General features: G+C 29.0%; 10 protein-coding genes across 14 annotated transcripts; 4 read left to right on the forward strand and 6 right to left on the reverse strand.

Annotated features, from left to right (window-relative positions):
- Positions 1-17935: 17935 nt before the first annotated feature.
- Positions 17936-21124, forward strand: LOC111037811. Its single transcript, XM_022320589.1, has 2 exons — positions 17936-18433; positions 20149-21124. The coding sequence occupies exons 1-2, from the start codon at positions 18259-18261 to the stop codon at positions 21000-21002; spliced, it is 1029 nt and encodes a 342-aa protein (XP_022176281.1). The 5' UTR covers positions 17936-18258; the 3' UTR covers positions 21003-21124.
- On the reverse strand, positions 18602-21726 carry LOC111037810 (protein ALP1-like). The gene is made up of 2 exons (XM_022320588.1): positions 21271-21726; positions 18602-19615 (listed from the first exon to the last, which is right to left on the reverse strand). Exons 1-2 carry the CDS (start codon positions 21567-21569, stop codon positions 18727-18729), a joined length of 1188 nt encoding a protein of 395 aa, XP_022176280.1. The 5' UTR covers positions 21570-21726; the 3' UTR covers positions 18602-18726.
- Positions 21727-26449: 4723 nt separating this feature from the next.
- On the reverse strand, positions 26450-28512 carry LOC111037809 (uncharacterized protein YJR142W). The gene is made up of 7 exons (XM_022320587.1): positions 28086-28512; positions 27675-27913; positions 27438-27501; positions 27121-27370; positions 26927-27056; positions 26751-26850; positions 26450-26644 (listed from the first exon to the last, which is right to left on the reverse strand). Exons 1-7 carry the CDS (start codon positions 28195-28197, stop codon positions 26538-26540), a joined length of 1002 nt encoding a protein of 333 aa, XP_022176279.1. The 5' UTR covers positions 28198-28512; the 3' UTR covers positions 26450-26537.
- A 4586-nt stretch (positions 28513-33098) lies between these two features.
- On the reverse strand, positions 33099-37888 carry LOC111037808 (survival of motor neuron-related-splicing factor 30). 2 transcript variants are annotated; one of them, XM_022320586.1, is made up of 8 exons: positions 37355-37888; positions 35378-35443; positions 35171-35309; positions 35045-35097; positions 34759-34885; positions 34363-34615; positions 34177-34303; positions 33099-33542 (listed from the first exon to the last, which is right to left on the reverse strand). In XM_022320586.1, exons 5-8 carry the CDS (start codon positions 34841-34843, stop codon positions 33405-33407), a joined length of 603 nt encoding a protein of 200 aa, XP_022176278.1. In that variant the 5' UTR covers positions 34844-34885; positions 35045-35097; positions 35171-35309; positions 35378-35443; positions 37355-37888; the 3' UTR covers positions 33099-33404. The 2 variants fall into 2 exon arrangements, with proteins under 2 accessions (XP_022176278.1, XP_022176277.1); XM_022320585.1 differs by lacking the exons at positions 35045-35097; positions 35171-35309; positions 35378-35443.
- Positions 37889-42989: 5101 nt separating this feature from the next.
- On the reverse strand, positions 42990-45084 carry LOC111037806 (RNA-binding protein pno1). Its single transcript, XM_022320583.1, has 2 exons — positions 44541-45084; positions 42990-43334 (listed from the first exon to the last, which is right to left on the reverse strand). Exons 1-2 carry the CDS (start codon positions 44880-44882, stop codon positions 43074-43076), a joined length of 603 nt encoding a protein of 200 aa, XP_022176275.1. The 5' UTR covers positions 44883-45084; the 3' UTR covers positions 42990-43073.
- Positions 45085-45274: 190 nt separating this feature from the next.
- LOC111037805 (zinc finger with UFM1-specific peptidase domain protein-like) lies at positions 45275-55265 on the forward strand. Of its 2 annotated transcripts, XM_022320581.1 has the most exons (7): positions 45275-46369; positions 46466-46586; positions 48841-49131; positions 52890-53274; positions 53527-53657; positions 53742-53953; positions 54843-55265. In XM_022320581.1, the coding sequence occupies exons 1-7, from the start codon at positions 45998-46000 to the stop codon at positions 54876-54878; spliced, it is 1548 nt and encodes a 515-aa protein (XP_022176273.1). In that variant the 5' UTR covers positions 45275-45997; the 3' UTR covers positions 54879-55265. The 2 variants fall into 2 exon arrangements, with proteins under 2 accessions (XP_022176273.1, XP_022176274.1); XM_022320582.1 differs by lacking the exons at positions 45275-46369; positions 46466-46586; positions 48841-49131 and adding an exon at positions 51991-52763 and having other exon boundaries at positions 54843-54985.
- On the reverse strand, positions 55115-57554 carry LOC111037807 (cytochrome c oxidase copper chaperone). The gene is made up of 2 exons (XM_022320584.1): positions 57272-57554; positions 55115-55388 (listed from the first exon to the last, which is right to left on the reverse strand). The coding sequence occupies exons 1-2, from the start codon at positions 57391-57393 to the stop codon at positions 55304-55306; spliced, it is 207 nt and encodes a 68-aa protein (XP_022176276.1). The 5' UTR covers positions 57394-57554; the 3' UTR covers positions 55115-55303.
- Positions 57555-62476: 4922 nt separating this feature from the next.
- LOC111037812 (splicing factor 1) lies at positions 62477-67123 on the reverse strand. Of its 2 annotated transcripts, none has more exons than XM_022320591.1 (9): positions 66946-67123; positions 66700-66845; positions 66497-66631; positions 65022-65097; positions 64203-64355; positions 64030-64136; positions 63795-63961; positions 63580-63738; positions 62477-63422 (listed from the first exon to the last, which is right to left on the reverse strand). In XM_022320591.1, the coding sequence occupies exons 2-9, from the start codon at positions 66788-66790 to the stop codon at positions 62679-62681; spliced, it is 1632 nt and encodes a 543-aa protein (XP_022176283.1). In that variant the 5' UTR covers positions 66791-66845; positions 66946-67123; the 3' UTR covers positions 62477-62678. The 2 variants fall into 2 exon arrangements, with proteins under 2 accessions (XP_022176283.1, XP_022176282.1); XM_022320590.1 differs by having other exon boundaries at positions 66700-66848.
- Positions 67124-67252: 129 nt separating this feature from the next.
- On the forward strand, positions 67253-68845 carry LOC111037813 (U3 small nucleolar RNA-interacting protein 2). The gene has a single exon (XM_022320592.1). It carries the CDS (start codon positions 67412-67414, stop codon positions 68783-68785), a length of 1374 nt encoding a protein of 457 aa, XP_022176284.1. The 5' UTR covers positions 67253-67411; the 3' UTR covers positions 68786-68845.
- Positions 68846-70910: 2065 nt separating this feature from the next.
- LOC111037814 (2-oxoisovalerate dehydrogenase subunit beta, mitochondrial) lies at positions 70911-75195 on the forward strand. Of its 2 annotated transcripts, none has more exons than XM_022320594.1 (8): positions 70911-70973; positions 71078-71293; positions 71370-71447; positions 72969-73171; positions 73264-73419; positions 73870-74187; positions 74256-74342; positions 75046-75195. In XM_022320594.1, the coding sequence occupies exons 2-8, from the start codon at positions 71170-71172 to the stop codon at positions 75049-75051; spliced, it is 972 nt and encodes a 323-aa protein (XP_022176286.1). In that variant the 5' UTR covers positions 70911-70973; positions 71078-71169; the 3' UTR covers positions 75052-75195. The 2 variants fall into 2 exon arrangements, with proteins under 2 accessions (XP_022176286.1, XP_022176285.1); XM_022320593.1 differs by lacking the exon at positions 75046-75195 and adding an exon at positions 74398-74766.
- Positions 75196-144179: the final 68984 nt, after the last annotated feature.

Below are 144179 nucleotides of genomic sequence, written 5' to 3' on the forward strand. Positions count from 1 at the left end.
GATCGAGTTCTAAGGGCTCATTTATGTTATAGCTATTTTGGACTCAAATAGTTTAATGTTGGAATTAATATAATATTGTGTTTCAAACTGTAACTAGCATACATTTTGAAAATGTATACAAAAAATTCAAATAAAATAATATTTATATTTTTGTTTTGGTATTAGATAATAAGTTAGAAAAAATTGGATTGAGTATAATGTGGAAAGAAGTAAAAAGAAAACATATTGGGAATTCTAAGACAATATTATTTTAATACACTAAACCATATATTAAATTAAAACTAATGAATAAATAAAAACTGAAAACCTCACAATAACTACTCATACCGTCAACGCTCATTATTTCTTAATTAAGATTTTGTTGTATTTTTTGCTACATTAGAATTTTTAAATCAGTTTGTATAATTTTGTGTGATAGACAAATCACTAATTAGTGTTGGCTGTATTTAAGTTATTTTTAATTATAAGTATTGGTACAACGCTAGCCGACTGGCTTTAAAACTGGATACAAATTATGATACTTAAATAGGTTCTAATTTATCTTAGTAATATTTAAATATTTTCTTTTATTGTTATGCTTATACAATATCGAATACCTTGGTAGGTATTAGGAAAAGATCATTGCAATGCACTCGACCAGTGATGATAGTAGACTACCACTAGCCTACTATCATCACCACAGCTTCAACTCTCCATAGCTCTTAGGCGTACTAACCTTTGTATCACTTATTTTAACCCTCTGTCTTAACAGCATAGTCGCGCGAGTTGGGCAGTATGGGGGGTGCTAATTTAATCACCCCCGTTTGGCGCGCGACAAACAGAGGGTTAAGTGGGACCCTTAGAATAAAAAGATCCTTATTTGGTTTTCTATTTTTGTGTCCGCTTATCAAGTTGAACTTTTTTTTTATTTTATGATTCTTAAAATGCATTTGCCTGCGAGCGCCCATGCTCCCTTTAACATTTTTTAAATTTATATCTTATTTAAGTTGATTTTTTGTTATTTATATTTTGGAATATAGTAAGTGGTTTCAAAAAAATCATTGTTTATTGAACCAATTGTTTTGAGTATGATTTCGGTCAATGAATTTTAATATAAAGTTGAACTTTTTTGTTTAATTATTAAAACTTGAAACAACTTGAAGCATACAATATAATATGCGAAAAGCGATAAAGACTTATATTTGCATCAACTTGAAAGTATGATTGGATGTCATTAAAGAAGTAACTATAGTTAGTATTAATATTTTATAAGCAAGTGTTAATAAATGTGTGTCATAAATTTCAGCAGATCTAATTTAGCAATGAAAGTTTTAAAATTAGAGTGATTATATTATTATTTGGAATCAACGAAGATGAATGATAACTGCTTAACTAAAATTTGATATGTTTCATACTTGTAAGACGATTTTGAACAATTTATTGGAGACCACACATTCAGGTGAAACGTCTTTCTTAAAGCAACGTCTTTTTATTAATTATTTAAGCTTCATTTGTTTTGTAAAAATTCTAGGAAGATGTCTAGATTTGAAGCAACTGAATATCGTATTGAAATAATTTTATTTTAAAATTCTTTGAGCATTATCTGGATGATAAACTTGCTCCCCTTCCACTGCCAATAACCGACTAATATAATCGAAATTTTCAGTGATTCTATTAAATCTATTTATTCTATTAATATAAACAATTTGGATTTTTTTTTTTTGTCTTAAGCATCGGAAACTATAACATTAAGCATTTTTTTGTAGGGGTCACGGTTGTGTTTGAGTAACACGTGTATATGTGGAGCTAGGATTCGTCACTAAACACCCAGGTGGTCACCCATCCGGATACTAGCTACGCCGGCCGATGATTGACACCCATTAGGGACTTCAGCCAATCACCGCACCACACCAAGCCCCAACTGCATTTTTTTTATTTTTTATTAATTGTATATTACATATTATTTTGTGTGCCAATTTGATTGTAAATAAACCGTGCACTATATGGCTAACAGCATCTTTTGTATTGGTCACGGTTGGATTCGAGTAACACGTGTGTATGTGGAGCTAGGATTCGTCACTAAACACCCAGGTGGTCACCCATCCGGATGCTAGCTACGCCGGCCGATGATTGACACCCATTAGGGACTTCAGCCAATCACCGCGCCACACCAAGCCCCAACTGTATTCTTATTATTTTGTATTAGTTATTAATACATATTATTATTTATACTATTCGTATTATATTTCCTATTGCTAAGCGAGGAATTGGCTTACGAATACTGTTTCAACCACGCCACAGGAAATGACATACAGATACTTTAACATAAACTATTACACAGGTAAAAGAGTATCCGTACCTACATCTATTATAGGCCAATTTCAGGTTTATTTGTTTTTGTTTTATTTAGATAATAATTACAATACGTATTTTACAAGAAATATTCATTTTATATAAGTTCACGTGATAATTTCATATAATTATTAAAAGAAAGTATTGTAATCATTTAATACTATTATTGTCTTTCATTAATTTTGTGTATCAACTTCAGTAGGTCAAAAATCTATAATACTCCCCATCCAACAACAAAAAGTAAATTTGCCAATACTTGACATACATTTAAATTACTAAGAGTCATACTTTACTAGAAAATTCGTCACCTCCCCACATAGTACTTTACTACAATATTAAAGATTTGGATTAGTTAAATACGTAAATATTACAATTAGTTGCTTCCAATCTTGTAACACCATTTTTATAGGGCCTAACCACAGGTTTTCTCTGATCTTAACAAATTACTATAGGACTAGTTATTTCATTTCATTTCTTAGAGTAATATATAAATAAAATGTTATCATTCATCTAAGTTAAACCATGTGCTGTGATTAATTTATTATTAGGGATCTAAAATCTTTTAACTTTTATTAAACATGTTACATGTTTATCGGACATATTTTGATATTATTTGTTATATACCATTATTTTTTATCTTTGACAATCGTTTTTTTAATAAAATATCATTTTTGTTTAATTACTATTGAAAAGACAAATTTACAATAATTATTACAAGGGTAAAAATTGCCTAATTATTATGAATGAAGTGTAACTAGGGTCACAAAATGAAAAAAAGTTGTTGTTAAAGTTATTTTATATGGCGTGAAAAATTTAATGTAAGACAATATCATTATATCATTATTTTTTTTTTATGTTCTAAAGAAAAATATTTTTTGGAGTACTTATGGAGATTATGGTAATCAAATGTCGGACAAGTATGCAGGTTTTTTGGCAATAAGTTGCGTCAATCGCATCGGCGATAAGACCACTAACACGAAGGTTTAAAAGAAATAATTAAAAATGATTTCTGTGTCGACGATTGCCTCACCGGGGCAGATTCATTGATGGAAGCAATTGAATTGCGTGACGAGTTAATTTCAATTATGCGAGGTGGGGGATTCAAATTATCAAAATGGACTACGAACCACACTGATTTATCTTCGAATCAAAACAAAGATGAATTAACGACCGTACCAATGGATAGAGAAAGCGTGAAAACTCTAGGTTTATACTGGGAACCGAAAAGCGATTACTACACGTACGTCGTACAAGTACCGTAAGTAAAAACTGAAACAATAAAACGGAATCAATAAATAAAAAATTTCGGCGGCATCAATAAATAAAAAGCTCGGCAGAATCAAGAAATAAAAAACAAACATCGGGTGGAATCGATAGCCGGCGGAATTGATAAAACTCCGTTATTTGACCCATTCGGCTTAGTATAGGTACCATTAATATTGGTGGGTAAAATATTGTTACAAAGTTTATGGCATGAGAAAATCGGTTGGAACAGCCCAATTCTAAAACACAAACAAGTACGCATAAACGAGCTCAATTCATTTAGTATACATCATCGTTAGCTGGGCTCCGACAAGAAGAAATTAATACACGGATTTGCTAATGCATCCACGAAAGCATATGGTGCGTGTATATATGTTACGGGCAATGTGGAATACCGGGCAATGTAAACCATGAATTTTTTTTTAACCAAAGAATATTATTTTTTATTATTATTACATATTTACAGTATTGATTTTTTTTTAAAAATAAAATATTGATATATTAATATATCAATATATTAAAATAAAAAATTTTGTTTTTCATTTTAAAATCATTATTCATTTTATTCATTTTTCATAATACAATAAACTATGAAGTTTTTGAAAAATTGTGTATAAACTTATTTTTGTTACTTGTGGTAGGCACTGCCTATTTTAACATCAAGTGTAGAAAAGCAGACAGACTAGACTATGTACTTGTAAGTGCCATGCTTCTAAATCTTGTTCAAATAAATAGGTAAAATTATAAAAATAAAATGATGATAGGTACTTGTAATTTTTTTTTTTGTTATTCCATCAAAATCTTCGTATTATAGTACACGAATAAAATTAATAATGATTGTTTTAAAAAAAAATTATACTATAAATATGTAATGATAATAATTTATAATAATAATAAATAATAATATTAGTCGGTTAAAAAGAAATTCGTGGTTTACATTTCCTGAGCAGGACCACATTGACTGGGCGATGACGGCAATGTATACCTACACACTGCCCGAACATGATATAAATGCGCACAACAGATACGAATGGCATCGTTAAATCGCAACTAGTATGTGCTAAGTCTCGTATTGCGCCATTAAAGGTTGTTTCGATCCCCAGATTAGAGCTATGTGCAACGCTCCTCTTGCCGCGTTTGATAGACGTAATTATGCTCTTAAGCTGAATATATCACGACGATATTTATGGACGGATTCGACTCTAACATTAGATTGGATATCTGAGGGTTCGAGCAGGTGGAAACTTTTGTTGCGAATCGTGTGGACGAAATACATGCGTTGACCGATCGCATGGAGTGATGGCATGTGACGTCAAACGACAATCCAGCTGACGTGTTGTCACGAGGGTGTACGCCTAGCGAGCTAAAAGATAACAGTGCGCTGTGGTATGGTCCGTCATGACTGGTGAGTAAAACGTTTAAGTGTATAAAAATTAAAAATAAAAAAAAATAAAAACAACTAAAAACTAGGTATATAAAAACCCTTACAAAAAAAACGGAACATGTTGGAAAAATTCAGAGTGAGAAAAATACTGCACTAATCGTTGTATGCACCTCATAAAAAGACGTGTCGTTAGATATTAATATAGATATTCGTCGCTGACCAAATTACTACACGTTGTTTCGTATTTATTACGGTACAAAAATAATGCATTATCGAAACGGAACGATACCTCTCGAATAATCGGGCCACTGAATGCAAACGAGATCTCAGCGGAGACCAAAATTGTTATAAAACTTATACATCGAACACATCTCTCAATAGAAATTGAAGATTTAAAAAATAATCATAATGTGTCAGTAAAAAGCAAAATAAATAAGTTAAACCCATTTATAGACGGCAACGGATTTGTGCGCGTAGGTGGTAGGTTGGCAAACGGTGGATCAGTGCGTAAGGTTTCAAAGTGCAGCCAAAAAATGTGTCTCTTTTTATGGGTAATCTGCCCACGCCCCGAGCCGACCGTTTAAGTAGGTGCATTGAAAACTGTGGAGTGGATTACGCAGGTCTCTTCATGTTAAAATGCAGTAACAGACGAAACGCAGCGGTTCAAAAAACATCCATATACGTATTTGTATATTTTGCAACAAAGGCGGAGCATTGGTATGTGATTTGACTACGGATATGCATTTTTTCCTTTTTTTAAAAAAATTTATTTTACTATTTTAAACTTCACAATAAAATATTCTCTATTGTCTATTTCTTTTAAACTTAATTTCAATTTTTATTTTTTGCGAATTTTTAATGATTAAAAAACCTTGGTTTGACGTAGAAATACGTCTTTTCATAATTTTTTGTTCAACTTGATGACACTATTGAGAGGATGTCTACGCACTATTTGTTTGCTCTTTATGTCCCACACCAACAAAGCAAATGTATGTATAGCAGAACCAACCATTATTAAAGTAACAATAAATGGTTGGTTCTGATACATTATTTGCTTTGTTGTGCGTGGGATACTGAGAGCAAACAAACAGTGCTCTGACATCCTCTCCCGATCTTTTTATTCTATCCCACAAATAAAGGTTTTCAACCTATCTGCACTAGGTAGTTTTTCAGCTGATTGGTCTAGTGACCTTTGCGATTCAAGAACCTTTCCTACGTATTCGACATTGTTAACCTAACTATTCTACCTCAACACTTCCTATTCTCCCTCCCTACAAGTCTCACTCACTCTCCCTTCCCCCATCCCCCTTTTCACCCTCAGTCTTTCTCCCTCCCATTTCTCTCTTTCTCTCTCTCTCTATTCCCCCCTTTTTTCCATCTCACTACCCCTCACTCTCTCCCCACCCACTTTTTCTCACTCAGTCTTTCTCTCTTTCTCTCTCTCTATTCCCCCCTTTTTTCCATCTCACTACCTCTCTTTCTCTCTCTCACACACACAGTCTCTATAGTGCCTACAGGTCATCGTACCTGATAATCGGTGAAAATATTTAAATATTACAAAAAAAAAATTTAAAACAAAAAATAAAATAAATTTCATACCTGATCAATTTCATAATTTTTATCATAGTTTTATTGATAGCCGGAATAGCGTTATACCAGTAGTTACAATACAATTAAATTGAAAAGTTGGGGGCAATACAAACTCTGATCATTTAACAATATTAAATAAATCTACTGATAAATAAAAAGTACATACCACATGTTTTCTGCTATACAACTAAGTCTTTGAAACACTCACGTCAACACATTTCACACTGCATAATATGACATTGTATTCAAAATTAGCAAATTTTCACTGACGAATACCATCTCTGAAAAAAACGCAGCCTAAATAGTAAAATGTTCAACAATACATATGTATGAGCTATTTGTTATTAGAAATTACAGATATTATATAGCTAAAATAATCTCTTTAAGTTGTAGCTTTTATCTTACCTATACGTAGTTATTATATGTTAATTTGTGTCTTAACTATTTTATTCAATAACGTATAACTTTTATACCTTACGAAAGTCATATTTCTTCACTATAGGCACGGCAAGTTAATTATCTACTAGAACTCTGCTATTGGTTCATTTTTATTTTAATAATAGTATAATACACAGGGACTAGTTAACATTACTGATTAGCAAGTGTGTTTATTTTATTTCAATATTTTATAAATATCGTTTAAAGCAATTATTTTTATTATTAATTAATTTATAATATATTAATTCCTGAAATATTGTGTTAAGAAAATAAATAATTATTGCAATAAATTAGAGTTAGATAATATTTTATGTGAGTACCTATATGTAAAAACTAATTTAGTATGATAATAACTGCAAGCCTGGGCAGGTTAATGAACATTTTTAACTGAGTTAAGTTAAGTCGATATGAAACATTTCAAAAAGTTTTAAGTTAATAGTTCTCCTTATTTTATTTGTAATTCAATTAAGTTAAAATTGATTTGGAAACTTACAACTAACTTATTTTTTATACGTACATAAATAGCCAGTTTCCTCGTTTTAAAATAGTTATAAAAAGTAAATTTTGATGTAATACGTAGCATCTTTAAAAATAATAATTTTTACTATATTTACTATTTAATTTTTTTATAAACAAACTACGCAACTATAGGACTTGATTAAAAGTAACTCATTATTTAATAAATGTTTAGCAATAAAAATCAGTTAAGTTAAAAATGTTAAGATATTGAAAATTATATTAAAAAAACTAAAAATCTGGTATGTGGAGGTCGCTCTGCTGTACATTAGATTACAAGTGGGTGACGGTAATGGATGGCGTTAAGTTTGAATTCAACAATAAAAAATCATTGTATACGAAAAAAGATTCTGAGCGACGACGGTCTGTCAGTCTATAATATAACTTATTACTTATTAGTATATTCGATGATATTATTGTGATTAAAGTACCCACGAAAACAAAATAACATAAATCTTTAATTTAGTTCACATTTGAACATAAAAAATCTGTGATAATATTTTTTTGATTTTTTAACAACAGAATGACCTACTTGCTTGAAACTTTGTTTTTAATTTTCAACCCTAACCTACAAAAGTTAAATATTTCAAAAATTTTAAATTATAAAATTATTTGTACATTTTAAATGGTGTGAATTTTATTAAAATTAAAACTTTAAATGCTCATTGCAAACATCAAGCCTATTTATTTTAAATATTTTTTAACTAATATTGTAAATATCTATGAGGAGCATTTTATTGAATTTTCAAGCTTTTTTCCCCAACAAATACAATTCTATTAACAATTATAGAAAAAAAAACTAAATAAACTAAAAAAACTCAAAATTCAAATTGTTTGTAAACAGCTCCAAGCCTCCAAACGAATCGAACTAATTTGAAAATTGTATTAACTGAATTGAAAATATAAACAAATTTTGTGAATTTTAAATATGAGAAACGGAGTGAATGTTGTCAAAATGTCAACTTCAAATGCTTATAAAAATTTTAAATTTGACTTTCCGTCAGGTTAGGATTTTTTTTGATAAAGGTAGACAAACTTATAAGGAATCTTGTACTAAGTTTTAAAAACTTAGATATAAAACGAAACATTTTTATGAATTTCTAACTCAAAATATTTTGCACATTTTCGTGACTTTTACTTATATTATCAAAATTCAAAATTCAAAGGCTTATAAAAATGTGTTGTCAAAATTGTATGGTTTATAGAAAACGCCGTTATAAATATTCAGTAAAAATGTCATGTATATCTACGGTACCTATACTACGGTATATTTTTTTGGAGTTACATCAAGGACCAAAATCGATTTTGTCGAAAACCGGGTTTCCGTGAAAATTCACTTTTTTCCTTAATTTTTTGTTTGTTTTTCTTGCCGCTTTTGAAAACTATTGAGAATTTTTTACTTTTGAACCATCAAAGTACCGATACTATTCACATTTCTACCAGAAAAGATACTTGTTGAAAAAAATCTAAGCACTTTTACTCTCCCAAAATAACGTGATGAGAAACACAAAAAAAATAAAAAATAAATTGTAAAATCAATGCATTCATCGCTCCGCTCGGAATTTAAAAGAAGTTAAAAAGTTAAAATTGACATAACTTAAATTTTTCAACTCGTATACACCCAGGTTTAAATAACTACAACATTTTAGAATATTTGAACGCCTGTGTCTATTTATATATTATATGAAGATACCCATACTAATATAAAAGTAAATTTTTCATAATCACTCGTACGGGGTGATTACTGGTCAGGATAGTAAGTTTACCCCTCAGTGAACATTTTAGTTTTTTGGATACAACTATAATATAATGTAATATTAATATATTATAATAGAACAATGAAGTATATATAACACTAAATTAATATAGTGTCCTGTTACTGCTAATTTTGGATTAAAAAAAAAATTACAAGTTATAAATTAAAATTGTGTCTTATGAGTAATCACTAATAACGGGAATTTCTTAATTAAACCATATAATGAATGTTTATTTAAAGTACTTAAAAATAGGTTATAATTATAAAATTACCCTACTATCAGGGAGCAGAAGAACGACAACGACGAGCGGCGTTTGTATATTATTTGATCTCTCGTATTTTGCGCATTTGCTCTCAGAAATAAAATATGCATCTACACAGGGGCAGCATATTTTTCATGAAATTAAATTTTTATTTGAAGTATAAAAAACAAATTTAAGCCCAAAAAAAATATGAAACTAAAATTAATTACTTTAAACATCGACGCTTTCGGGCTTCGGTGAAATTCCTGATATTGCATGTGCATTGCGGAATAAATCAGATATACGACTGCACTAAGTCAGAAAATATTGAGATTTGAAAAAAAACCGTACGGGTCGCTTCATGTTCCTTGTTCATGTCTGCAGCTTTGCTAACTGAAATTTTAGATCGATTGCATCTTTGCGACTACTTTGACAATCGCCACAGATTGCATTATAATTTATACTACGTCAATATGATAAAACCATAGATAGATTATATATTACAAATTTTTAAATCAATGAGGTCCGTGTTTGAGATTTGATCATTAAGATAATGAAATAAAATATAACAATAACCAAATTAGTTTATAGTTTTAAAATTTATAAATTACAACAATATATAAAGTACCTATTATTTTAATTTTTAATTTAATAATTGATAAAGGTGGTGTTTAAATATTCGAAGCACAAGCATTTTTTTTTTTTATGAGTTAGTAAATAAAAATCTTTTTGTAAATAAATGTGATTACTACTTTTTAGATTTAACATAAAGGTATTCAGTGCCTAATACATCACATTCACCATATACCGACTAACCAACTACAATTTGTAAACTTCCAAGTTAAATCTTTTCTCTGAATACTGTCGAGTACGAAATTAATAATTAATATCATATGTATATTCATGTTGAGTGCATTGGTTAGGTATATTTTAAGCTATTCGAGAATATTTAAATTTTAAAATTTCCTTATTTAATTTCCAACGGATATTCAATAATCAGTAGAGCGACTTTCCCAGCTTTATAAAATAATTTGATGTTTGATGTAGGACGGTGTCACTTTAATTTGCTTTTCGACTACAAGCAGACGGCATAGTAATATTCATATAGTACTTAACATTTATATAATCTAAAAATAAAAATTGTTGAATTTTGCGGGACATAAAGACTCCCGTGTACTATACTACTGTAATATGACTAGTATGTACAACACTATTTATATCTATTTAATTTTATAAATATGTTATTATATTCTACGACCTGGATGTGCCGTCATCGTTTGTGATACCTACCGTATTTTTTTGTGTTGCGCGCTCTGGAATAAAAAATATGCCCCTACTTCACCCGGTTAGCAAATCAAATTTTAATTTTGAGACTAAAAAGTAAAATATTTAAGCCCCAAAAGAATAAGTAATCAAACTTACGTATACATCGACTCTTCGGGTAATATATAGCTGCAAGGCGCCATATCTTGAATGCATCAGACGCCATATCGAGGAACTTCTTCCTACATCTAAATCAGAATTGAAAAAAATCGAGATTTTTTATAAAAATTACTTGAGTAGAATGAAATATGTGAGTAAATGTTTATTGTTGCCATACACATTTCTCAATGAAACTATTAGAATTGCGAATCGTCTCCGGTGAGACAGTGACGACGATCGGCTTTTGCCATAGATGATAGGTATTACAATATAATATGTTGTCATCAGGTTTCGAGTTTTTGACTTCTTTGGATCACACGATACATTTTTTATTTCAAATTCTAAACAGAATATTATATGGAGTGTTTAAATCTATACAATGCAGAACACTCTTTACATTTTTAGATACACTTCTGTTGCGAATCAATTTTTACGTCCGGCGATAACAATATTGTTTTTAGTCTTAACGGTTTAACTATAACTTAACATAAAACTCTAGAAGTGTCGAGACTTGAAAACAATTCAAAATTAGGCTTTGAAATTTACTGAAGTAATAAAAAAAATGGATAGATATTTAATCGTGCCTATTTTATTCTCTTTGGGCTCGGCATTAATATGTTATTAAACAATATTATTCTATAATATTGTGCAGTCACCGATGTATTAGCTACAAAATTGTGTGGTCATATTATACTACTACACTACCTATAGTGTAATATTATAATATGTATAGGTACCTAACTAAGGCTCTCACATAAAGGTAAGTGACGGGGGGAAAAAATGTATCGCTTCCCTCGCACCTACCTATATTTATTGTTTTATATTTTAAAAACTTACCCTACAACTGAAGTACTACAAGTATAGTTTATACTTTGCAGAGGTCGCTGTGGGTATTTCTTAAAATAGGTAGTATTTAAAAAAAAAAATCATGAATATTTTAGGTTTGTTAGTTAGGTACACATGAATTTACTAGACCAATTTGAATTAGTTAATGCCAAAAAAGTTGTTAAATTAAGTACCTAGATAGTAAGTCACGTGTGACATTCCACATCGTACTATGCTGATATAGTAACACATGATCCAAGTGATATGCATTTCCAATAACATTAAGATGTAACTATTAATGCTGAATACGGTTTAATGCTTTTCCTTATATGTTCAACAACAATTATTCATAATATTTTTTGTTTTAAAGGCAGTTTCCAAAACGTACATAAATTAATATCAGTTGTAAATTTTTAAAACTTATAAGTTGGATTCGGGACTTCTTGCATTTGCATGTTTTTTTGTAGTGGTCGTAGTCTATTCTAAGTGAGTTATAAATGTGTAATATGAAATGACGAAATTAAATACTAAGTTTGAATTTGCATATTTTTGTATATTTCGTCATATTTTAAGAAAAGAGCATATTTGAGTAATTTTTAACATATTTGGGCATATTTCACATTTTTATATTTTTATAAACGTAAAATTGTCGGGAAAAATCATAATTGGATGGTCTTAGTCTGTCGTATCTAACACGTACGTCCGTTTACGATGATAGTCTTCGCTAAATAATCAACCTTTTTATCGATAATTGTAAAGTTGTGGTAAAACCTAATGAATCCTAGGTTGATACAGATGGAGATGAGTAACCCGTGTAAAAATTATTTTTATTATATTAATCACGTACTTGATTTTTAAATTATTATTTTTATAATTATAATTTATAATATATCTTACGTTTTTTAAAAACAAAATAAAAAATTAGGTGCATATTTTAAAGCATATTTTTACGATTTTGACAGCATATTTCAATAATTTTAAGTGCAAGAAGTCCCGAACCCTACTTATAAGCCATATAACAGTTAAAAATTGCATTTACTTGTTAAAATCAGTATACATTTTATGTTTAAGGTAGTAGGCATTAGTTACACGATATAAACACATAAATAATGGATAAATTATTAAAAAATTTGTATGTTCAGCATACATTTATTAACACATTTACTATATTTTGTCTAGGATTTTGTGTGCTCGATGTTTACAAGACAAAAATGTATGACTATCACTATAACGTGACGCAGAGACATTATATGGAGACAAGATTAGTCTTATGTATACTGATCAGTGTTGTAAAAAATACTTTTAAAAAGTATTTGAGTAATTACTCAAATACTTATAAAATAAAGTATTTAAAATACCACAGAAATACTATCAATAGTAAAGTATTTAAAAGAATTTTCAAATACAAAACAAAATAATCAATTTAATTCTGAATCATTCATAATATATTATATTAATCGAACGTTTGAGTGTTGCATTTTAAGAACATTATTTGTTCAAAATGTTAATCCGTCATATTTGTTCTTTTTTTGTAGTGTTGCATCAACCCTAAACACTCTCTCTACTGACTCTCTTTTCTAATTCTAATTTGTTTTTGTATATATTTTGAGAATGAATAATATATAATTATTTTATACATAACAACAATTATTTATAAGTGTTTTTTTTTTTATGCATAACCTAACCTTACTTATATTACAACAAATAACAGATGTTATCATAATTATAAGTTTGCACAACTCTCCTTTAAAATGAAATGCATAGGCTCAAACAAATTATAGCTTTTAATTAAGAAGGGCCGGGCCACACATAGCGGTCGAGCCGCAACAAGGTTTATAGATTATCTATGATCTATAAACATTGGATGCCATCCACTATTTCTAAAATAATTTGTAAATACTATGTATATATTATAACGAAATATGTTTAACTTAAACCATTAACACACAAACGTTCAGAATGCCTATAGACAATTTTCAAATCTTGGCGGTCAAGGATATGACCGGTGTAACTGTAAACAGCAATGCAAGACAAATTAATGTAAGAGTAGGGCTGCAGGTAAACTATGTACTTCTAAATATCATGATAGCTTAAGTTGCAAAAAGAAAATTAAAAAAAATAGTTAATATTCATAAAATAAATTATTGTAAATTATTAAGATAACAAAAATTGTTTTATACCATTGTAATTGCCCACTGTGCTCTGGTCATTCTGGGCAAAGTGTATAATTGTCCATATTGTCCATTGACATTTGGCATTTTATACATTGTCCGGGCATTATTGTACTACAACGTCCATTTAGTCACTTTGACCGTAACATATACATAATATAATATATATTATATTTATAGGAATATATTTTAATATAATAACATTGTGTAATAACAAAAAATAATAAGTGCTTGTAAATTTACAACACATACACTTTTACATTTTATTTAAATACTAATTATAGATATAGTACCCACCCAAGTAAGACTTTTACTGCCCGAAACCTTTATGACAGAAATACCCAAAAAAAACGTCATATGTAGAAATTTGAACCGTCTAAGTATCACGGTTCATGAGATACAGCCTGGTGACGGACGGACAGCGAAGTCTTAGTAATAGTGTCCCGTTTCACAATTTGGGTACGGAACCCTAAAAATGTTTGCTTAAACTGTGTTAAATGAAAATGAAAACAGTTTTATAATATATATTAAATTGAAATAAGATTATGAAAATGTGTAGAGATTCTCAAAAATTATTTTTGCCCCTACGTGAATAGAGTCCAAGTTACGCCTATGCCAGTGAGGGACTTGGATCCGCTTTTACCTAAGGCACGTTGTAATACACAGAATAAGAGCAAGCGTAAATAATCCACGATTGCACCTTCTACTGCATGTGCGATATTATATTATAATCTAACGTCGGACGGATCACTATATTAATATAATAAATACATAATAACACAGTCATCCAATCGCGGTCAGCAAAGAGCGTGTAGTGTGTCCCTCAAAAATATGGTAACAAAAACGCGCGGTTCGTCGCAGAAGCAAGGAATGCCTCGTAGTAATATAATAATTTGTTTATCGTTTATGTAACCACTAACCAATATTTAAAGAATTGAATGTAATATGTTGTATGTAACAATATGTATCGTGATCCGCGGGCAGATATTTGGCTGACACCCTCGAATGAAACAAAACGCCCGGGATACATAAGAAGAATATATTGTATGACATTCAACAATTCAGGCAATGGTCGGATTGGCAAGCTGCCGAGGAAATCTCGGTGGGCCACTCAATACCGCCCAGTTATGAGTGTTAATTGGTAACTTTTTCTTTTTATGATAATGAGAAATGAGTACAAACATGAGTATAGAAATATGTAATTTAATGAAACTCAGTGGGCCGATACCATGACTATCCTGTATTCCTGTTACACCGTGACCGATTCGACAAAGGACGAAAACGCAACACGACAGTAGTATACCACTAAACCATGGTATACAGGATGCGTGGACGGAAAATGGCGGATTATTATTTACTTGTCATTGTATAACAACGGCGTGCAAGAATACAGCCATACGGAACTCAAACAAACGTGACATACCACAGACAAGCTGATAAAATGTATAAATTCGACGGGAGCACTACAGTGACGCTCAAGGCGGAATGTGCCACAACAAAATACGAGAATGCATATTGAAATTAAGATGACACTTACGGCTAAGGCGGACATGCAACAAAAACGGACATAAACCGTCAGTGTAACTAATAAAATAATACTTGATGCTGTAAAAAAACGCCTGTCGCGACATAGCGACATGGCTGGCACTTGGACGCACACTTGGTCAAGGCAGAAGACGGAACATGACATGTCAATATATTAATATTATATAGATGTCGTTGATAATGACATCTTGGTCAGGTGCAGTAACGGCGGGTTCGTTTTTGTTCAAATCCGCGATGACGGATGTATCACCAGCTGAAGTCATATGCACCGCAATGCTTGCGGTGAAATCACGACTTTCCGACTTGATTTTTGTCGGGCCTGCATATTTCAGCTTATTGAAAACTATTGATGCATCCAGTTGGCGGAGGACAGTGACCGGATCTAGAATTCGGACGAAATATTATTGTGAATCCATTGCGATATTCTTTATGGGCATGTATGTTAATGTATTATTAGAGCATTATGGTTTAAAATGTAGAATGGAATATTACATTATTCCGCAGTGTTCGTTATAACAATAATACTAAAATAATATAATTGAAAGTAGAAGGATTGTATTTTGATCACCCAAATTGGGTTTATCTTCTTATGTGAACGATGATCTATGCATTGATGCAAAAAAAAATTGAAATTTTTAATATTTTTTTCACTTTTGAATTGCGGGACATTAATATTTATATTAGCACTGTACTATCCATTGAGGGTTGGGACACACTTTAAGCCTGAATCATTCGACCCAACACACCACCAAGTTAGTGGCACAAACACGTTCTTTTGTTGTGCGGTATTTACGCTTGATGGCTTGTGCTTAAGGTCAGTGGGCGATGGTTTAGGGGTACTCGACGATGTACTAAGTTGTTTTCAAACTTGAGTGATATTATTTTTGATTTTACAATAGTATTATTATTATTACGAACCATAATATTAGGTTCATTCATTAATTGTCAAATGAATTATTGTATTTGTAATTGTATTAAAAAAAAAAAAAAAATGTAAGCCACTTACGTCACGACTTGGGCTACGGTATAACACCTGCAGCAAATGACTAATCTTTATACTTCTTTGTGGGTCTTAGTTTTCGATTCTCCAGGTATTTTGTGTGAGATGGAGGAAGAGATGTTCGAACACGGAACTGTTATTCCTTAAATAGCCCGGTGGGCGTTGATGTTTCAACGAGAGATCCTGTTCCTCCTCGCAAAATCCTGATTCCTGGTGCGAATCATTAAGTTCACCGGTGGTGTGCCGCCAACCCGGTTGTCCAATTGTCTTTTACCTTAACCGAACACTGAGTCCTGTTCGTTAACCACCAGTGAAAACCTCGTGTAATCACAAGACTCGTGTTTATGTAGTTGCTGTGATCAGTGGGCATTAACTAATATGGATAATATAATAAAAATTAACCAATATACATTTACTCCCAAGCGAGTAGTCGAGTTTTTGTTTATCTTCTTAGTGGTTGAGCGAAACTTGAGCGTGAAATGGAATAAGCAGCGCACTCTAACGATGAACTATAGAAACATTTTATTTCGCCCTGATGGCTTAGTAAAATCACTACATCGCAGCGCTACACGATTTAATTTTCACAAATCGTATTTTATAGGTACTCCTTACTGTCGATCTAGGATTACATGATGAGTGATGACTGTCATGCGGTGGCTAACGTCCTCAAGAATATTTATTATTTGTACGCCCAGTTCATTTTTCAGTGCCATTATGAATTTGTATATATATTATTGAATTTGAAAAAAATATTAAAATTATGTTTTATACATCAAAAAGTTGCAATTATTTCCTCGAAGGCTATGATAATTTGAAAATGAAAGAACCCATTTATCTATTTAAATAAATAATCATTACTTTCAACTTTTAACACTTATATAAGAGGGAATCGTCGTACCCACATATTAAGTTGTCTGGCCGTCTGGGTCATAGCAAACTGAGTTCACTAGTTTCAATAATGTGCTGTTAGTTTTGATATCAAAGTGATTTGATCTATTATCGAAGTTTTAGGTAAGAACATATTATCTGTGTTCTCTCTTTGGTTTTTACGATACTTTAATTTTTAAGTGAATTATGAGCATTTTCAAATATGAATAATTTACATACCAACCCATAACGCACTTAAAAATTAAAGTATCGTAAAAACCAAAAAGGGAACACAGGTAATGTTCTTACCTAAAATTTTGATTATAGGTCAATTAACTTTTATATCAAGACTAACAGAACACTATTGAAACTAGCGAACGAAAATCTTATATGCCGTACGAGTGTAGGTTAGGTTACGTAACAAATATTATAGGTACTACCACCTGTTTTGTATTGACTTACAATATTATTATTTTTATAGTTGTGTAATTTTTGTATAAGAGCTGTTTCACACGAGACACTTTGTGGCCAGCGACTAGTGTCTGAAAAGAATCGGGCGATTTAAAATATATTGATATTTAGAGCTGTTTCACACGAGACACTTTGTGGCCAGCGACTAGTGTCTGAAAAGAATCGGGCGATTTAAAATATATTGATATTTATAGAAGCGTTCACACGAGACACAGATAAGGAATCAGTGTCCCGCAGGCGTTTCGAAGTGTCTCTTCCCCTCTAGTAGCCGGACACTGTGTTTGTGTCTGAGCCACCGATAATCTACACATTGTTATGAATATGTTCAGACGAGACACACGAGACCGCCAATTTATACCGATTTTAAACAATAATTAATAAATAATTTATTGAGGCAGTAATTATTTTATTACATATTTTGAAATTGATCAATAATTATGATCCTTGATACGGACAAATTCATAGTTGAGAATGAAAAACGGAAAGAGTTGTGGGATATTGCAAGCACTAATTATGCTAATAAGATCATAAAACGAAATTCATGGATAGACGTGTGCCGAATATTTTGCGAGAAATATGACGAAATGCCAACAATTGAACAAAATGAAATGAGTAAGTTACTTATTACATAATATAAAACAACAAATTTATGTATTAAGAAGTATTAGTATATTATTAAACATTATAATATTACAAAAATATTATATACCTATAATAATATACATTTATATGAAAAAAAAGGTATTTAGGTATATTTTTATATATAAATATTTTTTTTTTTTCATCATAGTATATTATTAGGTATTATTTATTATTATTAGTATTTAAGTATTACAGAAACTACATACATAAAATTAAAGTACGTCATAGTTAATTTCAATTGAAACTATATATATGAATTATTTTTAAATACTATCTAATTGCCATGGTACTTGTCCTACATCCATAAAATAATCAGCAAAATGGTCACGAATACTAGTTGGTGTTTTTCCAGCTGTGTTATCTAATATTTCATTCATACTTGTGAATCCTTGGTATGATAATGTATCTTCGAATGTTAATGTATTTTCATCTCGTATACGAACAAAATTATGAAGTATCACGCAAGCTTTAATTATGTCTTCAGCAAAGTCTTCTGATACGTTTAAAGGCCTGTGAAATATTCTCCATTTGTTGGAGAGAATTCCAAACGAACATTCAATTAAGCGACGTGCCCGAGACAAGCGGTAATTAAATACCCTTTTCTTTATTGTTAAATTTTTCCCTGCATATGGGCGCATAATATGTTGAGATAATCCAAAAGCCTCATCCCCAACAATGACATATGGCAGCTTTGGTCCACTAGTACCTGGTAGTATAGAATTATCTGGTATATTCAATTCATTTTTTATCAGCTTTTTAAAAAAATTGGAATTTTTAAATATGGAAGAATCACTGTTTTTTCCATAATCACCGATATCAACTGCTGTAAAGCAATAATTGGAATCACAGACAGCTAATAATACCATTGAAAAAAAATGCTTATAGTTGTAGTATTGGGATCCACTATGAGCTGGTTTAACAATTCGGATGTGTTTCCCGTCAATTGCGCCAAGACAATTCGGAAAATTAGTCACATTCATAAAGTGTTCAGAAATGTCTAACCATTTGTCATTGGTTGGTTCAGCCATATATATGTCTTTGAGATTATTCCAAATTGCTTCACACGCTTCCTGAATTATTCCACTTAAAGTTGAAATTCCAATTCTATAATTGTAGTGTAATTCAGTAAGTGTACATCCGGTGGCAAGATATCTAATAAGAAAAAATATAGTATGAAATTATACAATAATCATTAAAAAAATAATAATTATATTTAATAGCTACTTGAGAACTTATATATAGTATTTAAATCATAGTGTAAATTTAAACAAATGGTAAAAATGTAAAGCTTCTTCAACTGTTACTTTTTTAATAATAACAAAAATCAAAATTCGTTTGATAGTAAATCGTTATTTAACGGAATATCATGCAAATTTAAAATTCAAATGTTCATACATTTTTTTTCTAAATTGAAGCTCAAGTTTTTTTTATAGTTAATTGAAAAACAACTTATGAATAACTTTGTGTTGAAGTTTTTTACCTTATGTACAAAAACCAAAAATTTAATGAATTATCAATTATAAAATTGTTTGTGAATTAACGATTTTGAAATATTTCGTTAAAATTTTAACTTAAGCTCTTAGAAAAAAAAATTTAACCAACATAAAAAACACTCGTCATTGTAAAATCTAAAATTTTACTATTAACCATAAATATTAGATTTATTATTATTTTGTTAATTACAGTAAAGGAAGTACAAAGAAAATGGAAAAGTCTTAGGAATTGTTTTGCACGCGAGCAATCTCGAAGAAAAAATATTAAGTCTGGCTCAGGTCAATCATCTTGGAAAACGTACGTATTTTATAATCAGTTATCATTTCTTGGATCAAGTGCAACAAATAGACCAACTACATCTAATGTCACTCCTACACATGATGATGATGATGATGATGATGATAATGATGAATTGGGCACAGAACAAAATACTCAAGATAGTGAACATTTTTTTGAGTCGACAGAAGAATCTCAAACTCGCAGAAATCAGAGACAAAAAAAAAAATCAAAATCAAACCATAATGAATCTGAAGAAAATTTGTTTGGAACTATAGCCAGAAGTTTAGAATTTAGAAACCAAATGGAAAAAGAAGCAATGGAGGATCAAGATCGACTATTTTTGTTATCTTTAGTGGGTGATTTAAAAAAAGTCCCCCCTCATTTGAAAATGCAAGTGAAATCAAATATAATAAATGTTATCAGTCATAGCCTCGCACTCCAACCACAAAGAATTGATTTTGATCCACGTTGTCAGTTAAATCCTCCAAATAGTTATCAAACATTACCTTTTACTCAACACCCATTTGGACTCCAACAAGCTGCTACATCTCAACAACCACTTTCAACATTTACACAAGCCTTTCCGAATCACTATACTAAACGTATGTCTGATGTTCAATACAATAATCAAAATATTAACTACGCAATGGATACTTCATCTACATCTACCAACAGTAATAATTCCTCGTTAGACGTAGAAAGTAGTCCACCAATTAATTCAAACTTGGTTAGTTACATAAATGATTATACATCCTCAGACAACTAACAAGTGCGTAATAAGTATTTTTGATCAGTTTAAACGAGTTGTTTTAAATCTACGTTTTATTTTAAATATTATTACTTAGTAAGTGATGTAAAAGTATACACACATTTTTTTATAAGAACGGTTAAAATACTATTTTTTATTTTATAATCTCATGTTGTTTAAAATTATAATTAGTTTTATTTATTTTCATGAGCTCATGTATTAATTAGATAAAAACTAAAATTAATAAAGTATTTGATAAAAATAAAATTGTTGAAAATGTCCTTACCTCAATGTGACAGCTAATCTTTCTTTCGTAGAAATTGGCCTTCTCATATTTGTTGTTTCCTTTTTAACACTCCTTTTAATTAAATCATGCAATTCAAAAAAGGACTTGGAGGACATGCGAAAATAATTGAAAAATTTTTGTTCACTTTTAAGTAAATCAGTAAACAAGCATGTAAAATGTCCTTTTTCATTTCTGGATTGAACAATAGGATGTACCCAATAAATCCTTTCAGTCCTTTTAGCTGGTTTATTTTTTTTTTTAATAAGAGAATACAACAGTATTGCCTCCTCCACCTTCATGATTACGACTAGTCGGGAGTACGATTAATATGCACGTACAATACATAATTAACAGACACTAGTGTACGGCAAGTGTCTCGTGTGAATCAATGAGACACTTTTGTAAACAGTAGCACGATTCTTGTGGTCGGCCACAAAGTGTCTCGTGTGAAAAAGCTCTAAATGTAGTCTAACTTAACTACCTTAGAGTCTAAGACTGATATTTTTTAGCTGTAGGTTCTATATTATATCATTAACTACCTATAATGACTTGATATAAAACAATTTATAACTATAAATTATAACTTATAACACAATGTATTATTATGTATAGGTATATACATAGGTATACAATACATATACAATAGGTTTTTTATTATGTATATGCGTTCATATTTATAATTACATTTTTTTCGGTGGATTTTCTTTCCTTGCGGTGTGTTTATTTTTTTGGTCTTTTTTCCGGGGGTTTTTTTTTTTGGGATTCCTATAGAACTGCTTACTGATCGGTAGTCAACTTCTATAAAATGACTTAATGGCGTAGTGGCAACATATTTTCTGGATTAGTCCCGAATGCACTTTCCTTGATATTTTAAATTGTACATGTCACCAAATACCTACATTTAATTGCTCTCGAGTAGTAGTATTAGTCATTAGAATTCATGACATTTTTCGAGTAGGTATAGTTTACTGTTCTACATTATGTTTGTACTTTGTGTCCTACATATATTATTTAAACACGAATATGATTCTCCGTTCAATATCGGACATAAATACATAATAGTAACAGGTACGAACAATAACAATAGTTACGATAACGCATAGTAAGAATAACAATGACTATAAAAACGTAGGTCACAACATATCACACTTTACCTGTACAAGTAGGTACTAAATAGATAAGTCAAAAAGTCGCATATACTACACCAGAGATGGCGAACCTATGACACGCGTGTCACTCCGTGACACGCGTAGTATACACTATTTTAGTAACACACACGAATGTGTAAAAGTTTGATAATATTAAAGTTTTTGAAAAAAAAATTCAAGGGTTATCGAATTAGTTGACACGCATTGAAAACAAAATCCAACCAAAATTTTTATTTGACACGCTGGTACAACAAGATACGCCATCCCTGTACTACACGAAAGCCAACTCATGTGTGATCTATAATATTTGGAAATCCATAGACCTAGGGATAATAATATATAAATTAATGTTCCTAGTTAGACTCGAAAACTACTGGACCATTTTCAAAAGTTTATCAATAGATTCCTTGAGACTAGATGAGTATATTTATGGATTATTCGTTCAACCCCCCCCCCCCCCCATGGATTGCTTTAGGGAGACTCAAGCATAAATTTAATCTTGGATCCCAAAAATCAAATATTTTTTTGTTTATTTAAATGTTTGCTATTATTTACAGATTATAATACTATTATAATAAAATGAATAGGTAGAAATAATATGGCATAAGTATAAACTTTTTTTTTTAATATATTTAAAAAAAAAAATAAATAACAAAATCAAATGTTTACTTACACACTAATTACAATGATGACTTTTATGATTTGATTTCTTAATTCTAAAAAATATTTTTGATATAAACACATGAAGACGAATACCAATCTTAACGATATTGGATTTACTATTTACGCCGCCTCTAATGGATTCATTATAATGAATCTGTCTCCAGTTTTTTGTGTTAACGTCAAAAATATGTCTAGAATAAGTAATTGAAAATTCGTACAATTAGTCATTGTAATTGTGTTTGAATTATTATCTTTCAACTTAATAAAAACGGAAAACGGTAAAAAAATAGATACATTTTAATCAGGCCAAAGTCGGGTTATACCTACAGCTATAGCTAGTTTAAGTTACCTATATAGGTGTTATAAGTTATAACCTGGTTAACTTAAGTTAAATTATAACTATAAAAATATTATAATGTAGGTATATATAAATAAATGTTTAATACATATAATACCTATATGTATAAGGTCGTACGATTTACAGTTAAATAATATCCGACATACACGCAAACATGTCACACAGTGATGTATTTAAGGTGAGGGAAAGCCCTCTCTGATTTTTTTTTTAAATTGAAATCCAAAGTAATATATCTTGAAACATGGGTAATATTTTAATACAGAAAAAACACGATATATAGTACTTACTACTTGGGGAGAGAACCTAAAAATGTTTTGACAACGAGTGACGTCAATAATACGGCCAGTAAGCGGAGAAGAACGTTTGCACACGTTGCACGTTGTTCCAAAATCCAAATCGTTTGGGTACAAATAGACATAACGTTTCACTTTTGGGCATAAAATATAATCAAAGCCGTAGTAATAGGTTTATCAGCGCTCCTAGAACTTCTAGGATCATCTATAGGATCCAGCTGGTCGCTGGTCATACTTACACCTTTGACATTTTTTTCACACCCCTCCTTCACAGACACACACACATATATACAAGATGTATACATAAATTGTGCACAAATTATTTTATTTTCATTAATAATAATATATAAATATAATACCTAAAGCTCTAAACATAGTTCGTCTTCAAGTTTACAACGATTCACTTACTTAAAACAATATTATAACTTATAAGTTATAAGTACCTATATAATTATATAAATATATACTACAAGCTGTAAATTGTTTATTAGAATCAATAATAATAATAACTCAACCTTTAGATATTTGACTTATTTGTCTATAATACAATATAATATAATGACGTAGGGACTTCGTGTATTAGCATAGTGTTAGACCGCAATGACGTCATTCAGAATACGTTTCAATAGAATCAGTTGTATTTGAGTATCTACTATCTAATGCAGTGACGCACGCCACATCGCCCATCGGTAATCAGTGGCAACTGGCAACGGCAATATTAGGCAAATCGTATTTCGTATTTATTCTTCAATAATTTTGAATATTGAATAGTGAATAATTTCCAATATATACTGAATAGGTTGACGACTCACGTTACTTATATGTTGTTTATTTTTTGTGTTGACCTACTTATGAATGGAAAGAAAACAAACATGCAATAAATACAATTGTACATTTATTGATAGATTGATTTCTCACTTTCCAAGTCAAATCTGTCTAAATACCTACATATATGTATTACGCGATAGGTACCTATACCATTATAAATATAAAATTACAATGCCCAAACCTATGTATCCCAGTTTACCGCTACGTAAAAGTTGTATCAATCAAATATTAAATATTTAAATAAAAGCTCTGATTCACATAATTCTGGGACCGGGGCCAAACAATTTTAGGGCCTCATAAACATAGACAAAATATCGATGCCCCACAAATAAATATATTTCAGAGATAAAAAAGATTTTGATATTATAACATTATTTAATAATATACCAACTTCAATACTTAAATTTGTAAAACACAACAGACATAAAAACGTAAACGTTCCCCACCATTATAACGTTTTCGTGACGCCCAGACAGAGTCAACTGTCGTGTTTACGAGTATATAACTTCAATATAACTTCAACTGACGACTGTACAACATTTCGTAGAAAAACAACGTAAACACAATTTGTTTGGCTAATGAGTAATAACTACCTATATGTTTTTATTATCTAACAGTTTAAATCCTATGTCCTTACCATGATCATCCTGCTCAAAATAGACGATAGCATATTAATAACATATCATCCACTATCCATATATTATTATAGGAAACGTACTACCCGTCAGTGGCCCACTATTGTTTGATATCTATTGTGGACCAGCCCTCCCCTTAATCCAGGCTTGTTTGAATTATAAATGGGTTGACTGGTTGAGAGATATCTTATACTACATTTGATCATTTGATCGACTTGATGTATCAACAAATTAAACAGGTATCTGCTGCGCCATGATAAAGTAAACAAATACTAAACATGTACTTATAATGAATTATAACTTATGCTTCTCTCTAGTGTTTTTGATAACTTCTCCTTCCAGCCTACCTATTATCAATAAACTTGCACTACAAACTCATAATCATATCCATATGACTAGTGTGATAGTAATTTGAATAACTTGTATTGTAAATGCTAAGTTTACTTTAGTATTAGGGTAATTTTTAACTGACATCATACTAGTATTTATAAACAATGATGTTATAAGTTACAGCTTACAGTTTTCAAAATACAATCTACAATGTTCTCAATGTTAATATTAAATTTAATAGGTATTTAGTTACTTACAACCACGGACTAGGATATAATAAAGATATATCTTAGTCCGTGCTTACAACACACAATATAGAATGGGCAATTTATGACTTGTGTAATCACCACAGACTAAAATATCTTAGAGGTAACTGCATAATGAGTATCACAAGGTATAAACATTGTTTTTATTTATACAAATTTAAAGATAGATGATTATTAGAGTACCGTATAAATTATAATAATTTAATACACAACTATTAAAGACAAAAAACATTTAATTTTATTATCACTTCAATATAACACTACACTTTTTTACATGATGTTAATAATGGTTTTAAGTGTTTGAAATATTTAATTAAAAAATATAGATTGACTAGCCAAACCACAAGCATAGAATGATTGTGAATAATGTCTATTTAAAAATTGTCTAATTTGATTTAACAAAACACTATTAAATAGTACAAAAACATTCAAATCTTAAAATTTAGTATGCTTTCTCAATTCCAAATACATGATTAATAATTAAAAATAATTTAATTTAGTAGAACGTTTTAATATGTATAGAATTAAAATTAAATAATAATAAAATAATAACAAAACATTAGGGCGTGAGGTACGCATTTAATTTATGTATCACAATAAAAATGGAAGGAACATAATGGGATTTAGCGAATATTTGGCAAAATAAATAGACTCAAAGTAAAACAAAAAAAAAAATGAGAAGTAATATTGAAAAATGGAAAGATAAGTTGAAAGAAGACATTACATAAATAAATACAACGAACAATTTATTCGGCTTTTGAAAGGCCATTTTCAGTCAACAAGTTGTCACACTCTTTATAAAGAGACTGGAGTGGTACATGTAATAATTCAACCAATTCTGGAAAACGTGGCTCTGCAAAGTTCAAATTAAATATAACTGACACAATAGTTAAAATGTTTTTAGATAATTAAAATATTAAATATAAATGTAATCAATATTTTTTCTGTATTAAACTCACCATTTTCTGGATTAATAATTCCATGTCTGATCAAAAAATCAATAATTACAGGGCAACTAGTAGTCTTGAAGTCTGGAGATAAAATTCTGTTCACAGTTTCCTAAATGATTACTTTTCATAAGAGCGGAATAATAACACAATAGATAAAAAAAAATATGTACAAAATAAATACTAACACTAGCAGTCACCAATTCAAATTTTTCTACTTCATTATCTTGATTACGAGGCACAAAATCTGGAGGTAATTCTAAGTCAAATACAAACTCTGTGTCAGGGAACAATCCTCGTTCACTTTCATAAAAAAAACTGAAACATAAAAAGTATATTTATATTTAACAGAAAATTAATTTACATTAAAAAAATAGCTTACGACACAGTCCCAGCTGATTGCAAATTTTTCATAAGGTCTGCAGTCAATGATGCTTCTTCTTCTCCTTCTTTATGAGCAGTGTGTATAACACTGTTTCCAACCGATAAACCTCCAGCAACCATGTTATCCCATTTCCCAGGCCATGTCTGTTTAGTCAATGATCTCTGTTGTAGCCAAATGCATAATCCTTTTTGTGGATGGTTCACATAACCATTTATGTCGACACCATAATTACAAATCCCAAATAGACCTACAAATAAAATAGCAAATACAATTAGGTATTCAGATAAAAATTGTTTATTGTCTGGAACATTTACAAGTAGCAGACCGATCCATTTTTAGCAACGGTTGATCAGCAAACTTTGTCCGAACTTCATAACACTAAATTGAAACATATTTCATTAGTTACTTTTATAGTTTTACAATATATCTTTTATAAGAAATAATGAAAATACAAGGAAATACAAATTTGAAGGTTGTTAAAATCATGCAAGTAAACACTAAATAAAACAAAAACTGTTATATTGATAAAAGAAGCATGTATGTGTTAATACCTCATCCCTCCACCCTTTCAGCGTTAAAAACAACTTTTTTTCTTTCATTTCTTTAAGTACAGACTCGATGTTTGCAGAACGTTCATCGTAATCCCTGAAAGCTGGGTTCAGCGTGACACTATTGGGGTTGACGATAAACACATTCGGATAGCGGCTTAATTCTATTGTGACGGTAGCCTGGACCAACCCGACTTGAATGCCGTCTACGATGAATGCGCGGCATTCTTTTTTCTGTAATCCTGTGTGTTGACAGAGGACGATTGTTAGTGGGTACGGTTTATAAAAAAGTAAATCACTTAGTGGGTATGGTTATAGGTAAACAAACTACGATAGGACACAATACAATACTACACATATATCATTATAATAGAACAATCACTAGCACAGGGTTTAAGGAGACACACGACGTACCGTTCAAGTAAAAGCTGTTGAACTTGTGCGCTAGTTTTAAAAACTTGGACATTGTACGGTGGTGATGTGCATGTGCGGCAGAATCGTTCATCACCGAATGAGATACACGCATACACGGTTGTGGTATCACCGCCGCCTCCGCCGGTTCAATACGTCATCATTTGACGACGGTAATGACGCAACGGATCGTCCGTGAACCCGATTGAAGCGATGGCAATATTATTATGGTGAAATATCGAAATAACGTCCGACGGGAGCGACACAGGTCGTACGCTGGTCGACGTGGGCACTGACGACGATAATAGACAAAATATTAAATTGTTATTAATAATTATTATTTTATATTGGTGGCGTTCACTGCGGGCGGGAGCCGTGCAAAGAGAGAATAATATTAAATCAAATAATATTAATTATTAATATCGCATAGGTATTCGCATTTCGCATTTGGAAATCCGATAAATTTATTGTTAGGTGATAAGAAATAATGGATGAACTTTAACCAGGTAATCGATGTACCAAGGGGTTGAAAAATGGCGCAATATACAGAACTTTCAAAACTTTCGCCGTACTCTGTACGCCCACGCGATTTTGAAGTATACAGCGATCCAGGAATAAAATGTATTGTTGAGTGATTACATTGATTAAGAATTTCCAACAGTTTAAAATAAAATAGTTTTATAATTAAAAATAAAACGCAAGTTCAAAACGTTATAGTACAAGTCGTTTGGCGTGCGAATGTGCTAGGAACTCAATGGATATTAATATTTTACGGTATAAAGACTAGAGACTTACGAATATTATGGTCTTATCCGGAGTTCGTCCTTCGTCCTCATCCGGAGTTCGTTAGTGTGAGGGCTCCCGGCTTCTGTAGGACCAGAAGCCTATAGAACTATTGAACTTGACATGGTGTACTGTGTATAGGTATTTCTTAATTATTATATATTTATATGTATGTTAACAGTACCTATTGTATATATATAACTATTAACTGTATAATATTTAAATGAGTTTACACGAATGACTATAATAATATTACGTTTGGTAAGTCTTATTACCTAATTACGTTTATACTTTATAGATTGTAACGGTGTCACACATCCGTGATCAGTTTTACAATTTTTTTAGTAGAATCTTCAATAATAATTAATTACTATTCTAATGATTTGGTTATAATAGGGTTGTCAATTTTCCACATATTCAGGGGTGGATCCTAAGTTAGGGAACTGTTGGTCTGATCTTTCCAAGAGGCCACTTATTTGGGTTAAAAATGGATTAAACATATTTTATACCTTGCAATAAAAAAACATTTATTTTGTTTATGGATGAAATTTATAGTTTAACATTTTAAATCTATATATATAAGAATCTAACTTGATTTTGGAGACGAAGGAAACCGGTTTTGAAGCCTCATTATTATAATAATAATAATTAACTAATTACCAATTATTTTCATATATTCTCCGATAACGATGTCTGTTTCTTTTTTTTTATTTCTTTTTTTTTATTTTATAATCGTTATATTATTTGTATAGCCAAAAAATAGTCTTATGTTTTAAATTAAATTATAAAAAAATAATTTCTTCCGGAGGAAGATCGGGCAGATAGTATATTATAAAAGCTATTATGTTAATAAACACTTTGTAGGTACCTATTATTATTTTATTTTATCAGTTTTCTTATTTGTTTCGTTTGTGCAAAGGTTTTTATGGCTCAAAGTTCATTTTTTCCGCTGTACATTTCTTGTTATACTTACTAAGTATCGAAAGGTTTGATCATTTATCTTCAGTTATTGTACAGCGAAGAAACGTCTTAACTAATTTACGCTGACTAGAACTTTTTCAGCCCTACAGGCTACAGCAGTAACACTGCTACTATGCCGTGTACACAAAATTGCATACAGAGTGGATATATAAAAAAAAAATGTCTTTTGATGAAGCAGCAAACGTTCCTTTTGGTACGTATTGCACATAATATAATAATATGATTCACTAAACTTTCTATTAAAACGATATACAAATAAGAATAATTATTATAAATTGAAACAGTGTGAACTTGGTGCATACATGGCATTAATTTTTAATTTAATCCAAGGGTCCAAGTGTCCAACTGCCTGTGGTTTGAAAAGAGTCAAAGTCGCCAACTGCCCAATTTCGTCAACAAATATTAACTGTGGGTCAGCTAACCTCCTGAACCCCTTTCTAGATCCACTTTTGCATATGTCCCGGTTTCGTGACTTGTATAATTTGGGTGGATGTAAACTCCGCCACAAGTACCTTTTTTAGTGTAAAAAAACACGAGGGTGTCATACTAGTCATAGTATCATATCTTCTTAATTCACTTATTATTGAGGGGTGTCATAATTTGTTATTTCTCTTTTTTAAAAATTTAAATTTTTTGTAAGCATTGTTATTGACAAATAAACGTTTTTTACATTGTTAATAATAATCTATACAGGCATGTACCATACAAAAAACAATATTAATGTGGGGAAGGATATTCAAAAGTAAAAAATTGAAGATGTTACTATCGTAAATTAACAAAATATTGTTAATTTATCGTTATGACGTAGATATTGACAATTGTCATTCAACATTTTAAATGTGCTTGATACCTATCGATATTTATACAAATTATATAAATTATTATGAAGGTATATGTGGATTATATCTATTTGAAACATTTTTTTTAAAAAAATGTTGGGAGAAGGGTTGAACCCAAAATCACTCGCTGTATGTGCCTAAATCAATATTACCTATATTACCAATATTACGAGAATATTATTATTTTTTCGATAATAATAAACATAATAATTATAGCCGAACGTTTAAACTCGCTTCATTGTATTAAACTGCAACATCTATAGCAGTCATTAATAAACGCCTATCTAATGAACAATGGTAATGTCCACCGAATATGATTGATCTAAAATTGATGTAATTCTTCTAAACATTTTATTTGAAACAATGATGACACGCAGTACTCAATAGTATTGTACCTATTTACAATATGTGGACTGTGGGTAGTCTGTGAATAGGCATAGGCAAGACCGGCTACGATTAGGGAATGTTTTTTTAGGTATTTTCACACCTTAATCACGATTAAAGCATGACCGACTTCATTGTTGTAAAATAAATGTGTGACAATAAAAAAATATATTATTATATATTCTGTATCCCTGCTTACTATAGGCCTGTAGCATAGAATACAGATTTAAAGAGGTTGCAACTTGCAAGTTTCATAACTTATTACATATAAAGATATTTCTTACGGCGTAACAAGTAGGCAATTGAGCTACGTCGGGTCCATATTGTATGATATATCTTCGACAGCAGCAATACAAAAATAGTAAAAATCGTAATATTATAATAATTATTAATTAATAATCATTTCAATCGAAACCATCCATATTTCATTAATCATTTTCATTATAATTTAAAAATATATTTTAACTTTTATATGTACCTACTAAGATATAGTTATTGGTCTGTAGATCACCTTCATTTAAAGAGTAGGTACTGTCTGTTGAGTATTTAAAAAAAAATAAGTTGCGTAATCCAACGTTTCCCAATCTCTTTGTTATAACGATCCATAAATTAACCTATTAAATGGTAGTTGCCCCCCTCCCAAAAAAAATCAATGAAGCCATCATATAGACATTAGACATATTAATCATCATTTTTACTATAAGTAATTAGATCATTTAATTTAAATATAGGTACCTAGGTAATGCAATAGGTACTGAATTATTAATACTTAAATATGTTAAATATAAAGATTAAATTTAAATTCAAATATTTAGGATTATTTCAAAATAAAATAATAATAATAATAATAATAAAAATGCAAAAATACAAGTTGACATAATATAATAATAAAAATAATTTAGTTTGTATATAGTCTCGTAGTTTCAGTTTACTGCACAGTGCTCAATTGTATGGATAACCAACATACGAGCACCAATGACAGTGTGAAACAACGGTCAACGATACCATCGACATCCACCAGTCGCATTTACTGAAAACTGATAAATAATGAAACAACAAATATTCCACTATGGTAATAAAATAGTACCAAAATCACTATAAATATAATGGATACCACCAAAGTACATACTTTTATCCTACATTTGTATTACCAATGCTTAATACTTCACAATACTATATGTATTGTACGACACGTACGACGTACCTATAGACTGCACGTCAACAGTCGCAGAGGTTTTTTTGATGAGTCCGAACGCATTACTTACATATTATATTATTTTCAAGAAACAAAATTCCCGAAATATGCCATGCGGCACTTCTTAATGTGTCTTTATCGTATTAGTATACATTTATTTTATTTTTAAGGATAGATAAATATACATATTTACCAATTTGATGTTAATAAATTAAAGTTGTGTTTGCAATTGATCTTTTTTTTTTTTTGGTCACCAAAAGTTAAATTCAAAATGTTAGGATCAGGTTATCAGGTTGGGAAGTTCTCAATGAGAACCGCTGGTCCTAGGTTCTAAAGGTATCAAATAAAACATAACATTCACATTTTTAATTAATTTACTGGTAAAATTATTTTAATATATATTATATTAAGATTTTATTTTTAATTTTGAGAGGAGTATTGATTGTACAAGGATATTGCACATAAAAAAATGGTAAAATTTTCTACTTCAGTATATTTTCTGGTAGCTAAGTGAATCTAATTGGTATTTTTTTTTTGGGGGGGGGGCATAGTCTAGTATTCATATATTAATTTACGTTTTTTTTGGAAAAAAATTTTTTATTGTTAAAACCACAATGGCTGAAAAATTGGCTTATAATACCTAGCAATAGAATTTAAAAAATTATGTTCCATAAGTTATATTATAATATACATATATGTGTAAATAAATTATAAAATACCAACAAATAGATTAATACTTACCTGAACAATATTCAACAATATTTACTCAATTTATATATTTAGTATTAGATCATTTTTGTGTTTTAAATATTTACTTCATTTTCTGAACAACTATTTTATGTGTCGAATCACTATTTTAATTTAAAATAATGGTTTATTAGTTATTAAATATGGCACTATACCACACATATTATACATATATTTTTATTTATACATTCATGTTTTTAGAAAATTAAATAAATAGTAACTTTTATTTAATTACACATAAATATAACTTATATTCATGAAACAAATATACATTACAACATAAAATGTGAGATAAAAAAAAGATTACAATTAATAAGGGGTATTACAAGCATGTTGATATGATAGCTTTAATTTTTTTTTACAAAATTTAAATACAATGCATTGATTGCAGTCTTATTTTTTTCTTTTTTCAGCTGTTGGAAATTCAGTCATACCTTTTCCACCTAAACCGCAGGTGCCAATTCCAACTCGTCCATTAACATTATCGGGACTGGCGAATATGCTTTTTTTTGGTATGCCTTTTTTCACACCCTAAACATATAAAAAAATATTCATGTATTAGTATATTAATGCAAAAGTAAATGAAATAATATTTCACTATATTTTAAATACTTTAATGTTTTAAAAATTCTTACAGATCTTGTATATATATCCTATAATAAAAATATAATATACTTTTTTATTACCGTCTGCTAATGAAATATATTAAGTTATATTATCAGTGCTAATTTCTAAAACTTCAATAGTTAATTCCTCTTTTATAAAAATTGATGATAATTTGAATAAGAAAATACTTGTTATAAATTATACTATATTTCATGAGAATACTCCTTCTTCTAATATACATTATTAAAGTTAAAATGTTGTAATTTAAACATATTGTTAAAATATGTACTATTATTAACATTAGCTAACCTTGAAGTGTTATTCATTTATCATAAACAATTTTTTCTGTGTGCAAAATTATATTAAATAAAATATATTTGAATATCAAAATGGGACTGTATACTATAACTATATCAATAATATAATGTTAAAACATTTTTATTTTTTATAGAAAACTACATTTTTCTTGGGTATTTTAAACTTAGTTTTTAAACAATTTGGTTTAGGTTTTCAGTACATTTATTTTATCTATTAACCAAGATTATAGAGTATATCTTACTTTAGTGGCAAATGCTAGCCATTTATTTTTTTCTACTTCACGTTCCTCTTCTAATTGTTTAAACCTCTGCTGTTTAGCAAGTTTTCTCTTCTTCTGATATTCTCTATACTTGGCTACAGGTTGTTTTCTATTAACATACAAAATTAGTTTTAAAATTTAAAAAATTTAAATGTTAAAATGTTTTACTTGTGTTTCATTTCATTAGGATGAGTTCTAGGTAAATCTTTTATAAAATCTAGTGTTGTCACTGCAGCAGCTTTTTGTCCATCAATTAAGACTGCCACTGCTTCTCCATCAATAGTCTCAATAGTACCTTCGTAGAATTTACCATCATCTGCAAGCTGTGCCAAACATCTGTCTCCTGATTTCCATTCTCCTTTCGTCTTAGCAACAGATGGTAGTATATCAGGCTGATACGATGATTCTTTTTTTGTTTGAACTAAAAGATAAATAAATATATTAAATATAAAATATTATTTAATATATTTAAGATAAATACAAAGTATGTTAACAATGTAATCATTTCATTATTTAATATTGACAATATTATCATCCCACTATTTAATGTTTTAATACACATACCGACTTCTTTTTTTGGTTGAGTTTGGGTTCTTACAAGTTCAGCTGTTAATTCAATTACTTCTTCTAAATCAGTTTTTAATTTCATAAGTTCTGGGTCATCAGGACTATTAGTCAATGCAGCTTCTACCTATAAGTAGAACAAAATATAAGTAACGCAAATATTACATTCACATAAGTATTTTCCCCAAAGTAAACTAATTAGGGCCTATAACAAAAGTGTATTGAATTGATACAATATATTATGAACTATGGTCAATAGACCATAGCTTTGCCAGACAAGCCTTACCGGTGCGTATAAACGATTACATCCGGATGTAGAATGTTCAACATGGCTGAATCCTAAAAATTCCGACAATCTTTTAAAAATCTTTTCTAAAATCTCAACCAGGAGTACTTTTATTTAAATACAGACCATGGTTGTTTGTTTTTACAGTAACCAATCAGTTGGTGAATAAATATCAGCTACAACTGTTCCAACTGCTGTTGCCAGGTGAATTGGGTATAATGCAGGTAAAGCAAATCTGAAGACTTTTATGAACAGCAAATTTTCTCTACAATTTTATAAACCGGGAGAAATTATAAATTATATTTTAATTAGTTGTTTGCCTAATTGTAATACCTTGATACTTTGGATGATGCCGATGTAAGATACAGATGATGCTAATAATGTTTCCCATTGCTGCATCTATTTATTATTAAAAAAAATATATTTATGGTGAAGGATTTTTACTATAAAATGTTCCTATCTATTTTAATGATCTGTAAAAATGGTGTTCTTTTTAAAAGTTGAACTCCAATAGTCCAATGAGTGAGGATTTTATTTAATCTCAAAAATAAGTAAATAACTACATACATTTTTTTATTAAGCACTAATATGAGATAGAATATGATTATGGATAAACAAATTAATTTAAAATAAAAATTTAGAAAAAAGAATATTCAATTTAAATTTGTTTATTAAAACAATAATTTGAAGTACCTGTAATGGGCCTTTTAAAAATGATAGCATTATCTTCATATGCTATAATCTAAGCAAATACTTAATCCTATTAGTCAGTAAAAAAATATACCTAGGTAGGTTATGCATTATATTATTTCAATTGACGGTTGTGTAATATCAGTTTTGCCCGATGGCAATTAACTAAAACATTTTATTTTTAAATAATTCTTAAATTCTACTTATTTAAAAATCAAAAATTATTTTTTGCTTCCATTTATTAATTTAAATATGAGTATAAATTGTTATACTAACTCAAGAATATCTTATAATACTAAATGAAGAACATTTAAAAATATGTACATAGGTAACCTACTGATAATACTATGTTTGAATTGAACAATTATTTATTCTTTTAAACCAGTGTTTCCCAACCTTTTTACCACCACGGACCACTTTGACAATATTTTATAGGTCGCGGACCACCTCAATTTTACGAAAACTAGGAAGACCTTTTTTTTGTTTATTAACAAGTATAATACGGTTCCTTAATAAGTCGTAATGTTTATAACAGACCACTGGTGGTCCGCTGACCACCGGTTGGGAAACACTGTTATTAATTATGGTCAATATTATATAAAATTCACTAAAAATAAATTGTATAGATAACCTACCCAAGAAATCTTAAACAACATATTTAAATGTATTGAAACTATGCTAGGATTTAATTTAATAATTTATTTTAAATATCAACAACCATCTTTAATACTAGAATTAGATGTAATATTTTAAGCTTTTAAAAGCATATCTTAAACTAACATTTACTGATTCAAGGATATTTCAAATTTTTATATATATTTGTAAAATAATTTGGTTCATTATAATATAATATAATACTCATATTTCATATTTTTTTTTAATAATGTATTTGCTAGCGTTTTAGTAAATTAAAAGATAGTAATACACAATTTTTACATATCAAAAATGTGCAACTCCATCAGGAGAGTTAGTAATTTAATTTTGTACATAATTTTTTATTGTTTTAATGTAATCTTAACTTATACTGTAGTTTGTAGGTTTTAATTTTTAGAAAAGTCTATTCTTATAAATCTTATTTCTTTTAAGCTTTAGTTAGGTTTAATACAATATATATTATGTTATGAACTAAAATACAATTAAATGATTGAGTAGATACTGGGTACCTACCAGAAAATAGCATTTTAAATTCTAAAAGGTACTTCAAGCTGTTTGTTAATTTTGTAAATATTTATGTGAATACTGCGAATAAATTAAGCCGGGTTTATAAGTATGTTTTCTGTAATGTTGTGTCCAAAAGTTGAGCTCGGCCCAACTGGAAATTTCAACGTTGATTAAGGTTAGTGAATGATTACAAAATCCAATCAAAATACTATTAAAGACACTTGACACGTAGATGTGTACCCAGCTCAAAATCAAATAGATTTGGATTATAATTTTTGAATGTTATGTAAATCAATGTGATGTGTGAAACATCCAGATGGTTTTTTATTTTATGAACACAAGATAAAACATACATACCTATTAATGTACATTGAATACAATATGATAGATTTATTTATTATTATTTTATACAATATGTGACGACATTGTAGCAATAAGCAAAAAGTGAAAAATAATTACCTGCTGCAGTTGCAATTTGTAGTTGATTAACTCGTCCGCCATTGATAGCTGTTGTGTAGTTTAGAACGTGCAAATTTGTTTGCGAAGGATTTATTATACAAACAATGACGTTGAAGCTGCCAAAACGTATAGTTTTGGTAGATATCTTTTGAGTTATATAAATATATTATATATAAATCTGTGCGTGTGTTTAGCAATACAAACCGTGACCTAGGCGTTTGATCTATAACCACTAACGAGTGTTAAATTAAAAAGATCGTTACTGTCCTAAGACGTTGGTCTTGAATCGTGATTAAACGTTTTCTGATTACAATTTACGAATACCGAGTAGGCACAGTACAATGCAGCTGTGGCGATGTAGAAAATAAAATTTAATTATAAATAATAGTAATAGTCGGAACTCGGAGAGGCAGAACAGACCGTCAACAAGACAACAACGAAGTATTAGTAGTAAGTACAAGTTACAACTTCCAACCAGACGAACTACGAGGTACAGAAGGCCGTGTCAACTCAATTATACTCATACAGTCGATGATTATTATACATATATATACATCAGCTATATTGGACCGGAAATAAAAAAGAATGCTCAGTAGAAGACCAATATTCACTATCACTGCGCATCAGGCTGACATGACGTCACGTTCCCGCCAAATATATTATCAATATAAAATTCAAATATTATGTTTATATCACAGATTATATTAATTATATTTTTATTATATTAGATTTTATTATTATTTTAATATAATCTGTGTTTATAATATTTTATATCAAGAATTAAGATTTGCATGTGCATATTTAAATTCGTAGTTTTTGTGTTTGGAGTTTACCAATTGCGTTTAAAGTTACCTTTTCATATACCAATTGCGCTCTAAACGTTTTAGGGTTGATATACCAATTGCGCTCTATACATTTTACATTACCTTAGGAAAACTTATTATTTGATTAAATATATATATATGTAAATATTTTTGGTTTTTATTACATATTAACCGATTTTTTGCGAGTATTAATTTTAGCGGTCGTGTTGTAACTTGGTCTGTTGCTTTTCTTTTCAACGAATTTGTAACAATTTGTCTATTTATATTGGCACTTGCTTCGTGGTTATGATCAAAGTTAGATTTTAAAAGTACCGTTTCACTTAGATCACTTAAAAAATTCGAAGTACACGATTTAATTGTACATCTCCATTTTATTCCGTTTTTTGAGATGGTACATTGTCGAAACTTAAACTCATCTAGAACTTATAATGGTTTACTTTTTTCACTCAGAGCTTTTGTAAAACGATCCATATTGTAACGTAAAACAACTCGAACTAATACCAAGAGACTAACAAGAAATAAGTATTGGGTAACATCAACGTGTTATTCTATATATTGTATATTGTGTGCAACGAAACAATTAGGCCGATAAAATATATCCGATGATAATGAAAACTTGTTTTCGTACATCACTCAAATGCATACTTCCGTGATCAAAATATGTGCGTGATAATAATAATGTTTCATAAAATTCCCGATACTGTTATAAAATATATTAAGTCACTTAAGCTAGTAATCAATTGATCAATAAATATCAGGCAAATTTGAATACAAGCGCAATTGGTATATTGACCGTAAAATATAAAGAGCGCAATTGGTACACTGACCCAAAATTATATGCAGTTCAATTGATATATTGACCCTAAAATACAAATTTGGTTTTAGGCGCAATTGGTCCATAGCCTTTGTGTTTAATATAGATCTTATAATAATAATTAAAATTATATTTACCATAGTGCATATTATACCAATAAAAGACCTTTTATATTTAAACCGGCAACCATTAAGTTCATATTACCCTAGTCCACCCCTTGCACCGCCACTGTCCCAGTCTCAAACAAAACCTATACATCCGAACCCAAATTTCTATCATGAATCTATAATTCGGTTATAAAACAAACAGCAAAATTATTTTCTACAGTATTTTACTCTCTGAAAGTCAGAAATATGACCACACACCTACGCGAACTACTACTATTGTACCTATCTACAAACGCTAAGGTGTTCAATGAGTTATAAACGTACTAACATTAACATCACCCAGAAAGACCGTCCTTTACTCCTTTGGACTCATCATTCTTAGCCCAACTATATAGTCATAAATAATTATTCAACCACAACAAAACAAAACGATTCGTCGTAGGCTGTATGCGCCCATTCGCCGTTAATTGTTACACAATCTACATGACACATTGCAATGGGATTCTGTTTATGTTTGGATTTAATTTGCTTTAAATATTATCACATATTATTATTCACACACTCAACTATATACTCTTATATTTACTTGTACAAGCAACTTCTATGTTAAATCGAAAATACTTCATATGTTTGTAAAATAGCCGTCAGACATTAGAATTATAAAATATTCAAATAAAATAAATATAGGTATTCACACAAGCAATGGCACAGATTATATGAATATTTTCGGAAACGGATGTCTTTCTATCCCCTTCCTAGTAATTTTGTTTTCCGAATATGCTCCACGCCTCCACTCATAATACTCACGAGCGTTCCTGTGTCCCTCAAAATTCGAAAATTGTTATTGTTACTTGTTAGTATATTAGTGTTTAATCACATTAAAATATCTAAACGGTACTCCTCCACCACAAAAGCTCAAAGTCCGGCTCAAAAGTTCTAACTTCTAAGGGGTGGGGTGACTTGAACGAATTGAATAACGAGTGAATAATAAAATATATGAATAATACCATGAAGTCGGCTTATGAACCAACCGCTAATTAACCCAACTCCGTAATTTATCAAACATTAAATTGATACTGGTCTAGTAGACCCCAGCCAAGAAAATAATCCCCCTGCCACTTAAATATTTCGTGTTTTCGATATTCTATTCAATAATCAATAATTTAATATTTAATTATAAAAAATATTCATATTAATATAAATTCATAAAAAAAGTAAGAAAATATTAAATAATTTAAATTACATTCATTCGGTATTTATAAATAAAATTATAATATTATTATATAATTATAATAAAAATTGTACACAACATCAGCTAATACATACAATAATGCAGAAAATAATAAAAAATTAAGCACTCAACAGTAAACCACAAGTATAACTTTGTAGATCCTATAAGTAGAGCTCACACGCAGAATGTTGAGAGGATGTGGGGAAGTGCTAAATGGGGCAACAAGAAACGAAGAGGGACTAAGAGAAACTTTCTAGATTCTTATTTGTCAGTTTATGTGGAGAAGTAAATTAAATGGCCGCGATCCATTTAATGAAATTTTGAAGGACATAGCAGAATTTTGGCCACCTGCATAATTTTTTATTATTTTCTGCATTATTATATGTATTAGCTGATGATGTGTATAATTTGTTTGCGATTTATTAATTAATACCGAATGAATGTATGATAAATTATTTAAATTATTTTCTTACTTTTTTTATGAATTTATATTAATATGAATATTTTTGATAATTAAATATTAAAATATTGATTATTGAATAGAATATTGAAAACACGAAATATTTAAGTGGCGGGCGTCAACTAAACCTGAGTGTCGGGGGTCTACTAGACCAGTACCATTAAATTTGTTTTATAAAGTCGAGTAAGTTGCTCTGCTGTAAATCAGGTTTTTCAGTATTACTTGTCAATTCAATTTCGATTTTGAAAGGAGATGGTTTAACCTCTATTTTTTAATATGCGTTCATTGGAACGTTTAACTTAAATTATATTAAAAAATATAATCAATAGACAGTAAGTCATTTAATTTTCTATTGGTAGGTATAGGTACCTCTAGAGTGTAGTACCTAAACAATATTAGGTATGTTGAATTAATTTTTGGTAAAAACATAATGATATATTATGTCTATAATAATTTATTTGTATCATAATGAACTATTGTTATTTTTTTTTATTATTATTTATTTTAATGTTTAACTATAGTTAATTTTTACATACATAATATTTTAAACTTAAAAAACCAGCTGGTGCCTTTTTAAATAATCACTGTTTAGTGAACTCATTAATTTGAATTTCATTTTCGGTTTAAGGATTTAAAGATTGTGTTTAAAATGTAATTTTTTTTTGATTCTTAAAATGCATTTGCCTGTGGGCGCCTGAGCACCCCTTCCCATTTTTTTTTTTATTTGGACTTAAGTTAATTTTTTACATACATAATAAGGTAACTCATTAAATACGCCGCTTTTATTGACATGGTGAAAACGTGAAGTTTGTAGGTGTACCATTATGTTTTCGGATGATGGATATCATATTTGCAAATATCAATATTGTTCCCTAATTATTTCTATCATGATTTATGGTTGATCCTGTCAATTGATCCTTAATATAAATTGTTGATATTTTATTATACTAGTCAACAGAGATTCTTTTATCAAGATATTCTTCTCCTCAGTTCTTTTACCCTTTTAAAAATTCTGTCGTTAGCTTTTCCCTATAGTAATAATATGTTCCATGTTTTCTAGTTTTTGAGCTTTTTATTGTTGTTAAAAGTTTTTTCTCTTTCCTATCTTTTCCAATACTTTTTGATTATTAATACGAATATACAATCTGTCCATTAAGTTTTTAAAATAAACCTATATGTATTGGCAGCAGTAGCAAGGTTCATCCATTCAACATATTTCCCTATCATAATATAAAACTATAAAAGTATGACTCTTTTGCGGATATTCTACATACAATTTATATTGTTAATATTAACACGGTATATATTTTGTACTGAATTTTATACCCCTGGTTTGGGCTAGTCTCGGCAATAACTTGCAGGGTATGGGACTATATACCATGTATCTAAAATGCTAACATAAACATTTTGGAGAAAATTTCAACTATCCACAGGAAACAAAATGACTAGTAATATTATTATTATTTTTTTTTTATTATGGTTTTTTTCAAATATTATGTTCACTAATATAGCATAAAATAATATAATATAATAAAACCTTACAATGTATTTATATAGATACGGTACACCCTAAATTTTAATTTTTTGGCTTTTGTAAGTTCTGGACTTTTTATTGTAATTGTTATTATTACACTAGAGATTTCAAATATCTCTATAATAAGCATTCTGATAAGACAACTATTTTACAAAAATGTAATTTTTCTGGTGGTTACTCAACAATAAAAAAAATGTTTTTAATGTATTTTTTTATTTTTCAGCTATGGGTAATGAGAATATTAATTTAAAACTAGACATAATTTTATGAGGAATTTATTCATCATTGTAACAGAACAACACCCATTACACGCTACTTTTAAATACAAAAATCACCAAAAATCCAAGAAAACACAGGAACCCTGAAAATAAAAAACATTATGTAACGGCGAGATGCACACAGAAATAACCAACCGAACTGGGTTTCTGCAGTGGGAGCTTTACCAAATTCAGAGCGGATAGTGTCAGGAAGCAACAACGGAACTATTTAAATTGTGTAGGTGCACACACAACTTTAAGTCATTATTACCATTGTTCCGTGTTTCTATTAAAGATTTTATAAATGGATTGGTATTCACAAACGATGGTAAATGATGGGTTGTAGTCATCAGAGATGAACATGGATTTGGCAGGTAGCATAATTAATTAACTAGTGTCAAAAACAGCTTGCATGTAATTAAACTGAGGTTTATTAAAAAATAAATTATACAGGACATAACTTTTGGTGTTTTAATAATAAAAAATAAAATTTTATAGAACTTTACTCTTTGAGAGTTGTTGTAATTGCCCATAAACTTTAGAAGGTGGAGATCCAAGAATAAGATTACAAATAGCTCTCATAGCTACTTGTATATTTTGAAATGATCCTAATATATGAATTTTTGTGTCTGCCAACACTATTCTGGTTTTTGTAACATTTTCGATGGTGAACTTTGTTCGTCCTCCTTTACCAGCCAATCGTCCAATTGCACGGGACAAATGGTCTCCTTTTAATGTTTTTACGTCTTTCACCTAAATCAAGAATTAACCAATATTATAATTTTAAAAACCATATACACATTATATATTACAATTTTTTTTTTTTTTTAAACATCATTTGTCATAACAAACAGAGGTAATTTGATGAGTATCAATTTTATATTTTTATTAACATGCAAATGCTACAACTACTACTCTAAAAAATATTGTTTGGTAACACCAAATTTTTTTTATGAGTAGCTCTGCTTTTAATGCTATTGTTTTATTAAATGTAGCGAGTTAATTTGTCACTATTTTTTTGTATTTTTTTTTTTTCTATTGTTATGTTTATTTTGTATGAATCTAAAATATGTATTATGGGAAATTGCCAGTAGTTCAAAATTTTCAAAAAAGTTGAAGGCTGTCATAGGATAAGGTAATAAATAAAACAATTTTCTTCTTGAGTATACCATAGATGATACCAGTGGCGGCTCGTGTTTATGTTGTACTAGTGCACTTGCATTACCTATCCAAAATCAAGAAAAATTGAAAACATAGATCATAAAAGAACAATTAAGTACCTGTAATGCAATTAAGATTATGTTTCAAAATATAAAAATATTAATATAGAAATTCAGAATATGAAAATAATATAATATTGGGATTGGGTTATTTCGAAAGCCAAACAGCCGGGTGGTTGTCCACACCGGAACGGTATCGGTGTGTAAAAATCCAAGAAAGTCAAAACACACAACCCGTATTATAATGGAATTAATGTGTACATTTATTTCTGTGCATATAACCAATGAAATTGTTTTAAGCTAATTATTTTTGATATTGACGTCGAGCGTCTGCATTAAAATTTATTTTTACTCTCACTCGTTTATTATATTCTGATTACCAGCTGATAACGTTTGTAAACAATTATTTAATATAATCTATTGTATGAAATATATTTATTATATTGGTTATATTTTTTTGGGGGTGCACAACTTCATTAAAAACCCACGAACCGCCTGGATGATACATCAAGTGTCGTTTAAAGATCTAAAAACATTGTATTTTTCTGTTTTGAATACTCGGGCTGAAATAGGTAAGACTGTCATGATACAAAATTATACCTCTAAACTATAACTCTAAAATACTTGTAGGTAGCTGGTTGTAAAAACAAATGTTAACAAAAGCATAAACACCGTAAAATAATGATGCTTATAGTATTATATACAGATATATTGTATAATAGGTAAGACTGGTAAGTACCTCAAAAGATTCGACAAACAAATTGTCAAGTCTTATTAATGCTAAAGCGTCTTCCACTTCGAACCCGTAGACAAACGCCTTGACAAAGTCTGCGGCCTTTTGCAAGTGTTGCGATCCGATCTCGTCGTCGGGAACGGGATTTCTAATTTCCACATTTCTTGATTTGACGTTGAATCTGATGTCCAGACGGAGGTGATCGACAACAGGCGTGTAGATCTTTAGCCAGTGTTCCTTGAGCGGCGTGAGCCTATGCGACGGTACGGGCACCTTGCGCACCTCCCTATTGTCTGACGCCGATTTGGTGGACTGAATTTTTTTCAGAGGCCTGTTGCGAGTGGACATGATGTAATAACCTACCGAGATTTTAGAGTTCTTGAGCAGTAAACGTTTAAACGATGTGTAATTAATTTAGAACGGATGTCCAGAAAGGCAGGTATATAAAAAAAATGATAGTGATAGAAACACGTGCACGCTACGCAAGGTTTATTATCTATAAACCTTGGCACGCTACGGGCATGCATGTAAGATAAAAATATAAAATATGATAATTAAATATTTAAACAATAATATTATTGAGTGTCTGAGTGATAACTGATAACACTATTGGGTGGTCGAAATTGGTGATTGAGGGGGGGAGGCACTATTGTCTGGATGAAAAAAAAATCATATGTTTCGATATCAAGAACAGATGATGCAAGTAAGTGTTGCCACCGTGTTGTACTATTCGTATCGTCGTTTTGAGATTTTCGTCGAACACTCCGACGGGATTACTCGTGAACTGGTGTGGAACGTAAATCCTTCACTCTGTTCACGAAAATCACCGTTCGTATTAAAAGGGCGAACGAACAACCACAGACGAAGAGAGATCCGTGGACCGTGATCCGTCTTTAGTCTATCTGTCGTCTGTGCAAATATAGTCCGTCGTCTTATCCGCAACTTACCTATGCCTGTCGACGGATCGAACCCATAGCGAAGGCGACGACGACCTCGTTTAGCAGCTGATCAGTCCGTAGCGTTGGCCAACCTTTGTCGCCCCGTACCTTTGTTATCTGCTTCTGGGATATTGATAATCGAAACGTCGTAAGCGTAACTCGTAATTCATATAATAATAATATAATATTATTGTGCTCGGTGTGATATTATTATATACACACATCATATTGCATTATACATTATTATTATTATTATGCACGCATAAACGCATTACGCACACGAAGAATAAAAAGGAGGAATCTAAAATTAATTTTTCTGGCTTGTTTTTTGAACACATTTTCTCTCCATTCGTATTTCGTTGATTGTTTTACTGTTTGACGACCGCGACGACGACAACGGCGACAACGACGATTAACGTTAACGACTTCGGTGACGGATACTCCTTTTCCGTCCAGACCGTTCGCTGCCCTCGTCATCTCTTTGGTTGTCTTTTCGTTTTCTAAACGTATTGCGACCGCAGAGCAATGTCGCTGAGATCGAAGACGGTGTGCGAGATATGTGGCGAATCGTTTTTGACCGAAAACAAACTCTCCAATCATATAACAGAACGACACGTCCACTCCTCCACAAGCCCATCGCCAAGCGTCGGTTCGTCGTCCAAGCGACGAAAACTGGACTCCGACTCTGACGTTAGGTGTCCACTCTGCGATTACGTAGACCTAGACACCGACCGTCTGCAGCAACACGTCAATCGCATGCATTTTGACCCTGGCAGTCCCCGGCGACCGGGGACCGTAGACTTCCCTTGCCCGATATGCCCACTGGCGTTTGACCACTGTGATAATCTTGAAACTCACATAAATGAAGAACACCACGATATTGTTAGCCCTCAAACGGTAATGTAAAAATTCACCCTACAGTGTCCGTCGCTGCTGTACCCCATTAATCTTTTTACTGTCATTATAATATTATGATTTTTTCTGTGTCTCCAGGACTGTGATAGTCAGAGGATACCATTGTTGGAAAATATCAACGAAGGTTGTGTGATATGCGGAATGAAAAATTTTGATAGCTTAAGAGATTTGGATGCACACATTGAGCAACATTACCGAGGTAATACGGTATTACTATTACCTATTATATTTTATGTACTTTATTCTTTTACTGATATGAAATGTTTTAATTTGTATGCTAGTGTGAGCAAATTCATCAATTTAAAATTCCAATATATTTGTAGACGATGCATTTATAATAATTTGTTCCCTATAAATTAAACACTTACTATAATTCCCTTAAATTACATTGTTATTAACAAACAGTATGACCATGAGAATTGATTAGGTTTGTCAGCAAGAGTAATCAAAATATAAATCCCCCGATGAACAACTTTGGGAAAATATTGATACATTTACCTATTATAACATATTACGACATTTTTTACTACAATTTATGACTGAATATATTTCCCACAGATTTTAGTTATCGCCAATATTATGTCTGTGAATAGGTTTAAGTATATATAAATACTAAATATTTATTGAAATAATATGTTTTTATTGTTAAATATTTAAGAAAGTGCATTAATTTTAAAATATGTAATATTAAATAAGTTTTTTTGTATTTAAAGTGCAGTGCACAATTTCAATCAGAATTAGGAAACCAATATTCATTATATTAGTGCCATATTTTTAATTTCTTTCTGAGAAAGGGTCAAAACATTGTTAATAATTCTAACATTTTACAGGTATTTGATATTAGAAAATTGTTATTTATAACAGTACCCCTGAATCCCCTCCCAAAAATATGGCACTGATTAAAATGTTGTATTAACATTAAAATAAGATGTCTATTAATTACTAATAATTTAAGTAGTTTAACTTATTCCATGGATCACATACTATTTTTATGGTTTATTGTAATTATTAAAATAACTTTAAATAGGTATATATTTAATTATAAAATTTTTCCCACCTTTCCATGTTCACAGTACAATTAAAGAAATAATAAGTCATCATTGTTCACATTCACTTGAATATACTGAATTTTTTCGGTTAAACATTCAATTATATACTATAGTAAATTTTAGGTTGAAAGGTAAATAAAAAGTATGCTAAAATATGTATTTGAATGCGCATTCTTCACTGTAACTATCACATTAAAGTTTTTTTCCGCCCCAGATTTTATATTAGATAGTATTTATCTTCAATTAGAAAAATATTTGCAATCAAATCTAAAACAAGGTGGATTCTAAGACAATATTTTTGGTTTTTTAAACCTTTCATACTCCATAATCACTGAAAAAATGCTCAATATTAATCAAACAAATTATTAATAACAGTAGAAAGTAAAAAAACTGGTGCTAAGTATGGCATGTGTTATCAGTTACCACCTTACCTATAAGTCATTATAATTAACTTCTATTCAAAAATATAAAAGTTCTGACTGTTAGGTTAGCTGAACTATTTTTAAAAAGATAATGTTCTTACTTCAAAGTTTGATAATAGGTCAGTTCACTTTAATATCAAAACTAACAGCACACTATTGAAACTAGTGAATAAAAATTTGGTATGCTATGCATGTGGAAGACGGAGACAGCAAATGCATGCGTATTTTCTGATTTATTTCTTAACACAACTGAAGTTAACTTATAGAGAACCTTATATATAAAATGTTGAGCCTTATAGTTATAACAATTTAAAAAAAAATTATTAACTGTTAACTTTAAATACTTAAATGTTATATTAATATTAAATAATGTTGATACATCTATACATAACTCAAATAGACTCAAAATACTTTGATATTTATAGCATGTCTAAAAAATGTTAATATAAATAGTTTCAAGAAGACATCTATTTTTTTCAGAATTACTACTAAAACAAAATATTTTTATTTTCCTACTGTTTTTATTGGTTTTCTATACTATTTCCTGTTCCAAAACACGAATAATGATATAAATAAACAAAAACATTCTACAAGAGCAATACATTCTTTGCTCTAATTAGAACCTAATTAACCTAACCCTAATTTGTGTTTGGATCTGAATTAACTTAATCCATGGAAGTAAAATAATATCTGACACTCAATAACCCCTTAAATAATAGTGTTGTCAAAAAACCAATAACCAAAGGTAGAATTTTTCTCTTTTTCCAATGTTTATATTATGTATTGATAATTGTCAAAATATGTTTACTATATTTTTAAATAGTAAAGCTGATAAATTGGTTGATAATACAATTTTATTTTAAAAACCTAGATATCAATAACCATATTTCTTTATTACAAGTGCAAAGTCTTGGTTATTAATTATTATATTATATATTGTATAATATATAAAAATGTTTCAAAATCATGTTTTTATTTTTAGGTTCAACACCGCCTACCCAAGATCATTTAACCAATCATGATCAGCTTTTGGCCAAACAATTAGAAAAACAAGAGCGTGAACGTATGAAACATAAAGAACAGGAAGATTTTCTAAAGTTACAAGCTGCTTATGGAATGGACAACAAAGGCAATTATAATCAACAAACTATGACTAATCTACAAGAAGCTGTATCCAGTGGAGAATTAACTGTATATGATTACTATGAAAAAATATATGAAATAAAAATTGCTGAAAGTAAAGGACTTGATACTGGTGAATCAGCTACTAGAGGTTAGTTTTATTGTTAAAATTATTATATGAAAATTGAAATCTGTCAATTTATACAGTTATTGATAATTCAATTGAATATCAATAACTCTTCAGTACCTCGTACTTAGGTGGCTTCAGTAGTGTACCAATAACGTGGTATGACAGGCAATGATCCATAGGCCCATGACTTTAGAGAGCCTTTCAATAAATGTCATAAATCCAAAACTGATCACCATTATTATAAAATTTAAAATACAACAATCTTAAAAATAATTCTTGTAAAATTTAATTGATATAAAAATTTTAATTTACTATTTGAAAAAATGACTGGCACAAGGTTATATTTAAAAATGATTTTATCTTTAGCAGTGTTAGTTTGTTTACGTTGGTGTTATTGAAATAAATGTGGAATGATTTGGTTAGGTTATCCTTTTGATAAAAAGGTATATCCTTTTCACATAAATATTATTTTTAGTGATTAATCTATATCTAAGTCCATGATTATTTTAGTGTCAAAATCTGGTTCAAAAATCGGCCACATCTCTTGCGGTGTGGCATTTGATTATAATTTAAAGAGCGTATTGTAGGTCACAGGATACACCAGTATTTCTAAATATACCCAACTCAACACAAAAAATAACTTCCAAATAAATCTTGATATAAAGAACTCATCTCATAATGTAAATACAAATCAAACAAAAAATTAACTTATTTTAGATTCTAAGAGAAGCAATGAATGTATTATAATTAAATTGATGTGTATTTTAATTTTGTTTTTTTGTCTGACATAGAAATTTGGGTTACTAAAAATGCTCCGATTTTCGACACAAGAATTTTTTACCGATAAAGAAGTAAATCTCGTTGGCACTTTTATTTAGAGGATGTGATACCTGCATGTGTTGTCTCTGTCTTACAAGTGCGTAACATAGCAAATTTTACACTCAGCAGAACACGTGTAGCTCCGTTAGTTTAAAATTTAGTGCGAATTGACCTCTTATAAAATCTAAAAGTAAGATTATTATCTAGGCAACCTCTTAGGTTTTTTATTATATTTTAATTTTAACGCCAGTTATAAGTATTTTAAAATTGTAAATTTTTTATACATCTTAAGATACTTACAACTTGCGTTAAAACAAAAATATAATAAAAAGCCTATGAGGTTTCCTAGATATATTCTTACCTTTAGATTTTATAAGAGATCAATTCACTTTAATTTTTAAATTATTGGAGCTACGCGTGTTCTGCTGAGTGTACAATTTGCTATGTTATGCACTTGTAAGATGGAGACAACACATGCAGGTATCACGTCCTCTTAAGTATTGAAAAATTCTAATTATTTTTCAGTTTAAAATTCATAAAGGTTTTCTTTCCATAGCTAACATTATACATTTTAATAGCAAAAATTCTTCACAAAAAAATGTTACCGGAAACTAACACTAATTTATTTATGAGAGTTTGAATTAAACATTTTTATGAAAGTGGATTTAAACCGGTAATTGACCAAATTTCCATCTATTAATTTTTGATATTTTACTATAATTCAAAAACAAATGATACTAGACACTTAAAAATAACAACAAATGTTAAAATGGCTGATTTTTCATACATGGTAATATTATCAAATTATTTTGACTATTTTTGTTCACTTTATTTGAGAATTTCATAAAAAAGTTTTCATTTGTATTTTGATTTTCAGTGATATAAAGAAAATATTCTATGGTTATTTGAATTTTTCATTTTCAAAGGATATTTAATATAATATTTTTTAGATAATAATAAATAATTTCATGTTTATGTGGTAATGAGTATTTTGTATACGCCTATTGGTATAGGATATGTTATATTATGATCATACTTTTACTAATAATAATGTGTGCAAATTCCACATTTATTATCATCTTATAATTCAAATTTATTTTGTAAAATGCATGTACAATTTTAATTTTTTTTCTAATATAATTTTCATAATATTTTTGATTCTTTTGAACTATTTTTAGCACTTACAAATGTTTGAATATTTTGTTTTGTTTTGATTTTTGTAGGTATAATAACATTTTTGTTGGTATTTTACTTATACGAGACTTCTTTGTTTTGTGAAACACTACAATTCTGTTATCTAAGACTACCTAATTTTTTCTATATTAATACATTGCATTTAATTCTATGTGGATTTTTTAATAAGTATTGTTAATTACAGACAATCTTCCATTGTTATTTTTTGAAGATTTTTAATTTTTTTTAAAAAACAAGTTTTTCTCACTATGCCAGATAGTTATCATATTTATTCAATTAATTCTATGAAGACTTAGCTGACCTTCCAGCTTTCACTGAGTATGCTTACACAAAAAAACAACATAACTGATATAATGAAAATTATAAGGCATTTGTATTGCTTATATTATAGCTTGCTTTTTTTCTTTTAACAATATTTATGGTTTATAAAAATATGTATACAACATACTATTAATAGGTATGTGATTTTTAAATATAAACATTTGTATTCAGTATTTAACATTTAATTACTTATTGTTGAATGTTGATAATTTCCTAAATTGTCAATGAAGTTTTTTTGCGATTTGTGTTATATTTCTATCAGTACTATAAAATAAAAATAAAATAAGTATAACTAATTATATCTAAGTTATGTTACATTATAATTTTAATAACAGCTATAATACAATATTACAATGATATTTTTATCTTATCAGTTGTCAACCATATTTTTTTTTATTATTGAGCGTTAATTAAGTAAATACAAATAACATTATTGCAATAGTTGAAATTAAACTATTCATGCATTAAATCTTATATTCCCTTTGGTAATAAATTGTAAGTAGTTACTGATAAGTACCTACTGATAATAACACCATTTATAAAACATTCTATTTAATATCCATTGTTATTTTAAATAATGTTATAAACATATTCAGTTCTTAGTTTTGTAGTTTTTCTTGTATTTGTTTTATTAAATGTGAAAATTAAAGGATTTTTAATGTGAAGTTTATACAAAATGGCTTCTGAGACGGTGTTTTTGCCTTGTCAGTTTTGTAACAAAATGATTGAATTGAAAAATGTAGACACTCATCAAGATGAATGTCAAACAAAACATAATCATTTAAGTAACGATGGAAACAATGATATTACAATTCCCTGCGAATTTTGTGAGATTGCCATAGATTTAAATGGACTGATGTGTCATCAAATTGTATGTAGAAAAAAATTGAAGAATACAAAAAACCGAGTTCCAAATATTACTGAAAAAACTGAATCAAGTGTATATTCCAAAAATATGTTACTATCAAGTGAAACAGTATATTATCAAGATGAATTTAATCAAAACTCAAGTGAACGAAATACAAAAAAATCTGTTCAAGACAGTAGCTGTAACTTAAATTTGAACTCTCCCAGTACTAGTAAAAACTATGCAGTTCCTACTTTGATATTAAGAAAACCAAAACTAACTAATGATTGCTCGTGTAGTAGTCCACTATCATCAAAACAAAGTATGGCTTTACCAGTGAAATATAATTCTGACATCAATTCAGCGGGTGTAATTAATACAAAAAATAAAATGCACAATGATAGGTCACCATTTTTAAATTCATACCGAAGAGATTTTCAGAGTGATTCTACTAACAAAAATGTATCTTACAGTGAGCATAACTTGCTTATTGTAATACACAGATTTTAATATTATTATATTGACAGATTTTTAATATGAATTTTATACTTTTGTTTAATATTTATGGTATTATACAATTTTATTTTAATTGTTTTAGACTTGATTGAGTACATTCGTCACTTCAGTGCATCATCACCAAATGTAATAGAATTGCATTTGGCTTCTCCAACCGACCATTATAGATCAACTTATGGTGACAAAGGCTGGGGATGTGGATACAGAAATATGCAAATGTTGATGTCCAGTATGCTTTTACAAATGGATTACAATGAGCATATATCGAGAGTATGGGAAGTTGAGAAAGGACCTTTACCACGTGCTTGGATGCCATCCATTTCAAGATTACAGCAACATTTAGAGAAATCGTGGAGTATGGGTATTGACGAACCTGGTAGAGAACAACTAGGTGGTACCGTGTATAACACTAAGAAATGGATCGGAGCCACTGAAGTTGTTACTATGCTAACAGCTTTAAAAATTAAGTAAGTTTCATTTTGAATTAAGTGGAAAATAATATCATTGTGAAATTGTATACAATCAATACAGAAATTATGCAGATTTAACTTTGTACTTGACTTTAAATAACATATAAACTGACATAATGACATTTTTAACACATTTCTGATGGGTGTTTATCTACAATGAATGGAAAAAAGCATGACCTGATTAACATTTTTTATTTTATTATGTTAGTCTATATCTTAACTAATAACTCAATATACTTGGTTGTTTAGAACATTATTAATAGACTTTCGAAAACCGACTGGTTCGAAAAATACTCATCCAGAAATGTTTCACTGGTTGTATGAACATTTTAGCAATAGAAAAAAACAATTTATTCCTCCAGTTTATATACAACATGAAGGTAATTATACAGGGTTTTTCTGCACACTTGGTAAATGCTAATAAATTACACCAGTAAATAATGATATTATTTGTTGTTATTTAGGTCATAGTCGAACTGTAGTTGGTGTTGAAAAACTATCTGATGGGACAATTTTGCTTTTAGTATTAGACCCAAGTAGTCATTACGATAAATTAAGAACAGAAGCTGGTATGTCCACTATGTCACATATAAGAAAATCTATGTACACATTCAAAGCGAAGGAGTATCAACTAGTCACAGTCAGTGGCATAATCACAAGTGATTCAGAATTTGAAGTAAGTAGAATTTTTTCTGTAATTTAACTAAGATTTGTAGGTCTTAACAACTTTTATGCTTAACCTAGCTAATGGAAATAATAATTATTCGATTTTTAGTAATATTGGTACCTATGCAATTGAATCATTAAATATATTTATTGTTTAGTTGTTGTAACTCAAATATTTTACTTTTAAAAAACAATTAATGTTGAACAATCTGCTTCCGTCTGTAGACCAGTGCTGGATAGGCAAGATATCGCCCCACCGAGTTTTACGATTTTAACCTTTCCTAAAAAAGTTAACGGCCCATTTTTCAATAAGATACAGTTATTAATAGCTATCCATATTTTAACAATAGAATCATTTATCATACAATTATACATATTATATTAAGCAATTGACATAGATAAATAATAAATATACTACTAAGCCGACCTAAATGTTAAGCGATCCACCAAGTTCAACTCGGTAACTCGTCGGCTCTATCCGGGCCTGCTGTAGACGATCCATAATTAGGTAGATCAGCGATTCTTAAACTGGGAGTCGCTAGATGATTATTTAGGGTCACCATTAAAAAATATATGTTTAGATACCATGAAATAAATTCACTGAGGTGAGTGACGTATCAGTTAGTTAATACCAGGATACCTAAATCGCTTTCTGTCAATAAATAATAGACAGTAATATTTTAAATTTATATGAGAATTTTTTTCCCTGGGATTTGTATGTGTGGGCTGAGAGCAGACAATTCTATCCTATTGTACATTAGAGTTGGCTATAACTACCATTGTTCATACATCTTCTCACATAATATTTACTCCCCCCCCCCCATTCCAATAGATTTAAAATTTATCAACTTACCAGTTCATTACAATGATTATCCTTAATAATGTTTTAATTGTTGCAGAGTGGCAAGACAATTAAATCTACTCGTGGTTCATAACAACTATCAAGAAACTACAATTAGTTTTGCAGCGCTTAAAGATTTTGTTTATATTTTAATTTTCCATTTCTAAATTCTGTCAAATTAAATTATAGCCTAAACACGAACTATATTTTATTATTTAACACTTTCAGAATGTTTTAGTGCCTACATTACGAGTTACTAAATTAAATTTAATGTTTATGATATAATTACACTTAAAATCCATCATTACAGGTAGTGATTTTAATACAATATTGTAGTTTATAGAATATGATTTGTTTTCATAATTGTATTTATTTATTATCTGAACAAGCACTTGTAAAATAAATAGTGTTTGGTTTTTAAATTAATACATTTAATAGACTAGACAAAATTAATGTATCTACAATGTAAATTTGTACAAAAAAAAAACATTTACATCAGACTTTAGGAATGCTTACTATTTAAATATTAAAACCCATTTTTCTCATGCATTCCTTATGTGCTTCAATTAGATGCCCACATTTTTCTTCTCCATTTTCCATAATACTGTAAAAATCAAACAATTAATTGCTAAATAATAATTTATAAATCTAGTATTTTTTTGTAGTTAATTTTTAGAAATAATATCAATAATTTGGGTTTTCATAAAGTATAGTTAAATATATATACATATATGTGTATAAGTTTGTGTGTAAATGTAGTTTTAGGAATAACAGATTTAAGGTATATTTTGTACTTGTATAATAAATAATAATGATACTTGAATACTGTCAAAATAAAAATATTATTAGATTTTTGTTGATTTAGTTCTGTCTTTTTTTTATATACATTATATATTATATTATAAATAGTATGAGCTATAATAAATGTTATTATATGGTTAAATATGATTAAGTGTATAAAATATTATATTAGAGTAGAACTTTGACAAGAGATTGTACAAAATTTAACACTACAATTTACATCCAAATTACTAATATACATTAATATAATATGATATTAAACTGTATTTATTATACCTAACACAATTTTAAATTTTAAAATGAAAATCAACAGTGGAGAAAAATTCAAATTTAAATAAAATACAGGCATTCCAAAATATTTGACTTTATAATAATTCTTTGCTAAAATATATAAAATTATAAATGCTCCACCCTTTGTCTCTAACTAGACCCTTTACAAAAATCTAGGCATCAAACCAATAGGAGAAGAAGCTGCTATCTTCTTCAAACATTTTTTATATTTGATTCGATAACCATGAAAATCCTCTGACAAAAGGCTTACATATCATGTCACTTCCAAGAAATCCTCGTCATAGACTCAGAAGAAAATGGTGTGGTTTACCTTAATCCTATAATAACGTAAATTTCAAGTTAAGTGCTACTAATGGGTGGCTTCTTAATCAAGCAACCCAAATAATGTTATTTTTAATCCATTCTCACGTATACTTATTGTGCTTAATTGTATATTTCTTATAAAAATTTGAGAAACTCCATTAAAGTGAAATTGTGAAACAAAATATTAAAACAATATTTTATTTAATGAAACTAAACAGAAAATGTTTTTAATTTACAAATACGGTAAAACCTCTTTAAATCAGAATCACTTGTGACCAACTGATTATTCAGATATAAAAGATAGTTATACATCGTAAATTTGATCATAATCTCAAGCTGTTATATCGCTATTTTCGAGATTATTCACAAATTAAGGGGAACTACTTGTTTGTTAATACACATTACATTATAAAAGTGGAAAACCAATGACACACCTGTCAAAAAAGGCGCATTAAACAAATTGTAAAGGCTTTCAAAATGTTTTTTATTTCATTATTCAATCTTACATTTAATGGAATAAAAACTAGCAAATGAAAATCTTAATTTTATTAAAATGCACAGATTGCAAAAAATAAAAATGTAAAAGTATGGAAATCTCTTGCATATAAAATTTTGCATTTTGAAAAAATAGTTCATTCCAGATACACTAAATATTAGCATATCGTGACATCATACATTTCTGAAAATATATTTTCCACAATTAATTTGGACAAATCAAAACAGATAGTAAATACATTGATAAATGAAACCAAATAATGTGATTCATTAAAACACATTTTAAATTAACAAAAAACCCTTCTTAACTCATAAATCTTTTATAACGCTGATCCACCCAGAAAAAAACAATGTTTATGGGCCTATGGATATAGAACATATTTCTGGCCCATGAATTTGTATTAATACTGAATGTAAAATAGAATTTCAGGGAAAATTGATAAACATTTAATTACCTACTATTAATCCTAAACGACCTAAACATCTAAAATAAATAAATTGTACAAATTGTTAGACATAGGTTTGCCTACACACAACATTAAATCAAAAATACCAAGTACCTCGTTGCATACCAAATAAATAAATAAATAATATTACCAAGCATCTCTGACTCTTTTGGTGTCCGGACAAGCACAACAAGCTTTTAATTTTTTTGGTTCTTCGGTGGGCTTATTCTCCAAGGACGATGCTATGGATTTATCGCTGATCAAGGGCATCATTATTTATCGTCGAAAAATACTGGGACGGATTCGAAATTCAATAAAATATTGCGTTAACTGATGCAAACTATATCGTTGTCGTTATGCTAACTGCACAGAGAACATAAGATAGTTCAATAGTTTATCAGTTTATTATGAGTCAAGTTTGAAGTTACTGACAACTACTACCTAAATATAGGGTTACACAAATATTTTCGATATTATCGAAATATCGATAGTTTAGAGAAAAATATCGATATTTATACCGCGGTATTTAAATTTATTTTTACTTCTGAATAATCATAATTCTCATTACACATATTTAGTGCATATTAAAATTCAGTTACCTATAGCCCTGCTGTAGACCAATTATTTTTTTATGATTATTTTGAAATAGAATATCGATATTTTTATTTCGATTTATATCAGCCATGGCTATTGATATCAGTTTGCTCAAACCTAGCAGACAGTGTCAAGAACGATCTCTCATCTCTGAAGTCTAAAACTAAATACCTACTAAATTTAAATGTTGAAGTTGAACAATCAGTTTTAAGATTTTACCTAATGTCCACGTCAAAATGCATAGCATAATATAGATTTATGACAGTATGACACTTGAATCATGTCACACAGTATGACACAAAATTCACACAATTATTTTTTAAGGTTATATTTGTTAAGACATTGGAGATGATTGATAATGTAATAGATATTAAAGACATCTCAGTTAATTTTTTAATTTGGACGAAATTAGGTGCTCATTAAACACGTTTAAAGATATACCTAATATATGTTTAATCGTGTCATTAAATAACCATGAATAATGATTTTAATTATGCTGTTGTAATTTGAAATATTATTCGTGGGTACTTGAAACTTTTAAAGTGTATTATTTTATGTACAAATATGATAATATTATGTCAACAATATTAAAAGGATGTCAGCCGTCAGCGTAATATTTGTTTTCTCTCTCAGACCCGCAGAACAAAGATAAAGCACTTTCACCTAAAATTGCTTTTTATGATTTTTGAGTAATCTTAGAGTATAATCATCTATTATAAAAATTATAAAAGATAATATTTTTAAAAGTATGACGTATCGTTTTATATTTTTTTTTATAATCTGACTTTTTATTTGACTTTCAAAAAAAAAAAAAAAAATTGTCAATTAAAATTATTCCCACAGAACGGCCCTGCAAAATATCTAGGGATGCACCTCGACTCACGATTAAATTGGAAACATCACGTTTGCTAAAAAAACTGCAAATTAAAGAGGAACTATAAGGTCACTTTATTGGCTGATCGGAAGATATTCTGAACTTGAAATTGCAAGCAAACGTCTTTTATACATAGCGATAATTAAACCAATTTGGATCTATGGAATACAATTATGGGGTTGGGCCAGTCATTCCAATATTGAGATTATTCAACGCTGCCAAAACATTGCTCTCCGTACTGTACTATTGTCGCAGCATACCGGTACGACAGAAATGATATTATCCATCGAGATTTGATGATGACTTCCGTCCAGGACGAGATTACTATGTTTGCACGAAAACACGAGTAAGGCTAGATCAACACACCAATCCAGCAGCAATTCAACTACTTGATAACTCTCAAGATATAAGGCGTCTCAAACGCCGAAGACTATATGACTTAGTATAAATATTTGACTAAGACTGGGGCCCCTCCACTGGGAGTGATTACCCAAACATGTTTTTGTATATATTTACCAAAATATGTATTCATTAATATTTATGTACACCTTTGTAATGTATTTTTAAAGATCATTGATCGTTATAATAAAAAATGTCTTCGGATGGTTTAATAAAAAAAAAATTAAAATTATATTTAAACTAATTTGTTAATTACCCTCCAAAATATTATGTTCTATCGTTTTCATAATGGGTAATTTATCCTCGGATTACTCAAAAATATAAAAAATAATCCGTTTTGTCGAGGGCCAGAGGGAGAAAACAGTGTGCTGCACTGCCAGCATCCTGTTAATTCAACCTACCGGCTATTTTAGTAATAATAACAATAAAAATATTGAAATATAATATAAAATATTCTAGGCCAGTGAAAATAATAATATTATAGTAAAATTTTTTTTTTTTTGATCCTGAGCCCGGCAACTGTGGCCATTAGTTATTAGTAGGTATCGTAGGTTTTTGTATTGATGGTTTGTAGGTTTTTGGTACGGTAGGAGGGAACACGTGTGTGTTTGTTTTGGCAGAATTTCGAATGGGGCACCCGTAGGTTTCTGCCATGCCCCGGGGGTGGGGGATGGCAGTATTATAGTAAAATATATAATTGTAAAATATTGAAATATTGAATACCCATATCCAGCGTATAAAGTACTCTAAAATCTAAATATTAATAAATATGAGGTGTATAATGTATATAAAATATAAAGTTTAATAATATATTGTTTAAATACTTATGGCAAACCTATGGGCTATAAGGTGTTACCCGGCGTATAGTATAGGCAAAATGGGTACGTATTAATTCCTGCGTGGTGAAACGAAGACAGCATTTGGATTGTTGCCGTGGTAATAAATATTTAATGTAAGTCTAAAATGTACATTTAAGCCCCAAAATAATAAGAAAACAAGATTAAACATAAGCATAGACTCTTCCGGTGAACACTAGCTGTATCCCGCCGAATAAATAGTTGTCTTCATCCATCTTCATGTATCAACGAACTGAACTTAGAATGTATCGAGAGATTTTATGAAAACCACCTGAACTTAACGACATAATATGTGAGTACAAGCTTAACAACTTATCCAACTATTGATGGACAATTTGTTCATTGAAATTATTACAATAATTGTCGATTTCCATTATAAATGTCATAGTGATAATATGTCAGATATTATAATTATTATGATAAATCTATACACCTTTTACGCAGTATGTAGTAATATGTTTCTGTTTATAGTTTCAATGTATTTAGTAAATAATAATATGCTGTGGTAACTGGTAATGATGGAAGGTATAATACTTTTCAAAAGCGCTGGGAAAAACAAACAACAAATTAAGAAGAAACGGGAATTTTTAAGCAGAATAGATTTTGATTTTTGGTGTAACTCTAAAACAAATGATCGTAGATTCATACAACTTTTACTGAATGTACATATAAACATTTTTTATACTCCACCAAACGTTCAAAATATTTCAACTCATGTTGAGTTATTAATAATTGACACGGACGTCCGTTTACCTAGCTTTGTGGAATAATCCGACATACACTGCAGGTAATCAAAAGTCGCGGATTGGATTTAGCACTTGCTATATTTCTTATGTAAATAAAACTACTCTCTCAACTTGTATAATATTTCAGTAGAGATGTTTTTGAGTGTATAAGCTACAAACATACATTTGGTTTTTAACCTTTTTAAATATAGTTTCTTAAATCAATGACACGTAAATGTGAGTAATGTGACGATGATACATGCTTTTACCTTATCTGTATGCGTTACCAATGACAACCAGTATTATGATATACAAAAAATACTCATTTCTAAAAATGTCTACTATTGCCATGTCTGTAACCAATAGTCATCATTTATAATCAAAAAATATTTTTTTTACATATTTTTTAAATGAGAATATTGGGAAAATTTAGTTGAGGCTCTTACGTTGATCAGTCTTTCAGCTAGGACATATCCTATTATATTAGTAGAATATAGATACTAAATAGTAAATTGGAAAGAATGAAAATAATTTTCCATATTGTGTACATGTGGAACTCATCCGACTAACATGGAACAAGTGACAACCATATGCCGACAATGAGTGTCTTCTTATTCAACATTGTATGTCTATGTTATTACCCTTACCACATAAACTAATTGAGCATGAAATGTATAGACTATAGATTGTTTATTTCTTAAACAAATTAAAATAAATATTGTATCAATGTATACAATTGAAATGTTTGTGAATAATGAGCAGTGACTATTATTACAATTGATACTGATAATAAAATAAGACATAGGTAGGTTCGTTATTTGATAAAATACGCGTTATTCGCTAGCGAAGCGAGCTGTTTTGTGTGGTTAGGTGTTTCAAATATTTTCTTCAGTTTGAATAATAAATTGGGTGGGTGAGCTTTGGTTAGAGTTGAACCACCTTTTTTTTACTGTACTCGGCGCCATTGATGTTAAATCTATACATGTGTACACAGTAGGCGCACAGAAGACTATAATATTATGTATTTATGTCTTAAAGGTTTATTCTGTATTAGTTATTACCATGAGTCCATGAACTAAGATATAGTTAATGCTTTTTAGTTATTAAGAATAATTATGTTAATACTTTAGTGTGTAACGGTGTAACACATCCATATTCCATTGCAATATTATACGTACCTAAATATTGACATTTGTAGCTTAAAAAATAGCGTTTAGAGCAATTCCGTGCCAATACTTTTGCATAATTCCCAGACTGTACTCAGTACTGCTATAGTCCTCTGACCAACTTGTAATTTGAAAAGTATCATCTATATAGTACACTGCTAAGCCCATGATATTTCAAGCTAATTGGTTAATTAGTTTAGGATACGGAGGGGTCGACACCTGTTTTTTGTAAAATAACACAGGTTAAATACGAGTTGGACGTCTCACACTCTCGTATAAATATATACCGTCGTGTGCTCATTTACTTTTTTACTTAGTGCTGGATACCGTTAAAATTATGAAATTAAATAAACAAAAGTCGAGCTCAGTGCATAATTTTTTGTATTTTTAGAAGATTCAAGATAAATGACAAGAACTGTTGTATGTGATACAAGAATACAAGTAGGTATCTCCGTACTTCAATACTGCCTATCCCAGAGACAAGCTATAAAAAATTTGAAAGAATTTAACCTAGATTGCCTAACTTTCACAATCAATTTCAACAAGCACTTTAGAATTTAGAATTTAGCTGCTGTTATTCAATAGTATATGATTATTAATCAATAAACTATATTATTTATTGTAGTACTTATTGAAAACAAAAATTATATAATGGTCAAATAAAGATAAACCATTTACACTCTTAATATTTTTTATTTAGTTTTAAATATATATTATACATAAGAGAAAAAAACCGTTAACTTAAAATTCCCAAAGTCCTAAAATTGGTCATGCAAATATTTATTCATAAATAAATGTAAAAATAAAATATAAAAATTATTTTACAAAAGTGTTTTTGAGAAATACTTGTATTAAAATGTTGTTAAAACAATATTGTTTTGACTACAAGCGAAAAAAGAAATCTATTTAATTCATTCAATTTTATCATAATTCTTGTCGTTATTTAATTTGATGGAGGAGGTGGTGGCGGCGGAGGTGGCACTGCTAATAGTGTTTGCAAATCAGGGGGAGGCATCATCATAGTTGAAGGATTCATTGATGGTGGAGCTTTTGCTTGTTGTTGTTGCTGGCTTGGCCATGGTTGAGTAGGTGGAGGCCACATACCTGATACAGTTGTAGGGGCAGGAGGTGCAGGTGGTGGACCTTGTTGCCACGGAGGTGGCATAGATGTTGGTTGGTTGGGAGGTGGTGGTGGTGGTGGCATGGCCCATGGCATCTGTTGTTGAAAATTTTGATTTGATACCGGTGGTGGTGGTGGAATGTTAGAATACTGTTGACTTGATGGTGGTGGCATTTGCCAGGGAGGTGGAACATTTATTCCAGGAGGAGGCATGGGTGCTCCATTCATCGGTTGATTTGACCAGGGTGGTGGAGGTAATGAATTTGGTATTGAATGAGGTGGTGGTATTGACATAAGTGGTTTTAATGGTTGAGGCTTATTAAATAAACCTCCATTACTATTCCCAACAGAAGGACGCATGGTATTATCATCATGCTTTGGTGGTGGTGGACCTTCACCAAGTTCAGCCATTAGAGACATATATTCTTCATCAATTTTATTCTTATCCTGATTAATTGGAAAACTGGCACCGCCAGTGTTTTTCATTCTACAATCTTTTGCAATATGCCCAGCCCCACCACACTGAGTACATAATATACTGTTTGTAACATTAGGTTTATCTTGGCACTAAAAAAATAAATAAAATAGAAAATTTAATAATTATATAAGTTTTTGAAAAAGTTCTTATGGTATTAAGTTGTGTTCTGCCTAAAAGTTATCCATAACCTTAAGTAATTATAGTGCACTAAAATTCTGTAGAATTATAGTAATATATTATACTCACCATCCAAGATTTATGATCTGCAGCACCACAATTAGAACACCTAGGTCCATCATTTTCTCTCAGAGTACCATTCAATAGAGCAAGTTCCCTAAGTTGCATGCGCCGTAAATCATTTTGGCCTTCTGGAACTTCTACACCTTGTTTTATAATTTCTTTAATCTATAAATCATAAGAAATATAAATATTTAGTTAAACAACAAGTTTACGAATAATACCTTGTTCACAGCTTTTTGAACATATTCAGGATTGTTTCCAGTAACATAAGCATGTAATGGTTCATCTTCTCCTGGTAGTGGTTGTCCATCTTTACGGGCAACTTTTCCTTCTTTGACTGAACCTTTACCACGGATAATAATTTTTGCACCAGTCTCCTTTTCCATTGCTATAAAATAATGCATAAGTAATAAAATGACATTCTGATAGAAAAATAATTAATTAATTTTAACCAACACTTTAATGTATTTCCACGTGGTCCTATTAAAAGACCTACAAAATTAATGTCTGGATGTTCATCTTGAGGTATCATTACTTTATCACTAACACGAATGACTGGAGGCCTGCAATTTGGAATTTTTATTTATTAGTTTTTACAGCATTTGTTTGTATTAATCATTACTAATTACTTATAATCAGCAGGAGGCTTAAATGTAGGATTTATAATTGCCATGCGTTGAATAAGCCTATGGCGTTCTTCTTCTAACTTTTTGCGAGTTCGATATTCTCTAGTATTCATTCGTTTACCATCACTGCTATAAATGGGCTCTGGTGAAGGCGATCTGAAACAATATTGGTGATTCTTTCTTGGTATCTAATAATTTAGCCATAAATTTAGTCTTATTGAAAAATAAAAATGTTTATGGTCACGTGGACATTACATAATATATCAAATTATAAATTGAACGTTCATCATATTATTAAGATATGCAAATTTTTAGATTAGCATCCACTGGAAGAACATGGTTTAACTTCAAAAATTAAAATAGACGCTAAATAAAAAATATTAATGAAAATTGTGATTAAACTTAAAATTAAACATATGCCTGTTTAGGAAAAATTAATTAATCACCTAATAAAATTAATGAAATCTTAGTATTCATATAATTAATTCAAGATCGAAGGAAGGTTCCACAAAACATTTTTTAATTTTTTCATTATTTGAAATAATCCTGTAAATTACCATATTTAATTTAATGCCAAATATTAAAAATGTACAATATTAATGATTTTGTGTTTTAAATGTAAAAACAAAGTAGTGGAACTTTCCGCGGTTAATTATTAACCCTAATCTTAAAACACTGCCTTTGGGAATTCTTTGTGTATTCTCTACTGAAAACAAAACAAATAGTATTATAAATGTCAATATTATGATTAGACCAAACCGTATAACGTATTGAAAGTAGTAGTGCTAAATAATAGTTGATGGATTTCCAAATCAGTCAAACCTTTCTTCAGGATTAGATGGAATGCCCAGCTCTCCTGTCCTCAGCTTGCGTCCAATTTCTTCTATTTGAAGTTGTACTAAAATGTAAACGGGTTAGAATAGGGCAAAAACGCCCGGAAATTAGTACATAAAGATTAACATAGCTCACACAAAATATTTAAAAATAAATATTTAAATTACTTTTAAATAAAATACTTTAAGTCATCCGTATTTATTTAGCTCTATATTTTAATGGATATATATTTTTTTGTTAAATTATATTAATAAGTATAAAAATGATTTTAATTAATTTTTAAAATTCATATATTAATTAAATTTTATATGTACATCCAGTTTTTACAAGTTCTCATGCATGGTTGCAAATAGTTAGAATTTATATTGTGACAAACACATTTATAAATTAAACCTTAATGAACAAGTTATCAAACATAAAAATAGGACTTTAAGTAGAATAGATGTAAGCATATTATAATTTAAATGAATAAATCAAATATTATGAAAAATCCAGAAGCTACACAGTAAGTGAACTATGGTAAATGTAAAAAGTTTATAAGAGCATAAAAAAAGATAAAATATTATTAGACATATCTTATGACTACACATAATGATAATTATTCTTACACAATAGATTTGAGCATAGAGTTTAAATTATGATTAAAATATTCGGTTTTGGAGCATGCAAGTTTTTATAAGCTACCATGCCCAATTAAAAAAAACTATGTAATAACAAATTAAAAACTTTGAATATGTTCTAGCTATAATATTACCTAAACCCAAAAATATACAAATCCTTTCATATTCTTGTACATCGGGTTAGGCAGATAGTAGTCAGTGCGCTGTAAAGAAAAAAATGAATTCTATTCCATAGTTTTAAGTACATAATTATTGTATGTACATAGATTGAGCATGCTACTCATGATATTTTATTTTTCAAAATCATAAAAAAGAATAAATAACTGAACATATTAGCCTTATTTAAATATATATGTTAAGTTAATATGGTTGTAAATGAATATCAAACTTTAAATTGAAGTTTAATACAAGTGAACTAGTTGGTTTACATCCAATAAGTATAAAGCTCTACTAAAGCTTAAGTATTAATGTATTATATAAGACAAGGCAAATAACAACAATAATGCCTTATGTTTAAATCATTGTAACAGTTTGGTAGATATTTCTCAGCTAAATATTTCACTAAAAACAAAAAATAATCCTCATATTATAAAAATACAATATAAACATGAACTTTCCAATGAGTTACATAATATTGCTTGTTTGCCCATACATACTTGGACAATACTGGTTTATTTAAATTCATTCACCGCGACTTAATGTTTTAGAATAAAAAACATAATCAACTAAAAACATTATCATCTTTCCATTTTTCTTTTTTTTTTTTTTTAGATATTATTAATTTATTTCATGCACATGTTAAGACATTTTAATTTAATATTATCAATAAAGATATCAACTTACAAATATAAGCTTCCTCTTGTTCTTTAGTGAGGTTATGAGGTAGTACTGTGGGCATGCCTGGTATAAATGTCTTCTCCAAGTCACTTCCACCCCATCTTGACTTCTTCTTCCGCTTGCGGTCATTAGCATCAGAACCTGAAAATCACAAAAATAATTTATAATGTAAACTAACTTTACACAAGATATTGTATTCATGAACTTACCAGAAGATTCACGTTTATTCAATGAGCTATCACCGTTCTGAGGTTTTACAAACATATTCATGTAGTTATTGACACCCATGTTGGAGCTCATATTTTCAACAGAAACTAATTCTTGAACAGTCTGTCTCGAGTTACGTATACGACAACTGCTGCAAGTAGCTTATTATTAATTGAAGTTTACAAGTACAGCAATCAATGATCGTCCGTGGACATGATTCAACAATAATTAATTTATACGTCACTTACCTATACGAAAACGGTATCGAGCATAGATTCGACAATTAAGTACCTGACGACTGAACAACGATTTACAACTTGTCTAAATGTCTTACATAAACTAAAAAATATATAATATCATATTAAAATACCGAGCGTACGACCTTTGAACATGGATTGACTCGGGTTGAGATTCGGGATCGGGGATCTGAGCTTGAGGTTCAACCTGATAAATTTATTCGTGTTTGTTGACGCCTACCAGCATTCAGTAGAGCCATTTTTCGTTAGATTTCTATTCCATGACATAACCTTAATTTTTTATCATACTTTAAACTTATCACTCGTAGAATGGTTTGAATTTGAGTCGCATGCGGTGTGTATACACATGAGTACATAATGAAATGATGTGTAGACAGTATACCGGATACTCAATAGTCAATGCTTAGTTCAAACTTAGTTTTTAGTTGAAAAACATTCGATTTTTCGATTCACCACAATGTCGTTTTTCATTCGTAAAAATGTTTCGAAACGAAAAAAACCACCGGTGCGCATCACCAACAATAACATCAAGAAGAAAAAGACACAAAGTCAAGCCGACGACGAGATCTCTTCCGATTCCAGTGAGTCCGACCACGATGACCCACAACCATATTCGTCCGAATCGGAGAGCGAAAAGTTTATTACGGCGGGTGAGAAAAAAGTTCAACTTGCCAAGAAGTATTTGAGTGAGATTGAGGAAGAGGAGCGTCGGCGTTTAGAGGATGAGGATGACGACGAACAAGTTAATAAAAATGTTCTGAAACGTTTAAAAGACGATGTCCTCGATCAGAAAGGGCAATTGAAAACAAAATTGGCCGACAGTTTATCGTTTCCAACCGATATTGTTGAGTTGCGAAACAGGAACCACGCCAAAGCTATTACTTGCACCGTTATATCAACTGATGACAAGTATGTGTATTCCTGTTCAAAAGATTCTTCCATAATACAATGGGACTTAGAAACCTGTAAAGTACGCAAGTCTTTGAGCTATAATCGCAAAAGACCACAACACAATCCAACGCACCACAACTATCCAGTCTTATCTCTCGCCGTTTCCGATAACTATTTAGTGTCTGGTGACAATTCTGGTCTTATCGTGGTCCGAAATCCAATTACGTTGGACTACATCGGGTCATTGACAGGGCACAAAGATGGTGTTACTGGCTTGACAATTTGCAATGAATCAAATCAACTATTCAGCTGCTCAAAAGATAAAAGCGTCAAGGTTTGGAATCTTGTTGACATGTGCTATGTGGAAACACTTTTTGGCCATCAGACAGAAGTCACCTGCATGGACATGTTACAAAAGGATCGTATAGCAACAGCTGGAGGCTTGGAAAATATAGTTAGAGTGTGGAAGATACAGGATGAAACACAGTTGATATTCAACGGAACAGGTGGTTCAATAGATACTATTCAAAAAATTGACAGTGCACATTTCGTCACTGGCAGCGATAATGGAGTTGTCAGTATTTGGGGAACACTGAAGAAAAAACCATTGTGTAATGTTGAAAATGCACATGGAATCAACAATACTAACGATCAACCTAATTGGGTATCAGCAGTTGGAGCTTTAGCAAATTCAGACCTAATAGTGTCAGGAAGCAACAACGGGACTATTAAGTTTTGGAGGTGCACAAACAATTTTAAGTCATTATTACCATTATTCAATGTTCCTGTTAAAGGTTTCATAAATGGACTTGTATTCACAAACGATGGTAGTCGATTGATTGTAGCCATTGGCAATGAACATAGATTTGGCAGATGGCACGACGTAACTGGTGTCAAAAACAGCTTGCATGTAATTAAACTGAACTTTATTAAAAAATAAATTATACAGGACATACTTTTGTTATTTTAATTTTAAAATATACAATTTTATAAAACTTCACTTAACCTATTGTAATTGTCTATTAACTTTGGAAGGTGGAGATCCAACAATAATATAACAAATAGCTCTCATAGCTTCTAGTATACTTTGAAAAGATCCTAATGTATGAACTTATGTGTCCACCAATACTATTCTAAATTTTATAACATTTAAGATGATAAACTTTTTTGTTCCTCTTTTTCTAGCGAATTTTCCAACTGCAAGTTACAAATTGTCTCTTTTTAATGGTTTTACGTCTTTCACCTAAAATTAAAAAATATAACCAATATTATTTTTTTAAAAACAACTTACACTTAGAAATTTATATTTTTTGATATAACAATATGCCTATAGAAATAATATAAGAGTGACAAATTTATTTTCATTAATATCATTAAAAATTATTTTGTAGATAAAAGAAAAACATAATCCTAATAAGATCTATCATCAACAGGTGTATCATTTAAATTAGAATCTAATTTTACTTAAGTCATTTTTTCGAATTCAAGATATTTATGTGCAACCAATGTAACGTAGGTACAGATAATTGTGCTTATTTTAACTTCAACAATCTAGAGTATACCACAGGTCACAGATGTGAATTGAAAAATGTGATGTGCTTAGGCGAGTGTTGTGTTTTTAAGATTTAAATGCACTGGACTGTATCCAGACCATAAGTGATGTAAGTTACTCATTTTTAAGATCAAAAAATAAAATATTAGGTTTTTGATAACCTTTTCTACAATAACAATAGATAATTGAGGTGGAAAATATGAAAATCGGTGCAGAAATATAACATTCAAAGAGACATTATTTGCTCAAGCTAAATAAAACAGCTGTGCCACAAAATCATAAGTACCTTTTAGATGAGTTTCTGAAAAATGTTAACAGAAGCATAAGTACTCCCCCCCCAAAAAAAGTTAACGATTCATGCCAATATGCCATATTAGTGTAAAATATATTATACGCACATATTACTTCAAAAGATTTGACAGACGGGCAGTTTAGGTCGAATCAATGTCATAGCGTCTTCCACTTCGAATCTATAGAAAAACTACTTGACAAACTCTGCTACCTTCTGCAAGTATTACGAGCCGATCTTGTTGTTGGAGACAAGGCTTCTGGATCTGACGTTGAACCCAATGCGCAGACGTAGGTTATCGACGATGGCCGTATAGATTTTTGATGGACCGCTTCTCACGAAGCACCAAGCCACTAAGTAACTTAGTATAAGGAATAATTATTTCTTATGCTATGCCCAGTATAAGTTATTAACACAGTTTATATAACATTAATATTTAAATTTAAATTTTCATATAAAAATTATCAACAGTAGTAGGTATAATTAACAATTGAAATTTGAAGTCTATACTCTATGTCTACACGACGTTATAACAATTTCCTAAGGCCCTGTATGGCCTATGAATTATGAACTATGCAACACACGTGCAGGTGCAGCTAAGATAAACTATAACCAAATAATAACTGATAACACCGATAAGCGATTGGAGTTTGAAATTCTTGTTCAAATTTTTATTTCACTTTTTATTCCATGAACGATAGAACATTAGATCCATTTATATTACGCCGTTATTAATAATACCTACTAATAAATAGTAATTATTACTATAAACTATTTACATAAAAATGTACCTACTACCTACATAAAAATACTAAAAATACAATTTTAAATACCTATCATCTATATACGTGCTGGATTTTGCCGCGTTGCAGACTGCGGTATGGGCTATGAAGGATTCGAGACTTGAGTGTACTCAATACTGTATTACATATAAATAATATGTACACCAACAACATATAGCCATTAGAAAATATTTCAAATTTAAATGATGCCTATTGGTCATTGCTCTAGGCTTGACGGTTGACAATGGACACTTAATCCGTTATTATTTGGTAGTTGCAATAAGAAAAAATATATTTGGCACTTACTACTTATTTATTACTAATAATATTACGTTTTGTACATGTACATACACCTGATGCCATCGGCTCGTAGATACGTCACGCCTCACGGCCACACGCGTGTGATCATGTGACTCCGGACTCACTGATTCGAGTATTAGACGTTCATTCTATAATGTTGATTATAATTTATAACATCATAGCACAGCAGTCATATCTGCAACAGGTAAGCAGCTGTAGGTGCATCAGTACCCGGCGGTCGGCTCGTTAATACCTCTATATTACCTACATAAGTTAAATTTAACGATTTTTTTCTGCTTATATTTACAGATACTTGTAGACATTATTCCTAGCCGACAACGGTTTTCAAAGAAAGTATATATTATATTATTCAGTTCCTTTTACAAATTGAATCATAAATTATGCACGCCGCTATAAATAAATATTCTTCGGTTTGCAATGCTACCAAAAACATATTATGTGGCTGTATCAAACGGCATTCGTCTCATTTTGTGTATCACCCTGAACGGATTTCCAATGAACTTGGTGAGATTTTATTAAATTCATGAAATTATTATTTCGATTAGTTTTGTTTCAACATTTATTGTTTTAAATATTTTAGGTAAAACTAGTAAGAAGAATATGTATCAGGCAATCAATAGTGCCATGGATTTGGTACTGAGTAAAGATCCAAACAGTGGTAATTTATTATATTGTAAATTGTTAATCTTTTATATTATTTAAGCTTACATTTACTTGGTTTAACTTTTGAATTAGGTTAGTTTTTTTCAGTTACATTGATATTTTATATAAATTGTTACAACTTAATTTTTGAACTTTAATAGATATTATATTGTCTATCATAACTGGATGATTCTTTATATTTGCATGTATTTAACAATTTATTCATCAGTTGTTTTGTAAAGAATTATACATCTTAATATTCTAATTTTCAGTAGGTTTAATGAAAACAAAAATTTCTGATAAATGAATAATAGTTCATTAATTCTGCCTGATGAATAAACCTCCACATGAATAAAACATACTAATACATTCTACTACAAAAAATTATACATTATTAATATTCCTATATGTAAAATTAACATACATTTTCATTTGATATTTTATTGAGATTATCTTTTTACTTGTGTATTATTTTAACATTCTATTGTAGGCAATTAATATTACAAATGATTGATTCCGACGAACTAGTATAAGGAATATTGTGTAAGGTATATTTATATATTATATATAAATTAATGTATGTCTCTTATGCCTGCCTAAAAGGCTGGACTGATTTTAACTAATTTGTTGTGTGTGTTTGAGTGGTTCTCTGGAAGATTTAGATTCACAATTGGATCCAGTAGCCGGTAGGTTCAACTCAGGGTAACTCAAACAGAGATTAGGACATTTTTGTTTATAAATGGTTGACTTTGGTTAAAGGAAATAATGATTAGTAGAAATTAGTATTTTTTTTGTTTATTTGTTGCCATTTGTTATTTGAAGCATTCGTCAAATCAAATATTCTCTCATTGCTTACCAAGGTGGCTGAAGTGCACTTATAGCCGCTTATCAACGTGTCTGCAATCATAATAAAAAATTAATAAAACATATAATTCATATAGAGTTGGCATGTTTAATGGGAAACAAAGTGCAAGGGATTATGTACACATCTAGTAGGGTCCACAACCTACCGCAGATGGATTGCCTACCTCATAATATATACTGCTCGCATTATTACAAGCAAGTCTCATACTATCATATAGAGTTGGCATTGTTAACAGGTAGCAAAGAGCACGGGATCAGCTAGTAAAGTCAATGGGTTAAAAGATAAAGAGTCATATCTGTTCATAATCTACTCTCATTAATTATTTGTTAACATTTATCTACCCATTTTTTGACTCGCCTGCATCAAAAGTTTAATTTTTGATGCCATTTAAAGTAGGTATTTTAAAATGACCATTCTCTGTCCAACGACAGTAAAGTTATGGTCCAAAGTATAGAATATTAATGTACACAAATTATGAACACATTATATTGATATGTTTTGGTAATTGATAAAAATAATATGGTTTAGTATATCATTACATTGATATTATAATACAAATTTGCCATATGTAAAATAAATAATAAAACAAATCAATTTATGAAGTGTTTTTAAATTGTTATATGTTTATTCTTACATAGGTTATATACAAATTTACATGTATTAATATTGTAGTTGTGTTTGGTGAAGACGTTGGATTTGGTGGGGTATTCAGATGTACTAGTGGTCTGCGTGAGCGATATGGCAAAGACCGTGTTTTTAATACACCACTTTGTGAACAAGGTATTGTCGGTTTTGGAATTGGTCTTGCTGTAGCCGGTACCACAGCAATTGCAGAAATTCAATTTGCAGATTACATGTTTCCTGCATTAGACCAAGTATTTTAATAATGTTGTTTCCTATTTCCGAATTAAATCTTAATAATAATACTGATTAATTGTCAATATTGTCATACATCATTTATTTTTAGTTGGTAAATGAAGCAGCAAAATATCGGTACCGTTCTGGTAATTTATTCGACTGTGGTAAATTAACTGTACGAACCCCTTGTTCTGCTGTTGGTCATGGTGCGCTTTATCATTCACAGAGTCCTGAAAGTTTTTATGCTCATGCACCAGGACTCAAAGTAATTATTATTTTTAATTTGTGTCTAATAATTGTTTGGTAAACATCTCAAAATGTAATTATAAATTATAATAAGTTCTTAAATATATTTTTAATATAATATCAAACATTATTGTCTCTAATTTGTTTTTACTCTTTACATATCTAATAAACATGAATTAAATTATTATTTAAAAGGCATTAATTAAGTATTATGAATAGGTACATAAACAATATTAATTAAAAATAATATTTATGAAACTGTTATTTATGTATTTGGTTTTTTATAAAGGTTATAATAATAGTTCAAATGTAATTAGTTTTTGTATGGGGTGTTAGGAAGGTTTAGGGGCATCTATGTTTGGTATACTTTCTTGACTGAATTTAACTACAATTTAAACTTAATGTTTATAATTTAGTTTTACAAGCCTTTAAAATATTTTAAAAGTTCTTTATATAAAAATGTTTACAGATTGTTATGCCTCGCAGTGCTCAAACAGCAAAAGGGTTACTTCTATCTTGTGTGCGAGATCCAAATCCATGCATATTTTTTGAGCCCAAAATTATGTATAGGTTAGCAGTAGACGATGTGCCTGATGATGACTATGAACTACCATTAGGAAAAGCTGACGTGTTGATCGAGGGTAGAGATATCACATTAATTGGTTGGGGTACTCAAGTACATGTGTTACTTGAAGTCGCGGAAATAGCTGACAAGGATTTTGGAATTTCATGTGAAGTAATTGATCTGGTAACCATACTACCTTGGGATAAACAAACAGTCTCAAACGTTAGTAATTGAACATTTTATATAAACATTCGTTTTTATATTTATTCAATCTATTGTACTTTATTTAGTCGGTGAAAAAAACTGGCCGTGCTATAGTGTCCCACGAAGCTCCTTTAACTGGTGGTTTTGGGGCTGAAATATCTGCTTCAATACAAGTAATTAAATATTTGTTACATTAATTTTATTATTTTTAAACAATTGTCTTTTCAGGAGGATTGTTTTCTCCATTTAGAGTCTCCTATACGACGTGTAACAGGTTATGATACTCCATTTCCTCATGTTTTTGAAAAGTTTTACTTACCAAACAAATGGAAATGCTTACAAGCTATCAAAGAATTAGTTAATTATTAATAACATCATAATTCTTGATTTAATTTTTATTGAAATTGTACTTTTATTACTTATGAAATTGTTTTAATATGTTTTTAAGAAAAAAACCTGGATTTCTTAAATAAAATTATTTTTCTATGTTTTTAATTGTAATGTTCTAATGATTGTTAAAGTATTGAATTCAACAAAATGTATACATTAGAAATTAAAAATGCCTTTTAACAATAAACTATGGCATTATGAATGGAACACAGTTTCTTATTTATATTTTAAAGTGTCGAGGCTCATAAGCCAGTAGATAATGTTTGTAGTTAGAAGACAAAAAATATATTCATATTATATAGTGTTATATAAACATATATGCATGTATTGATATAGTAGCCTATATCACTATAAAATAATTTATACATTAAATCTCGATAAATATTATTTTTCCTTGATATCCCTAATTTAAATAAAATTGAATTGTTATTTATAAAAGTAGGTAAATGTTAAGTGTTCTACATTCATTTTATTTTATTTTTAAAGGAATAACATCAAGAACTTCTTTGGAATCAATAATCACTTTTCATGAATGGCCATACATATTATTGGTTAATATAATTACTATAGCAAAAATGAGTAAATTAGTAAATGTACTCCTAATATTATATATTAAATATCACAATATTAAAATTATTTTATTGTTCTATGATTTTACTCTTGCTGCAGTCAGTGTTTACAAATTTAAAATAAATTCACTCCAATATCACCAGTTATTTAGGAATATTTGGATTATAAAAAATTAATTTGGTGTCCTGTAATACTGTGGTAATGAAAACACTTTTATTTTGAGATAAATGTAAATTATTAGGCAGATTTTTATGAAAATGTTTTGATATTTCTAATAAAATATACTTTGATAACTTTTACAAATTATAAAATGTTGAGTTATTAATATTTATTACTACAATGTTCAATTCATCATAGATATAGCCCCCCATCTTACAAACCCATTATCATGATTCATGGACCTATCAAATATAATCCTTTTTCGGTCTTTAATTTCGATTAAGATATCTTACATCAAAGCTTTCAAAAAGTCATATAGGTAGCTATTATTTTACTAGAAAAAAGTTGATTCTCACTTGGAAAAAATTATTTGATATTGGAGTGAGCACGCTTGGTGTATCTTCACTTGTTTATTGTGGTTGGGGTAATACATGCAAATAAAAAATGTCGAATAGTCAGATTTTGCTAATTTTTTTATTTAAAAGGAATACGTTTTGCTGGTCGGCTCTAAGTTCAATTTTCAAAAGTATAATTTTAAATTATATATTATATACATTATTCATAATTCATAGATACCTATTGGACCAATGTACGAGTGGTCATTGTGGTGGGCGCGTGCTCAGCTGTGTCGGTAGTGGCCACTGGCCAACTGGTTGTCGAAGATGCCCTAGTGCTGATGGCCGGCTAACTACCGTGGTCCGTGAGTAGTCGGTGACGAGATATCCAATAATGTATCGTTCGTCGGCCACTTGCTGATGTCTGGCATAGTGGCATGGCCAAAATATAATATTGTTTTATAATATTGATAATAGGCTTTTAATAAAAGAATAATTGTTTAGTAATTTCTACGCATATATTGATATATCTACAATAAATTAGAGCTTAAAATAGGGTGAGGCCGGCGTTCTGTCTCTCAGAGGTAAATCAGAATTAGCTTTGCCGCATTATAAAATGTCGGTTAGGCCTATGATTATATTGGTTAGTGATTACTGATTACGTCTATGCTGTGACATTACAATATATTTTGCACTGGCATTTAAGTATTTAACTTAATTTAAACGATTGATTTCAGTATACCTGCTACCTTTGGAGTTCAGAGTAAGATTTTCCTAAAATTACAGTTTTGTGGGTTGAGACGTTCAGTATTGTTATAGGTATTTGTACGAGCAATGAGTATCATAGACTAAAATAATTATTGCTCTGTAAGAAATGCAACTAAAAAATAAAAATACATTTTAAATTTAATTGAAAAAAATATTTTGTAAGACTGAACAATTTCAAGTCTTCAACTTGGACTTATAATTTGAAAAAAAACAACAATTCTCTTTCAATTTTCCGTTTCCACTTGTGTTCTTGATTTTTACGTAGTGCGGATCCGTTCGAAAAAGTTATGATTAATAATAATCTAGTAGGCAAACATTTTGTTTGCATGTTACAAAGTTACTTTTTTAAGTAAAAATCTTAAAATAAAATTAAAAAACTTGGATTTTAGTATGAAATATTTTAAAAAACCCTAAAATACTACCTATAAATTATTAATAAAATTACCTTAAAATTGAAAATTATCAAAAAACGCTAAATAAAAACTTCTTATTCTGTTCAAAAAACACATGAAACGTATATATATTATATTGTACATCGAGCATCATTTAATCACAATAAAGTGCATCGAAATCCAAGCCCTAAATATAATTTTATGTAAGAATAGTTGAATTTTTTAAAAAATAGCTTATAATTTTGTACTACAAAGTATAAATAGCGGTTCCACATATAAATACAATATATCCAGTATACCATTGAATTTAATATTTATATAATATACGCGTTTAAAGTTTAAACCACTGCAGATTATGAAGGCGCCTTAAACGCAAACAGGAAGTCTGTAATCTTTGAATCCATTGTTTTTTTCCAGGCGAGTATTTGCTAATTGCAATGCTATTTTCAATTTGTTTCATAATATTTTTTTTTTGTATTGCCGAGGATACATATTATGATTATATTATTAAATTTTAATTCAAATGCAAACTTTAATTGTGTTCCATTGAAATTTGTATGTGTTATTTATTATATATATTGACATATTGTACAATATTAATATATAGGTATAGTTATATATCGTCGTAGGTTATACTATGTATAATACGACCGCGGTTGAGTGTCTGACGTGACGTTCATAGGTAGGTATGTACCATAATATATATAGGTATGTATTACATAGAAATTTAATTAAAAATTTACCGCTTTTCATTCGTCACGTTTAAATGCATTATTATATTCATAATACATTCATTATAATATGTTATACATCCATCATGTATCTATATTTTAAACTGCAGTTTATATATACATATGCATGGGATAGGCACGCGTAATATCGTTTGTACCTACGTGTATATGTCATATATACTTCTATACACATATAGGTATAATATATATTAATTATTTATATATAGTAAATTTATACATATATACAGCACAAAAACGTCAACCTTGCCTCAGGACATAAGCGGTGAGTGTGGCAAGGCCGTCGACGAGCGCAGACCGCCCTGCCCCCCTAATCACCGCGGCCGACAAGCCACAGTGCATAATATTATGTATACTTATTACCTATATTATGTATATATAATACACGAGTGTTATATTATATTATGCTCTTCGACGCATACGTGTACAAACACAGTGCACTTATATACAGAGTGGTTCACCAAAATTGCTCCCCCCCCAATTTTTTTTCTCTAATAATGAAATATATATTCAAATTCTTTTTTTTAAACTTAAAAATACCTACCTATATGTAAACTTATAGGCAATGGCCAGTTTATTTTCTTTCTTTAAATGAGAACATCCTTAACATCCTTATTACTGTAAATTATTCTATACCTACTTAAGTATTTTTTGAACATTTTGATGTATTAAATCGAAATTCTAACGAAGTTCTAACTTTTGAGCTATTTAATTTTGTACACAGTGCCAGTTATTAATCTTATTTATCTTATCACCATAAGAACATGATATAATTAGCTCGGATGATATGGGGGCATAGCGTAGTTTTAAAACTTATGTTCCTAATTAATATCAATCTATAAGCATTTTATTATTTGTAAACACTTACGACTACCAGACTACCTACAATAAATACTAGGTACATCACTACATCTCTAAGGATAATAATCCTTAGAATGTAGCATGTAACTTAAAAATAACTCATTAAAATGTTAATTCAGTTGTATTAAAATTTTCAAAATTTTCAAAATATTTGTCTGTTATTAATTTACATTAAGAAAACGTTCGTTCTTATTAAAAAAAAATAATTTTGTATTTGTCCATAGGACAATCCTTAAATAGTTTAAAAATCCAAACAATTATAAATATGATGCTTATAAGTTGTGTCAGGTGTAACTTATAAGTAGGTTTATAAAAAAAATCCAAAAATCAGGATTTGAATATATTCATTATTAATAAAATAAAATAGGGATAAGCATATTTGGTGAATCACCCTGTATGTACCTATGATAAATCTATAATATATATGTATATATACGCCATATCTACACCCATTATCATGATCAGAATTGGGTCAAATGCACGGGACAGCACTTTCAGTTTTCAACCGGTTTTTCGTATGTAATTCGATAAGCTCGCTTATTATATTTTATATACTGCAGTAGGTACCTATATACGTACCTCTATACAATGTATCGTGTTGAAAACACACGAAAAAAACCAATTCCTCCCGACCATAATCATATTACATATTACTATGGTAGGTACCTATACCTGGGTATTATATTATTAAATTGTATATATTTTTATTGTTATTCTCGACACACGAGAACTGTGTAAGGCCGTACCTATCTGCTTACACGCGATTGCCACTGCTGCTGCAGCTCTAGCTTGTGATCACAAGTCACAGCAGTACACATTATAAAGACGCATTTTTTCTGTTTGAACATAAGTAACATAAGAAGGTATATAATAGTTTATGAGTCGTAAGTACGCATAATGTATTATTATATGAATAATATGATATACTATTATATTACACGTACAAGGGACTAGAGGGAGTAGCGTTACACGCACGCTGACATCTATGTTTAGTGTATACTGCATCACGCCACCTGCATCTATCGAAAGATGCAAAAAACAAAATAATTTATTAAAAACAAAAAAATTTTGAAGATATTATATAATATCCATCATATATTAATATTAAACCAAAAAAAAAAAACAATATTATAATTACCATTTAAATAACTCAAAGCTCTTGTCTGCGAAATGCACAGTTATAGATTAATCTAATATTCATATTTTTAATACTCTATGAAGAAAATAAATAAGAAGTATTGCAGAAGAATATGACACCCTCATTATTCCCGCTCACTGAACACGTCCCTGATAGATAGGTCATAGGTAATCCATAAGCGGATATTGGATCAAATCTGTGTGTATGTGAATGTTTGCGGGGGGGGGGGCTTGAAATTTGAAAACCCTTGAAATCTTTATAATACGGAAAACAAGTTGTCAACAATTAGCATTTTGAAAAGGAAATTAAGTACAACTCCAAATAATGCCTATTCACTATTCCTCCACTTTTTATTATTCTATTTTTCGTAAATTTTACATTTTTATGAGTACATGCTTCATCGAAGGTCATGAAATAAATATTTCACCTAAATCTACTTCTCCTTGAAAAATCCTTGTGAGTTGTGGGTAGTAAATCCCCGCACTGGTGGGATCATTTTCCTAAAAAAAAGAGATATTTCTTTTTCTATACACTGTTCATTTTCGTTTCGAAAAAGAAAATGAAACGTACTTTCCATTTTCTTCGACTAGAATAATATTATGACTATTTCCTCTCAAGTATAAAAATTATATGTATTAAATCTTATTATATCATATATTATGCTTAACATTATATTTAATATTTTACCTGCAGTATACAAGTTAATGATTGACACTCGATAATTGTCAAATAAAAATATAAAATACTAATTAGTTAATTAAATATAGGTACCTAGTTCTAAATTATGATAAAAATTAATTTTTTACTTCCTATATTTGATCACAATATTTTAGTTTTAATTATTTTATGTTTGAAGAACATGTAGAACAATATTCTCGCAACCAGAATAACAAATCTATATGTATTCATATTAATAAGAGAGTGATAATTCCTTATTTTGATTCTCATGGAAACAGAGAGTGAGAGGAATTGGTTAATTTTTAATCTATTTTTGGAGGAAAATTAACTGTGGAAGCGTACTTTATATTCTCATATTTGGAAAAAATATCTCTCACATTCACCACTTACGGCATACGTACGTGTAATCCCATAGGTACTGATTAGTAGAATAGGTTAGAAACCAAATTGGCGATTGGTACATAATATATTGTACTATAATACGTAAGTACTGACTAATGTATATTTTTGCAACAGAGATAAAAATAATTTGTTAATAACCTGGTAAAAATCGGTGTCATTGTACCTATGTATGGTGGGTACTAGGTGCATCAGATATTCAGATACATTATAATAGGTGCCAGAATAAAAAAAAAAATCATAGATATTTAAATTAATAAAATAAATGATAATTTTTTATTTTGATAATGATGAAAAACGGACGGTGGGGAGAAAAAGCGTCTAAAGATTTGTTATTTATTTTTGTAGGAAAATTAACTGCTGAAGAACAAGTTATTCTCTCATTTTTGTGGGAATTTGGCTACCACCCTCCCCTCATATCTATCACTTACAACAGTAACAGATACTTACGCCACCGATGAGTAGAATAGGTTGTAGCTATAATTTTAAAAACCTACTCCAAGTTTTCGAATACTGCATAACTCATTGCGTTAAACGCAGGTCTTAGATATACCAACTAAATTAGTTAAGCAATAATGAATATTTTTGTAACAAAGTTATAAAAACAATTTGATAATAACCGGGTCAAATTCAGTGTCATTGTACCTATGCATGTACAAACATATATATGTTGTGCGTACACCAGGTACCTATATTATAATAGCTGACTGCTGCAGTTGTCTGTTGTATTTGAGTGTGTACTGTGCGTCCGTGTGTGCCTATACCAGCCACTATTATATTCATGATGTGTGTAATTGCTATAACGAGAATCTCGTTAATTAAATTAAATGTTTATGCGCTACGGATGTTTTTCATTAAAATGTCTATCGTTTTATGATTATGGTACACTGTTAACGTCATCGATTGGTGATTATAATAGTACAATATATATTATAATACATTAATATACCCACAATTTATTATATTAACTACAATGTACATTTGTTTACACAAGTATCCCTGTATTATCACTTGCAAATATAACAAATAAAGGTTGATACCTATATGTATAAATGTATAATATTATATTCTCAAATCCTCACAGGATTAATAAAATAACACACCGGTAGCAACGATTTTGTTATTTGGGGGGGGTGATTTTGTAACATTCGATCATTAAAAATATGATTTATGGTTAAAAGATCATAAATATCGGAAAAAGGTCATGGGATCCATCCCTCATCCCCTTTGTTTGACCACCACTGACAAGCAGATACATTGAGATTCATCATGCATACTCATCCTCATTTTCCATCAGGAAATTATCCTAATTCTGATTACTTAAAATAATGCAATAAAAAAATGTTCCAGCTTCGATCAAGCTACTGTTCTTAAAATGTAAATTTGGAAATTTACAAATTTTTTTGGATTAAAAATTCATTTCATGTTCATTTTATATAGGTAAATACTTACCTGACAGCCCGTTGCCATTTATAAAGCACTCACTTCTCAAAATAAATAATTTTGTTCAGTTCAAATATAAACTAATATTTTATATTAGGTACTAAGAAACTGCATAGTATATTGTATATTATTATACATGATATTTTTCTATGGATATTTTTGACTTTATCTGTAAAGGACAACAATGTCACAATTTGAAAAGAATTTTCGTTCGATAAATATTATATTATTATCCAACAGTTCCTAACAGTCTAACGAGTGCCTATGTTGTATTCTTTTATCCAGTTTATAGGTCTATGGTTATATCTTGTATACTTGTATCTCTTTATTATCATGGCTACTAGCGCCTTCTCATCCTAGGAAATTTAAGTGATGATGCTCCTTGAGTGGTGCGAAAACTTTGTGTAAGTTTAAACGACTAGTTTTATTCGTGTTTAATAATCCGATCAGTAATTTAGTAAATTAGCTTTACCTCGTAAAAATTGTTTTTCGTTGGTTTTTTAGGGGGGCTTGAAAGTTTTTTCATCTTAGCCCCTTCACCCTCCCCCTCCGATTTCTGCCCTTGTCATAGGGCGATAATTGTTTGAGATTTTTTGGATTTCTTACAAAATATAATAATAAGAACTTCGTGAGGCCATTAACGCACTACCTACTACACTCTTGAGGTGGCAGTGAATCATACATCATGAACAAAGAAAAATACACTGCATTCTACTTATTATGTAGGCACCTAAATATTTAAGCCAATACTTTTTTGTACATATAGTTTTGCCCAAATTTTGCGGGTTGAAACGATTCTTCTGTTATGAATTCGAATAAAAATTGATTTTCATTAGACTTTTATAATAATACGTATAGTATGATGCTCACGATATTTAAGGGCGTCGAGGCCGACGGGATTTGGTACAAAAAATTGTTTTACTTTAAAAATTCTCAATCCTCGTACAATGGACAGACTTCGATCATTATTTGTTTGTTTTATTTGAAAGATTTGACTTCACACAGGTTGGATGGATCCGAATTTTGAGAATTCGTTAAAAATGTGGCTTTACTTATGTGGCTATGTTTATGGTATAAAACACATTTTTTAGCATTTGAAAATCTGTTTTTTCGCCGTCATTAAAAGTTAATTAAAAAATCAGAGTCCAATTCCACCTAAATACATTTTGATCTTTCAATTATTAAAAGAAAGGATCGAAATACAACTGCTATATGGGACATGATTGTTTCCCTATAAGGTAATTTTTATCATAGAAATAGTTTTATTTTATTTTACTGTATGGCTTATAATATATATGGCGCCGTGCCACATAACTAGAAATTGCCTGAATGTTGTCCCTTAATAAACAGCCTACAGCCAACTTACAGCCAGTAATAATAAGTACGTCTGAGATATATATTATATTGTAGGTAACTTTAATTTTTGTTTACTGAATTTGCAATTTTTCCGAAACAATTTATTCATCATAATGTTTAAAAAAAATTTGTTTACAATAAAATCCAGGACACCAATAGTACCAATAAGGTAGTTGAGGCACTGTATTTGCGTATTTATGAATCAGGCCGCTTAAATTAAGAGTTCATAAGCATATAGGTAATAGCCAATATAGATTATAGGTTATAAGTAAACGATGTATCCAACAAATTATTATTATGTCATACAACCATGAAGTAAGTGATTAATTTATGATTCATAATATATATTAGGTATATTATATAGAAATTATATATTTTTTTTTAGAATATAATTATATTATGTATTATGATTATGAAAGTTGTATAATGTTAACCTCGCCAAGTGTGAAACATTTAACTGACGATCGTTTCAAATATGTAGACAACTTATATTGTTTTTATTTACATATATAAACTATAATAATAATAACAATCACCCTCAATCCATTGCCAACATCATCCAATTCATCACAGCAGCCATCTTCCAAACAAGATATAAAAATGTATAGTTAGAATAAGTAAATAACCATATCTTCTGTAAACCCCATGTAGCAAAAGGTCTTTTTTTTCTTAACCAGGGTGACTCCCACAGTCACACAAGGTTTTAGGCTCACAAAAATTAAATATTTCTTGTTTATATTATAACTACCTGATGCCGTACACTTAAACGTAATTTTTACACTACACCCCTAAAAAATCCAACTCTATATGAACATCGCTTGTGATGATGGTAGCAGTATATTATCAGGTAGGTGATTCACCTGTGTTTGTTGGCGGTTCCTGCTTGGTGTGTACTTTATGTGAATATATATTACTAATAGCAACCATTTATAAACAAACATTTTCCTTCATAAATATCAAAATTTCTGTTTGAGTTCTCTCAGGGTTGGACCTAACGGGGCCAATTGTGAATCTAAATAATCCAGGGAACCACTCAAACACACCAATTTCACCAAAATCGGTAGGAATAAATGACAGACAGACACAGGGGTGGATCCAGAAATGTACAAGGGGGAGGCGGGTAATTAAAATGTATCCAACAGATACTATTCATACTTAATAACATACTTTTTATTATCACCATTATTTTGGGTAGTGGGTACGTTATTATCGTTATAACGATACTACGTAACACTGGATGTAATTAGAATTTCTCACAAGTCACAATGCAATAAATGTGAGTATAATAAATTCAAGCTGGGGGGGGGGAGTATTTACTATTTACCCCATTCACTGGGGTATTAACTGGTACCGGACAGACATTTTTTTTTTATATAGATGCCGATTTCAAACCCTTAAAATGAAAATTTTGAAAAATCCTTTCTTAGTGCTCCGGAAAATTATAATATTAATCTACCCTCAAAATTTCAAATCGATAGCTCTAATAAGTTCGGCTTTGCGTTGATTATGAATCAGTTACTCAGGACAGTCTCGTTTATATAAACAAAATAACAGGTATAATATGGTTGTCATTAGTAACAACTAACAGATATAACATTGGTATAAATAATGTCACGTTGCTACGAGAGACTTTTTTTGAAACTATAAAGGAAAATACGTAAAATGTAATTTATTGTTTGTTGGGTACCTATCTATTCAAATGAACAACAAAAAGCAACGTTCTTATTATATGTTTGTAAATTGTAGCTATTATAGAATCAAAAACTACTCGACCGATTTCAACGAAAGTTTCAGAGTTTAAAGAGATATCAAGAAAGTTTAGAGAGAAGTTTGAATCACGTGTTTGAAAATATACCATGTGCTATATCCAATCTGCTACAGGTGGTTCGTCCATCTTTTTAAAATTAGTTCATAAATCGAGATACACCAATATGCAAAAGCTCATAACTAACTGAATTATATGTACATTAAAATTGAAATACACCGATATAGAGCCATATTTTATGTTTCTTTAATTTTTTCCGGGCGGTGTCATGTAGCTAGTACCTATGCATATACTATATTAATAAAAAGCCATGTATGTGTGAGTGTGTGTGTGTGTGATCCACAGCCAAGTCTATATCGCAATTGTGGTTTTGAAATTTGGTATATAGGTAATCCTATACCCGAGGATGTGTCCTCGAATTTCATGAATCTTGTGTTTTAAAGAGGGGCTCAAATAGGGATTTTTGACTAACAAAAACTAATATTTTCTTGTTTTTTTAGGGTTTTGTGTAGCAATTGGTTACACAAAATGAAAAAGTTATTTTAATATTTGTAGACCTGTATTTTATATTTGTTCAAACCACCCCCAAATGACTGTATATATACATATAGTTTACATTTAACGGAGTTTAAGGCGGGCCACAAGGGTAAATCCACTGATATTATTCAATTTATTATTATTATTATTATTTATTTATATAGACAACGCCGAACAGGATCAGCTAGTATATACCTATGCGGCCATGTTCCTATATTACTAATTTTATATCGTTGTTGATCATAAAATTTAATTTTTTTTTTCATTATAATTATAGTATTATGATATAAAATTACTCAAAAGTCGATAAGTTTAATCATAACAGATGCTTGCCATTTTTATTTGCATTTTAATTATAATAACCTAAGTAGTAAGTACCTACTTTATTATAATAACTGATCGTTTATTCGTATTCAATTTAGGTCTAATACATCCATCATTTTATAGAGAATAGAGTGTAAAATATATAATAATAATATGTAATCATCTCACTGCAGTCGTGTTGCTATTGACCTTGCGTCGCAGAATTAAAATAAGTGCTTCATATTTCGAATATAAATACGCACACACACACATTTATATACAATATACTCCGGTGATCAGCATAACGACGTAATAATTGCCAGTTGGTATATACCTACACAGACGTATTAAAATACAGACATACTCGTAATAATAATATAATATATTATAATGGAGTGTTGTACCTATATATATACATTATATAATATACTTATATACTACATACATATTATAACATACTATTTATGATTTATGTCTGTATTTCAATACGACATATATATTGAATTATATATACAATAATTAAACCTACGTCTAGGTACCTGTTACCCATATGCAATAAAAACCTATCCATCACGTGTGCGTGCTATATGACATACGATGCACGCCAAGTGAAACGTTAAAACGTAATATTTTATACTTTATAGTTTCGTTTTTGCGTATATCAATACATATATATATATAAATAGGTATACTTATTAATTGGACGCTTTTATGATTTATGGGTACATTATTTATGCATTATAGGTAATACCTATCCCGTTTTGTTGTGGTTTTCGCTGGTTACACATCGATTTTAAATCGAAATATATTCGACGATGTTGCATCATGTAAATGTATCTTTTGAAGTCGTTTACATTTGCTGCATGTCTGCATCCATGCAAATTGGTATAAGAAGTGTTAGGAAGTTACTTTTCAAAATTGTAATTACATAAATTATAATATATAATTATATTTATTAGTAAAGTTGTTATTCTTAAGTGCCTTATATTTTATTTGGTCAACTTCATTTTTGAGGTAAAAAGTAATTTCATTACAATCGAAGTTACTTTTTATTTTTATTTTCAAAAATGTCACTGGAGCTTATAATAAAATCTGATGGAATTTGTTACATTAACATTTAAGTAATGACAATCAAAAATATGAAATTGTATAAAATGTTTATTTAAGCACAAATGCACAATAGTTGTTTAGCAACTTAAATTCTATATTTTAAATGATAATGCATTTTCTAAATCAGGTACTATTTCTATTTAATACAAATAAAACTTTATTAGCTATAACAAAAATGTTTTTGTCAGAAAATCGTACTTTTATGATATATTTATTATTTACATATATCATTAATTGGTTCTTAAAATATATTACAATTAAAATTAAAATTAAATAATGAGTAATTTAGTAATATTTTACTTCGGAAAAGTCACTTAAATTAAGTACGTTTATATTAATTAATTAGAATAATAATATGTGATTAATTAACCATCAAATTACTCAAAAAGTCATTTCGTTACAGTGACTTGTAACTTAAGTTATTACTTATTCCCCAACACTGCCTATATACACGTGGAATAAATCATTTTTGACTAGTGACGGCGATTTTTAACTTTTAAAATTGCGTAGGTACCTACTTAAAGAGAAGAGTGGTTTTAATATATATATATATATATATATGGAATATACTCAATGTACGGTAGGTAAACCATATATTATAATTATATGCATGTATATACAAGTACGGGTTTTTTCTGTTTTATGTCAAAATGAATATTATGTAATAGACATGATGACGACAGTCCGCAAAAGACCTGTACACGTGTCACATTCACTCATATTCATCCATATTATCAAAGCACTATATTATACCAAAACGTTTCTAGAATACTTCATAAACACTTGAAATAATTTGTTATAACTTTTAATATTTGAATGTGAAAGTCGAAATGGTCATTTGCAGGTCATCGCATAGGTCTAATTTCAATCGCTTTAAATTATAATAATCATTACTCATATAATATATGTGTATGTATACAATATACATATTCATAAAAAAAATGTTATTCATGTGTCATATCACTGAGTTCTACAAATTTGTTTAGTCCATAATACACATCATTTAAATACATTGTACATTTGTAAATTTGTAATTTAAACATTCGTTAAAAACACGAGTCTTTGACCTATGAAAATAATAAAATGTTCAAAAAAAGAAAAGGTTATTTTTCTAAACTTTTTGGCTTCTACGTATATGTGTACAATATTTAAATATAAAACTAATAATTAATTAACTATTATCTAGGTTAGATAAATTTTAATTTTTTAATAAATAAACACTTAGAATAAAATAAATAATGTATGGTCTATTAATGGAGGGATGAAATGTAACAAAGATTAATCAGAAAAAAAAATATGTTGATTGAATAATATTAATTTTATAAGAATCGTAAAATATGTTATTATAATATGATATGTAGAGTAAAGTTAAGAGTTAAATTATTGATTGGAACGTTGGATGCAATGTACCTACACATTAGTGATATATACTGATATGGTTTGAGATCAGTTATTTTTAAAATGATTGAACAAAACAAAATCTTATTTATAGAAATTAATATGTGTTTGTGCAAATAATTTGTTTTAATGTGGCTTAACAGTATGAGGACTGGGAAGCGGAAAGGTTTGCGGAAAATGCACTAAGACCTCTAAAAAGTAAAATATAACAAAATCAAGCAACAAAGATTTTTTTGAACAAAAGTTTTTGTTAAAATTTATTCCAAAATAATTCTTGTATTACAATGGTTTTTAAAATTATTAAAACATTTTGAAATTTGTCATTAATTTTATAAGTTGTATTCAATTTTTTGCAACCTTGAACCTACATAGTTTTATACCATATACTTATGGATTTATATCCATGGTGTTATAGTTATAGTAGTTATACGACATCTTGAAATAAAATTAAAAACTTTATTATAAGATTTCAAATGTTAGTTTCTATTTACACTGACAACTCAAAATTCACAAGAAAATAATTTAAATTGTAAATAAATTATTATAATATTACCTATGTAGATACTATGTATAAATTATAATCTATGAATGTATTACAATATGAAAATTACGCTTATAACAATTAAATTCGTGAATAACATAATTTCATAGAAGTCGGTCACAATATCGATTTTTTGTTCAGAATTTAATTTCCATTCAACCCAACCAAATTCTAACAATAGAACCGACTGGCTTATCCGAACTACATCCTAAAATAATGGATGATAATTATTATATAAGAGCATTGTTTCCGAGTTAAGTAGGTATATTACATATTTATTATTTATATACACAGAGTAAATCACCAAGTATACTCTTCAAATTTATTTTATCATTAATGTATTTCCAAAAAGTCTGATTATTGGAGTTTTTAGGCCTAAAGTTCATTTTCAAATTCATGAGTTTTTGTACTACTTTTAAGAGTGTCATGTGCAGATAAAATCTTCTGTTTTTCAAATCAGAACCTGTAAATTATTTAGCAGATAGTTTTTTTGTTGTAAAAGTTGAAGTAACAAAATCAAAATTTGAATGAGTAGTTTTTGATTTGTTTAACTTTATGCACAAATAGGTGGATTATAATGAGTTTGGAAGATAAAAAGGGCTATGGCGATTTGAAAACTTTAGTAATTAATATTAATCCATTAAAGCTTATTGATTGTAAAAATGGTTAAGTATAATAAACACATACGATGTCTAGATCCAATATTACATCTATTTTATATTTTTGTAAAACCATTTTTAAAGACTTTCGGTATAACCTTATGGTATGAACATTTTAATTTCTGTAAACTACTCGTTAAAATTTTAAATTAGATACTTAAACATTTCCAAAAAAAATTAACATTAAATAATTTACAGTAAAAGGGGGGGGGGGTTCTAATTTGAAAAACAATAATTTATGCTGTCACAGCTAGGACACCCCATAAGTAGTATAAAAAATCTCAAGAATTTGAAAATGAATTATAATTTTGGGGAGTGACATTTAGGACAATATTATGCACTTGTTTTTTTTTTGTAAGAAAAACCCACGAAATATCTTGTTTTGAATTTTTAAGATTTTTTACAAAAAGACATAACAATTATCAACGTTCATTGAAAAAATAACTAAATAAATTCGAAAATTTCAAATGTTTTGTACAACTTGATTGCACTTTTATGTTTACATTATTTTGCTAATGAAAATATCGATAAAAAAAAGAAAACCTGCTGGTTTTACTTTTTATATTATAAACAAAAACAAAAAACTCATCAAACAATCGAATGATAACATTTTCCGCTGCAGTTTATCAAGTCACGTAAATTAACTAACTTTTTTTGATGTACCTTAGTCATTGAATGTAAAACAAAAAGCGTATAAACTTTCAGCGGGAATCTTCTGGTTGTATACATTTTTGTTTGCACTATTATAACAGATCGTTTGGAAACCTAGAAAAAGTATTTTCACATTATACATATTATAAAGTTACAAAAATGTCACGATAATTTGTATTAATCTGGCGTTGTTGTTGTGTATAGATTGCTACAGTCGATACACTGCTGTACTACGACACACGTCTGCAGAAAGAATAACATTCCAGCATGCAAATATATATACACACACAACCTTGAACCTTACTAATGCATAACACCGGATCGTACGAGTGTTTTAAGCTTATAAAATAGTAATATTATAGTGTATATTATATTTTGCAAGCGTAAGGAGAAATGAAAGTCATCTTGTAGGTAAGGATAATCGGGGGCTGGTCCGAACCATTTTATGTCATTCAATAAAATATTATACCATAATTTATTATATTGGACATCTTGAGGTAATAATATTCGATGGTGCCTAAATATTTATATCCATACCGTACACAATTATACGTATACACTCAATAATAAACGAGATTATGTTTTTGATTGAATATGGTAATAATATTTTTTTCACGATAGTATGTCGCGCACATATACACACGTCGTATTATCCATTTATCCATAATATTATATAATATACTAGAGTCATTTCTCAATTCAGATGAAAATATTTATTATTTATTTATATTTTATTTTGTGAGTATCAATATTAAATAAACATAGCGTATAAATTATATTATGTTATATACACAGTTGCAAAAGCAGATCGTCCTTGTAAATAACAACCGCAAAGATGTAGATAGTGAAACAAATTAAACAAGAAGGTAAAGAAAAACCGCCTGTTCCGCATACAGAATCTAATACGAATTATGATTTTAATTTATAAATCATTACTATATTTTATATTATATTATCCATACATAGCTCAGATAGTGACTTATCTACCGATAACTATAGGTACACGTAAGTACCTACACCGATTACCTACGACGAATGCAGCACGCGGATATTATTTTACAGACTAGTGTAGTTATATGCCATATGGCCCATTAGTATAGATATGACACACGCAGTCGATATTTTGATTTATGGTGAATTCAGATGAATTCTTAAAGATTAATTAAGCATTATGTAAGGGCTGGTACCAGGTACTTATGCATAAATATGTTATTGTAAAATATATTGATTATAACAATATTATATTGAATAATAATTTGATCGAAGTCCCAAGAAAGATGCCTGGACCAACAAAGGATATCAACCTAACCTATCAATTAGCAATAATGAGTGGAAAATAAGAACGAATAATGAACTATAGAATTCATTTTCCAACATGGACTGTTGTAGTCATGACTGTGCCCTGAAGGGAAGAGGCCACTTTGAAGACGTTGTTTAGGATACTTATATTATACTATCGTATGCGATGGGAAGGTAATAAGGTGGTAAGGAAGTTTTGAGTGGAGTCGTGGCGCTCCAGAGTGGAAGCATCCGGCAGAGATGGCTGGAGGAATCGATATTCGACGTGACAGTCCTATGACAGCTGACGACGACGACGAAGAAGATGTTGATTGGCAAGTGGCAACAGTTAGGGATTTTGAAGGGGGCGATGAAAGTATACTCTGACTGTATTTTCACAGCAGAAATAGTGCTGCGATGCATTGTGTCTTGTGTGCGCATATTATTTTAAATGTTACATGTTATGTATTAATGTACGAAACACTACGGATATTGTATACTGTATATTATTCCGGGTGAGGTGAACGTTACCCATACGGTCATACGTATTAAATAAAGAAAAAAATATTAAGAATTTAAAACGTTTATTTTATAAATTACCCGGAAAATTTGTAAATTATCTACGGCTGAGTAAGCGAATTAAGCATACTTTGATACATTTTACGATAAAATAACGATTAATAACAATAATCATAATAATCTAATAATAAATTTTATATTAATATTTCAACTTTAATCTGATAAATAGCTTTTCTTTTATTAGTATGATTTAGTTTTTGCTAATATAATGAGTAATGACTAATGAGTGTATCATTTAATAATTTTATAAATATACCTATTATATACACGTACAGCCATAGAGGGCGATTCGCCAAGCATGTTCATAGCTCATTGCTCATCCCTATTTTTAGTTCAATAATGATGAGTTCATTCAAATTTTGATTTTTGGAATTTTTAAGTATACATCAGGACCAAACGTGTGGCGATACAAACTTCTGTTTTTCAAATGAGATCGCCCATTTTTTACTTTACACTAATAGTAGATACTAGATCATTTTTTAAAACTATTGATGTAGATACATTCAAGGTTCGAACGAGTTACTTTTCACTTATTTAAATGCTTATACTAAGGATAATAGTCCTTAAAAATGGTTTTCACAAAAAATATAAAATAAAAATCATATTATATCTCATATTTATTATATACATTGACCATTTTTACAAATTATAAACGTTGAAATAATAATACTAATTACTATCATTTTTAAATTGCCATTTTAAAAAAAATATACATACATATTTGTAAAAAAATTGTTTGGCATATTTCTACAAATTATAAATATTGTAACAGTAATACAATATGTTACTAATAGCAACCATTTAAAGGAACCAAAGGTATTCGATTTTCGTGAACCTATAGAGGTTCAAAAAATAAGTTACAAAGTACAACACCCTCCAATTCTTAAATAATCTAATGATAAGACTTTTATTGAAAACGGACCAATAGTTGTTGAGTGTATTATCTTCGAATAAACCAATATTCATTTATATATATATTTAGGTGCCTATTTTTTGACGGCTTCTAGTTTTGGCTGTAGCCCATTTGCGCTCTAGAGTAGCCCATTTGCGCCCCGAGGGTTATGAACATTTGCGCCCGAAATAAAAAGTTTAACACACTGCTTTATAGCCCAGATGCGCCCATTTTGCACGCAACGTTGCCGTCAGTTATCTTAAAGATCGTTTAAAAAAGTAAAATTGTACGTATAATCAAAATTAATAATCATTAAAAGTTATTGTTTTAAAAATAATGATAAATACTACACAGTATACATATTAGTATATTACATACCTAAATATTATTTTTATTGCATTAAATTTTAAATTTCAAATAGTTAAATTTTTACGTAAAACCAAAATAATTAATAAATACAATTACAATACTACACATACATATCTAAATTTTTAATACACATTAGTCAATAATACAAAATATAAGTAAGTTTAAACTTTAAACTTTCTTCAGTGTCTGGATCATAGGTATGACTGTCTTTAATTTCGGTTAACTTCGTTTTTGAATTCTAGGTTTTGACATATGCACTACAGGTTTTTTTTACACAACGCCAACTTATATCTCCAGAAACAAGGTTTCTACTCACGTAATATTCAAAATAACGAACAACTCAACAAAGTTTTAGACTAGCATGGAAACGATAAAATATTATTTTAGATTTTATAGTTACACACCAATATATAGTCAATAAATGGCAACGTTGCACGATTTTCACTTGATCTGAATCAGGCGCATATGGGCTACGATAAATGGGTTCGGGTGCAAATGGGTTGCGCCGCCAGTTTTCTAGAAGTTTTCCGTATGAGATTAATTTATAAATCGTTTTCACTAAAAATTACAAATTAAAATAATAGTACCCGCAACAATATGTGTACTTTTCTGACGTATAAGATAACATCAAAATAATAACAGTTCGCAATAAAACTAATATTGATTAACGTTACAATATGCATATTCATTAAATATGTTAAGCTGCTGCTAGGTTATCGTATGTTATAATGTATATTATATTATATACATCATATACTTACATCGGACCTCCTTACAAATATTCGTAGGTATAATAATATATTATATTGTGATCATCTTAAATGGTTTTATTTAATTTAGGTTTTGTCCGGTCGTTTTTTATAGTATAATATATTAAATATTATATCAAATTCAAATCACGGATCCGTGGACTCGAATAGTTATTTTATAACTTCGAAACATAATCAAACTTTTGTCGTCGAATGCCCTCGTTTGGATAAGGTGAATTAATGAATAAAGTCAACTAATAAATATTTATTATTGTCATCAGTAATTAGGTTTAGATATAGTTAAATGTAATTGTGATTGCGTTACATAAAATTAGACAATTATAATTTATAAAGTGTAACCGCTGGGTTACTATATTCAGCAGTGATATTCTTATTGAAAATAAAGTTTCACAGATTGTATATTTATGAATGAAAAATAAAAAAATAAAAAAATTGTTTGTGTCACATTATTACAACTAATGTGTAAAATATATTGTATGAAATAAAGATTGCCTATCGTATATTATATTACTGGTATAGTCGTTGACCACAAAAAACTATTATTCCCTCACATTTTTTTTTTACGAATTTTGATTGTTTATTTTGTTTTATTCATACAAAATTAAAAAATTTCTAAAAAAAATGTATTTAATACATAATACTCAATGGCAATATATATTGTGTATTGTACGATATAATACTACAGTGCTTGAATGATTGGAAAAAAATAGAAAAGGGATGCTAAAAATGATATGTGTCTCCAAGTATTTAAATATCTTATTGTTTAGTGGGGGTCGGGGGACTTTGACCCTTCACACCGCAGAACCATCACCATATTATTCTTCATTATACAACAGTCAATAATAAATACATTTTTATTTAATAATTAAAAGCAAATAAGTATTATGTCTATGTATCTAATAATAATAAAAGTTTATTTAGAACATTTAAATGATCATGTTTCTTCTCGTTTTGTAAAATACATTGTTTCTTTTGCACTTATTTGACCAAACTCTTTACATACTGATCTAGAGGTCTGATTTAAATAGTCGAACAGCTGGTGCAACACTTCTAAACTACAGTAGTGTTTTTAAGAGTTAGGTATGAATGTATGATGTTGTTCATGGAATTAAATGATATTTCAGTCATTTCACATTCAGATAGTCGGATGAAAATATAGGAATATTTGAAACTGCAGCTAAAAGTGGGTTACTTAATGTATGTATTTCTGAGGAATCTTTTAAGTCTTTAAACTCTCAAAATACTCTAAACAGACAGTTAATGAAGCACTACAGAATTTAACATTTCGAGTATATTTGGTAAATAAAGGTAAGTAAAATAAAAAAGACCATGATTTTTACAAGTTACGTTGTTATTTTTACTCATCATTTAAGATAATAGATAACCTACCTGTTTATTTTTTATTTATTTATTTATTTATTTATTTTTTTCATTAAGAATAATTAGTAGGAATACTTCGCCTCCCACACCCAACTCAAGTATGTTATATTTTTATACGTAAGTAATATAAGACGTATAGTTATTATGAGAGGTAATGATAAAATACTAATATGGCGATATGGTTAAAGCCTTTTCTTGAAAATAGACGATTGGTAATTAATTTAACAATGGGTAAATTGGTATTAATAGATGCATTGGCTTAAAACATAAGTACGTCTTAAGGACAAAGTTTCACAGTCGAGACACCAACAATTTAAAGATTTGATAACAAGAAGTGGCGGAGTTGGGCTTTTTGTACTGGGTATTGATTAGATTGGTTTGTTAGAGGTAATTATGAATTCATCTGAAGATTCTGAAGTTAAATTGAAGATTTGAAAATGTAGAAATCCTTTTTTGATGACTATAAAAGATAATAATTGTTAATTGTTATTCGGTGGTTGTGCCTAGCCGTTAGCTCGTTTCAGCTGTTTGCCATTTCGTCTAGTCTTCGCTATTAGAGAAGTCGAAAGGTGAACAATCGCCGGGCCGGTCTGGTTTGAGAATTTGGAGATAATTAGTGCTAGTACTGTTTTGATAGTTTTATTTTTGGCAGCGTTTTTAATGACCAACGATTTGCGGCACTCACTGTGAAGAAGATAAGAGACGTGCAGTCTGACCTTGGACAACGCACGGGAAGCAGCGAGGCGATGACCGGTCTTACGTTCGTTACATAATATTGTATATTATATTATTTTATGCGATTAAAATACAAATTTAATTCATTTAATTTAATAATAAAAGTGTTGACGCTTTAGGGAGAGCGGAGATGTTCTTGATGCACAACTTTGGCACCTCTATTAAAAAGCTTAAATGGCGCCACTGAATACAAAATGTATGTATAAAGTGGTATAGTTAAATTAATATTAAAACAATATGAATGTAAGGCAGCTATAGAATAATGTTTATGATGGCAATTTTGCTATTAATTTTTACAAACCAATTGGTTATTATGATTTATGAATAGATAAATTATAAACACGGATGTCGGATATGTCATAAATTCAATGACAATATACGGTCATGAAATCGGTAATGGTATATTGAATGACGATTGACAAATGTACACCATAATATATTGATGACGGCATGTACTTCACAGTACACTGAACTACTACTTATACGATTGAAAAAATTGGTGTCAATTCTCAAGTTGGATAATTGGACCAAGAGTTCTGTACATGTAAGACTTTCTAGTTTCTACTATACCGTCTATATTGTTCGTTTGATTTACTGTTGGTCCAATATTAACTAACTTACTAACTCCAGATTGACATTTTTAAACGAGATTAGGAATGAGTTAAATACTAAAACGACAGAATAAGTAGACGGGTAACAGTTATAACGGTTAGTGTGTGGAAATTATTGGAACAAACCTATTCAAAATTGGAGATTCTACGGGGTGTACTATCGAAATTGATGTAAGTAAAAAAAGTGTCATGCAAGTAGAAAGTAACTTCCGCCCCTCAAAAAAAAATAAAAAATAAAATTAATATGCTGTGCAATACTGTTGACTCTGAGGGTGACTCCGCAACACAAGTACTTAATGTATTATATTTGATGTATTTATGGATATTATCGTACTTTTAACATTTTTGGCCTTAGAAATGAATACATTGAGTTACATACATTTTTTTTTGTATAATACCTTCTTTCCTAAGTCTTGGAAGACTGGGCCACAACTACAAGTTACAACTAATATTGGAGGTTCAAACAAAAATTGATAGGTAGGTAAATATAAATACGATATAAATACGATGCACTAATTATATATATATATTCTACATTGTTTTTAATAAAACTATTAAAGTGAAGATGATTTTAAAAAAGAAAATATTCTTTTAGGTTGAGTCACAACTCACAACTGACAAGTGAGGATAACACGTTCATAACAGTCTAGAATTATTTTTAATTATTTCTACTTGACCATTATTCAATAATATTAATAATTTATTTTCTTACAATGTTAAAAAATTAAGTACATCAACCTGAGTCTTGAGGCTGTGGACTCGGTGCATTGCACCCTCTGATGCCCACTAAACCCGACACTGCCTATGTTATAAAAATCTAATCAGCATAATATTATTGTAGGTGGTAATGTGATCCAGAGCCTAAAGGATTTTGTTTACAATTTTAAATTCAGGGCCCCTTGGTAATTATGATAATTGATAATATACAAATATTATGTACACGGAATAAATAATTATGTAATTTATTAAGGTTTTATAGTTTTATACCGAGTAAAATATCACTAGCGTGCGAAGCTAATACATTTTAAGGGGTTTTAAATAGGCAATATTAATCGTTGTTCTATACAATTATATTATACGTTATGTACATTGTGCTTGTGTAGAGTAGGTATTATTCAACAATTAGGTGTGTTGATACTTAATGCCGTCATTTATATTTTATGTAATTGTAAATAAAAACCACTTAACACAATATTATTAATTACAGTATAGTAATAATGTTTTATTTTTAAATAACCAAATTTCTATGTGAATATGTGATGGATATTATAGTAACTTTACCTATTTAATAATATAAACTAAACATTAAATTATATTATAACATAGTGTAACTCATTTCTCCAAGTTATATCTCAAGCCGATGTTAATATCTTTATTATGTTCTTATTAGTTCTTATTATAGTCCTTTTGCTGAATCTAACAGTGAGTTTTGATAACAACCAACTGAACTTGTATCGATGTAAACATTATTTTTATCTGTGATGATAAAATTACTATATCTGTATAACTGCATTAGTGAATTTTTTAATATTAATAAATTATACTATCTAAATTATAGTCGAAACCATTGCTTCCGCATAACATTAAATTGACGAATAACTAAGAGTGAATGCAAACTGCTGCATTATGCGTGTGACATGCGTGCACAAGCCAACACATACTAATTTATTATCAGCCATTAATGATATTTGAAAAATAGCATCATGGTATCTAATACTACTATCTGTCGAGAACAACTTCTGACAGTCTAATAGAGCGTAATCGGTAGTAATAAGTTAGTAAACAAGTTTTTTATTATAATTCATTTATTTTAAATCGCCCAAGTGGGCAAATTATATGTTTGAAAATATTCCAAAAAGAAGCTTATTCGCCCAAATTAATTGTCCCTCTATAGTAATTATAGTACATAAATACAAAATAGGTACTCAAATACCCTACCCATCATACAATTTTAGCTGTGAGATAATATTGTCTATCATTAACCCTCTCGGGTCGCCACTGCGCGTTGTTAATAATATTATGCCCAATGCCTATTACCAAACATTAAATAGCTCCATCAGCAACAACATTATAATATGGCGAAGACATCAATATAATACATATTTACACAAAATTAAACATGCATAGAGCTCTAGTATAGTATAGTATACAAGGGAATTGTATCTTTATTTAATTTAACAAATAATTTATTCAAACTTTTCTTTTCGCAAATTTTGAATTATACTATTTTAAATCTTATTTTCAAATTCTTGAGATTTATATACTACATATGGATTGTCTTGTGACGATACAATTATACAAACTTTTTTCAAATAATAATCTTTTTTACTGTAAATTATTCAATGAATAAGTTTTTAAAAGTTTTGAGGGGCCTATAAGAAATTTGAACAAGTAGTTTTTCAGTTATTTAAATGTCTATACTAAGATTAAAAGTCATTAGCAATGGTTTAACAAAAATATAAAATAAATGTAATGTTGGATCTATTGACACCTTATAGTGCTTATTATACTTGGACCAATTTTACAAATTATAGACGTTGATGTATTGGCACGAATTAGGTACTAAAGATCTCAAATCACCATAGCCCCCATATCTTCCAAATCCATTATTGATATGGACTAATTGGGAATTATCCTTAGTTCAACTTGGAAGTTACTCGTTAAAATTTTGATTTTGTTACGTTAACGCTTTCAGAAAAATTATGTGGTTCTCTTTTGAAAAACAGATCTTTTTATCTACACATGACACTTCTTGTAGTGGGAAAAATCCCAAGAATTTAAAAATGGTCTTTAGATCTTTAGGTGCCTCTATTTAAAAATTCCAATAAACCAGATAAATTTTTAATAATTGCATCATTGAACAAAAAAAGGAGCTAGTATGCTCGGTGAATCATTCTGTATATTACTAAATGCGTCTAAATATGCAGATAAGATATTTGCCGGATCGTGACCGATAAATTATTGAACGGTGCTAAAACAAAAACTATCATTTAAGTACACAGTTATATAAATATAAAATTAATCTAATCATTGTATAAACTATAAATTATTGGTATACCTAGTTAATAGGTATAGTATAGATATATATGCACCCCATATTCGTTTATGCATCGTAAAAGTTAAATAGGCACTATTCATTTCGATAAGCTGAACATAATTTTTCCACAAATTAGAATAATAATTATAGAGTACTATAATATGGTACCTACCATAGTATTATAATATTTATAGACTCTCAACATTCTATTTATAAATACATAAAATAACTGAAAATTATAAGTTAAGTATACACGCATGTTGCATGTAATATGTACAAACAAGTCGATTAAATTTCATCCGATTATTATTAATATGAAAAGATCATAATTCATACCGTAGCAACTGTAGCATTATACAACAATACAAGTAATAGTAGTTGGGACTGGGGAGTTAAGACTTATAAATGATTTCATCATTTTTTTCTACATAATATTATATGCATTTAAAACAAATTTTCTTTAAACATCTATACATTTTATCACAACAACAAAAAACTCATATATACCTAATAAACTTATATTGAATAATTGGCTTTAATAGTTGCCGATTTTCCGATTTAACGAATATCCATGCAGTACACTATATAGGGTAGTGATGACAAATTGATTTTATACTAAATTCATATAGCTATGTAGATTCTGTGTTTCATGTCCAAATGCGGGAGCAGGAGGTGAGGGCAGGCTAAATGAGTGGGAACGATGGCGAGTATGGCGCAATCAGATAAATCGAATTGACTTATCTTTCCGCACTCCGGATTCATGTGTGTGTGTGCGTGTGTGTGTGTGTGTGTGTGAGTAAGTGAGCAATTTCCACATGCTGATTGTATAAATTTCTATTAGTATAGTACATCAGTAAATACATATATTTATTTTAATGTATTTATGTATATATTGTCACATAAAATTAGTTGAAAAATAGTTGATCAAATGTTTGATGTTTGATTCACCTGTATGGCTATGTACCCACATATTAGATATCTACATAATAGTATACAGTTGTCATCTAAAGTTGGTCATTTTTTTGTTTTTGATTAATTCATAACAGTTAGTGATGCGTTTAATTTTATTTAATGACTCAGGATCGTCGACATTTACATTTTAGTGTTACCCGAATTCTGCAATCAATAAATATTGTATTATCACATTGAAGGTATAATATCGTATGTTGTGAACATGACATTTGTTTAATATTGTTCCACAAAGTAAGTCCTCATAAATTTAAGAACACAGATATAACGGATAGTTATAAAATGCATCTAACAAATTAATTGGACATTGTTGGATTACTCTCAGACTTTGTTGGACTTTATTTTCAGTACCTATGTATAATACTAGTTACTTTTTTGTGGCCCACTATATACTTCAACAGCACAACTTTATACCAGAACAATTTTTCCAGAGTAAAAAATATTGAGCTCGTTTTGTTGGATACTATTATATCACTCTGATGTTTTGTTGGACCTTAATTTCATCAGTTTAGTTTTTTTAAGTTTTTGCCACCAACTTAATGTTAATGAACTTTTACCCGGATAAAAAAATGTCGATTTTAATTTGACACTGATACATGTGTTGAATGTATTTCATAAGTGTCTGTTATGGTTGTGCTACTTATTATGTGAGTGTATAAAAAAATAATAGTAATACACATGTAGAACTATTCATCAGGATAGGTTAGGCCAGGGATCACCAAATGGCGGCCCGTAGATGAATTTTAACCGGCCCGCAGACAAGAAGAAAAGAAGCCGATAATTTATTATCTTTGTACATTAGTTTTGGCCAATCGGCATATTATAATAAATATTATGTACTCTGCATTTTTATGGCCCACGAGAATTTTCCGAATCCTTAATGTGGCCCACGGAAAGTATTGAGTATTAGGTAAATGAGTAAACATTAAGTAAGTACCTATGTTCTCACACTCTGAAATGCATATTATGATATTTGAATGTTTTATGAATTTAAATAGAGTCTATAACATTTTTTGAGAAGATACTTAACTGTAAAAATCCGAACATGTGGGATGTAACTTATCTGTCGTAATGTTAGAAATTCTCATCGATAATCTTACAAGACTTAATTAGTAGCATGCAGCCACCAATATTTTACCTACCGTTCAAGGGGTTATTTCCAGGAACTATTGTGTTTATGTATTAACGACAATGTTTTGTAATTTTATTTCAAATTTTCTCGCGGTTACATTTCTATTGTGTAACATTATAAATACATGTGTCATAATTATTAATCGCATGTTTCCCACATTATAATATAAGTGTATACATCTCACAGTGCTTGTTATGCAGCTAAATATTTATATATATACCTAATATAGGTAGGTATGGTCTGTACATATTGTACTAGCCGTCTGGTCGATTGCTGTACCTAGAAAAAAAATATCCGCACTTCAGAGTTTAACGAACTCAACTTGTATCGTTATAATGATAATAATAATATTGCAATCATGAATTGAACTGCTACACACTAACTGGGGCATCTGTAAAGTTGATTAAAAATATACATATTATAATATAAAGAGTAATTTTATATTTCGATAATTCCAAGCAACGATATATTCATATAGGTGGAATGTACATAATTTCTAGTGGAAAGTAAGTATCTATGTATAATTTAATTTTGAAAAATTAAGCTAATAAAGTAGTTATATTATTCAATTTTGTAAGAAAACAGTGAACTAAATATTATATATTTATTATTACATCATAATATATACATGCATATGTAGATAGGTACACTATATGTTGTATAATATTGTAGTTATATAATATAAATATCATGGATGCATCCAAAGTTTCGGCATTTCCATTATGTTTTGCAACTGAAGAAACATCGATTATTCAAAAATATCATTACGAAGGAAGAATTTCAACTATTGGCATCAGAGAACATTTGAATAAGGCTGAGTGTAACGAATGGTCCATGGACAATGTAATGCAATAAAAAAAACTCCAAAACACTCACTAGAAATGTAAAATAATGCACCTGTAATGATGCCTAACATGATTTTTTTTTATTTGAAACAAGTTTTGAATTTTAGAATATTTTTTGTTAAATTTAAAAAGTAGTTATTAGCTGGACTGCATAATTGCAAGTTTCCTACGAAAATATTTAATTTGAAAAAAACTGAATTATTCTCATTTAATTTACCATTGCCACTCATGATATCGATTTTTACGTCATACGATCATACAAATCTGTTTGAAAAATTACGATCAAAAAATAATAATATTCGATTAAGCAAAATTCTTGGTACCTAGTATGTTAAAAAGTGCACACGGACACACGATATTGTTTTCTCTCTTCCCAGCATTAGCTGATTTACTATAGCATGAGTTTGTGAAACCTCATTAATTTTTGATGATTGACGAATGTAGAAACAACGCATGCACCTTGCACACAGCGATGAATACTTGAAGTCTAAGTAATACACAAACGCGACACAGCGGACCTTTGGATATACCTGAGTATTGGCGTATGTAATGGCTATTTCAAGCCATTCTGGACGAAATATTCGCTTCGGTTTTTTTTAAATATTATATTTTTGGATGAATCCACAATTTTTTCATCAATTTTAGACGTAATATCATCACCAATATAAGAATTTAAATACAACCAATAGCCCCCCCCCTCCTTGATAAATATTTGAATCCGCCCCAGATCATAGTATTATATTATATATTATATATAAATATGAGGTATACTATAGTATACTAAGTATACGTATACTTATTTTTAGTCAAAAGTGTTTTTAATGTGTATCTATAGCTAAGTGATTTTTTTTTATAGTTCTATACTACTAGGTTAGATGACTATCCAACAATAATGCAATATATTATATATCTATAGGTATAATTTCAGGCACGGATCCAGGGAGTAGCTAAGAGGCTTATGTCCCTCTCTTTTTGGAAATATTGTAGTTATGTCTTATGTACTTATTGATGGTAGTTGTATAAATAAATACAACTGTTACTACTAATATTGTAACCAATATTAAAAAAATAATTAAAATATGCCTAACAATAGCAAAAGGAAAAATGCTTATCATTTTTAATATTTTGAAACTAGTAGGGGTTTCTAATTTCCAAGTTGTGAATGTTCAGAAGCCACGAGCACCTCCGTAGGTACATCAATGTTGCAACAGTTTAATATGTTCGAATTGATAGACTTTTTTTTAACGCATGTTAAATTAATATAACATTATTATTGTTTTTATATTTATGTGACCACTAAATATGCAATTATTACAAAATACATGATATGAAAGCCGAATAATGATGATATTCTCGGGAAAAAAACGTTTTGGTGAGTATAGTATAAAGAGATAGTTGGGCGAGTGACGATATGGGCCACTGGAACAGTATCGTGCTGGCGTGCAACAGTTTAAACGGGAAATCATCGCATTCGAAACACAATTTATATTCTTAGCGGACCTATTTACCATAATTTATTATAATAATATGGTGTGTGAGTAGGGCGTTTTTTTAAATGTTAAGTGCTAATAAAAAGGATTTACCAGTGACGATACTATCTACAAATTACAATCTACTAATATATTACGAATGTGATACGACCATAAAATACGCGAGTACCTACACCATTGTATTTAAATTTCAAGTTTTAATGCCAAATTCTAATACTAAAACTTCGGTACGCCTATAGTATAAAAGAAATCTAAAAAATAAACTAACCAGAAATAGGTATATTTTCGAGACTTTTTTGTTAACATTTTGTTTTGATAAAATGTCTTTCCAATCACAAACGATTATTCTATTAAGTACCTGATATACTCTTTACTCCTTTATTAATAATAAATAAACTGTTAAGATAAACTATATAAACTATAAATTAAGCACATCGTAGAGAAATATAGAGATATTTTATTATTTTACATTATACTTCGAATTACAAAAGTTTTAAACTCCAAAAAAACCGAGTATGTATAATGTTTATAAATATTTGTAATAATTTATAGGTATTTACAATTTTCCCGTACATTATATCCGTTTTCTTTTCATTGATCTTAAGTCCTGCAACTATGGCCATGAGCTGTTTGTAGGGAGACACTGTTGATTCGAAACACCCATTTGTACGTGTGGCCAGGATGTGTTGCTAAAAACCCCGGGTGGTCACCCATCCGAGTGCTGGTAACGACGGCAAGTACGTACGTTCAGAGATTGAGCGTACGACCGCGCCTCACCAAGCCACCATAGGTATCTGTTGATGATAAATATTTATAGCGTATTCCGCGTGCGTACATACTATACAGCCACAGGTAATTACTAATTATGTAATTATACCTACCTGTTTATAGGTAATTCAATTTCCGTACACTGTATATACTGTGTAGTATATATGGTATATGCGTGTCATAGGTATATAAACTTACCATTAAATAAAATTGACATAATTCCATATATTCTGATGAAATTGTAGAACGAATTCATATAGTATACTATATATCTACAGCTATACGTATAATAGATGCACACACAATGTATAATTGCAATTGCCACACGATGGCGGTTAGGTTAGGAAATTAAAAAAAATTTGTTTGCTGCTCTCTTTCCCATCCTTCACTCTATTTAGTGAATCTATTCCTCGTATCTTCCATACGCGTAGGTAGGTAGACGTTGCAATAATCAAATAAAGGATACACCTACACCAAGCTCCGGCTGCGATTGTCCAACATCAATTTCTCCAGACACGTATAATGATAGCGGTACTGAGAGGAATATTGCAACATTATAAAATATGCTTTGCTATAATTTCAAAATATGTGTATTGTGTGTCTATTCTTACGTTTTTCGTTTTTCATTAGGTGTCTTAGCAAAATAATTAAACACTCTTAAAGTAAAAAATATATATTGTAACATTTATAACACAACTCATAAAACAATTTATACCATATAGAATGAATGTCGAATAACATTCAACATTACAATTAATTTACAACAATTTATAGCATATAACCATGTAGGCAACTTAAATGAATGTCGAATAAGATTCATTTACTTTTGCATTACTTACATAATATTGTGTACATTGCATAGTAATGTATAAACGATATTTATGGCTAAGTTATAAACTCTGAACACATTTTCGGGTGGAGGGGTCAACCCCTTGAGTACGGCCTTGTTTGTGGGCATTGTATAGTTATATACTTGTATGTATATTCTAGCAGTTACCTACTTATCATTGACGCAAATATATGGGGGCTTGAAGGGACTCGAGACCTTTAAAACTATGCTATGTCCCCCAAAATCAAGTTCTATTATCAACTAAGGACTAAGAAGATATCATTTTTTTCTACAACTTTGTAATTTAACCAAATAATATAATTTAAAAATGTTGTTTTTGCAGTACACTTTTTCTGTAATAAGCGACGTAACTGTGCAAATATGGCCAATAAGATTTTTTGTGTTTTCAGTAGAAAATTTTTTGAGAGAATAATAATGACCAGACTACAGTGCAATATTTTACCATAGATACCTGTGTATGTTTGTCAGCTCTCAGTTGTGTATTTTATTCAGTTTGCTCAGTTGGAGAATATAGATATTTAATTTAAATTAAGTAAACAATAATTTGTATTTGTTCGTCGATCGCTATTATAGTTGCGGTAATTATTGTAGGTGGCGAGGGCCCCCAGGGCTTCGAAACGCTTTATTTAAATCCCAAAAATATAGATAAGTACAACAAACCGGCCAATTTGCGACTGTATAACTTATCATTACCAATAAATTCATAAATATATATTTCAAAAGAACAAGCCTCTTTTTATGGATACCACGTTTCTGACAAAGCTATTGAATATTTTTGAGATTTTTTCACCTTATTTTCTCATTTTTGGCCAGTTTGGGAGGAGAAGAGAGGACACACACATAAGTATTTCAATAAACCTATCATTTCTCACACAGATTTTTGAATATTTAACGATTTTTATTTGTATTTATTTTCAATAGCCTAGCCGAGTTATTTAGCAAGTAAAATGTGCAATGTATAATTGATTATTAATAACTGACAACTGTCAGTGATAATAATACTCATAGTAACACATGAATGCTAAATAATAAACATTATAATTGTATGGTAGTAATAATAGTTAGGTATAAAGTTAAGTATTATGAGATATTAAGTAAAAACGGCCTTATCAATGTTCCACGATTGATTTACACAGCTGTTGGAAGTATAGGTAATAACTAATAATATAAGAAAAATATCACGGACTGTAATTAAATAACGGGATTTGATTAAATTTGCATATTAAACTATATTAAATGGCGTGTCTATATTATAATATATTATGAACCTAATTATTTGGTTCATGGCTCACACAATTATATTATTTTACTGAAAAGTAAAAATAATATAATATAATTAACCACGCAGCAGCAGAATTGGTATTTCGTTTCGTTTTTTTTTTTTTAAGAAATCAATTTTCAAAATCTCATCGATAACACGAAAGGAAAGTGCAATGATACTTCAAGTGGATAATATTAGGTATACACAGGCGATGCATAATAATTATTAGTAACCAAATGTTATTGAAATTTAAATCGCAGGACTTTTTTTATATACGCTTTATATTTGTACAAAATATATGGTAGGTATGTACTTGTACCCACCGTGCACCTAAATATATGTATATATTAACGAATAAAAATATAATATGTATATATATGCATGTGTATTTAAGTATATAGGTACTATATAGGCCGAGGCCGAGGGCGAGGATGCGAACTTGATACCTACGTCAAATCGCACCGAACGCATAACTTATTATTGTTATAAACGGTCGTTTTAACGCTATGTAATTGCGAGTGTCTATATACCGATAGCTCGCTTATATATATATATAACATAATACCTATATAACCTAATTACGAATACATATATACTTATATATATATACATATAGTGAGTTCACCTTCGGAAACACTCGATCGCTTTATTATATACTATCATCGGATCTTAACGATAGTATTCTTCTCATTGTATGTACCTGGCGACTGGCACTTCATACGCGTCTACCCAGTACACCCTGCAGTGGCGTAGCTTGAAACTTGGTGGCCCTAGGGCTTATTTATGGGAGGCGGAGGCCTCCTTAAACATAGAAATTAAATTATTAAAATATATTGACGCTAGAAGCTAATAAACAAAAATTGAATTAATAATAATCTCCTTGAATTAAATTTGACTAACTAAATATATTATTTTTTACATTCAATATTCATAATACTGATTCAAATATTCAGCATAAATTATGAACCTATTCATAACACCTTTTGTCTGAAATATAATTATACTAACTGTACTTGCTTAATCGTTGAAACAGTAAATTATATTATATCTAGGACTATAGATACATTGATTTCCAATTAAGAGGATGTCAGCGCACTATTTGTTTTCTCTATCTGACCCACGTGCAACATAGACAAAACGCATTTACCCAGAATCATGTTTTCTATGTTTCTAAGTAATCTTAGAGTAAAATCACCCAGTACAAAAAAGATAGATATCTAATAATATTTTTGAAGGAATGACTTATCGATTTTATATTTTTTTATTGTTATTTGACTTTGTATTTGCCTTTCAAAAAAAAAAAAAAATAATGTTGTAAATTTAAATGATGTTTAAATTGTTTTGAGACCACATTTAGACAAATTGATATGTGGTTTTCTCAAAAATATTTTTCTCTATCTTTATTGTAATGGGTGTTTTTATTCTAAGATTACTTAAAATCCTAGAAAAAAATGATTCTGCGTGAATGCGTTTTGTCTATGTTGCGCGTGGGCCAGAGAGATAAGTGCGCTGACATCTTCTTAAAATAGAAAATTCTTGTTGACTGTATCTTGCGATTAAACTGTAAATTGTTTTTCTATTCAGTAATTTGAATTAATATTTAATAAATAATAGCTGAATCTGGCTTAGAGTTATTTAAATATTGGTTGTACAATCAGTTTTTCAAATAGAATCGAGATACGGGAGGGGGAACAAAAAATTTCCATTTAAGTAAATTTTTTTTAGGGTAATAATGCATTATTATATTGAAGTTTTTTAGAATATGTTGCTCTGAAATTAGTAACGACCGACTATAAAGCAATATAAACAAAATATTTTATATTTTACAATTAATAAAAACAGAATATAATATTAAATTTAAAAAAGATATATATCATTTTTTTTAAAATTGTTTTTATCTAATCAATCACTTATTTTTAACAGTGTCAACAATGTCTTTAACATCAATATTATTCAATACATTTTTCTCTATAGCCATAAACGATAATACCTATATGGCTATATAGTTATTATTTGTATGAATAGCCCATCTATATCTGCAGATACGGCCCACCACGAAAAGTTCCGATATCCCGCCACTATTTACTATTATACCTACTTATGCATTTATGTATTCCAAACAATAATATTGCATACATTTAAATTAAGTTTTTGAGGAATTCCCCATAATTATTAACAAAACCAATTATTAATACCTAACTTATTTATAAAAACTCTTTACAATTCAGTCATTTAGATAACATTATCTGTATTATTATTATTCATTTGTTTTCTCTCTCTCGGCTTGTTGGTTTGTACAGTGGTTACACCTAGGTACGGTTTAATAACTATATTACTATATTACGTAATTGCCAATTTATAATTTAATAATTAGCCTCAATATATCTTAATTATTCAACTGTAATAGTTTTAAATTTGAAGCCATTTTATTTTAAAACAAAAAGTATTCGAGCTTTATTGTAAAAATAATAATTTTTTAGTGTGCTTTTTTTAATGTCTTGATAAAAGTACTGCCCCTCCCCCTAACTTGAACATACTAGGAAGCCCAGAAGGCCCCGACATACATACGTCAGTACGGCTTAGAGATTCCATAAATCCCGCATTTTACGGGATTGTACATTTGTACCGTACCTATTTGAATTGAGCATCCCTGTCTCATCACGGCAAAATATTGTTAACTACATATGAAAACAACACTTCTGTAACTTATTTTAAATAATTCATTCCGAATTATGTCTCTTATATTCCTTAAACTTTTAACTAAAATTTTTTTTTACCTATTTTCAATGAGCTTATCTTGGTCAAATAATTTAGTATTAATTTCAAATATTGAACATAGTTTTTAATTTATTCAAGTATATTATTTAAGTAATTCATAAGTCTGAGGAAAAGGAATGTACTAATCACCTCGTAGTAAAGAAGGTACAGAAAACTACATAAAATGTAAAAATTTGTTCAATATCATTGGACAGGTAATATTTAAGTTGAGAACTTCTTTTGAGAGTCTATTATGTTCTTAGCGTCCCTGTCACCATTGTTGCACCTATATAACCTAAAAGTATGCTTTGAAATGTCCAGTATTTAAAAAATAAATCCAAGATTCCTACAAGATAACTTATGGGGAGGTTTTTCGATTTTTCATATGTGAAAAACTCCTGCGGGGCAATCATCTGTCAATCTCATTCTCTTCGCAGAATGTAGTGGATTATGACGAATTTTGAGTCTGTGCGGGGATCACGATTCCGAGCTAAATATATAAATGGGATTTAGTTTTCATAATAGATATTTTCCATTATCTGTATATTTTATTCCATTCCTCTATTTAATACTACTCTCAACAAATATAGCAATATAATATGCGGAAAAATGAAGTATAGTACGGATATTATGCATTGACGCATTGTTATTATAATATATTCTGAATTTCATCATGGTAATAATTGATCGCGATGACAGCCGCATCATAGTCATTATATCTAATAATAGTATAATAATATTGATACTTAATAAATAGTGAGTAATACTCACTGAGTATAATTCTAGTAATAGATTAGTGTTATAAATTGTTTAGGTTTTTGTCAAATTAAAGGCTTAAGTTGTAGGTTGTAGGTTGTAGGTACTAGTACACCTAAAATTTTGGGCTAAAAATATCTAATCAGAATATTATTGATAATTTAATTTACATTTTCTGGTTCTACTCAATCAATACCTCTTTTAGTAGTAACTAGTCCTAACTACTAGTTATTTTGTATCTTTTTTATTTTGGTAGATATATGCGATAAACTTTTGACACACATCACAGTATGACATAATCATGTTCGTAGTAATATTTTTGTGCGATTTACGCATTTACTGTATACCTATATGTATATATATATATACAAATACATATTATGTACTCGTAGTTGCAGTGCTCGCGAAAGAGACTGGCGAAAGGTTTTTTTTCAGACGGGGAAGAATCGAGAATTATTCCTTTCACTATATAATATAATATATAATAACGAAGAGTAATATTTACACACATACACACACACACATTATATATATATACATGCATATTTAAGTGTGTGTATTACATTGAAATGATGAACGCCAGAGAGGCCATATCGTGATCATCTTTATAGTTGTGTAATATTATTATTCTATAATCGACCGATGTAATGGATACACGCGTATTATCATTATACATATATTATACAAATGGCAATATTAATACCTATATTACATTATACTCATAAATAGTTGATTGACGAGGTTTATATTGTACATATAAAGTTATCAGAGATACCTACTTGTATTTTACGAATTTAATGGGTAATTATACGTCTTAGCCATATAACTATCACTGTGTTTGTAATAATTTTTAATCAACAATTATAGTAAGATGTAAATATCTAAATTGCAAATAAATTATTAGATGTCTTCATAAAATAATATTATTTATATAGCTAAATAATATTCCTACTTATATACTTAAATATAGGGTGCAGGTTTAAATGTGATTGTAATTTTATTTTTTTTTTACCCATTGACGACATTATATCTTTGTTTTCCATGCATAAAATTCGTTTCATACATGAAATAACTTAAAAATAAAACTTCTATAATTGAACTGTTTGGGTATTTTTTAAACTTTGTATGCAGTTTTTTCATATTTTATAATAATAGATAGAATTTGATAACAATTTACCATAAGCTACACCACTAACACAAAAAGAAGCTAGCCGTCGCGTGACAAATGTGAAACATTATTTTGTTCAGAAAATATGCATGACAATTGAAAGGATAGTTTATTAAAAGAAATAAACATGGCATAAACCAAGAACAAAAAATTCACATTTTTTGGGAAAAATTATTCTTTATTTTAAAGGCACATTAGATGTTTCACTCGTTGTCAACAGTTGGTCTCACAAAGCTCATTAGATGTTTGAATGTTTCACATCCAAAAAAAATATTGAATGGGTAGATGTAATTTATTTTTCTTTCTTAATTTAATGCGTATTTTTATTGCGTAGTATGTTTTTACCTATATGTACTAGACAAAAATGGCGGCGGCTACTTAACGGATTTACTATAACGAACTTTTTGTCAAACACAGGCAGATATATAATATTATTTACTAGTATGTTATATGAATAGGTCGTTTTTTTACGACACGCATCAACGGTGATAACGACAACTTACGTAAATTTAAATAATCGAAATAGATTTTTTAACTTTTGTTTAAAATTATGTCTGCGTAATAATATTTGTTGGATCAAACGCGCGCATTCAAGTATAGTTTTTTTTTTATTTTAAAGTATTTATCTCAGAGTAAAATCACCTATCACAAAAATTATATAGAGGATATTAAGGTTTGACACATCGGTTTTAAATGTTATTATTATTTGACTTTTAAGGTAAAAATTAAAAATAAATGTTGTTAATTTAAATAGATATTTAATTTTGTAGAGATAATATTAGAGACAAATTGATGCGTCATACCCTAATTTAATGTTTGTGATAGGTGATTTTACTTTAAGATAAGTGATAACTCAATAAGAAAAACAAACAAATAACTTTGTGTGAATGCGTTTTGTCTATAATGCGCGTAGGCGCCAGAGAGAAGAAACAAACTAAGCGCTTATACATCCTGTTAAGTCTTAATCATTCTTATATTTAACATTGTATCAAATAATATACATTTTATAATATTTCTCGTTTTTTTATATGATATTTAAATCCTTGACTTCATTAGGTATTTACTTAAATAGTATAAAACATATAAGAATACGTTACAAAGTAAGTAGGTACTTCCTATTATAAATTGATCAGTATTTAGTTACAATTATTATACTATTACCCATAACAAATTACACTAAAATACTAAATATATACTATATTTATATATATTTTAAATTAAAAATTTACGTCCACGGTGTTCTGGATCACTCTGTATTATATGCGAACAATAAATCATAGTTTTTTAGTTGAACAGCAAGTGTTATTGAAAAATGTCAAGTGTCAAGCTTGTTGACAATTATATGGTAAATGTTTATTCATCTCGTACTTTTGGCAAAACTATTAAAATTTGAGCGTTGTATTTAAAAAACATCTGAAATTTTTATGCAAATTTGAAAAATAATTATATGAATTTGAAAAAAAACGAAACGGAATTTCTTTTATATACAGCTATACAGGTGATACCAATACTTGGGTATACTTATTAGATGATATAAAATGATTAGGTCAGGATTGGTATATACACAGTAGTGTTATTTTGTGGGGGCACCTACTTCACCCTATTTTTTTTAGTGGGGACAAAGGTATTATTTTGCACCCTCCCCTAGATAATATGCCGACAGACGACAGTAGAAATCTTTAAATCTTCTAAAATAAAGAATAAAGAGTGTATTTATAAGTTAAAATATTATTTTCCATAAATTATTGAATAAAGTGAATAAAGTGAATTTATTTCACGTTATACCTGTTGTATAATATTTCGACATACTGTCAACGGTTTTTAGAATCATCTGGGTTACAAAAATAAATAATAATCCAATAATATTATTTCATGAATTATGATTAAAGGATTATCATAACATTATTATTGGCAAACAAGTTGTAACACCTTTTATTTTATGAATTCTTATGTACCTGCCTACTTAATATTATTTAACGATATGGGTATTATTTAGTTTTAAGCCATAAAATGACTTAAAGGATATGTGTAAAAATAAAAAATTAGGTTATGGTTTTGATTTTGGTGAACAAATGCTTCAGTCCCCCCTAGTTTTTAACCAGTTCGAATTTACAAGTTCTAACACAGTGTCAAATTATCGATTTTTACATAATGCTAAATAGAACAATTTATACACAGTGCCAATAACTGTCAACATCAAAGAACATAATAATATACTTTATCCACTTAACACTTCCTACCTATTAAATATTTATAATTGTAATGGGTAGGTAATAATTTATGAGTAATAGTTTTAAATTGAAACGCTCTTTCAGTAATCGTGCAGTATAGGCGGAATTGAGTAGCATTTACTGTATAAATTACTAATTTTGTAAAACAATCGTTAAAACTTAAAGGCATTCTATATGGTAGAATATAAAATAAAATAGTTTTAAAATATGATTAGGGTCACAGGTTAGACGATATCCATTTTAATTAACTATATTATTACTACATTAAACAGTTAAATGTTGGTACCTAACTATAGTGCTAAAGAGAATAATTTTGAAAACAGAAACTAATTCATTAACAATTGAATATTTTTAATCGACGTGAGCCGCAACAATAAATTATGATTTATTCAATACATGACAATAACTTTCGGTTTTCCATTCGGGTTGTACGAGTCGTGCAAATCAAACATTTGCGGAATCTCGATATTCTGTATGTTAAGAATTCGTTAAGATTTGGAAAGTGTTGGAAAATGGCCGTGATATCAACGTAAAAAAACCACCCATATCGTTAAATATTGTCTTAAAATGCACATACATTTACAGTGTATATACACTGTATATAATATACGTTTAATACTTATGTATGCATTTTTTGATAATATTATTAACTACTTTACAACATTAAATATTATGTTATTTCTAAGTAAAAACCAAAAAGGACGAATAGCAGTTTCGACATAATATATGAATTTATAACCATTTAATAATAGCATTTCGAAGTATGACGAACGGCGATGCACTAATGGACGTTATGACATAATATTATACATTGTATTCATAATAATATATTCACATAAATATTATGTATCTCGTTTTATATTCCGTATAAGAAACATAATATACATGCTTTAAACCTTAAAATGTTGTTTAATATCTTTTCTTTTCGAGGAGTATATTATATTATACAGGATGATTCAACAAGCATGCTCGCCCCTTTTTTTTCAATAATGCAGTCGTTTAAAATCTGATATCTTAAATTTTAAAATATTATATACTAACTATGAATTTTGATCCTTGGGTTTTTTTGTACTACTCAAGGAGTGTCCAGTAGAGGACAAATTTCTGATTTATTTCGAATGAGATACTCCATTTTTACTGTTTTTTTGTAATTATTTAGTTGATAGTTTTTTCTGAACATGTTTAAGTATCAAAATCCAAATTCAAACAAACGGTTTTGAGTTATTCAACTTGTTGTGCTAAAAATAATAGGTCAATGATCATCGGTTTGGAAGATAATATGGTGAATATGCAGGAGACTGTACATATTTAATAATTTATACTAATCCATCAACATATATAATTTTTAAAAAGAGTCCAAATATAAGGTCCAATATTACATATATTTTATATTTTTGCATAAACATTTTTAAGGATTATTATTCTCAGTATACAATTTTAATAACTGAAATTCTACTCATTAGAATATTGAGTTAGTTACATCGAAATGTATGATACAACTAATCCACTAAATAATTTATAGTAAAAAACGTGTTCTCATTTGAAAAAACAGAAGTTTGCATCATCACAGTACACTTCTTAAGTAATACAAAAAATGTCAAGAGTTTAAAAATGTATGGTCTTTAATAAAGATATTTAAAATTCCAAAAAATCAGAATTTGATTAGTTCATTATTAGTAGGGAAATGGCGAGGGGGGGTGCATACTTGGAGAATCAAATTGTATATACATTTACTAAATACCCAATAATATATGCGCTGAGTTAGGGATTGTTTTCTTATTAGTTAAAAACCGACACCTGTAATGTTTAATATTCAGTTAACAATTAATTTATTATTGTATGCCAATATAATGATTAATACCTATATGAGCTAGGTACATAATTATATTATAATCGAATCATTTTCATGGTCGTCAACACAAGAACAGTTTAATGTCTATTATTGATGTAATATTAATTAATATCATGTTAACCATAGAACAATTTTATTGACTAATTTCTAAATTATTAATTTAATGTTGTTTTAGTAAGCTGCCTATTTTGATCAGCTCACTGAAAGTTCTTCGAACCAAGAATTGAAGTACCTACTAATGTAATAAAATATTACATCTGCATAGTAGTACGTAATGAATACTTGTTCAGACAGTGTGAAATGTCGAGGTCACAAAGTAGTAGATACCAATTTTAATGAAGATTGTTAACTCATCCAATTTTAATGATAAAAATAAATAGACTTTATAACAGTAAAATGTAGACCATAATATACGCTTCACGCAATTACCAATATTTGATGTAATTTTATGAATTTGTGAGTGTTGTAACTTGGCACTTGAAATGAAATAACAAAATATTATTTAAATTACTTTGCTACAGCTGTACAACATAACCAACTTATTACCACCTTTACACGAAGTCATCAACATATCAACATAAGTATTGGATGTGAAATAAATAACATTTTTTGGGCACATTTATGCTTCTGTGAGACTATTTATACTATAATATGTATTTTATATTTATGTATAATATATATTATAATTGCATAGATAATGTGTGCATTGTGCATTTTTTTATCATATAAACTCTTTTTCTCAATATTATATTCATAATATTAAAATAATATTATCATACGTATAATTTCAAACGTGAACCAATCACAGTTTCATCAATGCGCGGCGGTTATTTTAACGTCTAAACGTCTAGGTCGATAAAATATCCTCAGTTTTTTTTAAAGATTAAAATAATCATTCATACATAGTGCATCGAAAACATATTGAATTTATTAATAATAATAATATTAATGGCGTGATTCTCAATGGTTTTATCTACAAGGACGAGGCGAAAGTTTTATATTTTAAAATTCCAACTCTATAATTCAATATTGGATATTAATAGGTTGATGGTTTATTTTTACAATTCAATTTATTCCAGGGGTACTTTTGAAAGTTTTCTAAAATTTTCAAAACACCACCAAAACATAGGGAAAATGTTTCATGTACAGTTGATGTTGAAAAAAATGTATTTGTGTTCGATCGCAAAAATTTAATTTTTAACAACTAATATTATAATATGTATACTGTATACACTATACTGCTATAGCCTATAGGTACAGATGTGCCAACTTTTGAATTTTTACAAACGGATAATGTAATACAATTTCGTTTGGATACTAATACTTACTTACTATTAATTATTTGTAGCAAATAATCAGTATAAATATTTATAGAAGTAAATTTAGAATAATAATATATTATAAAACATTATTAACTATTAAGATAACAACTATTTGATATTATTAGTAATATTGGCTTATGAGCGTAATATGAAACTTTTTTTTATATCAACTCAAAGTATCCCTTCTGTGGAGATACCTAACGTTTAGTCGTATATTAAATTGTCCGTGATTTTTAAATGGGTTGAAATATAACTAACAAATTATTATGGTAAAGAGTTAAGTTCGAATTTCAGGTCAGATAATAATATTATATTTATATTTTAAATCACAAGAAGTACTAAATGATAATTGATTGTATTATATAATATGATATACCTAATATTTAATAGTCCGGAGTCCCACCACGTTATATACCTATATAGTAAAATAATGCAATATATAATGGGTATTCATCGATTTATTTCACGATTCCTAGATTATTTTGATATTCTTACTCTTATTTCCGATTATGCGAAGTGGAGTGTTAATAACTGACGTCACAATCAATAAATGTTTAACCTAAATCATTAAAAAAAAAAACCGAATACCTAAATAATTAATCTATATACGTATTCGTTCTCTTTTAAGATAGGTCATAGGTACAATAACGAATAACAGTAGGTAACAAAACAATTTAATTTAACCAACCAAACTTTAAGTAAGTACCTATACAACGCCAATATGTTTACTACAAAATCATCATCTAAAATATTTAGGCAAGCACCCATTATTATTAATAATATATACTTATCTATCTAAATTAAAATTGCTAACATTTGGATAAAAAAAATCCTTTTATTACCATCAATTAATTTTTATTCGTATATATATAACATGAACTATATTTAACTATATTTTATTTTTTCCAGCAAAATAAATTAATATCTTTTCACTGCAAATCATTTGAGCTAATATAATATGTATTATAGGTTAGTTGTAGTACAATCATTTTTACTGCTCCTTCACGTTTTGAGTATATGTGAATACTGATGAGTGATGACCAAAATAATAATACATCGAGTGCTCACGTATTACTTGCATTAACTTACCCAGTTTTTTTGGCTACCATATTTTTAAGAATTGTAAAAGTTGATAAACTATAATCGTTCAATGACAAAATCGATTTGAAGTGGGGTAGGCAGTGTACCTACATAATATAATAATATGGTGAGTGGATCGCGGGCGCTCACGTCCAACTGTCCAAGAGAAACGCATGAATATACGTAACCCGCAAACGTTTAATAATGGGCACGTTTGGTTCGTGGCTTTCGAAAAACCAAATTATATTGGACCCGAAACAAAAAAAATGTTATAAATATCATATCACAATACTATATGAGTACCTATATGATCGATGACGCGAAACAAGGGATATTATTATGTTCTCATATTAAATTGGTCACTCCATGACCTCAGTGTTTGGATTTCGGAGATAAATATAGTCTGGTCCTCTGATCGGGGGAACTCATCTCCCGTTGTGAAATATCCATATAATGTAAAAGATGATCTCTTCTCGTTTATAGATACTTAAAAAACTTAAACTTAAACAAACAGTTTTCTTATAAGCAGTGAATTATATTTCAGGTAAATAATGTACTAAAGATATCGCCCTATTTTATTCTGAGAGGAGTGATGAATGTGTTGATTTTCAAGGATGTGTGTTTTTTTTTGTGTGTCTGTGTATACGATAAGTAGCTGAAATAATGCTTCAATTTTAAATTTCAGTATCTTGTTCGATAGGAAATTGAATTTAGTTGGTGCATTGAGGAGGCAAAAATTTAAATTTCCCAGTAGTTTTCAAAAAGCCTGGGAGGAACAAAAAAAAAAAAAAATGAAGGAACAACTGGAATTTTTAAGCAAAACTGGTTTTCTACAAAATTGGTTTTGGTTTTTTGTGGAGCTCTAAAACGAATGACCGTAGATCATGCAGTTTTAACTGATTGTATAAGCATTTTATATATACCATAAAGTTTTAAAAATAATTTGAATTGTTTACGGACATTTTCAGTTTCCAATATTTTTAGTTTTTTTTTAGATAGTTTTGATATACTAATTACAATTCGAAAACAAGAAGTTTCTCAATTATTGAACAGTTTACACATTATACTAAAAATAACAGTCCTTATAAATAGTTTTACAAAAATATATAATAGATGTAACATCAAATCTAGTATTTATTAGACCACTAGAACTCTTTTTACAAATTATAAATATTTATTAATTACTTAAGTTTGCAAACTACCATACTTTCCATATCATCTTCCAAACCCATTATCGTTGATGTTATAAGCTCTATGAATTGTTATCTTGAAAATTGAATGAGTTAACAAACTTAATTACAAATATTATCTAGTAAGTATCTATTAAGTACTATTTAGTCATAAAAATTGTATTACAATAAAAGAAAAAGATACTCGAATTGTTGGTTTGAAGAAGTTTCAGTGAGCTTATTGAAATAGTTTTTACTGAAACAACATTAGAAGAATGATTTAGAAATCAATCAATTATTATGTAGTCTACACGATATTATTTAATATTACATCAATAATAGACATTAATTGTTTTGTGTGTTGTCGAAAATGGAAGTGATTCGATTATAATATTATGTACTCAGTTCCTATAAATAAATAAATAAATAAATATATTGACATAAAATAATAGATTAATTGCTGACTAAAGACTCAACATTGCAGACGCCGGTCTAAGACTGATAAGAAAAAAACAATCACTCGCGCAATGTATATTATTGAGTATTTCATAAATGTATACATACAGTGTGATTCACTGTGCATGATCATCCCCATTTTTATATAATAATTTATCTTGATTCTTTGTGTTGATTTTTAAATATATTGAAAGACCATGTATTTTAAAATTATTGGAATTTTTTGTGCTATGAATTTTCTGTAGCGACACAAACTTCTGTTCTTCAATGAAAATTTTCTTGATCTTTATATTATCTAAAAATTATTCCCACGGTATAACTGTTTCATTATCAATCTTTGTGTAATCATATTATTTATTTGATTATTCACTATTTGATGTCGCAGTGGAACAGGTTAGGTGCCAATGTCTGGCAAAATTAAATTCTTAAGAATCAAGATGCCAATAACTGTACAATTTACCCTATACTTACTTATATTTACATGAAATATATTATTTGCAATGTCAAACAAACAATTCAAACATGTATACAAGTAGAACAATTTTTTTTTATTAATAATAAACATTACCACAGGCTACTTGTTTATTTACAAAAATTAACAGTTTATCGCGATTAGTTAATCTACTTCCTGTATTCAGTAAGCTTAGGTAAGCCGGAGTTGGAGGTAGAGACTGAAGGTACACAGACTAAGTGCAGTATTAATTATATACGAAATGTAGGTATAATGAATTCAATTTTAGGAAGTTGTGCATTAAAAAAGTTTTAACATATAATTTAAATATATAGATCACAAAATATACAAATATTATCCATGGTATACTTAATAATATACCGGACATATATATATATATATGTGTGTGTGTGTATGTATATGTTTTATGTATGTTTATACATACATATAGTGTTAATAACAAGTTATGGATCATTAAGTAGACAATTATATACAGACCTTTTTAACATTAATCCTATAATTTATTCTTAAATAGTAGCCTAGGTATCAACTAACATAATATGTATTACCTAGGTATAATAAACTTTAAGTTACCATGCGATGTTGTCACATTTACGAAAATTATAGTTTGGCAGTTGCGACATTGTTAGAGAATAATAAATATTAGGAGTATCCTATATTACTATTATATTACATTTTAAATATTATGGCCGCATAGGTGATAATATTAGCCGTAGGTAGGTATATAATTTATAATGAAGTTTCAAAATAAACGAAATCATTACATTTTAAGGTTATATATTATATTGGCATAAATCGGTATAGGTTTGATAAAATATATTGTATTGATATTTATTTAATTGTACCTACGATACAATGGTTTATGCTCAAACTATTTAAATTTTAAGGTATTACATATATACTAGATGACACTACTGTGTGAATTATTTATCAAAATTCATCTCTTATATTATGTTAAGTAGATAATATTTTGAAAATTTGATTTGAATTTACTTGAATAATTCCATTATCTACTTATCTGCCCACATTACAATCCATACAGTTTAAATTTACCTACCGATTTATGCCAGTATAATATTATCTTGATTCATACATTTATGACTAATGTTCACTTTATTTTAATAGGTATTTTAAAATTTGAATACTTCAGAAGATAATATTTATTATTATTTATAATGTACGAATTTTATAAAATCAATATAATGCACTTTTAAGTAATTAGTTATTTAGGCAACCGAATCTTTTTGAGTTGAAAATTCTGAGAATAATATAGAAATCAATAAAAAAAACAAAAGTTTAAATGTTGACTGTACCTGATTGCCTGTATACTCATATTATGTTTCATAGATACTTGAATAGATGTACTTATAGATACATATATATTTATTTTTAACAAAAATGGATACTTTAGGATACTATGCACCATTATTTTGTAGGATGGCTGCATCACTGCACGTGATCAGTGAACGTCAAACGAATAGGTATTTTATGATGATAATTTCTGTGCAAGCAAATACATTTTATGACACCGTATAAAATTATAAATTTTTTTTTTGCAATTCATAATACAAATGTCGGCTGTGCAGTATCATGCTGCGAGCAACGACACCCGAATAAACCAATAATAGCACAAAAAATTAACATGTTCTGTAACATTGGTCTGTACTTTAAACATATATCATATATGTATAAAAAAAACTGCGAAAACAATTGGGGCCATTTTATTATAATTCACTAAAATTATTAAAAGCTATGCCCCACAGACAACCCGTGGCGAGACATTAGGTTAAAAGCACCGCGTCCTACGCGCTCGGCGATGGGCGTCGAAAAAGAGACAGCGAGAGGGAAAAAAGAGTAAGTACTGTGAACGGAGATAAAACAGCTATAATATTTGACCTTAGAAATAATTAAGCAAAACCGAAACGGGTTTGTGCGTTGTTGTGTCTGCTTTACGTTTACGGTTTAACTGCAGCAATGTATAATATTTCAATTGACAATATTATTAGGTACCTTTGTCATTGCATTCAGCTTTTTCGCGCGGTAGCCCCTTCGGAACATGATACACGAACAAACCTTGAATACGAGGTAGTAGCCGATATTCTTTCCGAAACCTATTTCCTGCTGAAATAACTTAATGAATAATTCTGAACATTACGTTCAATAGGGTATTTCACTAAACATGCTCATCCCCATTTTTCATTTAATCATTTAATCATTTAATGAATATTCAAATTCTGAATTTTGGAATTTATTTAAATATACTCAAAGACTACACTTTTTACAATAAAATGTTTAGTGCATTCATTTTTTAGAAAATGTTGATGTAGGCACTTACTAAATTAAAAATTTAAACATGTAGTTTTTTATATATTTTAAATTTTATTTTAATAGCTCTTAAAACTGCAGGTTTTAAAAAATATAAAATATATTAGTATTTTACCATTTTTACAAATTATACACGTTCATACATTTATGTTAATCATCTACTACGATTTTCAAATCACTTTAACGTCGATAGAACATAGTTCCTATACATTAAAATTTTTAATATTATTATCTAACATGGGACTTTTATCCTTGGTTACAAATTTTTCATGAAAGGATCGATTTCACAAAATGTATCACTATTGTTCCAAGCTCCAACTATTCAAATATACTTTTTGTTTGAGTCGTTTAATGCTCTTATAACACACAATTTATGTCTATACTTACTATACCTACTCGTTTAATGGGCCGTTCGTTGAAGTTCTATAACATCTCATCTAATTAATTCATTTGTAATCGAATCTCAACTATACTGTGCATTTAAGCATTTTAAGTAATTATGCATACAAATTGTAATTACTAACGTTTACTTCATCATGTACAACTAATAATAATATCACTCAATTTGGTAATGATTATTGATTACTATTGAGGAAGTTTTTGTCGGTCTATTCGATTTCCACTTTTTTTTGTAATAGTTCAGGTATAAAAATGTGCACAACGTTTTTATATACCTACTTTATTATTCATTTTGGCATCTATTAAAAATAATCGATAAAACTCTGCTGTGCGGTAATTAATATTCTCCAAGACTCCACACATAAGTATTATATGGGTGTATTAGTGTATTACCCACAATTTATTAAGGTTATTCTTATATATTTAAAGTGTTATAAGTGCATGTGTCGAAACAATTTAAACAATTCACTCTACAACTCTTCGTTTCGGTTTCACAATCAAACGAATGAAAAAAATAATGTGATAATATGATACCTAAATAAAATCGATCTAATGTCACTTTTATATTTAAAGTTAAAACTTAATTTAATTGTAATGACCTCATTTTCTTAACCAATTTAAGAGTGAAATCAATTACACAAAGCTAGTAATAGGATGTAATTTTTATTGCTTAAATGTTTGATTTTTTGACGAGGAATTATCGTGTAGATTATAAGAATAATACATTTGTAAAGTTGACGTTTGATACAGCGTAAACTATACCTAATCATAGTTGGCAAACTTAGTTTTTATTTTATCTTGTATTGTGCATATGTTTTACAACAATTGAGCATACAAAATTAAATTTGATTTTTTCATAATATTTTGTGGAATTTGTAATAATCTAGTAGGTACTGATGGAGTTTACATTAATTTTTCATCAAAAAATGTACTTACCGGTGAAATTTACACGGGACAGAAATTTGACACTAAAATCGACTGCCAAAAAATGGTATGGTATTTACATGAGCCAGAAATTCCCTCCTCTATTATTAGTCTTATTATTTCCAATCAAATAATAACTAATCATTTAATATAATTACAAGAGTATACCCAGTAGCGACGTGAATACCTAACCTTTGTGTAAAAGTAGGGGAGGGTACTTTAATGATAGATTCGTTTATAATTTACGAATAATATATGTAATTTTATTAGAATTTTGTTTGGTGTTGAGGTGGTGAGGGCGTTAGCCATTCACATTAACACAGGAACAATTGGTGGATGGGTGGTTATTTTAAATAGTCGACTTATAGAAAATAAATATTCAGGCCACCACTGAGTATACCTAAACCTATGTTTAATAATTATGCTAAAAATATAAGTGGGTATAAGTAAGCAAAAAAAAAAAAATGTTAAAACCATGTCTAGTACCTACCTATAATATATTATTGATTAAAGTATATAACTTTATGTTTCGGTTTTGTACTCTCATGAATCTGTATAGGAAAATCCAGACAACGTTCTCATGTACAGCCCATTATAATAATTCAGACTGCATAAGAGCAGGTGGTCCACCGTGCATTTCCCATAGAGTTAACACAGCAGGGGAGTGGGAAAGCATGGCAATGTATGCTGTACACATAGTGAAGTTTCAATTTAATACGATAATATAATATTATCGTTGTTGCGTCTTATAAATAATGAAGTATAATACATTACACTACAGTGCATCAGCCAGGAAACACTCCCCCCAACGAAATCTATTTTTTTTTTTTAAATTACAAGTTATAGGAAGTGTCACTACTGGCCACTGGGTGGGCCTCTTCCAACAAGCCCCCATATTCTTATTGTGCCTCAGGGTACAGATTGTATATTTCTTAAAATAAATACAAAAAAAAAAATAATAATAATAAGTTATTTAGATTATTATTTCATTATTAACGGAAAAAAACTTCATTTATACAACAGTCTATACAAATGGTGTGATTAATTAAATTCATTGAATTTATTTAAACTTACATAGAAACAAGATTTAAAAAAGCTTTGTTAATTGTAATTCTTTCAATATGACTGTTAAGACATAGTTTAGAATCAAAAATATAATTTTTAAGTCAATAAATGTAATTGTTGAAACTAATTGTATTAACAAAGTTTAAAAAAAAAAAAAGTCAATAAATGATATCACTGATTCTATAGAAACACTATTAAGCTTATAATCAAAACGAAAAGATACTAGATTTTTTTAAATATTAATTGTGTTAGAATTTAGTTTGTTCATATTAGGTACAACATAAATCGTTAAAATAATAACAATTAAAATAACAATACATATTTAACTAATGTTAACATTGTAATGACTTTATCGGGGTACAATTCTGTGGTAAATCGTTATTTCAATAATTATGATTATATAGATAAAATTGTCGTGTCAGCCGTTGTTTCATAAAGTTTGAGAAATTAAGTTGATTTTAAATCAATTTTTTATCGTGCCGCATTATAAAATGTTAATAAATGTGGGCAGTTTTCTACAGTTTCTACAGTAGTGACTACTCAAAAACATGGAACTAAAAAGTACCTAAAATAAGTGTGTAATTGAATGATTGTTCACTTACATCAGGGTTTCCATTTTTTTAATCAATATTTAGATGGACAGCTCTCTTCTTTTAATGAATATACAAAGTATAGGTTTCTTTGCAAGGCAAACAAACAAGGAAAACTTTTTACTGCCATGTATATACTGACATTTGATCACGTTGTAACCTATCATTATGTACCATATATTACCATATTATCGCCATATATTTATCGTAGAGAATCTATTACTATGTCTATGCCTATTACTTATACTTATTATAGACAATTAATATTCAATTGGTAGGCATCGGTGATAATTCACTCAGTTAGTTGACCAGAAATTTATGCATAGCATGTTTTTACTGAATGGTCCAAAAACTTGCTAGATCAGTTACAAATAGGATTTAAACCTAGAGATATACAAATCCAAAGCAACATTTTTTTTGGAATATTTGAGTTTTTTTTAAAATTATTTCGTAGTTAGGTACTGCATTTTATGATTTATAGTAGATATAATATAATGGTGAGATCTTTAAAACCAATTAATTTTAAAAGATATTTCAATGAAAAAAATAAAAATTATTGTATGCACATAAATAGAAAATAATCAAATAATAAACAAAATGTATTATAATAATTAATAGTTATGTCTGGTGGTGGCATTATAACGGCTAAATAGAGTTTAATAGACCCGTATATTTTATACCAGATAAAAATAAACTTAATTTTTTAATATATTCTAACTTCGCGCCAATTTTATTAGTTGATGTGGAGCGGGGTTTTGGTGTACAATCATTACAACCGGCACTCGTTTACATAATTTATCAAAATCTTTGATTGTAAATTATGATGTCAGAAAAAGACATTATATAAAATATAATAATGAATATAATTATGTTTAATATAATTTATGAATTTGTGGCTTGGTGGGGGTGTGGTATAATCTGCGACAAAGCTCTAAGCGTACGTACCGGTGTAACAGGCGATTTTTACCCCCGGATAATTTTACCCCCCCCGGTAAAAATATCCTAGGTTAATTTTACCCCCCGGTAAAAATTACCTAGTATATTTTTACCGGGGGTAAAATAAACCTAGGATATTTATACCCCCGGTAAAATTTTAAGGGGGGTAAAATTATCCTAGGTTAATTTTACCCCCGGTAAAAATATACTAGGTTAATTTTACCCCCAGTAAAAATATACTAGGATATTATTACCTCCCCCGGTAAAATGGTTCGACAGGGGGGTAAAAATATACTAGGATATTATTACCCCCCCGGTAAAACTGATCGGCAGGGGGGTAAAAATATACTAGGATATTATTACCCCCCCGGTAAAACTGATCGGCAGGGGGGTAAAAATATACTAGGATATTATTACTCCCCGGTAAAATTGATGGGCAGGGGGGTAAAAATATACTAGGATATTTTTACCTCCCAGGTTATAATTTGTTTTTAAGGGGGGTAAAAATATCCTAGCAAACAATAAACGATCTTTTTAAAATATACTAGGATATATTTACCTCCCATTGAAATTGTATAGTACATTATTTTTACCTCCCAGGTTATAATGTGTATTTAAGGGGGTAAAAATATTCTAGCATATAATTAACGATCTTTTTACAATATACTAGGATATATTTACCTCCCATTGAATTTTTATAAAAAAATTTTATTTTTATCTCATATGTGAATTTATATAGTAGATTATATTTTTTACCCCCCCAGTAAATATATCCTAGCTTATAATTAATGATCTATTTAAAATATACTAATATATATTTAATTCCCATTGAATTTGTATAGTAGATTATTTTTACCTCCTATGTTATAATGTGTTTTTAAGGGGGGTAAAAATATCCTAGCATATAATTAACGATTTTTTTAAAATGTACTAGGATATATTTACCTCCCATTGAATTTGTATATTACATTATTTTTACCTCCCATGTTATAATGTGTTTTTAAGGGGGGTAAAAATATCCTAGCATACAATAAACGATTTCTTTAAAATATACTAGAATATATTTACTTCCCATTGAATGTGTAAAATGGTTCGACAGGGGGGTAAAAATATACTAGGATATTTTTACCTCCCAGGTTATAATGTGTTTTTAAGGGGGGTAAAAATATCCTAGCATATAATTAACGATCTTTTTAAAATATACTATGATATATTTACCGCCTAGGTAGGATTACTTAAAACTAAAAATTCAAAATAGCCAATTTCTAAACATATTGGAAAAAATAATTTGAACGTTTACAGTAATTAATTTATGTAATTAATCCGTTTGCGACTTATGATGAGTGTTAAAATATTCGTTCAACTTGCTTGTACTAGGAAATTGAACTAAACCTGCAAATGTAGAAACGATGCGTCAATAATATAATTTTTTTTTAGTTATCGTAAACCATTAACTGTTAACTGATAATAATATAAAATTATTATAATGACAGAAAGGTCCAATGACTCATGACTTTTGTACATATTATCGGTTAACTTTAGATAAAATGTCGTTTTGACGATTTGTTTTGATAGATTTCCTAATAGGTAGTAAATAGTTGAGCGAATATTTAAACGTTCTTAATTCTCAAATATATTACTTAAATTAATTTACTGTAAACGTAAAAATTATTTATTTTGTTTTTTTATAAATTGGCTATTTTAGTATTTCCAAAAATATTTAAACCAAATTTAAAATTAAAATTTTTGTATTTTCTGTTTATAAAAGTTAAAATAAAAAAGGTTTTATTAGACGCGCAGGCATCTATAATATTAATACATAAAAAAAATAATTAAAAAATATTGATTAGGTATAAATGTTTAATACTAAAATACAGGCTAGTCAACCTAGACTGTAATTATTAAAAGTTCACTGTTAATCAAATGTATTATACTGTATTTAAAAAGAGCACTGAATACAAAAGACGTATACAATACACACGTAGTCACTGCCGAGGGATATTGTGATATCGAGCTGTGATATCGTTTACATTTTGGTTTCAATTTACGAGTTTTTGAACACCAAATACGATAGTTAAAATCTATTTCCATATTTCCATTCATCATAAAAAACATACAATTGTCATACATTTTGACAGAGCATAAACCAATAGATACTATGCAAAAAAAAACCTAAAAAAAAAATAGTATTTAATATATTTCTAAATAGCTTAAAATGAGCCAAATATTTTGCAAGATGTATAATCATTAGCAAATGTCTATTTGATGCAAATTACAAGTTACTATGACAAACTACAAACGCAACGTTGGTTATAGGCTAGGATATTTTTACCCCCTCTAAAAACACATTATAACCTGGGAGGTAAAAATAATCTACTGCCTATACAAATTCAATGGGAGGTAAATATATCATAGTATATTTTAAATAGATCGTTAATTATAAGCTAGGATATATTTACTGGGGGGGGGGAAAAATAATCTACTACATAAATTCACATATGAGATAAATATAAAAATTCTTTATAAAAATTCAATGGGAGGTAAATATATCCTAGTATATTTTAAAAAGATCGTTTATTGTATGCTAGGATTTTTTTACCCCCCTTAAAAACAAATTAAAACCTGGGAGGTAAAAATAATCTACTATACAAATTTAATGGGAGGTAAATATATCCTTGTATATTTTAAAAAGATGGTTTATTATATGCTTATATTTTTACCCACCTTAAAAACACATTTTTACCGGGGGGTAAAAATATCCTAGTATATTTTTACCCCCCTGTCAAACAATTTTACCGGGGGGTAATAATATCCTAGTATATTTTTACCCCCCCGCCGATCAATTTTACCGTGGGGGGTAATAATATCCTAGTATATTTTTACCCCCCTGTCAAACAATTTTACCGGGGGGGTAATAATATCCTAGTATATTTTTACCCCCCTGTCAAACAATTTTACCGGGGGGTAATAATATCCTAGTATATTTTTACCCCCCCGCCGATCAATTTTACCGTGGGGGGTAATAATATCCTAGTATATTTTTACCCCCCTGCCGATCAATTTTACTGGGGGGTAATAATATCCTAGTATATTTTTACCGGGGGGTAAAATTAACCTAGGATAATTTTACCTCCCATACAATTTTACCGGGGGTATAAATATCCTAGGTTTATTTTACCCCCGGTAAAAATATACTAGGTTAATTTTACCCCCGGTAAAGTTTTCCTAGGATAATGTTACCCCCCCCCCGGTAAAAATATTTGGGGGTATTAGAAACCTGCGACACCGGCCATCTTTGCTAGCACTCGGATGGGTGACCACTCTGGTTTACAGCAACACATCCTTGCCCGTTGCCATACATATAAATACGTGTTTCAAATCAACAGTTTTCCCTACAAACAACTCATGGGCATAGTTACCGGGCTTTAGATCAATAAAAAACAAAAAATTGTAAATTTATATTATAATTTTACATTTCAAATTTAAGTTTTATTTTTAAATGTATAAAATTACCAGTAAACTAAATTGAAACTAAATGTATAGTATTAAAAGGTTTTTTTACTATTATACCGTCATTCAGATATATATGTATATTATAGTATAATTTAACGCATATTTTTGTAGTTTTCAGTACATATACGTCCAGGACCTAAATCACATATACATAGATTATTGTTAAAACTCTTCAAGATTAAAATCCTAATTAATTTTTCATCTACAAGTTTCATTGTTCTTCAGACTAATTTATATTTAGTTTAATTAAAATGATTTTATTCGTCTAATAAATTGGTAGAATAACAAATGTTTAAAATGCCCATCGTGTGGAACTTATATGGATACTGGAGGATTATGTAGGATTTTAAGAACATTTTATTTCAAGGGCTAAGAAAAAATGAATGTGTCCATAAAGTACTTTATTCTTCGGCTTAATTCGGTAGTGAGCTATCTATAGTTTATAATTGTACAAATGGTAATCGTATATTGCTGCTCCTGCAGTGTTTTTCAACGTTTTACCATGGCGATTTCTCAAATAAATATTACATTTTTAAACTACCCTGAAACATATATTTTGTATACACTTAGTATAGAGATGATATTAGCTAAGTGCTCGGATTTAGTAGTAAATTATTTTATTCGAAAAGAGTGGATTAGTAGGATAATTCTAATATATAAAATTATAAATACGTTTTGAAATGAATAATAACCCAGGCTAATGACCACCTCAGATGTTAACTGCTATAATCAATAAAAAAAAAAAAAAAATGAATTATTCTGATTTCTATAAAGAAAATTTGAATTTGTTTTTCCCACTAAATGTGCTTTTATTCTTTTTTCCCTATTGGATACTTTTTCTAATTTTTAAGAAAATGTCATACATTTCTAAAATTGTATTCTATTATTTAATTTATAAAGATAAGTGAAATTGTCGTAATACAATACATGACTGATAAAATAACTATATCGTAGAGGTACAGGAATTTTTGTTTTATCAAGGTGACAGTAATTAGTAATTATAATTTTATTTACAATTTTTGGAAAGAGAAACATATATATAAATATATGTCGTATTATACTGTCGTAAATAAAGTGTATTTTTTTTTAGCACGTTCAAATACTTTGGTTGATTGGTAAACATCAATCTGTAATTAATGTGTAGGTATACTGCTCTACACAATGTGATAAAATTTAAAAAAAATAAGACGTAAAACTACCAACAGTTTTAATTATTAAAATTTAAAATTTAAAATACTTGTGAGAGAATTTGGTGAGGATGTGTTAATGACTGATAAAAGTGTTATACTAGGTAAAATAGTAAGTGATTTCATCCTTTTATTTTTTTGCAGTATCTTTTTGTGGTTTATAAGATTAATGAAATAAATGCTTTTTTTTTGTTTTTTTGGTAATTATCATACTTTTCTTAAAGATTTATTTTGTTACAAAATCCGAGTCCTAAATTACTATATTAACATTAAAAATAAATCATAGGCGTGCCCAGACTTTGATTGCCGGGTATGCAGCTAATGAAATGTGCTCACAAAAAATAATTGGTCATATCAATGCCATAAAAATAATAATTATTACTAGATACTATTACTTCTTATTAGAAAATGATAGGTTTTAAACTTAGCTAACTAAAAACTAATTTTCATAAAAATGTATTTACTTAAAAGGATATAATTACATAATTCTTGTCTGATGATAAGAATAATTGAGAATATTATATAAGAATATTGGCCTTATAATATTATACGTACCCACATATTTTGTTATTTTTTTCTAAAAAGTGTTATTTTGGGACACTATCTAAACTTTAGATTCTAAAGCATAGATATTGCTGTTCTATTATTGACAGTTGGAAACGGTTATTTGTATTACCGCAAAGCATAAACACATATATGATGTATAACAAATCACCAAATATTAATAATCATTTTTAAATTAAGATTTTTAATGGCTTTGTTTTTGTTGATGATCTGAACTGATTTTGTGTATCTCAAGGATACAATTCGTTAAATTCATTATCATAATAATAATTGTCGAATTTACTATTTAGATATTATGATGCAGGATTAGCATGATATATTTAATTATTATTAAGAAATTCATTATCTTTTGTACTGAGTCAAATCATATATTGTATGTTGGTGACCCTAAACAGTTGGCTGGCGACCCCCAGGTCGAGGAACACTAGTATAGTGGTAAAATTCAAATAGTTTTAAAATGAAACCAGCTTTCATTTTTACATACCTATTGGATGTCACGGTAGGTAAATGATAATCGAAATAACAATGCCTTTAATCCACATAACATTTACCGTGTAATGATGTTCGATTACAGATAAAAGGCAGGAGGGGTTAAGCCATATAGAGTACCTATACCCCGGGATAACCGACTATTACAAGTTTTTCGAACGCACAAACATTGTAGGTATAATTTTTTTTTACCATTTAACATGGAGATAATTTTATTTCAATTTATCGGGACAAACAAAATTTGTTAACAGAAATTCCAAAAAGTAAGTGGTAAGTGACTTTTTCGGGGGACAGGGAAGGGGGGGGGGGTCAAGCGTCTATTGTGAAAGTTGTGGAGGCTAACCAACAAACACAATAGGTAATATGATGTTATTATTTGTCTACCAACCACTATTGTATTGATTACATTTCTTTAATTTTGATAAAGATGACACGATTGAAAAATTGTCGTTCGTAACCTAACTTTTAGTTGCTTGTAAGTATAACATCTGTTAAACGAGCATATACAAAATAAAGTAGACCTATGCTTAAAATCATTTGCAGTTATTACCAATAGGTAGATACTTCCAATTTTAAATATTGTTCTCAATAGTTCTATTGGATATTTTAAAAATACTTTATTATAATAATTTAACAATGATTATATCATAAAAATGAAAAGGTAAGTTTTTGAATAAATATTCTATTAAATTGCTCGGGCTATTCAAGTAACATAATATGTTAATATGGAATAGAAATATATATTATATAAGTACACAACAACCTCATTCCTAGAGCTTTTATAAAAATCGTAGCCCACGCCAACATAAAGAGCATATGACAATTTTGTTTTCGCTCTCTTCTTTTTACCAGTCGAATTATGCGCCTCGTCTCGCAGACATGAGGCAGCTGTCGTGTGCTGAAACTGCAGCACGAGGAGGAGGAGACTTCGAGGAGCCTTCGACTGCGTAATACTCGACCGCTGAAAGTCGAAATATATAATATTAAATTAGTTCTGCGCTGTGTTCTTGTATAATATTCTTTCACGTGGGCGCCGTCATCCGAATCTACGTTTGGAAAAAAAAATATTGAATCCATACGGCATACACCAACGTACGAGGAGTAGGTATATTATATTATGACAAGTAATAATAATAGATATACCGGGTGATTCTTCGAACAGAAGACACCAATATTATCATACTGAACAAATTATTATATATATATTTTAAAATGTTCTAAACTAAACAATAAAGAATAAAAACATATAATATGTTCAGTTACTACATTTTTAAACAGAAATATTGAAGTGCCCATTATTTATCTTAAGTGTGTTCTGTAACACACTAAATATGTTTTTATTTTTATTTATATCTCTTACAATTTGAATTTTAAATTAAAATATTTGTTTTGCCGACTTGTTGCATATTTTAAAGATTTTTATTACATGTTATGATAATATTTTATTATGTGTATTATATTTTGATAATTATTAGTGCATACAAGACGACACGCAAGGCTATAAATTAATGAGTTATGTGTATACCGGGTGATTTTCAAATAGTAAAACCTATTTGAACTCATAAAGTACAATTTTTCTTAAAAATGATCTGTATTTAACAAGGGTAAAGTTCTGCGCAATGTTGTATTGTACTAGCTACTTATCGATCATTTAAATATTTAAAACACAATTACAGGTGACTATAAGTTCTCGGATTTCGTAGCAAAATAAACCGTGAAAAAGCATTTAAATAATAGCCATAAAACCATTCATTTAATTCATCGAACTTTAAAGATACAAAAGATTTTTATTTTTATTTAATTTACTAATCAATTAGAGTATTTAAACGTGCTATACAAATAAACTATAATTACAATATAATACAACAGATAATTATATGTTTGTGCTTTTCCAAAATGAATAAGTAAAACCGTCATTATTATGGTCACTTTAATAAAACGTCTAATACTAGCAGATACCCCAATGGTAATTTAATTTTGATCTAATATATTACGACAGTAATTTCACTTATTTATGGTAACCATATATAATAGGGTAATAAAATTAAATTAAAGAAATATGTGAAATTTCATGAAAATAATGTAAAATTTTTTTTAAAAAGGGACCTAATAATGATAAAAAAATACTGGCTTTAGCTTTGTGTTGATTTTTCGAAATCCACGAAAAAATATTCTGCTTTGAATTATGAAATTAAAAACGCATGCATAATATAACAGAAGAATAAAAAAAAGGTACATAATAATATGATTAAAAACAATCAAAATTGTTATCTCAAATCTCATTGAAAATATTGAGTGGTTACTGTTAAAAGAATCTCTCTGTATACGTGTTGGGCCTGTCACACCGTGGATCAGATACACGTGGGCGTAGATACGCGAAGCATAATAATAATATATTTATATGATTCACAAACTATCGTTGGTACCCGCTGCCTATTTGAATATAATGCAATATAACAAAATAAATGTCTATAAAATATATATATACTTTCCGGACGATTCAATTAAGGTATAGGAAACTTATTATATCAAAACCTATTAACGTTTTTTAAAAAATATATTTTTTACACCATTTTAAGGTACTATAATTTTTCTAGGAAAAATATAAGTATTACTATTTTTTAAATTGTTCGGAATATTAATTTATAAAAATCAAATTTTGAACGAGTGGTTTAATAGTAATAAATATTTAAAGTTTAGATGAGTAGAGTAGTACTCTTTCCCCGTAAAATGTTTGCCCACTATTTTGTATTTCCCAATAATTGGTAATAGTTACACAACTCTCACCATACAATTTTTTTTTTTATTATAACAATAAAGAGATATCTAATTCAGAAGGAGGTTCGTGAATGATGTATGATCTGTATGATCTCTCTATGTCTGTTTGGATTCTTCTCTCTCTGTAATAATTTTAAGAATCGTTAATGGGTTACATATATTACAAAATTTTCTTTTAATAACTCTTTTAAATATTTTTTCCTTAGTATCAACTTCTCCCAAACTTATTGATTTATAACCTAGACATAAATCTATCTTCCACTGTTTCATGAGTAGGTTAGGTTGCAAGTTATTGATAAATTTGTTGTATTCTCTTTAGCATGTTCAAATCTAACTTCTTTGTCTACTTGAATTAAATATGTAAATAAGCCGATACTTTCAATATGCGACCTTTCTCCCATTTAGGTATAAATATTGTTTATTTTATTAAAAATCCAAAATTGTTGAACATCAATAAAATTTTGAAACTTACCCTCCCCTAAGTTATTTTTTACACCTTTAAATTCTGCTCCGTTGGATCTCAACATATCTCAAGTTTTTTAATAAACACTGCTGGCTTCAATGTTGCCACTGAATAAGGTATTATTTTATTTTTAACAAAAAGAAGTCAATGTTATGTTGTGTTGATATTACAGTGGATACTGTTCTACATTTAAATTTAGTGATGTCTCGAAAATGACAAATAAATAAATACCTAGTTTTCTTTTTTTTAACGTGGTTTTTAATCGTTTCGAACGGACGACTCAAAAATCTTGATCACAAGTGGCTACGGCAAATTGAATGAGAATAATTATTTTTTTCAGAATAAATATCTAATTAGACTTGAAATTGTACGGTCCTCATATTTTTTTTTAAAATTTAATAATAAATATTTTTCTGTTTAAAAATTATTTAAAATAAAATAATTTAAGAGCATTTTATAAGTACATTATTTTGAACTTTTAAGGAATAAAAGACTTTTTTTAGTGTAATACATTCTTAGGTCAGTTAGGTTAGGCCTTAGGGTTAGTTTAGCCTTAGATACTTATATAAACTTGTCCGAAATTTGTATAGATCGAAATATCGAATACTCCGGATTATATTCTATTTAGGAAAATAAAATTAAAAACGTAGGTTTGTATAGGTTGAAATTCAAAAAAAGTAAAACAATAACGACAAAAAAACAGTAAAAAGTAGTATTTTTTCAAAGAATTATGTTTTGTACTTTTGTAACTTCTTAAACCTTTATAAACTAAATATTTTCATAAGCTTTAGTATTTTCTAAAATAATGTGTGGCTTGCGTAAAATGGATCACTCCACAGGTACATGGATTTGCTGGTACGTGACTACGTGAGATAATAATAATACGAGAACGTCTACTATAAATGACGAGTATGTCTATATCATATACTGTCATATTGGTATAATTGGTATAATAATAATATGAATATAAAACATATATTATGCGTATAAAATAATATTATTAATAATAATTATATATCCTAGACGGAGAGTGTTTTTCTTTGCCAAGAGAACGGTGTTATATGTACCTACATGTGTGTCTGTGTCTGTCGCGAGAAGTTTGGTTGGCCAACATCATAATACAGCGTCCTTGTCCTGAATACCGCGTAACTATAATACTGCAGCAGTGGATTGGATTGTGTCAAATTGCACTGCATGTATGAAAAAAATTTGCTTAAAACAAAAAAAAATTGCTATGTATGTAATAAGCAATAACTTGGGCTGTGTATTTAGTGCATTAAAAATCTTTAAAATATACTTGTAAAATCCCGAAAAATAACCTTATACAATTTTAATATTGTGTAATAATCTCAAAATGTTGTATGAATTACACTGTAAGTATAATATTATACTTATTCAGAAATAAGAAATAAAAATCTGTCATTAAAAAATGTTAAATATTTTTAATTAAAGATAATATTAATTAAAATACGACATGCGTTCAAAACGTGTAAAACATTTAATAAGACGAAAATTAAAAATGAATTCATAAAATGTCTGTAAACGTTTTTAATTGACGGAAATTATTAAAAAAAGTAATAAAAAAGGGGGGAATTTAGGAATCAGGTATGCTGTACAGTTAGTAGGTGTTGAGTGCACCTATCTTCGTGGAGTAAGTTACTGTATTTTTGTTCAATTTAAAATCAATGATTAATCATTGCTTACGAAAAACGACTCTTTGCGAAAAAGACTCCTACATTATAACCAAGTAAGTATATTTTATAATATAAATAAAATTGCTACTATAGTAATTTATTTTACTAATAGTAATAGGATAAGTTAAATTAGTTTTTGCGAAAAAATTATTTTTGAAGTATTGTTAATATTTAATTATTAAATTTATATTCTATATTACTGTTATTATTACTAACTTTTGAGTCAAATCCGATGACTTACCGTATAACGGTGTGAATAGGTTTGTGATGTGAATAAGCAGTAGCATAACATTTATCTAAATGTTTCGAAAATGTTATTGTGTACATAAAATATTATAATATAAGCTCTTCAACTCCACACAGAATATATTTTTAAATTTCAACAAAAACTGTAATCGTTATTTTTTGTTCAAGTATCAAATTTTGTTTTAGTTTGAACTTTAAACAACCATAAAAAAAATTGTAAATTTTTTGATGCGAAAAACCTCTTATTTATGAAAAATGTTGTACTACATTTTCGATTTTTAGAGTAAACAAAAACTTATTTACCATAATCATTTAAAGAAAAAAAATCAAAAATGTCAAATATCCATAAATTATTTACAAAAATATTTTTATGAAAAGTATGGACTTAATAACAGATGGACGCCTAATTGTATTGGAATGTTGGCACTTGGCAGTGGTGGTTTTACGGGGGGTCCAGGGGATCTGAACCACCACTCCTCCCATAGACCATAAGATCCGAGTAAATTAAAAATTCAAATGTTTCAGCACATCTAGTGCTATTAAAACTATTTTTATACAATTATATTAATAATATTAATGTTGCACTCGGTATGGTAATACTGAGTATAAAACAATGAACTTACTAAGGTTAATAATATGAATGATAATAATAGTGACGATAAAGGCATTATTTATTATTTAGCATTGGTATTTACTATTTAGTATAACAAAAATGACATCGAAGCTTTTTTCAAATATAAATCGTATGTATACAAAAATGTATACATTCGCTCCTCTCAGAAATACGCTCTGCAAGAAAAGTTCAATTATTTTTAAATGTACAATTATGTACGTTCGCAAATGAATAGTAACGATGTCCACTAAAATACGAAATTACTTTGTGGACATCTATGTAAAATTGCACAATATCATTGAACATTTCTAGTGACAGCAACCAAACCAATCAGTAAGATTTGTGAATATTCTATACGTCTATATTCCAATTTGCATTGTTTGTTACTTTGTTAGGTATCATAAACGAACGCTAACTTTTTTTTTACCACATTTTCTGGACATTAAAGAGAACCACATGGCTTAGTACATGTGAATATTGGTGGTACACTTCATCAAGGTATTGGAAAAATGGTTGGTATGTTTGAATGTTTGAACAGCAGTTTGTCCTCAGAGAAAATCTTATTGAAGAAAATATTTGGAAAATTTTGAACACAAATTATATGATTATTAGTAATCTAATAACAGCTGCACGTAGATTAAAATGCAAGGACATACAATTAAAAAATTTAAAACGTTTAATGGTATTACTATCAGTATATTAGATAAATTATCTATAAAAAATAAATTTTTAATTGTTTTTCTTTACTTCAATGTAAATAATTCGATTAGACGAAAATAGGCACTTAACATTTTGAACGTTTTGTTTTCATACATTTCATTTTATACCAACAGTGATACTTATGTTTTGATCGTATTGATTCTTTAAGAGGATGTCAGCATGCTATCATTCTCTCTTTCTCTCTCTGTCTGACCCACGTGAAAAATAACAAGTTGTGAGCATTTTAAAATGATAATATTTTACATAATATTGGTATATAATTCACATTAAAATTAAAATAAAAGCTTATTATGAGCTGCCTTAGATAATATTCTTAACTTCAATAGTTTTATAATAAGGTCCATTCATGAATCATTCTAATATTAAAGCCAACAATACAGAAGGTTGGTAGGTACTGCTATACTGCTGAACGGCAATTTGATATGTACCACGTGGATCTTCTTGTTACTTCACTATTCAGGTATTGTAAACACTGGTGTATTGGTGTATTCTATGAAATAATTGTTATGAATATGCATGGTGTAATTGTGTCGTTATGCGATACGACATAATGTAACAATTAGCTAAACAGAAGACAAATATTGTGCATTCAATTTAAAGGAATGGAGCACTCTACTTGATATTTCCTTCGTTACACGGAAAAAAGTTGAATCATATTATATAAGTTTTTTTAATATTATGAACAAATAAAAGGTGCATAAGTGGATACCGCCCTGCTTTACAGTTGTCGAGTATTTAATTGTAATGGAATTTATAAAATATATAAATAAGTGTTATATTTGAACTCAATGATAAATCATTGCATACGAAAAACGACTCTGAGCGGAGACGTCGTATGTAATTACTATAGTACGTAATTTCATCTTTATTATTGCTCGGTTGCCATGGAAACTGTAACGTGGAATAGGCCACGAGAAATCGGTCAGAAAAAAATAGTTGTATTTCCATCCCCAAAAAACATAAACTAATACATATATATATATAAAAAAATATCCTAGGGTGATTATAAGGTTAAGTTAGGTTTCTGAGCGAAGACGGTCTGTCAACTTTATACTCGTATTACTAAGTCTATTACAAGATATGTTTTTTTATATTGCTACTAAAGTAACTTAATTTGAATTAATTAATTATTAAAGGGACATGCTGCAGCTTATTGAATCACCCTATGTAATATAGTGCACGCTAAAAATGGTTTGAGTAGGCATTTAAAAAATTTTTTTTTTGAAACGATATGGGTATTCTATCACCATAATATTGTTGCGTCGCGTTTCTGCACTACACTCATATTATATAAAATAGCACCAGCGTGATTCTTTAATGCTTTCCCTTTTTAATGTCAACGACACTTTTTATTATCACACAATGAACCATTATACGCAGCGCTGTATTCGTTCACTAAACATCGGATTCCATTTAGGATATTATTATGCACTTATATGACGTGTAGGTACTTACATACCTACCTACATATAACGGATATGCGATTTATATTATCTACCTGTAGGTCATATCTTTTTCGATTGCCAAGTATATAATAATGTATATTGTTCTTGATCTTGAAACCATTTTGAACCATCAGAAGATTCTCTAATCGGAGAACACACATTACTATTGAAGTTTTAGAAATAATATTTTTAATATAACCATGTAAGCAGTGGCGGTGGTACCCAGGAGTTTTTGAGGGGGAAGGGGGTCTAGATCATAAAGTAAATCAGAATTTGATATCCGTTTCTAGGCTGTTAATACAATATAGGTACCGTAACCGTAATGACCTCTACAAATAATTGATCCGTTTTCAGAAATTTCATGGTTTGAACTTTGCATTTTATTATATAAGATTTACACCATAACACGGCCAATGAGGGGGAGGGGGAACAAATTGTACTATCAAATAACTTAATTAAATTAATTTGCTTTTGTTAAATAATGATTGTTTAACTTTATGATTCATTTACCATACAGAATATTACGCTATATATTAAAATAAAGTATAATACTATTCTTATCAATTAGTTTAATATTGAGTAGACTTTTGTTTACTAATGGTGTTACTATTTTAACCGTGGTAAGAATTAACAAATAAGTTTAAAAAATGTTTGTACTTAAATTTATAATAATAATTATAATATCACTATTAATAAACCTATGTAATAAACTTCCTCGCAATTAAGTACCTACAATGCAATATTATAATTTGTTCATATATAAAGCCTTAACGAATATCGATTTATGAGAAATATATAGTCGACACACAATAAAAAGAGTTTACATAGGCGCATTGTTTACATGAAACGTACTAAGAGCATAGGCACCTACTTAAAATATTAAAAAATATTATTCTTTAGATACCTATTAAAATATAATAATATGCAACTATGCTATAATATGTACTTTAAAACCATAATGGTAAGTAAAATTCTTTGGAAAACTGATACGTTTTAGATTTTGTAGTTTTAAGAGCATAATATTAATTTTACTATTTCTTGGAGCATATTTGAAGATGAATTATAAAAATGTTGCGATAAAACAAAAATATTATAATGTATATTATTATTTATTCTGAGAGTTTTTACTAGGTATTATTGTATTGTGTTTTTCCAATATCTAGTTGACATACAGTTTCCAGTTTTTATTAGTAAACACGTCTTAGTAAAAATTATAAAATATAAGTATTTATGAAAATTGTTGTAAAAATTGAGTAAAAAAAATAAATAAGTGCACATTCTTATAGCATATTTGTACTTTTTTAAGCACATAAGTGCATGCCAGTATGCCACATTAAGAACTTTTTAAGTTCATTAATTTCCGAACCATAGTAATGATAAAGTTCAAAAATATACTTTTACAAAATAAAACTTTTATAAATGTTATTTACATAACTGTATTTTAATGTGTAGTATAACCTATATAGTTATAATTACTTAACAACGACGTCCACAGGAATTCGTTAAGAGGACGGGAAAAATATTTTCATTTTTCAATTTTTAGTTGAACTATCCGATTATAGTGATGAAGTAGATTCATGGTATGTTTTCTTTCAATATAAGTAGAGAGTGTAAATTAAATAGCTATAGATTTTAGGATTGATTTGAATTAGTTTATAAAATGTAATATTAAATTAACAAATTCATTTTTTTTAATACATAAAATATTTATAGATATTTTATATTTCATAATGATTATGGTAATTATTAATTGACCCAGAAAAAATCTAAGGCAAGGGGGACAACTGTTTTTTCTGATGCCATTGGTGTATAGCTACTTAAATACTCAGACTTAGGGATCTGCAGGGTATGTGGCTGATAAAATGTGCTCACCAAAATATAAATTCCCTTAAATAAGAGGCCATATTATCACCATTTATGAACATATTTATTTTTAGTATTACCATAATTCATTATTAATGATTATTGATTTTTATTAGGAAATACTAGGTTTTTACTTTTTAAGTAGAAAATTAAAAAATTTTTACAGACGTGTTTATCGAAAAAGATATCGAGTTGGTGAGTTTTTTATCATAATAATTAAGCAGTAAACGTCGATCGCACATTTTCAATGTATTTTTTCTTTTTAATTTAAAAATACGCCTCAACTACCAGGGTTCTGAAGAAACACATAACATTTTATAATTTCTAAAATACATTACTACTAAAGTTGTATACAAAATATCTTAAAATGAGACATTAAGGTTTAAGTTATTGAAAATACATTCCGTATAATCTATGTGTTCCTGATATGTTTTCTGATATAGGTTCGTCTCTTTGAGGAGTTAAAGAAGAGTCGATGTTCTCTCTGTGTTGGGTAATAGTATTTCGCATAAGATTGCAGGGGAGCATCAGTTTGTCTTTGGAGTCTTATGTCAGGAGGCATTCGGTAAATAGGTGTTTAACAGTAGTTGTGGTGTTACATGGAGATGCATTTATGTTTTCCTTTTTGTTCGTCACAATGTATGAGGTGCATCCAATTCTTAATCTGTTCATTATGGTTTGATGTCTGCGCTGGAGAGACACGTCGTGCACCCATGGGAGGCTGTAATTTCAATATTGTTCATTATCATATTATATGATAAGTAGCTAATTATATATTTTGCGCCCATGGTGAACAGACAGTAAAAAGAGTATAGTAAAGTGTGTCCGGCATTTTTCGATTTGTAAAACGGGCATATATACCTTGTAAATACCGCCCATTGTATCTAAGCAACCTCGAATAAATCCATATCTATTTTAAAGTTGTCGCATTACTATAATGGTAATATAATAATATAACCAATTCCATAACTGTATTATTATTATTCACTCTGTATTGGATGAACATTTAGATAGCTTAATAATATATCCATCTATATTATTTATTTTAAAAATGTTGACATTTTTTAAAAAAATTTTCATTTTAACCAAACCAAAAAACAATTTTTGGAAGGTAGTGAAAGTCACCTCCTAGTGGTGTCAATTAAATAATGTTTAATGACTCTCATAAATATAATGTTACTTAAACATAGCCTATACAAAGTTCAATTTAATTGTAATGTTTATGAACATAAATTTATTCCTGAAATTGATTGAGCTAAATAAACTATGTATACATCTCTATCTGAAGTCCTGAAATATATTGGGTGAAAATATACACCTTAAATGTATTGGGCTCATTTTTCTTCCGTCGTTGGGTGCAATTTACATTCGTTCCATATTTCGTTATTATATTTTCAAAAAAGGGGTTTTTTTATAACATTTAACAATCGTACAGTAATACAGATGATTCAAAAAATAAATAAATGGTGAATAAAATAATGTGAAAAATACACACGGCGCGTATGATCATGACCCGACTTTTTTGAAAACCTATAAAACCATATAATTTTATAATAATATGTTTATCGGAAGCATAAAATATTATATTGATACTTATCTGTGTATAATTGTATAAGAGATGAACCAATAACTTTACTAATAATGAATACAATTTTAATAGAAATAAATAATCAGCATGCCTACCTATATCGGCTATCAAGTTAAACGAACGTATTAATTATTTTAATGTATATAATAGGTATACCTAAGTATGAAATGATTCACC

The sequence above is a fragment of the Myzus persicae genome, unplaced genomic scaffold (genome assembly GCF_001856785.1).
Source record: "Myzus persicae strain clone G006 unplaced genomic scaffold, MPER_G0061.0, whole genome shotgun sequence".
Lineage (NCBI taxonomy): Eukaryota > Metazoa > Arthropoda > Insecta > Hemiptera > Aphididae > Myzus > Myzus persicae.

Bases quoted from the DNA above. Each gene is read 5' to 3' on its own strand.
- LOC111037808 (XM_022320585.1), bottom strand. From the start codon at position 37,396: ATGGCGGACGAGTTAATCAACTACAAATTGCAACTGCAGCAG. The intron at 34,886-37,354 runs GTAATTATTTTT...TTCTACTTATAG, and splicing joins ACAAATTGCAACTGCAGCAG to GTAGAAGCTGCATTGACTAA. The intron at 34,304-34,362 runs GTAAAACATTTT...GTATGTTAATAG, and splicing joins CCTAATGAAATGAAACACAA to AAAACAACCTGTAGCCAAGT.
- LOC111037812 (XM_022320591.1), bottom strand. From the start codon at position 66,790: ATGAGCTCCAACATGGGTGTCAATAACTACATGAATATGTTTGTAAAA. The intron at 64,356-65,021 runs GTTTGACTGATT...ATATTGTTTCAG, and splicing joins CCATCTAATCCTGAAGAAAG to ATCGCCTTCACCAGAGCCCA. The intron at 63,423-63,579 runs GTGAGTATAATA...TTATTTTTTTAG, and splicing joins CAGATCATAAATCTTGGATG to TGCCAAGATAAACCTAATGT.
- LOC111037806 (XM_022320583.1), bottom strand. From the start codon at position 44,882: ATGTCCACTCGCAACAGGCCTCTGAAAAAAATTCAGTCCACCAAATCG. The intron at 43,335-44,540 runs GTACTTACCAGT...TTCTTGATTTAG, and splicing joins TGTTTGTCGAATCTTTTGAG to GTGAAAGACGTAAAAACATT.
- LOC111037811 (XM_022320589.1), top strand. From the start codon at position 18,259: ATGATCCTTGATACGGACAAATTCATAGTTGAGAATGAAAAACGGAAA. The intron at 18,434-20,148 runs GTAAGTTACTTA...TGTTAATTACAG, and splicing joins AATTGAACAAAATGAAATGA to TAAAGGAAGTACAAAGAAAA.
- LOC111037813 (XM_022320592.1), top strand. From the start codon at position 67,412: ATGTCGTTTTTCATTCGTAAAAATGTTTCGAAACGAAAAAAACCACCG.
- LOC111037807 (XM_022320584.1), bottom strand. From the start codon at position 57,393: ATGATGCCCTTGATCAGCGATAAATCCATAGCATCGTCCTTGGAGAAT. The intron at 55,389-57,271 runs GTAATATTATTT...TGATTTTTACAG, and splicing joins AAAAGAGTCAGAGATGCTTG to TATTATGGAAAATGGAGAAG.
- LOC111037805 (XM_022320581.1), top strand. From the start codon at position 45,998: ATGTCGCTGAGATCGAAGACGGTGTGCGAGATATGTGGCGAATCGTTT. The intron at 53,275-53,526 runs GTAAGTTTCATT...TTGGTTGTTTAG, and splicing joins CTAACAGCTTTAAAAATTAA to AACATTATTAATAGACTTTC. The intron at 53,954-54,842 runs GTAAGTAGAATT...TAATTGTTGCAG, and splicing joins CAAGTGATTCAGAATTTGAA to AGTGGCAAGACAATTAAATC.
- LOC111037810 (XM_022320588.1), bottom strand. From the start codon at position 21,569: ATGAAGGTGGAGGAGGCAATACTGTTGTATTCTCTTATTAAAAAAAAA. The intron at 19,616-21,270 runs GTAAGGACATTT...TTTTCTTATTAG, and splicing joins AGATTAGCTGTCACATTGAG to ATATCTTGCCACCGGATGTA.
- LOC111037809 (XM_022320587.1), bottom strand. From the start codon at position 28,197: ATGCGTGTATCTCATTCGGTGATGAACGATTCTGCCGCACATGCACAT. The intron at 27,914-28,085 runs GTACGTCGTGTG...GTCAACACACAG, and splicing joins CAACAGCTTTTACTTGAACG to GATTACAGAAAAAAGAATGC. The intron at 27,057-27,120 runs GTAAGCTATTTT...TTTATGTTTCAG, and splicing joins CAATCAGCTGGGACTGTGTC to TTTTTTTTATGAAAGTGAAC.
- LOC111037814 (XM_022320593.1), top strand. From the start codon at position 71,170: ATGCACGCCGCTATAAATAAATATTCTTCGGTTTGCAATGCTACCAAA. The intron at 73,172-73,263 runs GTATTTTAATAA...ATTTATTTTTAG, and splicing joins TGTTTCCTGCATTAGACCAA to TTGGTAAATGAAGCAGCAAA. The intron at 74,343-74,397 runs GTAATTAAATAT...TTGTCTTTTCAG, and splicing joins AAATATCTGCTTCAATACAA to GAGGATTGTTTTCTCCATTT.